Below are 144,179 nucleotides of genomic sequence, written 5' to 3'. Positions count from 1 at the left end.
CAGGACACATTTTTCCCTATTCATGCTCCACATAGTGAGTCTGTCCACAGATCCCTGGGCTGTTCATGGGACAGGACTGAGGTGATGTCTCTTGTAGAATCACATAGATGAGGATCACGTCCAGAGCAGGGATGAGTCCACATTGACACATGGCCAGTTCTGTGCAGGAGGCTGATTTCTTTCCTCTTACCTGGTTCCTCTCTGTTTGGAGAGTCCTCTTCTCCCAGAAGTTCCCTCAGCACTGAGGACCAGGGAGCACTCTTTCCAGGCTGTGGGTAGAAGCTGTCGTGTGCATTGTAGAGGACTATACACTGGACATCCCTCAGAAATCTCTGCCAGGCCTGAGTCCCCAGCAGGGAGCACAGGGCCCAGCCCCCAGGACCAGGCTCCTTAGTGTCAATGGTCCTCAGTAAGCAGTGGAGTAGGGACCACATTGCAGTCCCACCGCGCCCCCTGCTGGTTGCAGAGCACACACTCACCCTGGCCCAAAGACCTGAGTCCAGCTGGTTTCTGCAACTTACCAGGTCCCTGTCTATTCTCACATCTCTCATCTGATTTCTAGAGACGGCGATTCCAGTATATTGTACCTGATTCTTTTGTATCTCACACTCGAGTGGTGTTTCAATCTCAGGAGTTTCAGGAATGTACATCAATGGCAACTATTTTCACCCCAGAGAAGACCCTACACACTTTGAACCACTTCATTGGTCTGTGATTTTGGATAAACGTTCATTGTTAGTTTTCCATCAGTTTTGCTTCCAGATAAGAGTTTTTACCTACTGTGCCATAAATTGCCTTGTGTTGCACTACTTCAAGTTGTCATAAGAGAAAGATTGCCTGGGACGCCTGGGTAGCTCAGCAGTTGAGCGTCTGTGTTTGGCTTGGGGGTGATCCTGGGGTCCTGGGATCGAGTCCAACATGGGTCTCCCCACAGAGAGCCTGCTTCTCTCTCTCCCTATGTCTCTGTCTCTCTCACTGTGTCTCTCATGAATAAAGAAATAAAATCTTAAAGAAAGACTGCTCTAATCGCTACCATGACAGAAGCATGATGTATGTCATTTTGCAGATTCTACGTTTACAGCACGCCACACTGTCAAAAAATAGAAAGAAATAGAGGAACCAATTCTTAGACATTTATATCTGGGCTTCTATCTTTGCCTCCCCCATGTGAAGAAACTTCTTTTCTGTCAACACTGAACTCCTGCACCAACATTATTCAATAGATTTGCCACCATGGGAGCTTTCCAAGTAATTTTGGATGAGGAGGTAAATATTAGAATTTATTGATCCTATGGTGTGTTTTTACCAAGTTCATGCTTATGTAAGCAAATGACAATTTTCCTGGTACCTGGTTTGGTGAATTGTCAGCAGATGGTCATACACCTGACCTGTATGTTGTAGTTCATTTGCTCAAGGACATTGTCTTCAGTGCTCAGAATATGCTCTATGATCCAGCCACTCCCTCTGGTTTCTTCAATCAGCAGCTGGAGGCTAATCATGTCCTTTCTTCTTCCCTGCAGGAACCCATTTAATCCAGTCCATGGGACTGTCACCTTCACCAAGAATGAAGTCTGTGTTCTTCTCTTGTTCTGTCCTAATATCAAGTGCTTAGTTCCCAACTCTTATTTGATCAATTCAGCCCTCCAAATATGAAATGTTCCACAAGCAGAAGTCATTGTCTTTGCCTTAGATCTATTCCTCTTTTTTTTTTAAATCGAAGTTCGATTTGCCAACATATGGTATAACACTCAGTGCTCATCCCATCAAGTGATCTATTCCTCTTCATGGGAATCCTATTCCGGTGAATTCACACATTCATTCAAGAACCTGGTGTTGACTGTTGGGGGTTTACCCCCAAAGATTCAGGTGAAATGAAACGCCGGGACACCTGCATCCCGATGTTTATAGCAGCAATGTCTACAATAGCCAAACTGTGGAAGGAGCCTCGGTGTCCATCGAAAGATGAATGGATAAAGAAGATGTGGTTTATGTATAAAATGGAATATTACTCAGCCATTAGAAATGACAAATACCCACCATTTGCTTCAACGTGGATTGAAATGAAAGGTATTATGCTGAGTGAAGTAAGTCAATTGGAGAAGGACAAACATTGTATGTTCTCATTCATTTGGGGAATATAAATAATAGTAAAAGGGAATATAAGTGAAAGGAGAAGAAATGTGTGGGAAATATCAGAAAGGGAGACAGAACATAAAGACTCCTAACACTGGGAAATGTACTAGGGGTGGTGGAAGGGGAGGAGGGTGGGGTGGGGGTGAATGGTTGATGGGCACTGAGGGGGGCACTTGACGGGATGAGCACTGGGTGTTATTCTGTATGTTGGCAAATTGAACACCAATCAAAAATATATTTATTATTAAAAAATAGAGACTTGTTGAATTCATCCTTGGTGTCAGGCTAGGTTTTGAGCTTCGTGGATACAGTAATAACACATATACACAAAAGGAAAAAAAATCAAATGTGGGACACACAGCAAAGAGAGTCACAGAGAAACATCTCCACGTAAGTGGTATTACCCGACCAGTGATCATCCTGGGTATCTGGAGCCCACTGACTGCTTAGAACCCCTCACCTCCTACAGAACATCAACAATGACCTCCTCCATGCTCTCTCTGCAGCTTGCCCTTTGCCTTCACACGTCCCTGCTCCATTCCAGGTGCCTGAGTGAAGATGTCCAGCCCAGCTCACCTGGTGTGGGTTTCCAACGCTCTAGGGGGCTTCGCAGGTATGAGCAGAAATGTGCCCCTGTCCTCAAGGGAACAGAGACAGGAGAAAGAGGAAGGCTACTCCAGGTCAGCAGATGACTAATAAGCAAAGGAGGAGTGCATACAAGGTTTGTGTTGGTCAGCAGCAAGACAAATAGATCCTCACACACATCCACTAAGTCTTATGTTTATGAAGATACTTTTACTATGTTGAGGCCTGTGTACAGCATATAAACACCACATCACTATTTAAAAGATACATTCTTGGAGTGCACTCTGGGAGCAGCTAAGTCAAGCAGAACCCACCATCCACAGACAAGGACAGAGTTGAATTACCTCAGAGTGCCTGAGTCCCAGCTTCTGAATCAGTCTGTGATTACAACTTTTTACAATATTCCCCAGCAACTGGCAATGCAGAGTTCGTCCTGTGTCCTGTCTACCAATTTCTCATTTTATTTTTAATTAATTTATTAAAGATGTTATTTATTTATTCATGAGACACACACACACACACACACACACAGAGGCAGAAACACAGGTAGAGGGAGAAGCAGGCTCCATGCAGGGAGCCTGATGCAGGACTTGATCCCAGGACTCCAGGATCTTGCCCTGGGCTGCATGCAGGCGCTAAACTGCTGAGCCACCCAGGGATCCCCAATTTTCTCATTTTTAATCTGTATTTAGGAATGTATAATTAGGGGGTGCCTGGGTGGCTCAGTTGGTTAATCATCTTTCAGCTCAAGTCATGATCCTGATGTACTGGGATGGAGTCCTGTGTTTGGCTCCCGACTGAGCAAGGATTCTGCTATGCCACCTCCTTTCTCTTCATCTCTCTCACAAATAAATAAACAATAACTTAAAAGGAAATAATTTCTTATTAGGGCTCCAGTTAAGAGGCAGGTGATAAACTGCTGGAAGCGATGGTACAGGGGTAAGGCCTGGAAGATGCTGGTTCTTGGGAGACAGTGACCACTCTCCTCACTTGGCCTGTGACTACATGGAGGAGGGAGACAGGATTCCGTCCATGGTGGAGACACCAGCTCTTGGGCCTTCAGGACCCACCCGAGCCTGGATCCCAGGTCTTATACCCTCCGCACAGTGTTGAGATGGACTGGCACCTTCCTACCCATCTGCTTCCTCCAAGGTTGGTATTTAACAAGAGTGGAGGTGCAGACTGAGAAGTCAGTTCTCTCAGATTTGCGGCCTGTGCTTCTCCCTCATCGCTGCACCCAGACTTTATCTCTCACACGCAGACATGGCCTCCCCAGGTGCCTGCACCAAAGCCTGTTTATGGAGCTCACTTGCAAGTGCTTGAAAGTCCTCAGGCCCCACTTCTGATTTCTCAGGTGTCCCCCCAGGACTCCTGCTCCACTGTGTTCCACCACGGAATGAAGCCCCTGAATCTACTACCCTGGAGTCTGCCCAACAACCTGTCCCAGATCTCATCTTGCATGGAAGAGTCCTTCAGCTCAGATTCAACAGACACTTACAATGCGCCTGCCTCGGTCCAGTCCCCATCCTTAGCTCTGGGGCGAGAAGGGAAACAGAAGACCCAGTTCTGCCCCATGAAGGCTCAGTTCTTCCAAGGACTCACTCTATACAACTAGCTCTTCATGTGGAGAATTGCCCTCCTCAAGGAGAGGAGACATTTCTGGTCACAGAGGAGACCCCCTTCTCTGTGCCTCTCCAGACAGGCCCTGATGTGGAACCTCACAGGTGGCAGGTGTGACCGTGGACACCCTGCAGGCAGGGCAGTGGTTTGTACTCACTGTCCCTGTGCTCCAGCCAGGGCAGCAGACATAACTGATCACAGATGTCATCAGATCACACACCTGACAGATCTGAGCAGGATCCTGACCCTCACAGGCCTGTGGGGACATAGCCAGCATCCCTCAGGACCTTGAGCCTCCCAAACCCATACTGCCTCCTGATGGCAGGAATGTGTCCACTCTACCTGGAAGGGCTCCTGCCTTGAAGCCAGAGCCCAGGGCTGCTTTCTGTAGACATTCCTGCCCTCTTCAGAGCTGCTAGTCTCAGTTTCCAATGCGGGGAGTCCCGTGGATTTGGTTTGGAAACATGCCAGTCAGGAAAGGCAGCTGTGGTAACTGAGGGGACATTGTCAACAGACCCAAGATTCAGAGGGAAGGGAAAACATATGAATTCCGCTAAAATATCATTGTCACTGTGGGTGACACCATTCTTACTAAAGAAGACTCACTGTCCGGGCTTATGCTTGAAAATAAAAAAATTGCAGAAGGATAAATGTAGTGGTCTGACGGGCCTGCCATAAGAAGATGACTGTCCACACGTTCAACCCCTTTTCCTCCGTAGACCCCAGGGATGGCAGATGTCTGCCTTCTCTTGGAAGATTTGCATCTCTTAAAATGTGGTTAAACTGTGATCCTACAATGAACATATCATGTTTTATACGTGGGCCCCTTCCTGGGTAACATCTTAGTCGGTCCCAGCTTTGGGTGATTAGATACAAACTTGGAATTAATATCCACATGTGGATTTCTAGGCACTTGCAGTTTTTAATGATTGTGAATGAATCTGCTGTAATTATTCACATGGAGGTTTCCCTGTGGCAAATGTTTTGGATGTATTTATTTAATTTTACACTAGCATCTATTTAGAAATCACCCAAGATTAGAAACTGCTCAGTGCCAGTTATACTCATGTAGATAATAATATCAGATTAAAATAAGGGCTGACTTAGTCTTCAAGCACTTCATGGGTACAGTTGAGGTCCCATGATATTTTCAAGTGCAAAATAATTTCTTTCATTTAATTCAAATCACAAAGAAAAAAATGAATATAAATCAGCATAGAAGTAAGTGTTCCCCAGCTGATAAGGACAAGAAATTTTTGTTTTCATGAAGCCTCTTTGTCTACAAATGGGCTGGTATGAGTAGCTTTGAGGACAAAAGGGATAGGAGGAGCCTCTTTTGCATGTGGTTCCCCTGGATGGACCTTGGTCCATGGCGTCAGCAGCAGGAGCATAAGAAACAGAAATACAAAAAATAGGCATTCCCCTGAAGACTAATGGGAGGATAGCATAGTGTTGAAACTTGAACAAATAGGTAAATGACCAAGAATAGGAACCTCAGATTCCCTCAGATGTCAGGTGAGAGATGAACACAGTGGGCTTACCACTCCCTTGTCTCTGAATTGAGGTCAAAGAGATTCTGTGTCCCAACCAGATGGGAGCCATAGCCCTTCTGTGTCTTCTGAGACCCCTTGTCTAGGAAGGGACTGCTATGAGTTCTGGGGGAAGGGAGGGAAGGAGGAGCCCTCATTCCCCCATGGTGTCCTTGGAAAGACGTGGGCCGATGGTGGCAGTAGCAAGAGCCTCAGAAGCAGAAGCCACAGATTGAACCTCACCAACACCTGGAGACCCATTCTGCCAGATGAGAAAAGGGTTCTTATCTCAGTTCTGACAAGTCAGGGGATCTGCATGAACCCTGAGATGCTGTCACAGGAGCTTTACTGGGGGGGCCCCTTCATCCTCTGTCCTCAGCCCACAGATGGCCAGAGAGCCAGAGTTGCTGTTGACCAGGTGCTCCAAGGGTCTAACTATCATAGTAGATGGGAATTTGGGGGCCTATTCATGGGAGCTTTTGGTCTCAGGACACATATTGGACATTCCTGACATGTCTTGACTCAGATGCAGTTGAATTCTGTGCTCCTGGTTCTTCCTTTACATCCTGGACTCTGTCTACTGTCTAGACAGTCTCTGGCACCAGGAATTTCAATTCATTTTTATAAAATTCCCCATATGTTGCTGCCAAGGACAGGGTTGGTAGATAGATTTTAAGCCAATGGGGACAGAACTGTATGCAAAATTCTCTGCGGTGAGCCTCAGATCTGGATTTCAGCCGAAGAGAAAGGAAACAGCTGACTTGGCCAGGAAGTCTGGGCAGCATAGGGATCCCCACTGCTCTGGGAATAGCAGGTTTTCCTCTAACAGCCCCTCAGGACTGGATCACTGGAAAAGCACTAGTAATCAGCCTATTTTTCAGTCTGGAGCCCATAGGTGGTCAAGGAGCCAGTGATGCCAAAACCAGAGCCAGAAAATTGATTGGGGACCCGAGGATCAATTGCTATTGCCATAGATGAGAAGTCTGGGGTCTGTCCTTTTGAGCTGCTTGTACCATTTCACACCATAATTACCAATACTGGGACTCTTCCAAGGCAGGAGAAGCTGACCCTCTGGCCAGGGCCCCAAGCACTAACGGCTGCTGAGTCAGTACAGACTGGGCCCATGACCCTGCAAGGACGAGAGACATAGACAGGTTGTGCAGGCCTGGTGAGCAGACCTCGGGGTGGGTGTGGTCGTGTGGGGGGGCAGGAACCTGAGTCCGGTTCCTGGGTCCCCTCCCCCAGTGCAAGATGGGGGACAGGAGTCCTGCAGGCCTGATCCCTCAAACCAGGCTGACTCCCGGGGATTTCCCAGCAGCGTCCAAGGAGCATGTGGCGTAGTGAGTCCTCCCGTCTGCTGCGAGTCCTCAGGGGTGAGTCGTGTGTCCAATGAGGTGAGACCTGCCCCTCTTCATGTCCTGCAAGGGAATTTTCAGGGAGGATTGAGGACAGTGAGTGTGTGTTGGGAGGGATGTTTGCAGACCTTCAAACCCCAGGGGGAGGAGGAGTCACAGAGGAGCACAAGCTGAATGTCCAAGGTCAGGCTGCAGTGCCTGGACATCAGGTGTCATGAAGAAGTGGGGATGGAGATGAACCCCAACCTTTGCACCCACCTGCACACCCCCAGATCCCCAGCCACAGGGAGGCAGAGCTGGGGGTCTCTCTCATCCCTTCATCCCCCAGGGGAGGAGCACTGCATTCTGGTCACAGCTCCCCACTCCCACACAGGGTCACACCTCCTTGGATCAGTGGATGGGATGATGTCACCCTGTGCCCCATCACAGCCCCCAGAAACCTAGATGACATTCTCTGCCTGCACGAAGGTGCTGTCACTCTGGGGTACAGTTTGCTGAGCTGTGACAGCACAGCAGTGTGGTGTGGCTGCCGTTACAGTGCTGTAGAGGAGAATGAAATTATCATGAATACAGTCACCTCACACACTCACCCTCCTCCTTCCTCCACCTACTGTCAATCCCTGGCCTCCTTACCACCTCTAGATTCCTGTCTCTTCCAAAATACAATGAATTCCAGTGATGTGGAATGTAGCCTGTGGTATGTTCTTCTTCCCTATGAAATGTGCCATTAGGGGATCCCCAGGTGGTTCAGCGGTTTAGCACCTGCCTTCGGCCCAGGGCGTGATCCTGGACTCCTGAGTCCCTTGTTGAGCTCCCTGCACAGAGCCTGCTTCTCCCTCTGCCTGTGTCTCTGCCTCTCTCTCTCTCTCTCGCTCTCTCTCAGGAATAAAAAAATAAAATAAAGAAATGTGCAGTTAATACTCATGCATATTTTTGAACTTCAAAACTTATTTTCTTTAAATGTTGATTAAGGGGATCCCTGGGTGGCGCAGCGGTTTGGCGCCTGCCTTTGGCCCAGGGCGCGATCCTGGAGACCCAGGATCGAATCCCACATCAGGCTCCCGGTGCATGGAGCCTGCTTCTCCCTCTGCCTATGTCTCTGCCTCTCTCTCTCTCTCTGTGACTATCATAAATAAATAAAAAAAAAAAATTTAAAAAAAAAATTTAAAAAAAAATGTTGATTAATATCACTCTTTATGAATATTCATAATATTGGAGGACGTTTTTCTTAACTCAAGTCTGATAATTTTAAAAAGCTGGTATAAAAATTAGTGTGTAGATTTTTATTCCTTTCACCTGAGGTAATATGAAAAAAGTTTCCATAAACAAGCACATCGGGATTTTTCTCTACAAAGATTTTTTTTTACTTTATATAATTTTGAGTATGGCATTGATTTATGTGTTCAATACAACATCAAATAATGAGAACTAGTCATTTGGTTGAAGCTAAGGGAATAATGATCCCAGCTGCACAGAGCGCTGACATGTGCAACAGCAGAGCAGGGACGGGGCTGAAGGACCATGACAGCTTCATGACTTATGAGAGTTTCATTTACTAAAAAATCAGAAGATGATAAGTGAATGTTCACTAGTCTAGAAGAAACTGTCCCAGCTCATGAGCACAAAATTTTTGGTATTTTTAAAGACTCGTTGTGTACAAATGGGGCTAATCTGAGTGACTCTGAGGTGAGAGACGATGAAGGAGTCTCCATTCCCAGGAGGCACCCCAGGATGCAACTGGACCTGAAGCATCAACTGAAGAATCAGCAGAAACCCAGGGGGAGCCTAAGCAGGCAGCTGCTGGGGCGCTCACTCACTTTGTAGATGGGTAAGTAGGTTTATGTCTCACTTCCCCATAGGCCTGGAGCACCGTGGGAGCTTTGAGACTGCTGTCATAGGATGAGCAGTAATAATCAGCCTCGTCCTCAGCCTGAAGTCCAGCAATGGTCAGGTGGCTGTGCTGCCTGATTTGGAGCCAGAGAATTGATCAGGAACCCCAGAGGGTCGAGTATTGGTATTATAGATGATGGTTTTGAGGCCTGTTCCTGGGAGCTGCTGGTACAAGCCCACATAGCTGCTATAACCAACATTGGAGCTGCTTCCAGTGCAGGAGATGGTGACCCTCTGGCCCAAGGCCCCAGACACGGAGGCCGGTTGAGTCAGCACAGACTGGGCCCAGGACCCTGAAAGGGGGAGAGACACAGAGAGGGTGATGCTGGGGTCTAGAGACAAGAGCAGGATGCAGGATGGCACACATCCTCCCAGGCCCCCTTCACGGTCTCCACATCCATTCACCTGTGAAGTGAACGAGGAGGGTGAGGAGGAGAGGGGACCAGGCCATGGTGGAGGTCTTCACTGATCCTGCCTTCTGTGGTCCCACAGCTGAGCAGAACCTCCCCTCATCTCTCCCTTCCCCTCTTCATCCTCTGGGAGAGGGAGGCGCTCTCCAGTGCAAATAAGTCCCCAGTTGTCTGGTCCCTCAGTGACCCTGGGTCAAGTCCCTCTGCCTGGGGATGTGAAGGTTGTGGGCAGGGGAGGGGAAGGGCTGTGTAGAAACCTGAGTTAGGGAGGTCCCAGGTGTGAGCCCTCAACAGAGGACACAGGCAGTGCCTGGTGGCAGGTCCCAGCTATAATTATCCTTGACTCTTCAGAAATGGACCCCATCACCCCCTGGTGTCCAATCCCAGATACACTATTGTGTAACTTGGTGATCAGAGCCCATCTAAAACAAAGTGTGCCTCCCCACTGCTCTGTCCACTGCTTTAGGTCCAGGTCACGGTCCCCTTATGTAACTTCTTATAACATGAGGACAAACTTTCTGCTTTACCTAGACTCCTCAGGGGTACATGTATCCAAAGCCTCATGTGAGTTCTTGACTCAGGACTGAGGTGGTGTCTCTATGCCAACTCCTCTTGGATCAGGATCAAGTCCAGAGCAGTGACGGGTCTCTATGGACATTTGGAAACTTCCGTGTGAGATGCTGTGTTCTCTCCTGTTATGTGACTCCTGCCTGAGTTCTATAAGATTCCTTCCTCGGAGGTTTGTACATCAATGAAGAGACAGGGAGAAATCTGTCCACGTTTTGGGTAGAACCCCTTGAGTTCATTCTGAGGAGATAATATGCTGAGAACCTTTGTCACCTGTCACTACTTGCATTTGGTTGTCACAATAGTTTCCCACACACTGTGGGCAGGGACTTCTTCCTAGAGCCTCTCTTCCCAGCATTTGGTCACAAGACTGCAGGAGCCCAGCCTCATGAGGTTGCGAGTGTTGCTGACATCAGAGCAGAGGGGTAAAGATGCTGGAAGTTCTTGTCAGACAGGAGTGACTGCTGAAGTTGCTCTGACAGAGACCAAGGGACAGAGTGATGTATGAGTCACCACTTAGTCAACTGTGCATTTAAAATGGACGTGGCCTTTTCATACAATATTCCTCACGGTAAGATTTTTTAAACTCAGTGACAAAGTCATTGTGAGTCTGCAGGTGGAAACACAATACACCTGTCCCAGATCTGTGCTTAGTGAGAGGGAATATGGATATAAAATCTGGCCAAGAAATTGGATGCAAAAACAACTGTAAAAGGATGCCTTCTGTTCTTGGTTGAAACAGAGTCTACAAACTTTATGAAATCGACTTTCTATTTTTGGTCATAGGTTTAGTATTATGAGTTTTATTCTATAATCAGGAAAGTCAAAAATTATTGGTAATGAAACTCAAAGAGAGCCTATGCCTACAAAGTTCAGAGCCATGTCAGCAATGGAATCACCAAACACACAGAGCTTCCAGGGCAAAGAAATCTGAGGTCAGACTTGACTCTGGGGTGGACACAGCTGTAGTCCCTCTGCCTGGTACCCAGCATGTTCAGGACAGATTTATTGCTCACTCAGCCATCCATGACTATAAGAAGGGATTTCTAATACCCAAGGCCAGCTGCACCCAGTTTATGTCAAAGGTCCCACATGTGAGTGGTGGAGACGTGGTGATGAGACCTTGTGGTCCAGAGCTGGGAAAGAAGTTTTCTCCACAGAGGTCCAGCCTCTTTGGAGGTGTCAGGGGGGTGACTCAGGGTGTGACAGTCCAGTCCTGAGAGTACAGGGAGGGTGTGATCCACGTCACCATGGACTTTGAGAACTGTAAGAATAGTACTGATGCTGGGCTCCCAGAATCAATGTACTGATTAGCCTCAGGTGCTGACTGAGGCCAGGGATGGTCAGGGGATGATCTGCCCATAGGGACAGAGATGCCTTTGGGATTCCCGAGAATCAGCCCTGTCCCAGGAGAGCAGGTGTTCAGGGCAAATCCTGGCTGCCCCGCTGACAGGACCCCAGTTATACAGGATGTTGCTGGTGTTTCCTGTTGACTGGGAATCTACATTCCAGAGATTGTGACCCTGAGGATGGTGGGTGAGCACAGGCTTAGTCTGAATTATGGAAGTACAGAGAAACCCACAAACTATAGAGCCAAGGATATGGTACAGAGAAGAGAGAGAGAAGAGGACAGTTTGCCCCCTTTTCTACTTCTGACTTCTGATGCATGGTTCTCCCTGGAGCTGATTCTAGAAATAAAAGGCATGTGTCTTTAAGATCATTTCCTGGAGGGGGATTTGTTTCTAGTGGTGAGGACTCACATGAGCGGAGACCTTGCAACAATCCAAAGTCCAGGTTTTGTTGCGTGACATACATCTGTCTATCTCATCTGTCCTCAAGCCAGCGAATGCCATAAGAAGGACTTAGAGCAAAATCCTAGTAACAGAGACTTTGTTATTCCACCCAGTGGATCTCCAGATGGTTTTATATTGTCACCCAGGGTATCTGGAAATTACTTATGCAGTGAGGGAGGAGTGTGAGGAACAGGGCAGAGACAGCACAGACTCTGGATCCTGAGCCCCACATCCAAGCCTGGGCCTACCAACCCATTCTCTGTGCTCTCCTGATGCTCACATTTTGGGGGAGGTTTCTCATGCAAACTTTCCTCTCCTAAGGTTATATAAGCTCCTCCTTTGACTTTAGCCAGGGCTCCAGCTGAGCATAAGAGAATATAGGAGTTGGGGGTAGGGCTTCACCGAGGAGTGACACAGGAGCACCTGCAAAAGGCCCAGATTCACACACTCCCAGGGGATGTAGAAGGGAGCACCACTGCTCTCTGGTGGTTGCAAGAGACATGTGGACCTTGGGCTGAGCTGGAGCCCAGGGCTCCTGTCGCCCATTCCTCCATGCTCACTGATCTAGTCTCTTCAGATTGGCTTCTTTTACTTAGAAATACTTAGAAGTCTCCCCCATGTCTTCCTCTTCCCTGAAAATTTATGTCTGAATTGTTGAATCACATTCCATGTATGGACATACTAGAATTTCTTTACCCATTCACCATTTGCAGGACATATTTGTTGTTTTCTAGGCTTGGCAATCATCAATACAATAAGAATAAATATGTAGGGACATATTTTGGGTGAAAACAAGTAATTCATTTATAGAATTACCTAAGAGCATGGATGTTTATTATATCTCTAATATTTTGTTTAGCTCTGCAAGAAACTGCCCAGGCATGTTCTATAGTGGGTGGGGCATTTGGCATTTCCCCCAGCAGTGAAGGAGAGTTCCTGCTGCCCCACATCCTGGGCACCATCTGATGTTGATGTTGTATTGAATTTTAGTCATACTGATGGGAGTCTGGTGCTACCTCACTGCTTCAGTGTGTAATCCCCCAGTGAAAAATCTTGTGGGAAATCTTTACACATGTGCAATAGTTCTCTGTGTACATTTTTGGTAAGGGGTCTGTTCACATCTGCTCACTGGGGAAACATGATCCAGGGCCCATGAATTCTGGAGCTTGCAAAGCTCCAATATGAAAAGAAAGAGATAAAATCAATATCACCAAGATCCCAGGACTCAGCGAATTCCACTAAATTCTTAGGATGGCACCAGGGGTAGGCAGGGCCTGGGCAGAGGGCCACATGGTTTCCTGCATCACACAACTGCCCTTCTTCTCTTTCCAGCCCAGCAACAGTGGGGGTCATATCGGTTCTGAAATCCATGTAACTATTTTTTCATTGGGAGATGAATATCTTCAAAAGGAGGTATTTTCATTGAACTTTTATATTTAAAAAAGTCTGGAAAATCAATCATTCTCTTTCTAGCAAGATACAAAGCATTCGTAGCCTAATTCTGAGCCTATGTTGGTCACAGGTATGGACAGGGGAGTGATGGAATAAGACGTGGATGTTAAGACATGTTCCCAGGAAACGGAAGTTCTCTGTGTGATAATGGGAGTATGCTGATCTACAGCAATGATGACCAATCTCTCCTCAGGCGACAGCCCAAGGTGGTCGAAGGTGTTTTTGTCAACACACCTGGATCTGGAAAATCAGGCTTGAACCCCTGGCTGGTCTCTCAATGTTGTTCTGGGTCACAATGTAGGATCTCTGCCTGGGAGCTGTGGTACCAATGCCAGGGTAACCCCTGTGTTTCTACAGTTCTTGTGCAAGAGAAGATGACTTTGGATATGAGCCCATCAAGAGGTTCCTAAGGGATGGACACATGTACACATGGGGAGTTCTTCCACTTGAAGTCCACAGCTCCCCACAGCCCTGGGTTATGGAAAAGCTACAATGGGACTAAGGAAAGAGGGAGACAGAGCCGTACTTTTGGGCTTAGGACACCCACTCACAGGAGTCCCGATCAACCTGTTGGCAGCTATAGCAGATGCTCATTCACACACCCACATCACCCAACTTCACTAATGCACGATGAGCATTTTCCCAGTAATGGTGCAACATCCCCCAAATCTCATATCCCATAAATGGGTTCATGGTCCCAAATTCCCTCTTTGACTGAACCCTTCTTTTCAACTGCACAATGGAAGCCTCAGGTGCTGAGCAAAGTATCCCATCCAGCTCTGAGAATGGAATTTCCCAGGGCCTGTGGCTCACACAACATCCCAGATCCTAGTGCTCAGGCCTCAGACACAGTGAATCTTGGTCACTCCTGAGCACTGGAGCCTGGGAGGAAAGGGAAGGCTCTGCTCTGAGCCCTGGAGGTGCTGAAGCCATGCTGGGGAGGACTGCACCCTTTGCTTAGATGGTCCTAGACCTCTGAGGGGGATAAAGTCAAAGAAAGGCTCATTGTCCTCATTTCAGGAGAAAAATCAGCAGAGACTCCGCTTTTATGAGATTTGGAAACCCAGGTAACATGAATGCTACAACATTGAAGTGTTTTGTTTTATTTTTGTTTTTTTTTTTTTCCTGAGGACATAGAGACACTGATGAGATAATTGAGAATAAACCCATTACGAACCAGGTGGCACTTGTAAGTACATGGTATATATATACAACTTATTCTACAAGTTTAAATTTTCATGGAAGAAGAATCTGAAGAGGTGAAGGATTTTGCCCCATGTCCTGATCTGTCAGTGTCACTGTGAGAAACATTATTGTTTCCGATTAGACAGTGAAGGTCAGTGTAGTCCTCAGGCTGTACCCCAGAGATGGGAGCCCTGCCCTGGCTGAGGCATCCTTGGATCAGGAGGAGTGGCTGGGGAACCCGGAGCCCTGGAGATCATCTGAGTCTGAGTAGTAGTACAGGAGATACCGGGGAGGACTCTGTGGCCTCTGCTGGAACCAGTGTGTGTAGTAGCTGCCAGCACCGGGGCCACTGCTCAGGGTACATGTGAGTCTGACTGTTGTTCCAGGAGATGCAGAGAGGGAGGACGCTGGGTCAGCAAAGGCTGGGACAGGTACCTGCAAGCATAGACATTCATGGGTAATGGAGCAGAGACTGGAAAAAGCTTCCCAGTACCTGAGCCAGAGGGGCTGATGGAGCCTAGGAACTGGGACCTGGTATGTGAGGCCTGTATGTACCTGTGCACTGAGAGAAGTATATCAGGAGACAGGAGTCCAGGACTTGGTGACTGTCCCCACACCAGGTGGGCTTCCGCAGATGCCTCCTTTTACCCCCATTATTTTCTACCAGAGGGTGTCCATGATAATGAAGTCAATCTAGAGATTTTCCAGCCCCTCCCTGAGCCCTGGTGCTGGAGCTTAGCTCACACCACATTGCGGAGGATGGAAGTTGGCTTCCCCCGCCAGGGAGAGCCCTGGAGGAAACATCTGCTGAGATCACACGCAGTCCCTGCTCAGGGGACTCCTCCAGGCCTGAGAGGACACAGCTGTTGAGTCCCCATCAGTGAGCAGAGGGCCCAGCACACAGACCCAGGCTTCCTTGTGTGAAGGGTCCTCACTGAGCAGTTATGTAGGGCACAGGGGCCCACACCTCCCCCTGTTGGTCTCAGGCAACCACCCCATCTGGGATCAAAGCCCTGGGAGCCCAGGGGTTTCACCAGCTCACTAGGGCCCTGTCCACACCCCCATGTCTGTTCTCTATATACCATGATTCGTATAAACTGCACATGATTACTCTGGTCTTATTCTCTGAAGTGATGCTTCCCTATCTAAAGGACAACCATGTGCACAAATAGCCAATCAATGTGTCACCAGAGAAGTTACCACAAAAGGTGAAAGTTAAGCGTGTATCATGTCAAGCATCACTGATCAGAGGAAGTGGAGCTTGTTTGAAGGGCTGGTAGGTGCACAGGACACATTCATAGATGAATATTTTACAAGTATTCCAAGAGATATTTATGGAAGTTAGTGTTTAAGAAGCATCTATTACTGTATTTTTAAATTTTTAAAAAATTTTTATTGGAGTTCAATTTGCCAACATATAGCATAACATCCAGTGCTCATCCCGCCAAATGCCCCCCTCAGTTCCCACCACCCAGTCACCCACACCCCCCGCCCTCCTCCCCTTCCACTATCTCTTGTTCATTTCCCAGTGTTAGGTGTCTCTCATGTTTTGTCACCCTCAGTGATTTTCTCATTTCCCTTTATTCCCTTTCACTAATTTTTATATTCCCCAAATGAATGAGACCCTATGTTTATCCTTTTCTGATTGACTTATTTCACTCAGTGCAATACCCTGCAGGTCCCTCCATGTCGAAGCAAACGTTGGGTATTTGTCGTTTCTAATGTCTGAGGAATATTCCATTGTATACACAAACCACATCTTCTTTATCCATTCATCTTTCGATGGACACCGAGGCTCCTTCCAGAGTTTGCCTACTGTGGACATTGCTACTAGAAACATTGGGGAACAGGGGTCCTGGCATTTCATTGCCTCTGTATCTTTGGGGTAAATCACCAGCAATGTGATTGCTGGGTTGTAGGGCAGATCTATTTTTAATTCTTTGAGGAACCTCCACACAGTTTCCAGACTGGCTGCACCAGTTCCCAATCCCCCCAACAGTGCAAGAGGGTTCCCCTTTCTCCACATCCTCTCCAACACTTGTTTCCTGCCTTGATAATTTTCCCCATTCACACTGGTGAGGGGTGGGATCTCATTGTGGTTTTTATTTGTATTTCCCTCATGGCAAGTGATGCGGAGCATTTTCTCATGTGCTTTTTGGCCATGTCTATGCATTTCTGCTGTTCATACACAGCTCCACGCTTTGTAGGGAGTGGCCATGATCTGTCTGGAACCTGCAGGGAAGTCCCTCTTGCCTCTGCATAACTATAAGAAATTCGAGGACAAATTTTGGGGTTCCCTGTCTGCAGCTGCAGAACTTCAATCTCTGTCTCCACCCTCCCATGGATCCCCCCTTGTCTCCATCTGACTGTCATGGTACAAGCAAAGGAATCAATTGAATTAGGAGGCCACCCCACCCCCTTAATCACTGCATCTGTACTAATTACATCTGCAGTACCCCTTTTCATATAAGGTGACATTTTACATCCTGAGCTCTACGATTTCAACATATGTTCCTTGGTAAGATAGAATTTAAATGAGGATGTTAGGAAAGAAGAAACGTTTCCCAAAAGGTTTATAAGTATCACTATTTATTTATTTATTTATTTATTTATTTATTTATTTATTTATTTAAAAGTTTTTATTCATTCATTCATTCAAGAAAGAAAGAAACACACACAGAGAGGCAGGGACACAGGCAGAGGGAGAAACAGGCTCCATGCAGGGAGCCCAACATGGGACTCAATCCCAGTACTCCAGGATCAAGGCCAGGGCTGAAGGTAGGAGTTGAACCCCTGGAATAACCAGGACTACCTTTAAAATATTTATTATTTCTCTTTTTAAGTATGCAATACAGTTTCATTGCACTGAAATGCAACCTAATAAAGTAAACATCAAGAAAATACTAAATGGACACTTCTTCCATTTTTTGTTTTTTATCTGTAAAGGAAGACTTTTAATGTTCCTTTTTTCTAGAGGAATTGTATTTAGCCTCAATCTATAATCCTGAAGGAACAGATATTTTGTAAGACGAAATATCTGATTTTGGGTTTTTGTGAACTAATGCCTCCTGAGTCACTCGTATACTTACTCAATGTTAGGATTCACACAGGGAAGAAAATCAATCCAGACCCTTCCCATGCCCATCTCCCCATGGCCAGTCTGCATTAATACTGCTGTGGCTTCAGGTGTTTGGCCATGAGATGTCAGTAATCATATGATATTTGTATCGACACTTGATGAAACAAAGTGTATGTGTCCTTTCCTCATCTGGGTCTCTCACTGGGCCCAGCACCACTATGTAGCCCCCAGGGGTACTCATCCTCATCCTCAGGCTGGGCACTAGGAGATGGTCACGTCAGATTTGTTCCCAAGAAGGGAGCCTGATAGGTCAATATTTATTGTTTTTATTATAAATAAATGCTCCAGACTTCGCCAATCTTTTCCTGGATACAGTATGGATAGTGTCCTGTGCTGGAGGCATTGCTGAATGTGACTGTCCCTCTTGGGGACATGGCCATGAAGGCTCCTGAGTCACCATGACCTGAGAATTGGTCCCTGAAATGAAAATAGACCCTTTTTAGGAATGAAGAAGAAAGGCAGAGGGATTCCTCCTAAGTAGGCGTCTGAGATCCACATGAACAGGGGAAGTGACTGAGGAGGGGGAGGAGAAGGAGAGGAGTCAAGATCATGGTGTGGAATTTCCACAGATTCCCTGGCCTTAAAACTGGCTCTGGTCTCTGGGATGTCTCTTTTCTATTTAAGTTTTTCTTTACATTTCAGTTATTAACACAATGTGTAGTAGGAGTACAATTTAGTAATTCAAGACTTAAATAAATGAGCCAGTGCTCATCACAAGTGTACTCCTTAAGCCCCACCACCTTTGTAACCCAACCCTCCACCCACCTTCCATTTAGTAAGCATTAGTTAGTTCTCTAGAGTTAAGGGTTTGTTCTTGTCTTCCTCCCTTTTTCCCCTATGATGCATTGTTTCATTTCTTAAATTCACCATGAGTGAAATTATATGGTTTTGTCTCTCTCTGATTGAATTACTTCACTTAGCATTATACTCTCTAACTCCATCCACATCTTTGCAAATGATAAAATGTGATTCTTTTATATATATATATATATATATATATATATATATATATATATATATATATATAAAACTTCTTTAACCATTTATCAGTTGGGCTCACTCTGGTATTGCTCAAAATGCCACTATGAACTTCGGGGAGCATGTATCCCTTTGAGTTATTATATTTGTATTCTTTGGGTAAATACCAGGAGGGTAATTGCTGAATCACAGAGTATTTCTATTTTTAACACTTTAAGTATCCTTCAAACTGTGTTCCAAAGGATCTGCATAAGTTTGTACACAGATCAACAGTGCAAGACGTTTCCCCTTTCTCCACATCATTGCCCACACCTGCTGTTTCCTATGTTGTGTCTGTTAGCTGTTATGACTGGTGTGAGGTCATATCTAAGTTTAACTTTGATTTGTATTTGGGATGTTTATTTACCTCCTCCTCAGCTCCAGGGATGAAGGGCATCCTTGGTGGTATATTGTGCAAATAGGAGCCCACAGTTCTATCTGATTTTGGATCCTCAGCCCAGCTAGTAGCTTCCATCCAGGGAGGAGTTCTGGGGTGGGTGAGAGCTATGGGTTTGTCCCCTGGGAGGAGACAGCTGCTGTTATCTCTCCCTCTCGCAGTGAGCTCCAGTGCAGGGCCCAGGCAGGTGGAAGCATTTCAGTGGGTTTCAGGCCTGGCCAGCTCTGAGCAGGTGCACAGCGCTCTCTGCAGACTGCCTCAGGAGATCCGTCAAGACAGTGGGAACTGTGCAGAAGGAATGGAGCCCATTTTTGGTTTCCACAAATAAGCCAGAAAACAAACAAGAAGTGTTACCTACTCTTGAGTCCCTCTGGAGATTTTTTTTTTTTTTCGATGACTTCTGTTATCTTTTTCAGTTCTAAAATTTCCATCTGGTTTGTTTTGATTATTTCTCTTTAATTTCTGTATTTCTATTTTTTCCATTTGTTTGAAGAGTGTAATTTTACATCACATGGATTTTATGAGAGTTGCCTAAAACTACATGTCCAATAATTTCAGCATGTGAGTGATCTCAGTGTTGGGGTCAGTCGATTCTCCTTTCTTATTCAGGATTTTATTTTCCTGGTTCTTGACATGTCATATTTTTTTAATTGGATCCTGGGTATCATGGCTATTATATAATGAGATGCTTGGTCCTCAGTTATTTTTCTTCAAACAAATGATCCTCCTGCTGAGGTGCAGCAGCAAGGGGAAGGGTGTTTGTGTCAACTTCCAGGTGACTCAAGTGAAAATGTTTACCACTCTGCTGCTTACTCTCTGCTGGAGAAGGTGGGGCAGTGATTGCCACTTCCCAGCTGCCATCAGGTGGGGGTGTGGGACAAGCTCTTTGCTGGGCCCTGTAAACACCATGGTGGGATGCACAGGACTGAATGGAGCTGCTTTCCTTCAGGGAGTGGATCCTCTGCTCCCCACTGCATTCCTTGCCCTCACTGACATCAGGGAGTGGAGGGTCAAATGCAGCGCCAGCTCCCGTGCCTCCTGCATCATACTTCAGTGTTTTCAGGCCCAGGGAGAGCCCAGGCTCAGTTCCCCAGTGTTCAGACCGCCACCGCAATGAGTATATGGCAACAAACCAGCTTTGCCATGTACGACTGCATTCATTCTCCCTGCTGTGCTATTGAGTACATATGATCTCCCCAGTATCTGCCAAATTCATGGGTGAGAAAACCTGGAATGCAAACTAGTCACCTAGGCCTGCCTTGCCCAGAATGGTTCATGTTCCCATGCGATGGAGGCTCAGCTATCTCCTGAGTAGCTGACACTATGGCAAGTGGGTGTTGGGACACTGCCTGCTTCTGTCAGGAGGATATGGACACCATGTCTCTGTTGAGCAATAATGTGAACCCTGCATGAGGGCACAGTTTGGGGATTCATTAGTGTGTGCAAGTCATGGGCAGGTTTGTCCAAATATTTCCTCTACTCAGGCCAACTTATCTCCATATCCTCTGACCTGAGGAGTTGCTGTTTTTGGAGTTTTAGTGTTTTCTTTCTTTTCTTTTCTTTTTTCTTTTCTTTCTTTTTTTTGTGATTTACTGTTTTCTGGTTCGATTTTCTGGATCACAGCCTTTGAAAGTTTCTTGATTGGAGGAACCTACACTCTTGTCTTACATGTGGAGGACCTAATACAAGGAAGGAACCAGGGTACACACTGTTGCATTTTCCTCAATTTGTTTGAAATCTTCCTTCTTCCTTTTTCTACCTTCAGAAGTCTTCCTATACTTGATTGTTATAGTGTGTCAGGACATTTCAGTTGTAAGAGCGAGGACCTGCATGAATGGGAGCACTTCCTACTGTCCAGTGCTGGGGAATCTCATGGTGCCTGTTCTGAATTCTTTCTTCCAAGGCTAGAATGGCGGGGATCCTGCTGACCTGCTGGAAGGGAGATTTATCTTGACTCTCAAGCTGTGTAAATAAAAGACAAAGAACTTGATTATTTTTACATTACTCTTTACAGTGTAAAGAAAAGCAAATACATTCCATAACCAAGAACTCAATGTGAAAAGTTTTACAGGCTGGCTGGAAACCAGTAGAGCACAAATGTCTGTCTTTCTGTTCTTAAATGCAGAGGAGTGGAGAGAAGAAATTTTTATTCCTTTTTTTTATTTGTTTGTGTGTAGAAATTTTATTCTGTAATCAGTTTATATTTACAGAACTAAATACAAATATGGAACAGAGATCTCTATGTTTCACCTAGCTTTTTGTAATGGTAACATTTTGTGTTGTAATGATATGTTTATAAAAACAAGTATTTACCAGTGGTGTGATAATCCTGAAAAAATTGCAGACTCAATCTGGATTTCAAAATTTGTTTGTTTGTTTGTTTGTTTATTTACTTATTTTAACACTGTTTTGCCTGAAATCAATCCAAGTAATAACATTGCATTTATTAATAAGGACATACTAAAATCCTCCAATGTATGAGTTTTCAGGCTTTCTCTGTTCTTGGTTTTGGGAATTTGGAGACAGCTGGTGTGGTATATTGTAGAATGTCCCAGAACATGGGTTTATCTGATTTTGTCTCATGATTACATTAATATTATGGATTTGGGGGAAAATAGCACAGAGGTGAATACATGTTTTTCATGCATCATTGGGAAAATGTGTCATACTAACATGACATATCATTGAGAGTATGGGTGGGGACAGGGCACACACGGTGCTATTTTATTTTCTTTATTTATTTTATTTATTTTTTTGAAGATTTTATTTTTATTCATGAGACACACACACAGAGAGAGAGAGAGAGAGAGAGAGAGAGGCAGAGACAAGCCAAGGGCGAGGAAGAAGCATGCTCCATGCAAGGTGCCTGACACAGGACTCCATCCCTGGTCTCCAGGATCATGCCCTGGGCTGAAGGAGCTCTAAACTGCTTAGCCACCGGGGCTGCCCCATTTGGTGCCATTTTAAATGATTATTTTTCTGTTCATAATCTATCTGATGCCAGTATATTGGATTTTGGCCATTCTGATAACTGTGCAATGGTAGCTCATTCATATTTGCATTTGCTTTTCCCTAATGATATATAGTATGGAACAGAATATCACGTTTTTTAATAATAAATTTATGTTTTATTGGTGTTCAATTTGCCAACATATAGAATGACACCCAGTGTTCATCCCGTCAAGTGTCCCTCTCAGTGCCCATCACCCATTCACCCCCACCCCCCACTCTTCACCCCTTCCTCCATCCCCAGTTCATTTCCCAGAGTTAGGAGTCTTTATGGTCTGTCTCCCTTTCTGATATTTCCCACACATTTCTTCTCCTTTCACTTATATTCCCTTTCACTATTATTTATATTCCCCAAATGAATGAGAACATACAATGTTTGTCCTTCTCCAATTGACTTACTTCACTCAGCATAATACCTTTCATTTCAATCCACGTTGAAGCAAATGGTGGGTATTTGTCATTTCTAATGGCTGAGTAATATTCCATTTTATACATAAACCACATCTTCTTTATCCATTCATCTTTCGATGGACACCGAGGCTGTGCAAATAATGGTAGCAAGGGAATACAAATGATGGCCCTCTGAATCTTTTCCCTCATCACTGAAAGGAACTCCTTGTTGATGACGGAGGAGGTAAAGGGAAGAATCAGGACAGGACAGAGAAGCCCCAGCAGTCTGATCTCTGAGGACTCACTGGTGGCATTCCCATCTGCCCCTCATCAAAGGTCTCTCACCTTAGACAAAGGTAGCAATACTAGTGATTTTTTTAAGATGCAAATTTGACCAGGTATGGGATTGTCTCCCCCTGTCTGAACATCAGCTCTGAAAATGACTCCATGGGGATTGAGGATGAAATGTGCCTGGAGAACGTGAGTCAGAACTGAGAACTCATGAGACTCCAGTGACTCCTATACAGCATAACACTTCACTGAGGACATTGCCTGCCCAGTTTGCAAGAATTTGTGTATTTTCTTAGACATCTGGCCCAGAAGTCTGGTCTCACAGGACCCATGCGACAGCGCTCCCTGCTGCGCTAACATACTTAGCCCACCCTCCCCTCTGACTCCACCAAACAATCCTGGAATGGTGTCCAGAATGTGCAACTTGATCATTTTAGTGTCACTGCCCAGGAAAGGAGAATGAGGAGTTGCCCCCATCACCTTTGGCCCTGACACTTATTTTTTAAAAACTAATGGTCTTCAGACAGTTAAATACATGATAAATTGCATTGTGCTCATATTACCAGATATCTCAGAATTATCTGTCATTGAGTTTGCTTCCTCCAGGTGCCTCAGGCCCTTACCACTATATCATCATCTTGAAACAAATAAATGTCATAAGGTTCTCAGGGTACCAAGGTGGTTCACACCTTGTAATAATTCTATGTGAATCCTTCTTTCGTTTGAATGTTGTTGTTGTTGTTGTTGTTTTCTTGTTACTATATAGATTTCCTGTCAGGTCTGCATCCCCCACTGCTAAGGCTTTTCAGCCTATATTTGCTATGACAATATAATGCCATCAGGGGAAATGTGTCTTCCACTCCTACTGATTTGTTTGAGATCAATTTTTCAATGAATGTTAGCCAGAAATTCTAATTTGTTTGTCCCTCTGATATTCTTTGTATTTCTAGGCTCATTCTGTTATTTATTCAGCATGATGATTCCTATTAAAAGAACCTTACTATAAATGGACCTCTCCTCACTTTGGATGGGTTCTTCAACCTCTCCTGCACTGAAACCCTCATGGTCCTGCACTCTAATTACATTGGACCCTAACCTAGAAATATTGTTCAGAGTTCCATGGAAGTCACTGAAGTTGTGTGTCTAAGATCCGAGTCCGATAAACAGCTATTGTCTAACATCTTGCCTAACAGGGAACCAGAGGGGATGAGTAGTAGACAGTGAAGGATTAAACCGGGGCAGTGTCCAAATGGCAGGATGACACCAAGTGTGTAGATGCATTTGGATGATGGTGGTTGAAGCTTCACTATATTAAGTCATGCAATCCATTGCCACCATTTCTTCTCACTTACATAAATCTGCTTAATTTTTGGCAATCTTTTTCAGTTTTCAGTTTTCAATTTTTTCCTACTCGTTATATTCCCTCCTAAATGTTTTATTCTTTTTGATGCTATACTAAATAGAATTGTTTATTAGTATCTTTTTTTGGGCTTCTTCATTTTGGATATAGACAACAATACCTGGCTATGATAGGGCATTACCACTTGAACTCCTGTGGAAGATACTAGATAGATCTCAATGAGGATTGATGATAGAGTTTGTTCCCTATTTTGGAACAGTAGGAACAAGTAACGAAACAGGAAAGAATATGAGAAGGAAGCTCTGCATCCGTGACCTTAAAATAAGCAATCTCACATGATTGTATGCACAGGAGAAAGTAGATGACTAAGTAAAATGGCTGCTGCCTCGATGACTTATGGGGAAAATAGAAAACCCTAAAGCTTTTCTTCTTTTGCAGTTTGACATACACCTGATCTATGTCTTCTAGAACCTATGTAGTCATTTGTGAAACATGTATTTCACAAGAACCAATAATTCTTCGGTTGTTGGAGACGAAGTAGTAATAGGGTGAGGAAGGAGCTTCCCTCTTTGTTCCTGACCCAGTGATTTGGCAGGAAGGGGAGGAGAGATATGCTTCCAGCTCTTTGCTTCCTCAGGGTGTGGCCCCTGGTAGAGGACACCCTCCTCCCTATAAGCAGCCTTTCTCTGCTGGTTCCCCAGCTTCCACTCCCTCCTCCAAGCTCTAACATCTCCTCCATCTCCTTACTGGACCATGATGCCCCGTCTCTAAGCACAATGATATCTAGGGAATGACCCTCAAGATTTGACACACAGCTAGGACTGCTGGATTATTTGAAGGATGATTTAAAAAAAAGTATATTTCATTCCAATCAAGCATCCTTATTGTCTTTTTACACTGGAATCATGCAGTGAGTAACTATAAGTTTCTGGTTATAAATTATTTCCCAGATAATGATACCTTGTTTAATTGATTCATATGTTCCACTACTGAGACATCTTCAGTTACAAATAAAGAAGTTATGGAAATTATTCAGTATTGAACCTCTAGAGTAAGAGCCAGATATTCATAAAGTACATAATTTTCAAATACATTTTAATATATGAAATGGATATAAATATCTAAAATACATAGATATAGATGGGATATGACATATGAATAACAAAAAGGTCAGATTGTGAAAATAAGGGTAATTCACATTGAGGAGGATGGGGACCATCTAAGTGAGTCCTTAGGGGAGGAGGTTGTGAAAGACCAGCAGTCCTCCCCTGAGATGTGTGGGTCTGCCCATCTCTGAACTCCAAGGGAGGAAAGATCTGAATGAGGATTCTAGGGAAGTTTCATGGACCTTCAAGAAAATTAAGGTTCCCTTGCAAAGATGCATCTTCTCTATATAAGATAGTAGCCTATCCCCAGACATCTACTCCACATGTTTGCCCCGCTCTGCTTCTGGTCTTGGACAAAGGGAAGTGCAAGAAGGAGAAGTTGGAGACAGAATTATGAAACTCTGCCATAGAAAATCGTGGTTCAGGGAAATGCCCTCTCTGGGCCTGTTGAAGAATGAAAGAGGCGTTTTTCATGGAATCCCAAATGAAGGGAAGATTTTCGTCCTCTACTCTGAAAATGGAGGTGTTTAGTGTTTGGAGAACCAAATCAATAACAGACGGATAGGAAGTCAAAAGTTACAAGATGTCCAGGAGAGGAGAGAAGGTTAACAAAAAGTGCAGGGTGAGGGAGGACCATCTAAGGCAAAGGGAATGGACATCCTCTGCCTGGATCATTGTGAGTTCTCCAGCACAGAGTCCCCACCCTTCCAAAGGAGAGCTATCTGAGGAACCTCTGGAATGTGTTGGAGTGAATGGATGAGGGCATGAGGAAGCTAGATGGATACAGAAAACCAGGGGGAGAAGATTGATCTTTTCAAAGCTCAGGCTACTGTCACGTCAGAGAAGCCCCTGTGAACCGAACAACTTGTCATCTGCCACTCACCTTAATCTTCCAGTTTGAGGGAAGTCCCCCGCACTCTTATAGGGCACCCCCCAGTTATTCTTCCCATCACAAGGGTCCTATCCTCAGTTGCCATCTCTGACATTTGGTCACCTGAACAAGGACCATAATCATGCTGACCTTGTTGTTCCTGGAGCTCATGTGTGCAGAATAGAAACAGGTGGGTATTCTGGAATCCCACACTGTGGAGGGGTGGCATGCTGGGCACCACGTCCTGTATGTGAGGGAAAGATCTGCTCTCTGAGCTACACTTGGGTAGCAGGTGGTGTTCTCATGTGCATTTTAGGTCACAATTGGGCATTAAACGATGAAGGAAATATGATAGCGCAGCCTCCTGGGCACCACCATGATCTGCGGACAGAGTCTTACTCCTTCTTTCCTTTTGCTCTTGGGAATGGAGTCACTCATGACATATGGGGTCACATTCCCCATGATTGGTCCCTACATGATTCTGGACTGGTGATGCCTTTAGTCACAGGAAGAAGGAAGAGATGATGTAGGTTTCCATGTGGGTTGAGAAATGCCACCATCAAGTTTCATCAGGGGTTATAGAGTCACAGCAGAGGAGAGCCTCAAATGAGTGGAGTCCTGCTCCAAGTACCACTGAAGCAAGTTCAGGCCATTCTCACGTGTGAACAAGGTTGGCATCAGTCCTAACTTGTCAGTCACAATGGCCCAGAGCCTCCTGGTGTCCACACAATCATGACCTGTATTTAAATCAAAATAGTACTTCACAGTCAGGGTTTTCAATGACAGAATAAGATAAACTTCTTGACAACTTTTAAAAGAAAATGTATGATATGCAAATATGGAAATAAGTACTGAAATGTGGACAAAAATAAAGAATGATAAATATGGGTTAATAATAAATAACAGGTACACTTTATTAAGAAGAAGAAAAAAGTCCAAAAATGCTTTAATAGACCATTCCCTTAGAAAAAATACACAATGTTATTAGGAATTATTCCTCAAAAAGACATAAGATACAGGGAGCTTCAAAAGAGAAACTAACGAAAATAAAGATACAACCATTCAAAATCTTTGGTAAATGGCATAGCAGTCCTAAGAGGGAAATACATCTCAATAGAAACATCCCTCAGAAATTTTGAAAAAAACCCAAATACACAAGATAACCTCGCACCTAAAGAAACTGGACAAGAAAAAAAAAAAAGAAACTGGACAAGAACAGTAAATAAAACATACACGAAGAGAAGAAGAAAGCAAAACTCAATAATAGAGAGACCAGAAGAAATGTAGAACAGATGAACAAAACGAGGTGTGGGTTCTTTGAAAGAATGAATACGAAACATAAACCATTACCATCCTCATTTAAAAGAAGAGCAGGGATCCCTGGGTGGCACAGCAGTTTAGCGCCTGCCTTTGGCCCAGGGCGCGATCCTGGAGACCCGGGATCGAATCCCACGTCGGGCTCCCGGTGCATGGAGCCTGCTTCTCCCTCTGCCTGTGTCTCTGCCTCTCTCTCTCTCTCTCTCTTTCTGTGTGACTATCATAAATAAATAAAAAAAATAAAAAAAATAAAAGAAGAGCAAATGACTCTAATTAATAAAATCATGAATGAAAAAGGGGAGATCAGGGATCCCTGGGTGGTGCAGCGGTTTGGCGCCTGCCTTTGGCCCAGGGCGCGATCCTGGAGACCTGGGATCGAATCCCACGTCGGGCTCCCGGTGCATGGAGCCTGCTTCTCCCTCTGCCTGTGTCTCTACCTCTCTCTCTCTCTCTCACTGTGTGCCTATCATGAATAAATAAAATAAAATAAAAATAAAAAAAGAAAAGAAAAAGGGGAGATCACAACCAATACCAAGGAAATACAAATGATTTTCAAAACAAATTATGAGCAGCTAGTGCCAATAAATTAGGAAATCTAGAAGAAATGTACGCATTTCTGGAAAAATGCAAATTACCAAAACTATAACAGGAAGAAATAGAAAACCTGAACAGGGCAATAACCAGGGAGGAATTTGAAGCAGTCATCAAAAACCTCCCAAGACACAAAAGTCCAGGGCCTGATGGCTACCAAGGTAATTCTATCAAACGTTTAAAGAAAAAATAATGCCGTTTCTACTAAAAATGTTCGAAAGAATACAAAGGGATGGGATACTTCCAAACTCGTTCTATTATGGCAGCATCACCTTAATTCCAAAACCAAACAAACCTCACAAAAAAAGTATACATCAAATCCTTGATGAACACAGATGCAAAAATTCTCAACAAGATATTAGCCAATAGGATCCAATAGTACATTAAGAAGATTATTCACCATGACCAAGTGGGATTTAATCGGGGAATTCAAGACTGGTTTAACACTCATAAAACAATAAACCTGATACATTACATCAACAAGGAAAAAACAAGTATCATATGATCCTCTCAATAGATGCAGAGAAAGCATTTGACAAAATACAGCATTCATTCCTGATCCAAACTCTTCAGAGTGTAGGGTAGAGCGAACGTTCCTCAACATCTTAAAAGCTATCTATGAAAAGCCCACAGCAAGTATCATTCTCAATGGGGAAACACTGAGAGCCTCCGCTAAGATCAGGAACAAGACAGGAATGTCCACTCTCACCACTTCTCTTTAAGATAGTACTAGAAGTCCTAGACTTAGCAATCAGGCAACAAAAAGGAATAAAAAGCACTTAAATTGTCAAAGAGTATGTCAAACACTCCCTCTTTGCCGATGACATAATACTGTACATAAAAACCCAAATGATCCACCCCAAGATTGCGAAACTCATACAGCAATTTGGCAATGTGGCAGGATACAAAATCAATGCCCAGAAATTAGTGGCATTTCTGTACACTAAAAATGAGACTGAAGAAAAAGAAATTAAGGACTCATTCTCTTCAGAGAGATGGAAAAAATCATCTGAAGATTTTTGTAGTATCAGAAAAGACCCTGAATAGCCAGGGGAATTTAAAAAAAAGAAAACCACACCTGGGCGCATCACAATGCCAGATTTCAGGTTGCCCTTCAAAGCTGTGGTCATCAAGACAGTGTGGTCCTGGCACAAAAACAGACACATAGCTCAATGGAACAGAATAGAAAATCCAGAAATGGCCCCTCAACTCTATGGTCAACTAATATTTGACAAAGCAGGAAAGACTATCCACTGGAAAAAAGTCTCTTCAATAAATGGTGTTGGGAAAATTGGACCTCCACATTCAAAAGAATGAAACTGGACCATTCTGTTACACCACACACAAAGATAAACTCAAAATGGGTGAAAGATCTAAAAGTGAGACAAGATTCCATTAAAACCCTAGAGTAGAACACAGGCAACACGCTTTCTGGACTTGGCCGCAGGAACTTCTTACAAGATACATATAAGAAAGCAAGGGAAACAAAAGCAAAAATGAATTGTTGGGATTTCATCAAGATAAAAAGTTTCAGCGCAACAAAAGTGACAGTCAACAAAACTAAAAGACACCATACAGAATGGGAGAAGATATTTGCAAATGACCTATCAGATAAAGGGCTAGTTTCCAAGATCTATAAAGAACTTAGTAAACTCAACAGCAAAGGAACAAAAAAATCTTATCATGAAATGGGCAAAAGATATGAAGAGAAATATAACCAAAGAAGACATAGACATGGCCAACAAGCACATGAGAAAATGCTCCGCCTCACCTGCCATCAGGGAAATACAAATCAAAACCACCATGAGATACCACCTCACACCAGTGAGAATGGGGAAAATTAACGAGGCAGGAAACCACATATGTTGGAGAGGATGTGGAGAAAGGGGAACCCTCTTGCAGTGTTGGTGGGAATGTGAACTGGTGCAACCATTCTGGAAAACTGTGTGGAGGTTCCTCAAAGAGTTGAAAATAGATCTGCCCTACACCCAGCAATTGCACTGCTGGGGATTTACCCCAAAGATGCAGATCCAGTGAAACACCGGGACACCTGCACCCCGATGTTTCTAGCAACAATGTCCACAATAGCCAAACTGTGGAAGGAGCCTCGGTGTCCATCAAAAGATGAATGGATAAAGAAGATGTGGTCTATGTATGCAATGGAATATTACTCAGCCATTAGAAATGACAAATACCCACCATTTGCTTCGATGTGGGTGGAACTGGAAGGTCTTATGCTGAGTGAAATAAGTCAATCGGAGAAGGACAAACATTATATGGTCTCATTCATTTAGGGAATATAAGGGAAGGGAGAAGAAATGTGTGGGAAATATCAGAAAGGGAGACATAACGTAAAGACTGCTAACTCTGGGAAATGAACGAGGGGTGGTAGAAGGGGAGGAGGGCGGGGGGTAGGAGTGATTGTGTGACGGGCACTGGGGGTTATTCTGTATGTTGGTAAATTGAACACCAATAAAAAAATAAAAAATTAAAAAATTAAAAAAAATAGTGAAAGGGAATAGAGGGGTAGGGAGAAGAAATCTGTGGGAGATATCAGAAAGGGAGACAGAACATAAAGACTCCTAACTCTGGGAAATGAACTAGGGGTGGTGGAAGGGGAAGAGAGCAGGGGTGGGGGCGAATGAGTGATGGGCACTGAGGGGGTCACTGGACATTATGACCACTGGGTGTTATGTTATATGTTGGCAATTTGCACTCCAATAAAATGTAACTTAAGAAAATAAAGGAAAGTGTTACGGGGAGGCACCATTACGTGCCAGCATCCCTGAGGAATATGCTCTACTGCGGTCACCAGTAAAGGGATTCATTACCTTAGTGTTTGTGCCCCAGTTGGTAGCTATGGCCCCAGGACTGTAGCCCACCCCCTGATCTGTCTCTGTCACTGTGCTTAGCATCAGTGTCATACACCTGACTGTAAGCTCCACAGAAGACTCTCAATGATGAGGACCAGAGACAAGGGCCCAGGGGTTTTTGTGTCACTTCCTCCTTATCTGAGATGTTGTGGGTAAGTGAAGCTGCTCCCACTACCATGTTCTGTAACACAGTAGTAGTCAGCCTCGTCCTCAGGCTGGGCTCCTGTGATGGTGAGCGCCGCTTTGTTCCCAGAGATGGATCCAGAGAAGCGATCAGGGACTCCAGAGGGGTGGCTGTTAGTGTTGTAGATAATCGTGCGAGGAGCCCGCCCTGGGGTCTGCTGGTACCAGCTGGAGTAGTTACTTGTAGTGACTGACCCAGAGCTGAGGCCACAAGTGAGTAGGACTGTCCCTCCTGGAGACAGTGATGGTTCCTGGGTCACTACAATCTGAGAATCAATTCCTAAAACCAAAAAGAGAGAAAGGTGTTGTTATGGGAGACAAGAGTCACATGAATCCCTGCTTATCTGTGCCCCCAACAAATGCAAAGTCCATTTGCCTGACCTGAGCCAAAAGCAAGGAGCCCGAGAAGAAGCAACGTCCAGGCCATGGTGGGGACCCTCACTGGAGGTGGGATCCACAGTTTCTTTGGCTGGAGAAGGGTGTCCCTGGACCATTTCATGACTTCAGACCTATGAGAATAAGCAAGTGCTTTATGCAAATCAGCTTCCTCTATCCCCCTGCCCCAAGGTCACCCGCAAGTCACCTGGGAGATCTTGAAAGTCACAGATACTGGGACCTCACACACACAAATGTCTGCAGGGTGACATGGGACACAGACTGGCAGGAAGACATTTTTCTCCAAATCAATGACCTATGACTCTGGTGACGTCCATCCCAAAGTTCCTCACTGCGAATCCTGACAGCTGTATGAGGATATGGATACATTCTCCAATTCCTGGCCCAGCCTCTAAGTTGGCCCAGCTCAACTCTAACCGTTCTTTGGAACATTTTCTTCCCTCCCCAGGGACATTCTTCCTTGTCTCTTTGGAGGATCTTAGCAGTCACTCCTGCAGCCATGAGGACACTGGGAATCTCAGAGTCCATATGACAATTGTAAAGATTGTGGTCTCCACTTCGTTAATCAGGGACCATGTCTGCAGTAGTCCAGGGTGAGCCGACCAAGGATGACTCTTTATCAGAAATGAACCCAACACTCTGTGAACAAGTGATCCTCATGGAGCATTTTGTTTTTTGTTTTTGTTTTTTCTCATAAATTTATTTTTTATTGGTGTTCAATTTCCCAACATATAGAATAACACCCAGTGCTCATCTGTCAAGTGTCCCCCTCAGTGCCCATCACACATTCGCACGCACCCCTGGACCACCTCCCCTTCCACCATCCATATTTTGTTTCCCAGAGTTACGAGTCTTTCTTATTCTGTTCATGAAGCATTTTGAACTCCATTTCCCATTGTGTTCTGCTGAGGATCAGAGGGTCCCGGAAGGCTGGGGAAGGAACCTGAAGAAGGAGGACTAACAGGAGCATAAGGAGTCTCCAGGAACAGGGGAATATGAAGCTCAGGCTTCGAGTTTGCTCAAGTGTTAGATACCAAAATGCCTGCCATTCATTTTACAACACAAAACCAGGGGAAGGCAAGATGGCTGAAGAGTAGGGTCCCCAAATCACCTGTCCTCACCAAATTAACTAGATAACCTTCAAATCATCCTAAAAATCAATGAATTCGGCCTGAGATTTAAAGAGAGAACAGCTGAAATGCTACAGTGAGAAGAGTTCACGCTTCTATCAAGGTAGGAAGACGGGGAAAAAGAAATGAAGAAACAAAAGGCCTCCAAGGGGGAGGGCCCCCACGAGGAGCCAGGCTAAGGCTGGAGCGAGTGCCCCCAGGACAGGAGAGCCCCGTCCCGGAGAAGCAGGAGCTGCACCAACCTTCCCGGCGGAAAGGGGCTTGCAGGGAGTTGGAGCAGGACCCCAGGAGGGCGGGGATGCCCTCGGGCTCCCTGGGACACTAACAGACACCTGCGCCCCAGGGAGAGTGCACCGAGCTCCATAAGGGCTACAGCGCACACTGCGGGACCCGGAGCAGCTCGGAGAGGCTCTGGCGGAGGCTCCGCCGAGGGGCCTGCCGGGCCAGGAGCGCGAACCCAACAGCGCACGTGCCGGAGCTCAGGGCGCCGGGACACAGACCAGGATCCGGCCTCCCCCCGGACAGGCAGAGGCTGGGAGGGTGCAGGACAGCAAGGACGCTCCTGCCCCAAGGTGAGTAGATCAGCTGCCCCACCCCGGAGCCTCCAGACCCCTGCAGACGGAGTAGTTCCTGCGGGAGCTGAATCCAGGGCTCCAGGGCTGCCGCAGCCACTGGAGTTGTCCCTCCTGCGGCCTCACGGGATAAACAAGCCCCACTGAGCCCTGCACCAGGCAGGGGGTAGAGCAGCTCCCCCAAGCGCTAACACTTGAGAATCAGCACAACAGGCCCCTCCCTCAGAAGACCAGCTAGACGGACAAGTTCCAGGGGAAGTCAAGGGACTTAAAGTATACAGAATCAGAAGATACTCCCCCGTGGTTTTTTTTTTCTTTTTCATTTCTGATTGCTTCCCCACACTTTTTTTTCACCTTTCTTTCTTTTTCCTTCTCTTTTTCCTCTCCTTTTTCCTTTTTTCTCTTCCATTTTTCTTTTTTCTTTTTCTCTTTTCTTTCCTTCTCTCTCTCTCTTTTTCTCCTTTTCCCAATACAACTTGCTTTTGGCCACTCTGCACTGAGCAAAAGGACTAGAAGGAAAACCTCACCTCAAAAGAAAGAATCAGAAACAGTCCTCTCTCCCACACAGTTACAAAATCTGGATTACAATTCAATGTCAGAAAGCCAATTCAGAAGCACTATTATACAGCGAATGGTGGCTCTAGAAAAAAGCATAAAGAACACAAGAGACTTCATGACTGCAGAATTTAGATCCAATCAGGCAGAAATTAAAAATCAATTGAATGAGACACAATCCAAACTAGAAATCCTAACGACGAGGGTTAATGAGGTGGAAGAACGAGTGAGTGACATAGAAGACAAGTTGATGGCAAAGAGGGAAACTGAGGAAAAAAGAGACAGACAATTAAAAGACAATGAAGACATAATAAGGGAAATAAACGACGGCCTGAGGAAGAAAAACATACGTATAATTGGGGTTCCCGAGGGCGCTGAAAGGGACAGAGGGCCAGAATATGTATTTGAACAAATCATAGCTGAAAACTTTCCTAATCTGGGAAGGGAAAGAGGCATTCAGATCCAAGAAATAGAAAGATCCCCCCAAAAAATCAATAAAAACCGTTCAACACCTCGACATTTAATGGTGAAGCTTGAAAATTCCAAAGATAAAGAGAAGATCCTTAAAGCAACAAGAGACAAGAAATCCCTGACATTTATGGGGAGGAATATTAGGGTAACAGCAGACCTCTCCACAGAGAACTGGAGGCCAGAAAGGGCTGGCAGGATATATTCAGGGTCCTAAATGAGAAGAAAATGCAACCAATAATACTTTACTCAGCAAGGCTCTCATTCAAAATGGAAGGAGAGATAAAGAGCTTCCAAGACAGGCAGAAACTGAAAGAATATGTGACCTCCAAACCAGCTCTGCAAGAACTTTTAAGGGGGACTCTTAAATATCCCTTTAAGAAGAAGTTCAGTGCAACAATCCACAAAAATAAGGACTGAATACATATCATGATGACACTAAACTCATATCTCTCAATAGTAACTCTGAACGTGAACGGGCTTAATGACGCCATCAAAAGGTGCAGGGTATCAGACTGGATAAAAAAGCAGGACCCATCTATTTGCTGTCTACAAGAGACTCATTTTAGACAGAGGGACACCTACAACCTGAAAATAAAAGGTTGGAGAACAATTTACCATTCAAAAGGTCCTCAAAAGAAAGCATGGGTAGCCATCCTTATATCAGATAAACTAAAATTGACCCCGAAGACTGTAGTGAGAGATGAAGAGGGAAACTATCTCATACTTAAAGGATCTATCCAACAAGAGGACATAAGAATCCTCATTATATTTGCCCCAAATGTGGGAGCTGCCAAATATTTAAACCAACTAATAACCAAAGTGAAGAAAGACTTAGAAAATAATACACTTATACTTGGTGACTTCAATCTAGCTCTTTCTACCCTCGATAGGTCTTCTAAGCACAACATCTCTAAAGAAACAAGAGCTTTAAATGATACACTGGATCAGATGGGTTTCACAGATATCTACAGAACTTTACATCCAAACTGAACAGAATACACATTCTTCTCAAGTGCACATGGAACTTTCTCCAGAATACACCACATACTGTGTCACAAATCGGGTCTGAACCGATACCAAAAGATTAGGATCGTCCCCTGCATATTCTCAGATCATAATGCCTTGAAATTAGAACTAAATCACAAGAAGTTTGGAAGGACCTCAAAAACGTGGAAGTTAAGGACCATCCAGCTAAAAGATGAAAGGGTCAACCAGGAAATTAAGGAAGAATTAAAAAGATTCATGGAAACTAATGAGAATGAAGAAACAACTGTTCAAAATACTTGGAATCCCGCAAAGCCATCCTAAGGGGGAAATACATTGCAATACAAGCATCCATTCAAAAACTGGAAAGAACTCAAATACAAAAGCTAACCTTACACATAAAGGAGCTAGATTAAAAACAGCAAATTGATCCTACACCCAGCAGAAGAAGAGAGTTAATTAAAATTCGAGCAGATCTCAACGAAATCGAGACCAGAAGAACTGTGGAACAGATCAACAGATCCAGGAGTTGATTCTTTGAAAGAATTAATAAGATAAATAAATCATTATCCAACCTTATTAAAAAGAAGAGAGAGGAGACTCAAATTAATAAAATCATGAATGAGAAAGGAGAGATCACTACCAACACCAAGGAAATACAAACGATTTTAAAAACATATTTTGAACAGCTATACACCAATAAATTATGCAATCTAGAAGAAATGAACGCATTCCTCGAAAGCCACAAACTACCAAAACTGGAACAGGAAGAAATAGAAAACCTGAACAGGCCAATAACCAGGGAGGAAAATGAAACAGACATCAAAAACCTCCCAAGACACAAGAGTCCAGGGCCAGATGGCTTCGTAGGGGAATTCTATCAAACGTTTAAAGAAGAAATCATACCTATTCTACTAAAGCTCTTTGGAAAGATAGAAAGAGATGGAGTACTTCCAAATTCGTTCTATGAGGCCAGCATCACCTTAATTCCAAAACCAGACAAAGACCCCGCCAAAAAGGAGAATTACAGAACAATATCCCTGATGAACATGGATGCAAAAATTCTCAACAAGATAGTAGCCAATAGGATCCAACAGCACATTAAGAAAATTATTCACCACGACCAAGTAGGATTTATCCCCGGGACACAGGGTCAGTTCAACACTCATAAAACAATCAATGTGATTCATCATATCAGCAAGAGAAAAACCAAGAACCATATGATCCTCTCATTAGATGCAGAGAAAGCATTTGACAAAATACAGCATCCATTCCTGATCAAAACTCTTCAGAGTGTAGGGATAGAGGTAACTTTCCTCGACATCTTAAAAGCCATCTAGTTAAAGCCCACAGCAAATATCATTCTCAATGGGGAAGCACTGGGAGCCCTTCCCCTAAGATCAGGAAAAAGACAGGGATGTCCACTCTCACCACTGCTATTCAACACAGTATTGGAAGTCCTAGCCTCAGCAATCAGACAACAAAAATACATTAAAGGCATTCAAATTGGCAAAGAAGACGTCAAACTCTCCCTCTTTGCCAATGACATGATACTTTACATAGACAACCCAAAAGCCTCCACTCCAAGATTGCTAGAACTCATACAGCAATTTTGCAGCATTTCAGGATTCAAAATCAATGCCCAGAAATCAATGGCATTTCTATACACTAACAATGAGACTGAAGAAAGAGAAATTAAGGAGTCAATCCCATTTACAATTGCACCCAAAAGCATAATTTACCTAGGAATAAACCTCACCAAAGAGGTAAAGGATCTATACCCTCAAAACTATAGAACACTTCTGAAAGAAATTGAGGAAGACACAAAGAGATGGAAAATATTCCATGCTCATGGATTGGCAGAATTAATATTGTGAAAATGTCAATGTTACCCAGGGCAATTTACACGTTTAATGCAATCCCTATCAAAATACCATAGACATTCTTCAAAGAGTTAGAACTAAGTATTTTAAGATTTGTGTGGAATCAGAAAAGACGCCGAATAGCCAGGGAAATTTTTAAAAAGACAACCACAGCTGGGGGCATCACAATGCCAGATTTCAGGTTGTACTACAAAGCTGTGGTCATGAAGACAGTGTGGTACTGGCACAAAAACAGACACATAGATCAATGGAACAGAATAGAGAACCAAGAAGTGGACCCTGAAATTTATGGTCAACTAACATTCGATAAAGGAAGAAAGACTATCCACTGGAAGAAAGACAGTCTCTTCAATAAATGGTGCTGGGAAAATTGGACATCCACAAGCTGAAGAATGAAACTAGACCATTCTCATACACCATACACAAAGATAAACTCAAAATGGATGAAAGATCTAAATGTGAGACAGGATTCCATCAAAATCCTAGAGAAGAACACAGGCAACACCCTTTTTGAACTCAGCCACAGTAACTTCTCTCAATATACATCCACAAAGGCAAAAGAAACAAAAGCAATAATGAACTATTGGGACTTCATCAAGATAAGAAGCTTTTGCACAGCAAAGGATACAGTCAACAAAACTAAAAGACAGCCTACAAAATGGGAGAAGATATTTGCAAATGACATATCAGATAAAGGGCTAGTTTCCAAGATCTATAAAGAACTTCTTAAACTCAACACCAAAGAAACAAACAATCCAATCATGAAATGGGCAAAAGACATGAAGAGAAATCTCACAGAGGAAGACATAGAGATGGCCAACATGCACATGAGAAAATGCTCTGCATCACTTGCCATCAGAGAAATACAAATCAAAACCACAATGAGATACCACCTCACACCAGTGAGAATGGGGAACATTAACAAGGCAGGAAACATCAAATGTTGGAGAAGATGTGGAGAAAGGGGAACCCTCTTGCAGTGTTGGTGGGAATGTGAACTGGTGCAACCATTCTGGAAAACTGTGTGGAGGTTCCTCAAAGAGTTGAAAATAGATCTGCCCTACACCCAGCAATTGCACTGCTGGGGATTTACCCCAAAGATGCAGATCCAGTGAAACACCGGGACACCTGCACCCCGATGTTTCTAGCAACAATGTCCACAATAGCCAAACTGTGGAAGGAGCCTCGGTGTCCATCAAAAGATGAATGGATAAAGAAGATGTGGTCTATGTATACAATGGAATATTACTCAGCCATTAGAAATGACAAATACCCACCATTTGCTTCGATGTGGGTGGAACTGGAAGGTCTTATGCTGAGTGAAATAAGTCAATCGGAGAAGGACAAACATTGTATGTTCTCATTCATTTGGGGAATATAAATAATAGTGAAAGGGAATATAAGGGAAGGGAGAAGAAACGTGTGGGAAATATCAGAAAGTGAGACAGAACATAAAGACTCCTAACTCTGGGAAATGAACTAGGGGTGGTGGAAGGGGAGGAGGGCGGGGGGTGGGGGTGAGTGGGTGACGGGCACTGAGGGGGACACTTGATGGGATGAGCACTGGGTGTTATTCTGTATGTTGGTAAATTGAACACCAATAAAAAATTATTTTATTAAAAAAAAAACTATCAGTAGCTGCAGATTTTAACAGGACAAAGAGAATGGGGACCTGACAGTCTCTACCAGGCCAGCAGAGATCCTGACCACATCAGAGAACAATAATCAATGGTGAACCCGCCAGTGCTGATTCAAAGGAAGCCAGGCCCTGCACTCATTACCCCAAATAGGGAGCCCAAACCCTTTCTGGTTTACACTGGCTCTGAGAGCAGGTCCTCAGCACCTTCCCCCTTGGGACAGTGACTTCTGCTTCATTCCTGAACAAAAGAAACTATTTGGGCAGCCCGGGGTGGCTCAGCTGTTTGACACTGCCTGCAGCCTGAGGCATGACCCTGGAGACCCAGGATGGAGTCCCAAGTTGGGTCCCTGCATGGAGCCTGCTTTTCCATCTCCCTGTGTCTCTGCCTCTCTGTGTCTCTGTTTCCATCTCTCTCTGTCTCTCTGTCTCTTTCTCTCTCTCTGTCTCTCATGAATAAATATGCAAAATCTTATAAAAAAAAGAAAAGAAACTATTTAACTTTTGTCCTTACCTGATCCCTCCAAAACTCAGAATCTGTCTTTGCGCACTCTTATACTTTTATGACAATATATTTATTAGCACAAGGTTTTAAGATTCTGTTTTTGTATAAGAAGATATAACTGAAAACATCGGTTATATTACCAAGATGTTGACTAGAATGTCATACTGGTTTTATATATATAAATTTTCTTTTATTTATAATATATTTATACATATATATTTTTATTGGAGTTTGATTTGCCAACATATACTATACCAACCAGTTGTCATCCCGTCAAGTGCCCCCCTCAGTGCCCAGCACCCAGTCACCCCATCTCCCCTTCTACCACCCCTTAGGGGAAAAGGAGAGAAAATGAATGGGATAAATTAGAGACGGTGACAAAATATGAGACGCTCCTAACTCTAGGAAATGAACAAGGGGTAGAATGTCATATTTGAATGAGATATATGCATCTGTATACATCTATACACACATAATCAGATAGACCAGTCAGATTTAGGGAAGTAGCATTGACTTTATGGATCCAGTAAAACCTCTTGGGAATATCATCCTACCACCTTCTTACAGAGTTTCCAACGGCTTTACCAGGCTAGTCAGGAGGTCATGTCCTGGCAGGTGCAGGAATCTTGGGATATCTTGGTACCTCAAGAACAGAAAAGGCACCCAAGCATATATGTGTTGAGGGATGACAAGGATCTGACACAAGTTTTGTCTTGTCTTCTATACTGGAGGAGCTGTTAAACATTTCATCCACAGGTTTTTCACAAAAGTTGCAGCAAATCACATTTTAACAAGAGCCTATATGTTCAAGTGCCATGCTTGCTGCAACTATATTTAGTAGAAATCAGGGTGGTTATTGAGAAAACATATAATGTAATGACACATCTGAGTAAATACTTTAGTTGATTCATGTTCATTATAACCTGAACTTGATCCTGATTCTCTCTAGCTTCCTAAAATCTCTGGCTACAAGTCTGAAAACTAGCATGTTGATTTTTCTCCCACCTTTGGAAAGTGCATTCAAACTGCCCTATATCCTGAAGTCCTGAAAGGTAACTGTGAATCCAATGATAGGACCTTCAGAGAAGTCACCACAGCTGCTCATGTAGAGGTGGTCTTCATGCCAGTGGCTCTCTGGGACAGTCAGAGATCACCAGACACATTTGAACTACAAACCAGGAAAGTCTGTCAGATTGTCACAGCCTTCTATCACTCTACCTGAAGACACATGAGCTTGACATCAAGAAATCTCCACTGGTTGCCCTCAGAACTAAGCAACTGCCTACAATTTCATCCGATCATTTACCATCCTTTTTTCCCCATACAAATGCCTCTTGTTTACTACCTGATTTCTTGAACCACAAGCCTTTCTTTGAGAATGTACCTCCATCAACCCCTCCTGAAATGGGTTTAAATAAATTGGCCTATTGTCAGGAGAGGGTCAACAAAACTGAACAATCTGCTAGCACAAGTTTTAATATTTTCTTTTTTTTTTTTTTTAATTTATGATAGTCACAGGGAGAGAGAGAGAGGCGAGCAGAGACAAAGGCAGAGGGAGAAGCAGGCTCCATGCACCGGGAGCCCGACGTGGGATTCGATCCCGGGTCTCCAGGATCGCGCCCTGGGCCAAAGGCAGGCGCCAAACCGCTGCGCCACCCAGGGATCCCATGCTAGCACAAGTTTTAACACATGTATCTTTGGGAAATTTCAGAGAAGGGAGGGAACTAGCTAAAGATACCCTGCCCCAGATGGACCCCATTGGCATGAACATTAGTTTCACTTTAAACAAATGAAACTCAGCAGATTAGAAAAATTTTTAATCCCCCAAAACTGCCAGCTTGTACCAGGAAGAGAGCTATTACCAGGCTCCCTCTTTACCTAAGAGATGTATCTACACAGCAGGACAACCTCTCTTTTGCAAACAACTCCTCTCCCTTTCCCTCTAATGCACTTTCTCCTCGTTGGTCATCGGACCTCTGCCCCTCTCCTTCACTCACATATGTGTCATGGTGCCTGTCTTTGGAATTCTCCACGTCTGTGTGAATACCCACTATGCTGGCTATGAAATTGATTTTCTCCTGTTAATCTGCTAAATTAGATTTAATAATTCTTTATTAATTCTTTAATAAGAATTAGATTCTTATGAAAACAAGGGACCTGAAGAACACAGGAAATACTTAACTCCACAGCAACAGGCACTGGTGAAGATTCATCAAAGGTCAGTCAAGAGTAAGCAGAGATGTTCATCACTAGGACTCCTGATCAAGAGTCCCCTGGATCAGGGGCTGATCCTATATCCTGGAAATTTGAGGTAGACGTCATCCTGCCTCAGAAATGCATCCTCACACTGTCTTAGCTGGTGGAGCCCCTAGCCACTCTTTTCCCAAGAACCCCACCTCCTTCCCCTCCTTCCAATTCTCATCCCAGTCCCGGCTTCCTCTATGTCATGAGGACTCTGACTTTCCTCATCATCATCCCCTCTCCAGTACTCCTAGTCTGACTGGGACAGAGTCCACACCCCTGCCACGCCCCCCCCCACATGCTCACGACCTGCTCCATCACGATCTGTGCAGGACTGGGATGTCATTGTGGGACATCACATTCTGGGGTACACCTCCAATGTTCCAGCTTCACCCCACCAAGCTCACCCCTCCTCAGTATCCTGGGACAAGCTTTCCTCATTATACGTATTCTGTGTTCTCTCTCTTCCCCCAGAAACTGTCTGCTCCCTGATCATGGGGCCTCTCCCATGTTCACTTGTGTCCCACATCTCTAGGCTCACATGGGGCACATACTAGGTGTTCAGTAGGTGGTGTGCATGCACACTGTAAGGACAGTGCACCATCCTCAGTCAGACACAGGTTGACTCTGTGTCTCCTGTTCCGTCCTGATTTGTCACAGTGATACAGGACTGCCGATCCCAATGGTCAAGAACGAATTCTTGAGATATATAATGTTGGTAACAAGTGGCTTTTATTATTGGAGTAACAGGTCCTATGGGCAGAAAGCTGCATTGTGATTGTGAGGAGGGACTGATGATATGCTTTTTAATAAGTGGAGATTGGGGATAGTGTAAAACTCTAAGGAATTTGGAAGCAGGGCTTTCAGGACCTTCATGATTTAGCTGCTGTTAAGTTGAGGTTATTCTCAATCTTTAATAATGATAAACATTAAGGCACTAAGCAGCCATGAGTTCCTTGAGCAACTCACTCTCTACATATATGTCAGGTCTCTAACAGTGGGCTGCAGGATGTAAGGACATTTAATTTAATCTATATTTTCTTGTCTTTCTTTCCTCATCGACAGATTCTGAACAGAGCATCATGCTCCTGACAACAAGGAAATGCTCCTCAATAAGAGAAAACCATAGAATGTGTTCGAGCCAAGGATAGGGTGCAGGGGCTGAAGTAAAGAGAATCAGGATCATTTTGGAGCCAAAGCTCCATCAGGTTGACCGCAGACTGCAGTTTACACCGAACAAAGGAGGAAGCTGATCTGGCCAAACAGTGGGTACTACAAAGCAAAACTCATTTCTGGGGGAAAAGCAGGTTTTTGTCTCACTTCCTCCCAGGCCCAGAGCACTGTGTGACCATCGAGGTTGTCATCATAGGACTGGCAGTAATAATCAGCCTCATCCTCAGCCTGGATCCCAGTGATGGTCAGGGTGGCTGTGCTGCCTGACTTGGAGCCAGAGAATCGAACCGGGACCCCCGAGGGTCGATTGCTATTACCATAAATGATAGTTTTAGGGGACTTTCCTGGGAGCTGCTGGTACCATTGTACATCATAACCACTGCCGATGTTGGTGTTACTTCCAGTGCAGGAGATGGTGACCCTCTGCCCCAGGGCTGCAGACACAGAGGGTGGCTGAGTCAGCACAGCCTGGGCCCAGGACACTGCAAGGGGGAGAGACACAGAGAGGATTATGTTGGGGTCTGGGGAGAAGAGGAGGAAGCAGAACTCCACATGTCCTCCCAGGACCCTTCCCCCATCCTCACATCCAGTCACCTGTGCAATGAGCGAGGAGGGTGAGGAGGAGAGGGGACCAGGCCATGGTGGAGGTCATCACTGACTCTGCCTTCAGTGGTCCCACAGCTGAACAGAGCCTCCTCTCATCTCTCTCTTCCCCTCTTCTTCTTCTCTGAGAGGGAGGGCCTATCCATGCAAATGAAACCCTGGCTTTTGACACCCACCTGCCCTTGGGTCGGGTTCCTCTGCCTTAGATGACAAGGGCATGGGCAAGGGAGGGGCTGTGTAAGGCCAGAGGGTGGGGAGGTCCCAGCTGTGATCTCTCAGCAGAAGGCAGAAGCAGTGCCAGGTGGCAGGTCCAACTCTGATTACCCAGACTCCTCAGTAATGGAACCAGAAGGCCCCCTGGTGTCCAGACCCAGAGGCACCACTGTGTGACAAGGTGACCAGGGCCCACATCTCCTGCTTCCCCAAATCTTTGCCCAATGTTCCCTGCATTAGGGCCAGGCCAGGTCCCTGTATGCCAGCTCACATTACTTCAGGGCTCACTATTTGCTCCACTGAGAATCTTCAGAGAGAGTTTGTCCACAGCTCCCTTGACCATTCCTGATCAGGGCTAAGGTGGTATCTCTTATACAAATTCCTCTTAGAGTTCAGGATCCAGTCCAGAGCAGTAACACACCCCATGGACACATGGCCCCTGCTATGCAGGATGCTGGGACTTTCCTCTCATGAGGCTTCTCTGATTTCCAGAGTTATCTTCCCCTGAGTTCTGCACAGCACTGAGGACATGGGGACAAAATTACCAAACAGACAGAGCTTCTTGGATAAAGGGATTTGGAGACAGACCACTTTCTAGGTTGGGCACAGCTCGAGTCTCTGCAACTTGTGTCCAGCATGTTCAGGATACAACATTAGTTGTGGACCCCCTATGACTACAGGCATGGATTTCTCCTACCCCAGGCCCCCTGGACTCAGAAGATTCTGTCAAACATCCCACTTGTGATTGGGGAAGAGTTGGTGCTTAGGGGAATGATGCCCCTGAGCTCACAGGGCCTGTGATGCTGGGATGGGTCACAAGACTTTCCATCAGACTGCAGCCTGGTTGGAGGTGGCAGTTGGGTGATTGACGGAGTGACAGCTCAGGCAGACAGCACAAGAAGGGGTATCTCATGTCCTCAGGGGCCTGGAGCTCCTTGGGAGCAGCCCTGAGGCTGACGTCTCAGAATCAATGGAATGATCAGGCTCAGACACTGACTGGTGCCAAGAGATGTTCAGAGACTGAGCTGTTCATGGGGATGGAGACTCCTCCTGGGTATCCTGAGCATCAGCCTCATCCAGAAGAACAGGCTCTGAGCACATTCAGGCTACCCTGGTGACAGGACCTCAGTCACACTAGATGTCACCAGTGTTTCCTCTTAAGGAAGCTTCTGGCTCCCAGAGATTGATGCTCTGAGAATGGCTGACTGAGGACAGGTTGGCTCTGGAAGGATGGAGAATCCTGGAAACTACAGCATCCAGGATGCTATTCACTCAGGCAGAGGAAAGAACTCTGCGTGTGTGTGTGTGTGTGTGTGTGTGTGTGTGTGTGAGAGAGAGAGAGAGAGAGAGAGAGAGAGAGAGAGGGAACGCAAGATGAAGAATGATGCAAGATGACCCTTCTCCCTCTAATGACTTCGAAACATGCTGAGAACATGGTTCTCCATGGAAACGCTCTTCTAAATATCCAAGTTCTTGAACTTGCATTTATTTTTTTAATAATAAATTTATTTTTATTGGTGTTCAATTTACCAACATACAGAATAACACCCAGTGCTCATTTAAAGGTAAGCATCTCAAAGATTTTTTTTATTTGAAAAGGTTATTTTTTAAAAAGATTTTATTTATTTATTCATGAGAGAGAGAGAGACAGAGAAAGAGAGACAGACAGACAGGCAGAGGGATGAGCAGGCTCCATTCAGCCAGCCCCACTGGATCCCAGGTCTCCAGGGTCCCAACCTGGGCTGAAGGCAGCACTAAACCGCTGAGCAGGGGCTAACTTGAAAAGATTATGTTAGCCAAGAGGACTGTGGTGAGAGCAAACGTGTTAACAATCCACTGAATCAGGAGTCTAGGATCTGTTGATTGACAAGAAATCTGTCCATTCCTTGTCTCTGAAGACACTACACCTACATCTGTAGGGTTTCCAGATGTCATGGAGCACAGGGCAGGGGTGAGACCCAGCCTCCTCCTTCTTACCCCACAACCCAGTCTCACCCAAAGTCCCTTGAGTTCCCCCTGGTGTATACCAGGTGTGAGAAAACATACTGCTGAGAGTTTTGTCTCTGTGTGTGTAAAAAAACGCTACAGCCTGGGACTGTTTCTATGGTAGAAAATGTTTCTGTGGTGGATCTACGGTCCACAGAATTCTTCAGAATGAAAACTTGGAGCATCAGAAAAATAATGACTTATCTTAAAATATGCAGGCAAACCTTTGTCTATGGATTCCTCCAGGAATCGCCATGACTGAGGGCATTGGATAATTCTGAAGTAGGTAAAGTCATTACATCCGATGTGCAAAAACCTAAAAGTAGATAAACACATGCTTTTTAGGAAATGTAATAATTTTACTTTCATATTAAATAGAATGGAGTAGGGGGTGCATCTAGGAGGTGCAGGTCGTTGAGCATCAACTCTTGTTTATGCTGATGTCCTAATCCCAGGATAGTGAGCTCGAGCCCTGCACAGAGCTCTACACTGAGCCCAGAGTCTGCTTGAGCCACCTTCCCTCCTCCTCTGCCCGCCCGCTGCTCCCCACTGCATGCTCTCTCTATATATAAAAATAAAGAAACCTCTAAAAATATTAAGACTGACTAGGAGTGCTGGGTAAAAAAAAAAATGGAGCCAAGATCTTAGAGCAGGAAGGAGAATATGAGGGGTTTCTTGCAACTCCGTTTTCTTATCATTCTCCTCCAAGAGATGGACCCTTCAGACTAGAACCTACAGCAAGATCATTTCTGGTTTTCAATGAAATCCTGATGTGGAGACATAGCTCAGACCTGAGGAGCCAGTGGGAGAGACCAAAGCCAAGGGACAGAGGAACAGAGGGGAGAAGAGAAGAGAGGGGGTGTTGTCGGGGAGAGCCTGCAGGATCTGGTCCAAGTTCCCATGGAGATGGTTCAGAGAGAGGAGACTGTGTCTGTGACCAGCGTTATGGTCAGTGTATCCCCTGTGGATATAACAGTAGTGGCACAAGGTCACACTCCATGGAATAAGATGATAGAACTGAGTGTGGAAGAATGTTTGGAGTCTGCACGTTCAGCTGGATCACGGTGTTTTTTCCTGTTCATCTTCTCCACATTGAGTGGCGAGGTGCCTTGGGCTCTTTTATGTGAATGTCTGAGTCTCCTGGAATGTTCCATTTTCTCTCAGTCTATGCCCATTACTGGAATGTTTCTGTTTCCTGTGGAAGGATAGATCATCGTGCAGCAGAGACCCCCCTGCTCAGTCTCTCCAATAAGTTTCTTCCTGAATGGGGGTTCAGAGCCAAGACCCTTGGGTCCAGAGAAATGTCTCACTTCCTCTTTATCTGAGACCCTGTGAGTATCTTGTCAAGGAGGACAAGCTGACAAAGTCTGTGGAGGAAAGTCAGGCTGTAGCCTGGAAGCTCAGTGAAGGCTGTGCTAGCTCACCACTCAGGGCTTCTCCCAGAGAGCTCCTCCTATATTAACTCCCATTTTGCTGCTCTTCCCTCCACAAAAAGTGAATTCTACATTTGAGGATTCACAGCAGCTTCATAGGCAAAGGGATTTGCAGCAAATACTCCGATTTCTCCTCCCTACACATCTAAGCCATCCTCCTCTACCCAGGACTATTGCAAAGCTCCACTGTGTACAGGAGGAGAGGAGGCCACAAGGAGGCACTGGGGGATCAGGAACAGGCCCTCCAAGGATGCCCATTGTCCTGAGTGGTGTTAGCCATAGGAAGTCACATCCACAGGACTACTTCACCTAGTGTCCCTGGAGCAGGTTCAGGGTTTTTACATTTTAGGACCCCAAATCCCCCATTCCTAACCACAACCCTGATGTCACACCTGAGGGTCAAGTCCACAGCTACGGGCCTGAAATTCCTCTTGGGCCTGGTTCTCACCCAGCATTCCCACAGCCTACTCCCTCATACCTGGGATGCAGTGAGCCTTGGCCTGTCCTGAGAGCAGAGGCCTGGGAGAGAAGAGAAGGTTTCTGCTCTGACAGCTGGAAGGGCAGAGTCCACCCTGAGTAGGACTTTCAAACTGCTGGGATTGTCCCTTTGTTCTGAACATTAAATTTATAAAAGTAGACGTTCAATGGGAAGAGAAAAGGACCACCATGACAACAGGATCTAATTTTTCTTTTATTTGTATATTTTTTATTGGAGTTCGATTTGCCAACATATACCATAACACCCAGTGCTCATCCCGTCAAGTGCCTCCCTCAGTGCCCATCACCCAGTCACCCCAACCCCCCCGCCCACTTCCCTTTCCAACACCCTTGGTTCGTTTCCCAGTGTTAGGAGTCTCTCATGTTCTGTCTCCCTCTCTGATATCTCCCACTCATTTTCTCTCCTGTCCCCTATAATCCCTTCTGCTATTTTATATTCTCCAAATGAATGAGACCATATGATGTTTGTCCTTCTCCAACTGACTTATTTCACTCAGCATAATATCCTCCAGGTCCCTCCATGTCGAGGCAAATGGTGGGTGTTTGTCATTTCTAATGGCTGAGTAATATTCCATTGTATACATAGACCACATCTTCCTTATCCATTCATCTTTTGATGGACACCGAGGCTAATTTTTCAATTTCAATCACTCACAATCTTTCTGTATCTCTTTCTGCTCAGTTTTTATTTCTTCTGTGTCTTCAGAAAGGTGTAAATAGAAAACTAGGAGGACGGATACTGTGATTCAGAATCTACTTCCAGTAAAATTAGTGTGTATTCAAGTTCTCTTAAATTGGTAGACAGACACAGTCCAAGGACATAGGCAGGCAGAGGTGTTGCTCCACGTCCTCTGTGTGTGTCCCTGTGACCAAGACCACTGTGCCAGATTGTACAGTAAGAGTCAGCCTTGTCCTCACGCTGCAGCCCAGAGATGAGCAGAGGCCCTGCTTCGGCGGAGGTGTCTTCAGATCCAGAGCAGGGCTGGGGACATTGAGCCCTGGTGTTTATCTGATTCTGAATACAACCTCAAGAGATATTGGGGGAGGGGGGCTCCCTGGCTTCTGTTGGAACCAGTATATGTAGCAGCTGCCAACAATGAAGCCACTGCTCATGGTTCATGTGAGTCTGGCTGTTGTTCCTGGAGATGCAGAGGGAGGTGGGGGGCAGCTGGGCCAGCCCTGGCTGGGACAGGGAAACTGTAGATACACAAACTCCCAGGAGGTGGGGCATTTTTGGTGGGAGCTTCCAGGGGATGATAATCTCGGGGAAACTCTCATAAACTCATATGAGAGTTTGTCCCTCATAGGGACAGATGATGTCCCTACCTGGGCAGAAGGACAAGAACTGGAGGAGGAGACGAGTCCAGGCCATCTTGACAAATCCCCTGTCCCAAGAATGGAGCTGCGCTGTGTTAAGCTTGTCTAATTCTCCCTAGAGTCTCCAGGCAAATGACAGTGCTCTTTATGCAAATTGTCACCCCTTCCAGTCTCTCTCAGACTCCATCTGATCAGTGATTCAGAAAAACAGGGGACAGAGGATGCTGAAAGCAGGAACTGCTCAGAGTGGACATTGGAAGGGTAGAGGGAGCATCTGTGGGAACCCCTCAGGATCCTGCCCAGGAGACTCTGCCAGGTCCTTAGGGCACTAGGCTGCTGGGTCGCACCAGGGGCACAGGGGGCAGCTCAGCCTCTGCACAGCTGAGGTCAGGGGGGCTCCCCCAGTTGGGAGGGTGCCCCTTGAGTTCCCAGGGGATGCACAGTGCCCCCTGCTGATTATATGTCCCTTTCAGGAACCTCAGTGTCCTATAGGTAACATCCAGAGCTGTGACCCCAGCTCTCACCAGTGACCTGACGGACTGGCTGGAGCACCCTGCATGGTCTACAGGGACTGTGATTTGAGAGCTTTCCACATGGACGGAACAGTCATACTGAAATAAGCACTCCTGTGAGAGGGGGAAGGTCTACAAAACATAAATCATGCAAAAGACTGAGCCTATCCTAACTCATGAAACATTTACGGAGCTCCACAGAGGAGGGCCTTTCCTATTCATGTCGAGAGGAGTGGCGGTGTTCTGCACAAAGAGTCATCAAAGAAAATATTAAAATATTAAAACAATGCATAAAGATTTTCAAACCAAGACGGGAGGTGGTGATTTAACAGAAGCATCACCACCTGGTGAACCTGTGGCCTGGGGGATAGGAGGGGGACAGAACGGGGAAGGACTGAAGATACCCAGTTGTCAGGGCAGAGCACCTGAAGCAGGAGCACAGCAGGAGGGGATGCTGGTGGCTGTGATCCCAGGAGAAGGCAGGGAGAGAAGGGGGAAGAGGATTGGGTGAACTGGGATCTCTGCTATGAGGAGCCCCTGAGAGGGTGCTGCTGTCACTGCAGGGGAGCCCTAGGTAGGGAGAGGCTTCTCTGTGCATGGAGAAGTAGAAGATCTGGGGAAGGAGCACAAACACTGAATTCCTAGCTCAGAAATGGGAGACCCTGACCTTGAGCGTCAGGATCAGTGCCCACAGCCTGAGCCAGGTGTGCAGCCCTGGTGAGCAGGCCCTGGGGTGTATGTGTCCGTGTAGGGGGACAGGAGCTTGGGATGGTACCCTGGACCCATTCCCTGGGTGCAGGACAGGGGACAGGAGTCCAGGAGACAGCATCCCTCAGTCCAGGCTGGCTCTGGGGGTCTTCCCTGCAGTGTCCCTGCAGTGTGTGGGGATGTTAGTCCCCTCTGCTCCAGGTCCCCAGGGGTGAGCCAGGTGTCAATGGCATGACACATGCCCCTAGTCTCCCACATAAAAATGTTCCAGGAGGGCTGAGGCCAGTGACCATGTGTTGAGGGGTTTGCAGACCTTTACAACCCAGGGGGACGTGGAGTCATGGAGGAGCATGAGCTGAATGTCCAAGGTCAGGCTGCAGTGCCCAGGACATAGGCGTCATGAAGAACTGGGGTGGAGAACCCCAACCTCTGCCTTGAGCTGCACATCCCCAGGATCCCAGCCACAAGGGGGCAGAGCTGGGGGCTCTTTCTCAACCTTTCAGCCCCCAGAAGAGGAGAATATCATCTTGGTCACTGCTCCCCACTCCCAGTTCCTCTCCTGGTGTCTGTAATGGAAGGGCCTGGGAGGACCCCTGTGAGCTAAGGGTTTCCGGGCTGAAAGCAGGTGGGACCTGGGCCCAGACTCAGGCAGGGGATGCACAGCATCCCATGGACCTGAGGAACAGGCTTCCAGGCTCCTGCTGCCCCAGTCCTGGTCCACACTGGCTGAGATGAGGGAAGAGGATTCCAGAGCAGAGCCCTCTGCCTCCAGTGCTGTGGGTCCCCACCCCTTGTGCATGGAGGACAGGCCACACCCAGGTCACACCCAGCCTTCCTGAGGCTGCATATCATGACCCCAAATGGCTCAGAATCCCCTGCTGTGGCTCCTCCCTGAGGACTGTCTCCAACTGTCCCCCCTGCTCCACTGCTTCCCCAGGATCAGAGTGAGGCTCAGGGTCAGGGCCATCCCCAGGGCAGGGAGCACATGGACAAAGACATCAGGGATGCTGCCCCCATGGAATCCAAGGTGGGTCCTCGAGGCCTGGTCTCTCTCTGTCTCTCTCTGTCTCTGTCTCTCACCTCAGTTCCTTCTCTGTCAGCTGAGCCTCTGTCCACACTCCTGGTGGGGAGGCCACAGGCTCGCTCTGTCTCTATGATGACCTCTGTCTGTGGCCCCAGGTGTGTGCTATAATTTACACGTTTATAAATAATCAAACTTTAGTTTTCAAACTATCCTGTGTTGTAGCTGAAGGACCTAGGGCAATCATCTCCAGAACCATAAGGGTGGGTCTGATCTCCACACTGGCTATGGAGAGGTTGAGACCCTCACAACACGGGACCTTCTGTTCCTGAAGGGACAACGATGTCTCCCATCATCTGTGACCATGGATGTCATGGTTCAATTCCAGGCCCGGCCCCGACACATCACAAGGACTGAGCCCTCAGCCTAGGGGACACACTCTGTCATCCTAAGGGGCTCACGTGCAGTTTCTTTGCTCCCTTTACAAACTTCTGGTTCAATCTCTCTCAGGTCCTCACCTTCATGTCCTCCCCCTTTGAGGACAAAGTGTCAAAACTCCTTGGGGAAGTGGATGGGATCATATTCCCATGTGAGCTCCGTCATGGACCCCAGACTCCTAGATGACATTCTCTGCCTGCATGAAGGCGCTGTCGCTCTGGGGTACAGTTCACTAATCTGTGACAGCACAGCAGTGTGGTGCGGCCGCCATCATAGGGCCGTGTAGGAGAGTGACATCACCACGAACAACGTCACCTCATACACTCCCCATCCTCCTTCCTCCACCTCTTGTCAATCCCTGGCTTCTTACCACCTCTAGATTCCCGCCTCTTCCAAAATACAATGAAATTCCCATGATGTGGAATTTAGCCTTTTATGTTATTCATCCTGAAGAAATGTGCAGTTAATATTCATGCATGTTTTTGAACTTAGGAAATTATTTCTTTAAATGTTGACTAATATCACCCCTTACGACTATACATCAGTTTGGATTAAATCTTCCTTACTTTAAGTCTGGTCATTTTATAAAAATCTGGTATAAAAAAAAGTGTGCAGATTTTTCATTTCTTTGAATTGTATTGATTATGAATCAAGTTTCCATAAACATTCGCATAGGGATTTTTCTCTAGAAAGCTTTATTTTTTACATTTTATATTTCTGAGTTTGCATTGATTTATGTGTTCCATGCAATCATCAAATAAGAAGAATTCGTCATCTGGTTGAAGCTAAGGCAATAATAATCCCAGCTGCAAAAAGAGCTGACATGTGCATCAGCAGAACAGGGATGGGGCCAAAGGACCATGATAGCTTCATGACCTAAGAGTGTTTCATTTACTGAGAAACCAGAAGAGGACAAGTGAATGTACACTAGCCTAGAAGAACCAGTCCCTGATCACGAGGACAAAATTTTCTCTTTCCTATGACACCCTCTGTGTACAATGGGCTACTCTGAGTGACTCTGAGGTCAGAGATGATCAAGCAAGTGCCATTCCCAGGAGGTCCCCAAGATGCACCTGTGCTCAGGGCATCAACTGAAGAATCAGCAGAAACCCAAGGGGAGCCTCAGAAGGCATCTGCTGGGGCGCTCACTCACTTTGCAGATGGGAAAGTGGGTTTTTGTGTCACTTCCCCACAGGCCTGGAGCACTGTGCCAGCACTGAGACTGCTGGCATATGGCGAGCAGTAATAATCAGCATCGTCCTCAGCCTGGAGCCTAGAGATGGTCAGGGTGGCTGTGCTGCCTGATTTAGAGCCAGAAAATTGATCAGGGACCCCCGAGGGTCAGTTATTATTATCATAGATGACGGTTCTGGGGCCTGTTCCTGGGAGCTGTTGTCAGCTCACATAATACCTACCGATGTTGGAGCTGCTTTTAGTGCAGGAGATGGTGATCCTCTGGCCCAGGGACCCAGACACTGAAGCTGGCTGAGTCAGCACAGACTGGGCCCAGGACCCTGTAAGAAGGAGAGAAATAGGGTGATTCTGGAGTGAGGACCCCACATGTCCTTCCAGGTCCCCTCCCTCTGTCCCACATCCAGTCACCTGTGCAGTGAGCAAGGAGGGTGAGGGGGATAGGGGACCAGCCCATGGTGGAGGCCATCACTGATCCTGTCTTCTGTGGTCCCACAGCTGAGCAGAGCCTCCCCTCATCTCTCCCTTCCCCTCTTCATCCTCTGAGAGAGGGAGGGGTCCTCCCATGCAAATGAGACCCCAAATCTCTGACCCCTCCCTGGCCCTGTGTCAGGTCCCTCTGCCTGAGGATGTCAGGGGGGTGGGCAGAGGATGGGCTGTTGGGGCTAGGGTGTGGTTAGGGAACTCCCCGCTGTGAGCCCTGAGCAGAGGCTATAGTCAGTGCCAAGTGGTGTTCCCAGCTCTGACCAAGCATGACCCCTTATAAATATGTCTCAATCGCCTTGTGGCATCCTGACACCACCTCATCCGGCATGACATGGGGATCAGTTGGCCACAGGACACAGGTCCTGTCTCCAGAGCTCTATCCACTCTCCTCCTATGATCTGGACAAGTCTCCCCGCATGTGGTCTCCCATAACTGTGGCATAGGTTTTAGGCTACACTCTCATTTCTCAGTGTGAGGGACTCCTGGGTGGCTCAGTGGTTAAGCAACTGTTTTTGGCTCAGGGCATGATCCAGGAGTCCTGGGTTCAAGCCCCCCATCCGGCTCTGTGCAGGGAGCCTGCTTCTCCCGCTGCCTGTGTCTCTGCCTCTCTCTCTGTCTGTCTCTACCACGGATCCCTTGGCTTTTTATGGGCCACTCAGGACTGAGGTGGTGTCTGTACACCAATTCATCTGACATCACTGTCACATCCAGAGGAGTGAAGGGTCCCCGTGTACAATTGGCCTCTTCTGCGCAGGATCCTGAGACCTTCCTCCTATATGATGACCCTGGTTGCAGCCCTCTCCTTCTCTGAGTTTCCTGAAATACTGAAGACCCAGGGAGTGACATTTTCCAGGTTGTGGGTCGAAGACCTTGTGTGCTTTCCTGGAAAGGTTACACACTGAACATTGTTGTCGTCTCTCACTGTTTTCACCTGTTTTAAACTTAGTTCTCCCCACCCTGTGGGCAGTGACTCCCTCCTAGGATCTGTCCTCCCCCACATGGACACAGGTCTGCAGGAGCCCTGCCACGTTTGGTTGTGTGTGTGCCACTGACCTCAGAGCACAAGGGGCAGATGTGCCAGGGTGTTTTTGCAGGAAGATGTGACAGCTGGAGAATTTCTGCCAAGAATCCAGAGGAAGAGATTGTGTATTGGTCACCCCCTAGACCAGCTGTGTACATAAATTGGATGAATGTTCTTTTTAAGAAAATCTAGTCAATGTGCATTGACAAAGACTCAATGATGATGTCACTGTGAAGACGCAAGTGGAATTATGAGTATATTGTTCACAGATCTGTGCAGACTGCACGGAGAATAACGATGGAAGTGTCATTTAAAACCTCAGTGCCGTTGCACCTGGTGGCTCAGTGATTGAGCATCTGCTGTTGGCTCAGGTCATGAATCCAGGGTCCTGGTATCGAGACCTGCATCAGCCTCCCTGCGGGGATCCTGCTTCACCCTCTGAATGTGTCTCTGCCTCTCTTTCTATGTGTCTAATGGATAAATAAATAAAAAGTTTTAAAAAAAGAAATGACTTTGGCTTTCATTTAAATAGACATTTATAAACATTTTATAAAATTATTAGTCTCTTTTTTTAACCTTATGATTATATCATGGGTCTGATCATGCAGGCAGGAAAACCTGAAGTGGTGCCATGAGCCCCCATGAGGACCCTGTTGTATGAACTTCACAGCCATCTAAGTACTGGAATTCCCATACACAGACGAGCTTCCAGGATGAGAAATTCAGGGTCCAACTCCTGTGTGGGGTGGGCACAGCTGGCGCCCAGCACCTGTGTCTCGCATGTTCAGGACAGAGCAATTGCTCATTCAGCCACCCATGAGGAGAATGAAGTTCTATTGGCAAAAGGCATCTGGACCCAGAGTTGATGGCAAAGGTCCCCTGTGAGTGGTGGAGAGTGCAGATGAGGGGCCACGTCCCTGAGGTCACAGACCCTGTGGTCCTGACTTGGAACAGATGATTTAGCAGAGGTCCAGCCTGGCTGGACATGTCCCTGGTGAGACTGTGGGAGTGACAGCCCAGCCCTGAGAGCACAGGGAGGGTGTGTTCCACAACCCCCGGGGCTTTGACTTCAGAGCAGCCCTGAGGCTGGGGTCCCAGAATCGATGTACTGATCACCCTCAGGCGCTGATCGGATCCCAGAAATGGTGGGGGGCTGAGCTGCCCATGGGAACAGAGACTCTCCCTAGGAATCCTGAGGATCAGCTTTGTCCCCAGGAGCAGATATTCAGAGCACATCCTGGTTGCCCAGGTGACAACACCTCAGTCACTCATGTTCCTTGCTACTAGGGTTTGTGCCTTCTGGAGACTGTGACATCAAGGACAGCTGGTGAGCACAGAGTAGTCTAACATTTGAATGGATGGAGAATCCCAAACACTGCAGAGCCCAGGACAATATACAACCAGAGATGAGACAGTGGTGAGTGTGTGTGTGTGTGTGTGTGCATGTTTGTGCATGCGTGACCTTAAATTAGGCCAAGTGGCCCTCATTCTCTTCTAAGCCTTCTCAACAAACTGAGGGATTACCCTTTATCTCAGGCCCTGGTACCAGGATTTCAAGGCCCGTGTCTCAAAGCCCTTCTACCTGGGGGAGTATTGATCCAGGCAGTGAGGACTCGTATGAGAGCAGCCCTGTAACAACATCGCAGAATCAGACGTGCAGGTGCTGCCGAGTGACAGAAACAGGAAGGACAATGTAGGGATTCACATGCATCCCCAATTTCTGGTCATTCTCCTCCCCATAGATGGACCCTGGGGACTGGAATCTTCAGCAAATTCATTTGTGGTTTTCTCTGAAATCCTGAGGTGGAGACAGCTCAGACCTGAAGAACTAGAGGGAGAGACAAGCCTGCAGGACAGGGGAGCAGAGGGGAGAAGAGGAGTGTTGTCAGGGAGAGTCTGCAGGATCTGGACCAAATTCAAGTGTGTCTGGTTCAGAGAGAGGAGACTGTCTGTGACCAGGATTAGAGAGAGTGTATCAGCTGTGGGTACATCAGGAGTGACAAAGGTCACACTTCATGGAATGAGATGATAGAACTGACTGTGGATGAATATTTGGGAGGCAGATTCAGTTGCAGACACAGTATTTATTCCCGTCCATCTTCTCCAGCCCCCAAGGGGGTGTTCAGTCAGGCTCTGATGTCTCATCTCTTCCTGTCTTCCTCAGATGAGGTGTCACTTTGCAGGCATATCTTTAGTTTTTCTCTTTCATCTTCTTAAACAAGACCTTCTGGGCACCTGTGTGCATCAGTGGTTGAGCATCTGTCTTTGGCACAGAGTGTGATCCCAGGTCCAGAGATGGAGTCCTCCATCAGGTTTCCCGCAGGGAGCCTGCTTTTCCCTCTGCCTATGTCTCTGCCTCTCTCTCCATGTCGCTCATAAATAAATATATAAATAAATAGAATATTAAAAAGAACCCAGACCTTCCTACATATATGTGCTCCCTGCATGTATCTCCGGGTAAGATTCTCTGAAAAGTACCTCCAGACCATGTCTGTGGGCCCAGGGGTCTTTGTCTCATGTCCTCCTTATGTGAGACGCTGTGAGTATTGGGAGCTGCTCCCGCTGCCATGTTCTGTAGCACAGTGACAGTCAGCCTCGTCCTCAGGCTACAGCCCAGAGATGAGCAGGAGCCCTGCATTGGCCGAGATGTCCTTGGAGCCAGAGAAGCGGCTGGGGACCCCGGGGCCCTGGTAAATCTCAGTAGACCATCAGCAGGTACTCAGGAGGCCTCCTGGCTGCTGGAACCAGTGTATGGCCACCACTGTAGCTGCTGCTCATGGTGCAGGTGAGTCTGGCTGTTGTTCCCAGGGATGCAGAGAGGGAGGGCGGCTGGGTCAGCACAGGCTGGGACAGGGAACCTGCAGACACATACGTGGGTGATGGATCAGGGGCCAGACTGAATTTCCTCAAACCTCTAAGCTAGACCAGCTGACGTAGGTTGACAGTGGCTCTGTGTCCCTGAGGTCACTCCTGACCTGTGCACTGACAGAGTAGAATGAACATTAAAGATCCCATGCCCGGTGACACAGTCCCTGGAACCCTCCGTGGCTGGTCTGCCCCAGGACTCCTCTTCTCCTCCCCCATCTGCCACAGGAGGGGCTGTCCATGCACATGTGTGCCACCCACTGATTGCCCAGCCCCTCCCTGGGCCCTGATCCTGGGGCTCTGCTCACACCACACACTGAGGAGGATGGAGGTGGCTTCAGCCCTGGGGAGAGCCCTGGGTGGATGCACCTGCTAAAACCACACCCAGGCCCCCAGGGGAGACTGCCAGCCCAGAGGGGACACTGTTGGTGAGTCCCCATCAGGGACTCAGAACCCAGTTCTCAGGTCCAGGCACCCTGAGTCACGGGTCCTCACTGAGCAGCCCTGTAGGGACCACAGGGCAGTCCCTCAGCGCTCCCTCCTGGTCACAGGGCACACACCTCGGCAAGGCCCAAAGCCCTGAGAGTCCAGCTTGTTTCCAGAGCTCACCAGTTCCCTCTCCAGTGACATGTCCAGGTCTGACTCTCAGAATGGGTTCCATCTCTTGGGCATTAAAAGCATGAGTTCCAAATGTTCTCACAGAAATGTATTTGTGTTTTAATCTCCCATTTTTGTTTATTTTTGTGTATTTTTTTATTGGAGTTCAAGAAACTCCTACTCTGTCATCTGGCTGATGTCACTCTGCTCCATTCATGCAGGCTCAATGCAATGGGATGCAGGGACCTTACATTCACTGCAGCTCTGGGTGGTCCTGAGGGAGGGGGACGTCAAACTTCCTGTGTGCACCAGCCATTCGGGAGTGTCCCCTCCTCAGACCTCAGTTTATCTGATCTCAGCTGCTCATCTTGGTGGGGGACCAGACATCCCTCCTTGAGGGCCTGGGTTCTCTTGCTCTTTCCAATATTAAGACAATGTGGCTGCAATTGTGCATCAGTCTCAGGTGGGGTTGGAGCTCTAGACCCAACCAGAGATGGGTCCACACATTTGTGAATGTGGCCTTGTCTTGGATCCAGAGAAGCACCTGGGGACGCCGGAGCCCAACTGTGTACTTGAGTCCAAGTAATAGGACAGTAGGTACCAGGGAAGACTCTCTGCCTTCTGCTGGAACCAGCTTATAACATACCCATCAATACTGAAGCCACAGCTCAGGGTGCATGTGGAGTCTGGCTGTGGTTGCTTTCTTGGAAAGGTTACAAACTGAACATCGTTGCCATCTCTCACTGTTTTCACCTGTTTTAAACTTTAGTTCTCACCACCCTGTGGGCAGTGACTCTCTTCTAGGATCTGTCCTCCCCCATAGGGACACAGGTCCGCAGGAGCCCTGTCATGTGAGGTTGTGTGTGTGCCACTGACCTTGGAGCACAAGGGGCAGATGTGCCAGGGTGTTTTTGCAGGAAGATGTGACAGCTGGAGAATTTCTGCCAAGAATCCAGAGGAAGAGATTGCGTATTAGTCATCCCCTAGACCAACTGTGCACATAAATTGTATGAATGCTCTTTTTAAGAAAATCTAGTCAATGTGCATTGACTAAGACTCAATGATGATGTCACTGTGAAGACGCAGGTGGAATTATGAGTATATTTTTCACAGATCTGTGTGGACTGCATGGAGAATAACGATGGAAGTGGCATTTAAAACCTCAGTGCAGGGCAGCCCCAGTGGCGCAGTGGTTTAGCTCCTGCCTTTGGCCCAGGGCGCAATACTGGAGACCTGGGATCGAGTCCATGTCGAGCTCCTGGTGCATGGAGCCTGCTTCTCCCTCTGCCTGTCTCTCTCTCTCTCTCTCTCTCTCTCTCTCATACATAAATAATTAATTTTTTTTAAAAAATAGTAACTCTGAACATTAATGGGCTTAAAGATCCCATCAAAAGTTGAAGGGTTTCTGACTGGATAAAAAAGCAAGACCCATCTAGTTGCTATCTATAAGACACTCATTTTAGGCCTAATTACACCTACACGCTGAAAAATAAAAGGTTGAGGAACCATTTACCATTCAAATGATCCTCAAAAGAAAGCAGGGTAGCTATCCTCATATCAGATAAATAAAAATTTATCCCCAAGACTATATAAGAGATGAAGAGGGACACTATATCTTACTTAACAGATCTATCCAACAAGAGGACATAAAATCATCAATATATATTCCCCGAATGTGGGAGCTGCTAAATATATCAATCATATTAACCAAAGTTAAGACATACTTAGATAATAATACACTTATACTTGGGAGACTTGAACACGGCCCTGTCAGTAGATCTTCTAAGCACAACATCTCCAAACAAACAAGAGCTTTAAATGATACACTAGACCAATGGATTTCACAGATATTAACAAAACTTTACAACCAACTGAATACACATTCTTCTCAAGTGCACATGGAACTTTCTCCAGAATAGACCACATACTGGGTCACAAATCAGGTCGTAACCAATACCAAAATGTTGGGATCATCCCCTGCACAATTTCAGACCATAATGCTGTGAAGCTCGAACTAAATCACAAGAAGTTTGGAAGGATTTTAAACATGTGAAGGTTAAGGACCATCCTCCTAAAAGATGAAAGGGTCAACCAGGAAATTAGAGAAGTATTAAAAAGATTCATGGAAACTAATGAGAATGAAGACACAACCATTCAAAATCTTTGGGATACAGCAAAAGCAATCCTGAGGGGGAAATATATCACAATTCAAGCATCCATTCAAAAACTGGGAAGAACTCAAATACAAAAACTAACCTTGCACCTAAAGGAGCTGAAGAAGGAAAAGCAAATAAAACCTTCCACCAGCAGAAGAAGACAGCTAATAAAGATGCGAGCAGATCTCAATGAAATAGAGAACAGTAGAACTATGAAACAAATCAACAAAACCAGTAGTTGGCTCTCTGAAAGAATTGATAAGGTAGATATACCATTAGCCAGCCTTATTAAAAAGAAGAGAGAAAAGACTCTAATTAATAAACTCATGAATGAGAAAAGAGAAATCACCGTCAACATCAAGGAAATGTAAACGATTTTAAAAACTTATTATGAGCATACATACTCCAATAAATTAGGCAATCTAGAGGAAATTGACACATTTCTGGAAAACCACAAACTCCCGAACCTGGAACAGGAAGAAATAGAAAACCTAAACAGGCCAATAACCAGGGAGGAAATTGAAGCAGTCATCAAAAACCTCCCAAGACACAAAAGTCCAGAGCCAGATGGCATCCCAAGGATTCTATGAAATGTTTTTTTTAATTTTTATTTATTTATGATAGTCACAGAGAGAGAGAGAGAGGCAGAGACACAGGCAGAGGGAGAAGCAGGCTCCATGCACCGGGAGCCCGACGTGGGATTCGATTCCGGGTCTCCAGGATCGTGCCCCAGGCCAAAGGCAGGCGCCAAACTGCTGCGCCACCCAGGGATCCCTATGAAACGTTTTAAGAAGAAAATATACCTATTCTACTAAAGCTGTTCAGAAATATAAAAAGAGATGGAATACTTCCAAACTCATTCTATGAGGCCAGCATCACCTGAATTCCAAAACCAGACAAAGACCACACCAAAAAGGAGAATTATAGACCAATACCCTAATGAACAGATGCAAAGATTCTCAAAAAGATACTAGCCATAGGTCCAACAGTACATTAAGAAGATTATTCACCACGACCAAGTGGGATTTATCCTTGGTATACAATGCTGGTTCAACACTCGTAAACAATCAATGTGATTGATCATGTCAGGAAGAAAAAAAACAAGAACCATACGATCCTCTCAATAGATGCAGAGAAACATTTGACAAAATAGAGCATCCATTCCTGATCAAAACGCTTCAAAGTGCAGGGATAGAGGGAACATTCCTCAGATTCTTAAAAACCATCTGTGAAAACCCCAGAGCAAATATCATTCTCAATGGGGAAGCACTGGGAGGCTTTCTCCTAAGACCAGGAACACGACAGGGATGTCCACTCTCATTACTGGTATTCAACCTAGTACTAGAAGTCCTAGCCTCAGCAATCAGGCAATGATAAAAAATATAAAAGGCATTTAAATTGGAAAAGAAGTCAAACTCTCCCTCTTCACTGATGACATGATATAGTACATAGAAAGCCCAAAAGACTCCACGCCAAGATTGCTGGAACTCATATAGCAATTCTGCAGTGTGGCAGGATACAAAATCAGGGCCCAGAAATCAGTGGCACTTCTATACACTAACAATGAGACTGAAGAAAGAGAAATGAAGGACTCCATTCCATCTACATGGCATCCAAAAGCATGAGTACCTAGGAATAAACCTAACCAAAGAGGTCAAGGATGTATACATAAAGAAGTACAGAACAGTTCTAAAAGAAATGGAGGAAGACACAAAGCGATGGGAAAATATTCCATGATCATGGATTGAAAGAAATAATATTGTGAAAATGTCAACGCTATCCAGGGCAATGTACACATTTAACGCAATCCCTATCAAAATAAAATTCACTTTCTTCAGAGAGTTGGAAAAAATCATCTTAAGACTTGTGTGCAATCAGAAAAGACTCCGATTAGCCAGGGGAATATTCAAAAAGAAGACCAGATCTGGGGGCATCTCAATGCCAGATTTCTTTGTACTACTTCTTTGTACTACAAAGCTGTGGTCTTCAAGACAGTGTGGTACTGGCACAAAAAAACAGACACATAATTCAAAGGAAGAGAAAAGACAATCCAGAAATAGCTGCTCAACTTTATGGTCAACTAATATTCGACAAAGGAGGAAAGATTATCCACTGGAAAAAGGACTGTATGTACAATAAATGCGGCTGGAAAAATTGGATATCCACATGCAGAAGAACGAAAATAGACCATTCTCTTACACCATACACAAAGAAAAGCTCAAAATGGATGAAAGATCTAAATATGAGACAAGATTCCATCAAAATCCTAGAGGAGAACACAGGCAACACCTTTTTTGAACTTGGCCACAGTAACTTCTTGCAAGATACATCCATGAAGGCAAGAGAAACAAAATCAAAAATGAACTATTGGGACTTCATCAAGATAAGAAGCTTTTTCACAGCAAAAGATACCGTCAACAAAACTCAAAGACAACCTACAGAATGGGAGAAGATATTTGCAAGTGACATATCAGATAAAGGGCTAGTTTCCAAGATCTATAAAGAACGTATTAAAATCAACAGCAAAGAAACAAGCAATCCAATTATGAAATGAGCAAAACACATGAACAGAAATCTCACAGAGGAAGACACAGACATGGCCAAGAAGCACATGAGAAAATGCCCCGCATCACTGGCCATCAGGGAAATACAAATAGAAACCACAACGAGATATCACCTCACACCAGTGAGAATGGGGAAAATTAGCAAGGAAGGAAACTACAAATTTTGGAGATGATGCGGAGAAAGGGGAACCCTCCTGCACTGTTGGTGGGAATGTGAACTGGTGCAGCCACTCTGGAAAATTGTGTGGAGGTTCCTCAAAGAGTTACAAATAGATCTGCCCTATGATCCAGCAATTGCACTGCTGGGGATTTACCCCAAAGATACAGATGCGGTGAAGTGCCGGGACACCTGCACCCTGATATTTCTGTCAGTAATGTCCACAATAGCCAAACTGTAAAAGGAGCCTTGATGTGCATCCAAAGAAGAATGGATAAATAAGATGTGGTCTATGTATAAAATGGAATATTCCTCAGCCATTAGAAACGACAAATACCCACCATTTGCTTTGATGTGGATGGAACTGGAGGGTATTATGCTGAGTGAAATAAGTCAGTCGGAGAAGGACAAACATTATATGGTCTCATTCATTTGGAGAATATAAAAAATAGTGGATGGGAATAAAGGGGAATGGAGAAAAACTGAGTGGGAAATATCAGAAAGGGAGACAGAACATGGAAGACTCCTAATCTGGGAAATGATTAGGGGTGGTGGAAGGGGAGGTGGGACGGGGATTGGGGTGACTGGGTGATGGACACTGAGGGGCGCACTTGGTGGGATGAGCACTGGGTGTTATGCTATACATTGCCATATTTAACTTCAATTTAAATTTTTTTTAAATGTCCAGAGCAGTTATGGGTGCCCTAGACCCCTCCTGTGAAGGATTCGGTGTATTTTTTTTCTGTGACATCTCTGTTTTCAAGATCTCTCTTTGCTCTGAGGGTCCCCATGGGCCTTGAGCAGCATGACAGCATCACCAACCCTGTTTTCATAGAATCAATGTACTGATCACCCCCAGGCCCACATTAGAGCCCAAAGATCCTCTGGAATTGAGCTGCCTACATGGACAGACTCGCTTTTGGGTTCCGGCACATCAGTGTCATCCCAGGAGAGCAGGTGTCCAGGGAATGTCGTGGCTTTCCTGGTGACAGGAACACTGTTATACTGAGTGTCACTGGTATTACTTCTTGATGGGGATTATGCTTCTTGGAGATTGTAATAGGGAGAACCCTGATTTCTGGAGTGAGAGGGAAGCCTGGAAACTGCAGAGACACACTCTATGAGAGAATAGGAGAGAGAGGTGTCAGAAACACGTACGCACACACACACACACACCTAGAATGAGAAAAATCTCCATGTACACTCACTATACCTATCTTTCAGAGGCCAAGCATGAGGACACAGGTCCACTGTCCCTCTTATAATTTCTCCACCCTCTTGGGTTATTTCCTTCCAAACCCATCCTCACAGCAGGTTTCCTGTAAGACTGCAGGGTCCTGGAGTCTGGAGCCAAAGAAGGCCAGGTCTGGAATGTCACTTCCAAAAGCAGGATGGAATTGACACAAGGACGATTAATTTGGAGATCAACTCTGATAATACACCCTGTGAAAAGGAAGATTGAGTCTTGTGCAGTGGGAGATGTCTGTCCATTTTCACTCTGAAGACACAAGTCTCACTGCTGAAGGGTCTTCAGGTTTCAGGAAGCACAGCACAGAGGGGACCCCATAGTCACTTTTCCTGCCCCTCCACTTAACAGACATACCTCACTGTGCCCAGGGTCCCCTGGGGCCTTCCTGGGGTGCCCTTGAGGGACCATTTGTAAAAGAGCTAATGAATGTGACTTCATCGATATAGGAAAAGTGTGTGACTGAGTCAATGTTCTGATGGGTTTAGAAACAAACATTCTCAAAAACAAGAAAAATAGTTGGTGTTGGGAAACCCAGGTGGATCAGTGGTTTACTGCTGCCTTCAGCCAATGGCCTGAACCTGGAGGCTGGTATCCAGTCCCACATCCGGCTGCCTGCATGGAGCCTGCTTCTCCTTCTGCTTATATCTCTCTCTCTCCCTCTCTCTCTCTCTCTCAAAGAAATAGATAAAATTTTTAAAAAATAGTTGATGTGTGTGAAAATAAAAATCCACTCTCCTCTGCCAATTATATCAACACTGACCTTCTTTGGGGCCCCAGTGATGCTGAAGATGAAAAATTAAATACACCAATAGTTCCTATGTGCCAACCCTCAACACCTGAAAGATCATCCATGTGTGGGAAATAAAATAATATCATTGTCATATTACAGAGATGCCCCAGGCTGGTGGGGTGTGCAAACTACATCTGGGGATGAGATCAGGAATCAGATGATGACAGGATTCCATGTTGGTCCAAATTCTGCTACTTCTGCCTAGAGATGGACCCTGGAAAGCAGAAATGACACCAAGAGCACTGTCATTTTTTTCTGAAATCTTTACGTGGACACAGAGTTCAGAACTGAAGAGCCAGAGACACTGGAGCATGAGGAACAAGGGGATGGAGAAAAGAGGAGTATGGAGGTGGAGGTGTTGTCAGGGAGTCTGAAGAAGCTGTGCCTATTTGTCAGTTGGTTCAGATGAAGGGGAAATTGTGTCTGTGATCAAGGTGAGTGTTAACATACAGTCTATGGTTGTGTCCTCAGTCACACAAGAGTCACATTTTATGGCATGAGATGTGGGTATGAGCATGACTGTCTTGGCCCTATTTTTAGTTGAGATACATTATTGTGAGATCTTAGAAACTACAGTCATCTCTGGTCCTGGTTCCTGGCTCCTGAAACCCTCATCAATTCCTAAGTGACAAGAGCACTGGGAGCATCTTTGTTTGAATGAGGGTACTCTGTATGGTTTCTTGGGTGGCTTCCAGATGGGGCGGTCCCTAGAGAGATCAAGAGCTGGTCAGAGGCTGCAAAATTCACTTGCCTAGCCTCATCCTTGAGAGAGAGGAAAGGAGCTCCATCAGGGTGAACACATCCATGCCAGGAGCGTGATGCATCCCAACTTCACAGGCAGAGAAGCTCCTACACATAAGTCACTCCCAGATTTAGTCCTAGGTGTCTCTTCACCTGGCAGCTCACCTATCTCATTTATCAGGTCGTTTAATAGACTGGAAAATGGAATAAAGTATTTCCCAGAGTTCTGTGAGCTGCTCTAGCATGTTAATCATATCTGTGGAGGGACTATTCGGAACTCCTGATTCCTACCCAAGCTGGAAAGAAGGTATGGGTAAGCTATTCCTTCCTGTTGGCATCAAAGAAGGTAGCTGTGTCCAGGGACTGAGCTCTGATCCTGTGCTTCTGACACAATCTCTGGACAGAGAAATTAAGTGTTACATTGACATACGTTGTAGAACACTCAGTAGGGTCCACATCCCACAAAATTGCTTGTTTCAGGGAAAAGAAGAAAAGAAGAGGAAACAAAACAAAACAAAAGCCTAAAAAACATAGGATATAAGACAATAGTATGATATGTAAAACATTTAGTGTCTGTAGTAAAGGAGAGACAAGAGGAGGAAGTCCAAGATTTTTGTATTAAAACTCTTTGTTGGGATGCCTGGGTGGCTCAGTAGTTGAGCATCTGCCTTTGGCTCAGGGCATGATCATTGGGTCCTTGGACCCAGTCTCACACCGGGCTCCCTGCTGGGACGCTGCTTCTCCCTCTGCCTGTGTCCTGCCTCTCTTTCTGCGTTTCTTATGAATACATAAATAAAATATTTTACCATAGTATTTTTTCTCATTTTACACAGACACTGGAGTATTTGTAGCTGGGCTCTCTTCCTTCACCTGATTGTGCACCCGGGACACCTGTGGTGCCTCAGTCAACATCAGAATCTGTGCGTCATTCCTCCCTCCTCAGGGACAGGTGTCCCAACACAGTACTCTTCCTGAAAGGACACTCACAGAAGCTTCTCAATAAAAGAGGCTCAGATACAAGGCCTGTGGGCCCAAGGTTTATTGTCTCACATCCTCACTATGTGAGAAACTGAAAGTCATGATGCCATGAGCTGTATCCACAGCATTTGAAAAAGACAGTTTCCTCCTCAAAAAAATATTCTCCATTTGGCATCCAAAGCAGAGCATCCCAGTAATAGTCCTAGTCCTCCACCCCCACTGATAGACTAGTCGACAGGTGGCAGCACAGTGATGAGCAGGAGCCCTGCATTGACCGAGGTTTCTTTGTTTTTTTTTTTATTTTTTTTTATTGGTGTTCAATTTACTAACATACAGAATAACCCCCAGTGCCCGTCACCCATTCACTCCCACCCCCCGCCCTCCTCCCCTTCCAACACCCCTAGTTCGTTTCCCAGAGTTAGCAGTCTTTACGTTCTGTCTCCCTTTCTGATATTTCCCACACATTTCTTCCCCCTTCCCTTATATTCCCTTTCACTATTATTTATATTCCCCAAATGAATGAGAACCTATAATGTTTGTCCTTCTCCGACTGGCTTACTTCACTCAGCATAATACCCTCCAGTTCCATCCACGTTGAAGCAAATGGTGGGTATTTGTCATTTCTAATAGCTGAGTAATATTCCATTGTATACATAAACCACATCTTCTTTATCCATTCATCTTTCGTTGGACACCGAGGCTCCTTCCACAGTTTGGCTATCTTGGCCATTGCTGCTATAAACATCGGGGTGCAGGTGTCCCGGCGTTTCACTGCATCTGTATCTTTGGGGTAAATCCCCAGCAGTGCAATTGCTGGGTCGTAGGGCAGGTCTATTTTTAACTCTTTGAGGAACCTCCACACAGTTTTCCAGAGTGGCTGCACCAGTTCACATTCCCACCAACAGTGTATGAGGGTTCCCTTTTCTCCACATCCTCTCCAACATTTGTGGTTTCCTGCCTTGTTAATTTTCCCCATTCTCACTGGTGTGAGGTGGTACCTCATTGTGGTTTTGATTTGTATTTCCCTGATGGCAAGTGATGCAGAGCATTTTCTCACGTGCATGTTGGCCATGTCTATGTCTTCCTCTGTGAGATTTCTGTTCATGTCTTTTGCCCATTTTATGATTGGATTGTTTGTTTCTTTGGTGTTGAGTTTAATAAGTTCTTTATAGATCTTGGAAACTAGCCCTTTATCTGATATGTCATTTGCAAATATCTTCTCCCATTCTGTAGGTTGTCTTTGAGTTTTGTTGACTGTATCCTTTGCTGTGCAAAAGCTTCTTATCTTGATGAAGTCCCAATAGTTCATTTTTGCTTTTGTTTCTTTTGCCTTCGTGGATGTATCTTGCAAGAAGTTACTATGGCCGAGTTCAAAAAGGGTGTTGCCTGTGTTCTTCTCTAGGATTTTGATGGAAGACAGTCTCTTCAATAAATGGTGCTGGGAAAATTGGACATCCACATGCAGAAGAATGAAACTAGACCACTCTCTTTCACCATACACAAAGATAAACTCAAAATGGATGAAAGATCTAAATGTGAGACAAGATTCCGAGGTTTCTTTGGATCCAGAGATGTGGCTTGGGACCCTAGAGCCATGGTATTTATTAGAGTACAACCTTAGCAGATACCAGGCAGGGCTCCCTGCCTTTGCGGGAGCCATTATAAGGAACAGCTGCGAATACTGATGCCACTGTTCAGGGTGCAGGTGGGTCTGGCTGTAGTACCTGGAGATGCAGAGAAGGCGGTGGCTGGGTAGCAGAGGCAGGGGCAGGGTACCTACAAACACAGACATGCATGAGTGGTAGGGCATTTGTGTTAGAAGTTTCTCTGTCTTTGGGGCTGTTAGCATCTTGGAAGCTCCCCTGGAAGTCAGATTTTGTCCCTACCTGACCAAAGGGACAGGAACAGGAGGACAGGTATCTAAGCCATGTTGCTGAATACCCTGCCACCACAGTGGTACTGGCCTGTCCCAGGAGTGTCTTATCTCACTGCTGACCCAGGGAAATGAAAGAGTTTGTTCTAACACAGATCCACAAGGACTGGTCCGACCTTGACATTGGTTATGGAGAGTCTGAGACCCTCACAACACAGGACCTTCTGTTCCTGAAGGTACAACGCTGGATCCCACCATCTGCACCCATGGATGTCATGGTTCAATTCAAGGCACAGCTCTGACACATCACAAAGACTGACCCCTCTGCCCTGGGGACACACTCTGTCATCTGGACGAAGGGGCTCATGTGAAGTTTCTTTGCTTCCTTTTCTAATTGCCTGTTCAAACTCCCTCAGGGCCCCTCCTTCCTGTCCTCCCCCTTTCAAGGACTCGGGGTCACACATCCTGAAGCAGTGGATGGGATGATGTCACCCTGTCAGCTCCGTCACGGATCCCAGACTCCTAGATGACATTCTCTTCCTGTACAAAGGAGCTGTGGCTCTGGGTTACAGTTTACTGAGCTGTGACAACACAGCAGTGGTGTGGCCACTGTCACAGGGCCATGTAGGAGAGTGACATCACCACGAATACAGTCACCTCACACACTCACCCCCCTCCTTCCTCCCTCAGCTGTCAATCCCTGCCCTCTTACCACCTCTAGATTCCCGCCTCTTCCAAAATACAATGAGATTCCAGTGATGTGGATTGTAGCCTGTGGTATGTTCTTCCCGAAGAAATGTGCAGGCAATACTCATGCATAGTTTTGGACTTGAGAACTTATTTTCTTTAAATATTTACTAATATCACCCTCTATGAATATACATCATGTTTGAGGACGTCTTCATTATATCAAGTGTGATCATTTTATAAACAGCTGGTATAAAAATCAGTGTGTAAATTTTTTTTATTGCTTTCAGGGGTGCTGATTATGAATAAAGTTTCCATAAGCAAGTACATGGAGGTTTTTCTCTGGAAAGCATTTTTTTTTACCTTTTATAATTTTGATTGTGACATTGATTTATGTGATCCATGCAATCATCAAATGATAAGGAAAACTAGTCATTTGGTTGAAGGTGAGGGAATAATTATCCCAGTTGCAAAGAGAGCTGTCATGTGCATCAACAGAGCAGGGACCAGTTTGAAGGACATGATAGCTTTACGACCTAAGGGTGTTTCATTTACTGAGAAATCAGAACAAGATGAGTGAATGTACACTGCCTAGAAGAACAAGTCCCAGCTCATGAGGACAAAATTTTCTCTTTCTTTTGAGACCCTCTGTGTAAAATGGGGCTACGGAGAGTGACTCTGAGGTCAGAGATGTGAAGGAGTCTCCATTACCAGGAGGGTCCCCAAGATGCACCTGGGCTCAGGGCATCAACTGAAGAATCAGCAGAAACCCAGGGTGAGCCTAAGCAGGCAGCTGCTGGGGTGTTCACTCACTTTACAGATGGGCAAGTGGGTTTTTGTCTCACTTCCCCACAGGCCTGGAGCACCGTGGGAGCACTGAGACTTCTGTCCCACGATGAGCAGTAATAATCAGCCTCGTCCTCAGCCTGGAGCTCAGCGATGGTCAGGGTGGCTGTGCTGCCTGACCTCGAACCAGAGAATCTATTGGGGACTCCCGGGGGTAGGTTACTAATACCATAGATGAGGGTTCTGGGGCCTGTTCCTGGGAGCTGTTGGTACCAGCCCACATAACCTCTGCCAATGCTGGAGCTGCTTCCAGTGCAGGAGATGATGACCCTCTGGCCCAGGGACCCAGACACTGAGGCCGGTTGAGTCAACACAGACTGGGCCCAGGACCCTGCAAGGGGAGAGACACAGAGAGGGTGATGCTGGATACAATATGAGGATGCAGGACCCCACATATCCTCCCAGGGCCCCTCCCCGTCCCACATCCAGTCACCTGTGCAGTGAGTGAGGAGGGTGAGGAGGAGAGGGGACCAGCCCATGGTGGAGGTCATCACTTATCCTGCCTTCTGTGGTCCCACAGCTGAGTGGAGCCTCCCCTCATCTCTCCCTTCTTCTTTTCATCCTCTGGGAGAGGGAGTGGCCGTCTCATGCAAATGAGACCTCAGTTGTCTGGTCCCTCAGTGGCCCTGGGTCAAGTCCCTCTGCCTGGGGATGTGAAGGGTGTGGGCAGGGGAGGGAGAGGCTGTGTAGACACATGAGGTAGGGAGGTCCCAGCTGTGAGCCCTGAGCAGAGGGCACAGGCAGTACCTGGTGGCAGCTCCCCGCTATAATCACCCCTGTTTCTTCAGAAAAGGACCCCATCACGCCCTGGTGTCCAATCCCAGATACACTATTGTGTGACTTGGTGATTAGAGCCCATCTAAAACAAAGGGCGCCTCCCCACTGCTCTGTCCACTGCTTTTGGGCCAGGTCAGTAGTCCCCTTATGTAACCTCCCATTTCCAGAGGACAAACTTTCTGCTTTACTTAGACTTCTCGTGGGTAAATGTGTCCATAGCTTCTTGGGTGTTTTTCACTCAGAACTGAGGTGGTGTCTCTATACAACCTCTTCTTGGATCAGGATCAAGTCCACAGCAGTGACGGGGCTCTATGGACATTTGGAACCTTCAGTGTGAGATGGTGTGTTCTCTCAGGTTATGTGACTCCTCCCTGAGTTCTAGAAGATTTCTTCCTCGGAGGTTTGTACACCAATAAAGAGACAGGGAGAAATCTGTCCACGTTTTGGGTAGAAGCCCTTGAGTTCTTTCCTAGTAGATAATATACTGATAATCTTTGTCACCTGTCTCTACTTACACTTGGTTGTCACCATAGTTTCCCACACACTGTGGGCAGGGACTCCCTCCTAAGGACTCTTTTCCAGCACATGGTCACAAGACTGCAGGAGCCCAGGCAGGTGAGGTTGTGTGTGCTGCTGACATCAGAGCACAGGGGGAAAAACTGCTGGAAGTTCTTGTCAGACAAGAGTGACTGCTGAAGTTGCTCTGACAGAGACCAAGGGACAGAGTGATGTATGAGTCACCACTTAGTCAACTGTGCATTTAAAATGGATGTGGGGATCCCTGGGTGGTGCAGCGGTTTGGCGCCTGCCTTTGGCCCGGGGCACGATCCTGGAGACCTGGGATCGAATCCCACGTCGGGCTCCCGGTGCATGGAGCCTGCTTCTCCCTCTGCCTGTGTTTCTGCCTCTCTCTCTCTCTGTGACTATCATAAATAAATAAAAATTTAAAAAAATTTAAAATGGGTGTGGCCTTTTTCACAACATTCCTTTCAGTAAGATTGATTTAAACTCAGTGACAAAGTCATTGTGTGGCTTCAAGTGGACAAACTATACACCTGACCCAGATCTGTGTTTAGTGAGAGAGAATACGGATAGAAACTCTGGCCATGAAATTGGATGCAAAAACAACTATAAAAGAAGGCCTACTCTTCTTGGTTGAAATGGAGTCTACAAACTTTTTATGAAATCGAATTTCTATTTTTGGTCATAAGTTTAGTATTGTAAGTTTTTTCTATAAGCAGGAAAGTCCAAAGTGATGGCTAAGGAAACTCAAGGAGAGCCTATGCCTACAAAGTTCAGAACCGTGTCAGCCATCAAATCACCAAACACACACAGAGCTTCCATGGCAGAGCAATCTGAGTTCAGACTTGACTCTGGGGTGGACACAGCTGTAGTCCCTCTGCCTGGTACCCAGCATGTCCAGGACAGATTTCTTGCTCTTTCAGCCACCCGTGACTACAACAAGGGATTTCTAATACCCAAGGCCAGCTGCACCCGAAGTTTCTGTCAAAGTTCCCACATGTAAGTCATGGAGATGTGGAGAAGAGACCATGTGGTCCATAGCTGGGAAAGAAGTTTTCTCCACAGAGGTCCAGCCTCTTTGGAGGTGTCAGGGTGTGTGACTCAGGGTGTGACAGTCCAGTCCTGAGAGTACAGGGAGGGTGTGTTTCATGTCACAATGGACTCTGATAACTGAGAATAGTACTGACGCTGGGCTCCCAGAATCAATGTAATGATCAGCCTCAGGTGCTGACTGGAGCCCACGGATGGTCAGGGGATTATCTGCCCATAGGGACAGAGATGCCTTTGGGATTCCTGAGAATCATCCTTGTCCCAGGAGAGCAGGTGTTCAGGGCATGTCCTGGCTGCCCTGCAGAAAGGACCCCAGTTATACAGGATGTTGCTGGTGTTTCCTGGTGACTGGGAATCTGCATTCTGGAGATTGTGACCTTGAGGATGATGGGTTAACACAGGCTTACTCTGAATTCTGGAAGCACAGAGAAATCCAGAAACTGCAGAGCCAAGGATATAGTACAGGGAAGAGAGAGAAGAGGACACTGTGCACTCTTTTCTAGTTGTGACTTCTGGTGGATGGTTCTCCCTGGAGCTGATTCTACAAATAAAAGGCAGGTGTCTGAAAGATTGTTACCTGGAGGGGAATTTGTTTCTGGTGGTGAGGACTCACATGAGAGGAGATCTTGCAACAATCCGAAGCCCTGGTTTTGTTGGGTGACATAAATCTGTCCATTTATCTCATCTGTCCTCTATCTTGGGAATGCATAAGGAGGACTTAGAGCAAAATCCTAGAAACGGAGACTTTGTTATTCCACCCAGTGGATCTCCAGATGGTTTTATATTGTCACCCGGGGTATCTGGAAATTACCTATGTAGTGAGGGAGGAGTGAGAGGAACAGGGCAGAGACAGCACAGACTCCTCTGGATCCTGAGCCCCACATCCAAGCCTGGGCTTACCAACCCATTCTCTGTGCTCTCCTGATACTCACATTTTGGGGGAGGTTTCTCATGCAAGCTTTCCTCTTTCCAAAGGTTATACAAACTCCTCCTTTGACTTAAGCCAGGCTCCAGCTGAGCATAAGAAAATATAGGAGTCAGGGGTAGGGCTTCACCCAGGAGTGACACAGGAGCACCTGCAAAGGCCCAGAGACAGACACTCCCAGGGGATGTACAAGGGAGCACCACTGCTCTCTGGTGGTTGCAAGAGACATGTGGACCTTGGGCTGAACTGGAGCCCAGGGCTCATGCCCGAATTCCTCCAGGCTCACTGATCTAGTCTCTTCAGATTGCCTTATTTTATTGAGAAATATACATGGAAGTCTCCCCCATGTCTTCCTCTGCCCTGAAAATTTATGTATTTGAATTGTTGAATCACATTCCATGTATGGGTATACTCGAATTTCTTTATCCATTTACCATTTGCAGGACATATTTGTTGTTTTCTATTCTTGGCAATCATCAACAAAACAGGAATAAATATTTAGGGACATATTTTCGGTGAACACAAGTATTCATTTATAAAATTACCTAGGAGCATGGATTTTGTGTTATATCTCTAAGATTTTATTAAGCTCTGTAAGAAACTGCCCAGGCATGTTCCAAAGTGGCTGGGGCATTTGGCATCCCCCCCCAGCAGTGAAGGAGGGAGGACTGCACCTTCTGCTTAGATGGTCTTAGACCTCTGAGGGGGATAAAGTCAAAGAAAGGCTCTTTGTCCTCATTTCAGGAGAAAAACACTTACCAGCAGAAACTCCGATTTTATGACATTTGGAAACCCAGGTAACATGAATGCTGCAACATTGAAATGTTTTTGTTTTATTTTGTTTTTTTTTTTTCTGAGGACATAGAGACACTGATGAGATAATTGAGAAAAAAAATTATGAACCAGGTGGCACTTGTAAGTACATGGTATATATATACAACTTATTTTACAAGTTTAGATTTTCATAGAAGAAGAATTTGAAGAGACAAAGGATTTTTTCCCATTTCCTGATCTGCCAGTGTCACTGTGAGAAGCATTATTGTTTCCGATTAGACAGTGAAGGTCAGTCTAGTCCTCAGGCTGTAGCCCAGAGATGAGGGAGCACTGCACTGGCTGAGGCATCCATGGATCAGGAGAAGCAGCTGGGGACCCTGTAGGCCTAGTGCTTATCTGAGTCTGAGTAGTAGTACAGGAGATACAGGGGAGGGCTCCGTGGTTTCCGCTGGAACCGGTGTATGTAGTAGCTGCCAACACTGGGGCCACTGCTCTGGATACAGGTGAGTCTGACTGTTGTTCCAGGAGATGCAGAGAGGGAGGACGCTGGGTCAGCAAAGGCTGGGACAGGTACCTGCAAACATAGACATTCATGGGTAATGGAGCAGAGACTGGAGAAAGCTTCCCAGTAGTTCAGCCAGAGGGGCTGATGGAGCCTAGGAACTGGGACCTGGTATGTGAGGCCTCTATGTACCTGTGCACTGAGAGAAGTATATCAGGAGACAGGAGTCCAGGACTTGGTGACTGCCCCACACCAGGTGGGCTTCCGCAGATGCCTCCTTTTACCCCCATTATTTTCTTCCAGAGGGTGTCCATGATAATGAAGTCCATCTAGTGATTTCCCAGCCCCTCCCTGAGCCTTGGTGCTAGAGCTCAGCTCACACCACATTGTGGAGTTTGGGAGTTGGCTTCCCCCCTGGGAGAGCCCTGGAGGAAACATCTGCTGAGATCACATGCAGTCCCTGCTCAGGGGACTCCTCCTGGCCTGAGAGGACACAGCTGCTGAGTCCCCATCAGTGAGCAGAGGGCCCAGCACACAGACCCAGGCTTCCTTGTGTGAAGGGTCCTCACTGAACAGTTATGTAGAGCCCACAGGCCCACACCTCCCCTGTTCATCACAGGCACCCACCCCATCTGGGACCAAAGACCTGGGAGCCCAGGGGCTTTCACCAGCTCACCAGGGCCCTGTCAACACCCCCATGTCTGATCCCTAGGTTCCATGATTCGTATACACTGCACACGATTACTCTGGTCTCATTCTCTGAAGTGATGCTTCCCTATCTAAAGGACAACCATGTGCACAAATAGCCAATTAATGTGTCACCAGAGAAGTTACCACAATAGGTGGAAATTAATTGTGTATCATGTCAAGCATCACTGATCAAAGGACAATGGTGCTGGTTTGAAGGGCAGGTAGGTGCACAGGACACATTCATAGATGAATATTTAACAAGAATTCCAAGAGATATTTATGGAAGTTAGTGTTTAAGAAGCATCTATTACTGTATTTTTAAATTGTTTTAAAAAAATTTTTATTGGAGTTCAATTTGCCAACATATAGCATAACACCTTGTGCTCATATGCTCATATCGCCATATGCCCCCCTCAGTGCCCATCACCCAGTCACCCCAACATCCCACTCACTTCCCCTTCCACTACCCCTTGTTCATTTCCCAGAGTTAGGTGTCTCTCATGTTTTGTCACCCTCAGTGATATTTTCACTCCTTTCCCCTTTATTCCCTTTCACTAATTTTTATATTCCCCAAATGAATGAGACCATATAATGTTTGTCCTTCTCCGATTGACTCATTTCACTCAGCATAGTACCCTCCAGGTCCCTCCACGTTGAAGCAAATGGTGGGTATTTGCCATTTCTAATGGCTGAGGAATATTCCATTGTATACATAGACCACATCTTCTTTATCCATTCATCTTTCAGTGGACACTGAGGCTCTTACCACAGTTTGGCTATTGTGGACATTGCTGCTAGAAACATCGGGGTTTAAGGGTCCTGGCGTTTCACTGCATCTGTATCTTTGGGGTAAATCCCCAGCAGTGCAATTGCTGGGTCGTAGGACAGATCTATTTGTAACTCTTTGAGGAACCTCCACATAGTTTTCCAGAGTGGCTGCACCAGTTCACATTCCCCCCAACAGTGCAGGAGGGTTCCTCTTTTTCCACATCCTCTCTAACACTGTTATTTCCTGCCTTGTTAATTTTCCCCAATCTCACTGGTGTGAGTTGGTATGTCATTGTGGTTTTGATTTGTATTTCCCTGATGGCAAGTGATGCAGAGCATTTCCTCATGTGCTTTTTGGCCATGTCTATGCATTTCTGCTGTTTATACACAGCTCCACGCTTTGTAGGGAGGGGCCATGATCTGTCTAGAACCTGCAGAGGAGTTCCTCTTGCCTCTCCATAACTATAAGAAACTGAAGAACAAATATTGGGGTTCCCTGTCTGCAGCTGCAGATCAACATTCTCTGTCTCCACCCTCCTACGGATCCCTCTTTGTCTCCATCTGACTGTCATGGTACAATCAAAGGAATCAATTGAATTAGGAGGCCACCCCACCCCCTTAATCACTGTATCTGTACTAATACAACTGCAGTACCCCTTTTCCATATAAGGTCACATTTTAAGTACTGAGCTCTACAATGTCAACATATGTTCTTTGGTAGGATAGAATTTAAATGAGATGTTAGGAAAGAAGAATCCTTTCCAAAAAGGTTTATAAGTGTCACTATTTTATTTATTTATTTATTTATTTATTTATTTATTTATTATTTATTTTGAAGTTTTTATTTATTCATTCAAGAAAGACACACACACTTAGGCAGGGACACAGACAGAGGGAGAAACAGGCTCCATGCAGGTAGCCCGACATGGGACTCAATCCCAGTAATCCAGGATCTAGGCCACGGCTGAAGACAGGAGTTTAACTGCTGGACTAAGCAGACCTCCCTTTAAAAAAATTATTATTACTATTTTTAAGTATGCAACACAGTTTCTTTGCACTGAAATGCAACCTAATAAAGTAAACATCAAGAAAATACTAAATGAACACTTCCTCCATTTTTCGTTTTTTATCTGTAAAGGAATACTTTTAATGTTCCCGTTTTTTTTTTTCTACAGGAAATGTATTTCCTCAATCTATAGTCCTGATCCAACAGACATTTTGTAATAAGAAATATCTGATTTTGGGTTTTTGTGACCTAATGCCTCCTGAGTCACTCATATAATTTTCGATGTTAGGATTCACCCAGGGATGGAAATCAGTCCAGACCCTTCCCAATGCCCATCTCTCCATGGCAGATCAGCATTTATACTGCTCTGGGCTCAGGTGTTTGGCCTTGAGATGTCAGTAATCACATGATATTTGTATCCACACTTGATGAAACAAAATGTACGTCTCCCTTCCTCATCTTGGTTTCTCACTGGGCCCAGCACCACTGTAATGTAGCCCCCAGGGGTACTCATCCTCGACCTCAGGCTGGGCACTAGGAGATGGTCGAGTCAGATTTGTTCCCAAGAAGGGAGCCTGAGAAATCAGTATTTATTGTTTTTATTATAAATAAATGCTCCAGACTTGGCCAATCTTTTCCTAGATCCAGTATGGATAGAGTCCTGTGCTGGAGGCATCCTTGAATGTGACTGTCCCTCCTGGGGACACTGCCATGAAGTCTCCTGAGTCACCACGGTCTAAGAATTAATCCCTGAAATGAAAATAGACACATGTTAGGAATGAAGAAAAAAAAGGAGATGGATCCCTCCTAAGGATGCCTCTGAGATCCCCATGAACAGGGGAAGTGGCTGAGGAGGGGGAGAAGAAGGAGAGGAGACAAGATCATGCTGTGGAATTTCCACAGATTCCCTGGACTTAAAACTGGCTCTGGTCTCTGGGATGTCTCTTTTTTATTTAAGCTTTTCTTTACATTTCAATTATTAACACAATGTGTAATAAGAGTACAATTTAGTAATTCAAGACTTAAATAAATGAGCCCGTGATCATCACAAGTGCACTCCTTCATCCCCACCACCTTTGTAACCCATCCCTCCACCCACCTTCCATTTAGTAAGCATTAGTTAGTTCTCTAGAGTTAAGGGTTTGTTCTTGTTATCCTCTCTTTTTCCCCTATGATGCATTGTTTCATTTCTTAAATTCTCCATGAGTGAAATTATATGGTATTTGTCTTTCTCTGATTGACTTATTTCACTTAGCATTATACTCCCTAGCTCCATCCACATCTTTGCAAATGATAAAATGTGATTCTTTTTATGATTCAGTAATATTCCATCATATATATGTATATAACTTCTTTAACCATTTATAAGTTGGGCTCACTCTGGTATTGCTCAAAATGCCACTATGAACTTCTGGGAGCATGTATCCCTTTGAGTTAGTATTTTTGTATTCTTTGGGTAAATACCAGGAGGGTAATTGCTGAATCACAGAGTATTTCTGTTTTTAACGCATTGAGTATCCTTCAAACTGTGTTCCAAAGGATCTACATAAGTTTGCACACTATCAACAGTGCAAGGCATTTCCCCTTTCTCCACATCATTGCCCACACCTGCTGTTTCCTATGTTGTGTCTGTTAGGTGTTATGACTGGTGGGAGGTCATATCTCCGTTTAACTTTGATTTGTATTTAGGATGTTTCCTTTATCTCCTCCTCAGCTCCAGGGATGAAGGGTGCACTTGGTGGTATATTGTGCCCACAATTCTATCTGATTCTGGATCCTCAGCTCAGCTAGTAGCTTCCATCCAGGGAGGATTTCTGGGGTGGTGAGAGCTATGTTTCTGTCCCCTCGGAGGAGACAGCTGTTGTCATCTCTTCCTCTGTCAGTGAGCACCTGTGCAGGGCCCAGGCAGGTGGAACCATTTCAGTGGGTTTCAGGCCTGGCCAGCTCTGAGCAGGTGCACAGCGCCCCCTGCTGACAGCCTCAGGAGATAGGTCAAGGTGGTGGGACCTGCACAGAAGGAATGGAGCCCATTTTTGGTTTCAACAAATAAGCAAGAAAACAAACAAATAAGAAGTGTCACCTACTCTTGAGTCCCTCTGGAGAGCTTCCTTTCCGTCAATGACTTCTGGACCTTTTTCAGTTGCAAAATTACCATTTGGTTTGTTTTGATGATTTCTCTTTCATTTCTGCATTTCTATTTTATCCATTTGTTTCAAGTGTGTTTGTAATTTTACACCACATGGATTTTATAAGAGTTGCCTAAAACTACCTGTCCAATAATTACAGCATGTGAGTGATCTCAGTGTTGGGGTCAGTTGATTCTCCTTTCTTATTCAGGATTTTATGTTCCTGGTTCTTGACATGTCATATTTTTTTTTTATTGGATCCTGGGTATTATGGCTAATAAAATGACATGCGTGGTCCTCAGTTACTTTTCTTCAAACAAGTGATCCTCCCGCTGAGGTGCAGCAGCAAGGGGAAGGGTGTTTGTGTCAGCTTCCAGGTGGCTCAAGTGAAAATGTTTACCACTCGGCTGCTTACTCTCTGCTGGAGAAGGTGGGCAGTGATTGCCACTTCCCAGCTCCCATCATGTAGGGATGTGGGACAAGCTCATTGCTGGGCCCTGTGAACACCATGGTGGGATGCACAGGACTAAATGGAGCTGCTATCCTTCTGAGAGTGGATCTTCTGCTCCCTACTGCATTCCTTGTCCTCACTGACACCAGAGAGTGGAGGGTCAAATGCAGCGCCAGCTCCCTTGTCTTCTGCATCATACTTCAGTGTTTTCAGGCCCAGGGAGAGCCCAGGCTCAGTTGCCCAGTGTTCAGACCGCCACCAGCAATGGGTAGATGGCAACAAACCAGCTTTGCCATGTACCACTGCATTCATTCTCCGTGCTGAGCGATGGAGTTCATATGATTTCCCCAGTATCTGCCAAATTCATGGGTGAGAAAACCTGGAATGCAAACTAGTCACCTAGGCCTGTCTTGCCCAGAATTGTTCATGTTCCCATGCGATGGGGGCTCAGCGATCTCCTGAGTAGCTGACACCATGACACGTGGGTATTGGGACACTGCCTGCTTCTGCCAGGAGGATATAGACACCATGTCTCTGCTGAGCAATAATGTGAACCCTGCATGAGGGCACAGTTTTGGATTCATTAGTATGTGCAAGTCGTGGGCAGGTTTCTCCAAATATTTCCTCTACTCAGGCCAACTTATCTCCATATCCTCTGACCTGAGGAGTTGCTGCTTTTGGAATTTTAGTGTTTTCTGGTTTGATTTTCTGGATCTCAGCCTTTCAATGTTTCTTGGTTGGAGGAACCTACACTCTTATCTTACATGTGGAGGACCTAATACAAGGAAGGAACCAGGGTACGCACTTTGGCATTTTCCTCAATTTTTTTGAAGTCTTCCTTCTTCCTCTTTCTACCTTCAAAAGTCTTCTTATACTTGATTGTTATAGTGTGTCAGGACATTTCAGTTGTAAGAGAGAGGACCTGCATGAATGGGAGCACTTCCTACTGTCCAGTGCTGGGGAATCTCATGGTGCCTGTTCTGAATTCTTTCTTCCAGGGCTAGAATGGCGGGGATCCTGCTGACCTGCTGGAAGGGAGGAGATTTATCTTGACTCTCAAGCTGTGTAAATAAAAGACAAAGAACCTGATTGTTATTTTTACATTACTCTTTACAGTGTAAAGAAAAACAAATACATTCCATAACCAAGAACTCAATGTGAAAAGTTTTACAGGCTGGTTGGAAACCAGTAGAGCACAAATGTCTGTCTTTCTGTTCTTAAATGCAGAGGAGTGGAGAGAAGAAATTTTTATTCCTTTATTCTTTTATTTGTGTGTGGAAATTTTATTCTGTAATAAGTTTATATTTACAGAAATAAATACAAATATGGGATAAGGATCTCTATGTTTCACCCAGCTTTTTCTAATGGTAACTTTTTGTGTTGTTATGATATGTTTATAAAAACAAGTATTTACCAGTGGTCTGATAATCCTGAAAAAATTTCAGACTCAATCTGGATTTCAAAATTTGTTTGTTTGTTTGTTTATTTATTTATTTATTTATTTTAATTTTTATTTATTTATGATAGTCACAGAGAGAGAGAGAGGCAGAGACACAGGCAGAGGGAGAAGCAGGCTCCATGCACCGGGAGCCTGATGTGGGATTCGATCCCGGGTCTCCAGGATCACGCCCTGGGCCAAAGGCAGGCGCCAAACCGCTGCGCCACCCAGGGATCCCTATTTATTTATTTACTTATTTTAACACTGTTTTGCCTAAAATCAATTCAAGTAATAACATCGCATTTATTCATAAGGCCATACTAAAATCCTCCAATGTATGAGTTTTCAGGCTTTCTCTGTTCTTGATTTTGGGAATTTGGAGACAGCTGGTGTAGTATATTGTAGAATGTCCCAGAACATGGGTTTATCTGATTTTGTCTCATGATTACATTAATATTATGGATCTGGGGAAAAACAGCACAGAGGTGAATTGATTTTCTTAATGCATCATTCGGAAGATGTGTCATACTAACATGACATATCATTGAGAGTATGGGTGGGGAGAGTGCACATTCCGTGCTATTTCATTTTATTTATTTTATTTATATTTTGAAGATTTTATTTTTATTTATGAGACACACACACACAGAAAGGGAGAGAGAGAGAGAGAGAAAGAGAGAGAGTGAGTGAGGCAGAGACACAGACAGAGGGAGAAGGAGGCTCCATGCAGGGTGCCTGACATGGGACTCCATCCCTGGTCTCCAGGATCACACCCTGGGCTGAAAGAGCTGCTAAACTGCTGAACCACTGGAGCTGCCCCATTTGGTGCTATTTTTAATGATTATTTTTCTGTTCATAATCTATCTGATGCCAGTCTACTGGATTTTGGCCATTCTGATAAGTGTGCAATGGTAGCTCATTAATATTTGCCTTTGCTTTTCCTAATGATATAAATATGGAACAGAATATCACATGTTTATATGAAATATCCATATCTCCTTCTGTGAAATATCTGGTAATATCTTTAACTTACTTTTTAGCCACTTCTTTTTTTTTCTTGTGCTTTGTTTGCAAAATACATTATATAGCGTCTTTATTTCCTTCCTTCCTTTTTCTTTCTTCCTTTTTTTCTTTCTTTCTCTTTATATCATTTCTTTCTTTCCTTCTTATATATATTTGTACCTGTATATTTATGACTGATGAACTCCAGAAGTTTGGCAATTTATCTGAAATATATTCTGTCTCTGGTTTATTGATTTTCTCTGTTAGGTTTTATTTTTGTCATTATTCAGGGGAAATGGGACACATCTTCTCTAAGAGACATTTCACATCACATTTTCCAGTCATCCAGATCATACTAGAAGTGGAACCATACCAGCCATGGCACCAGCTGCTCTCCATCAGCTTCCGTGTTCCTGAAACCCCAAGTGTCTGTGTTCTGCTGCTATAATCTTTGCCTATGAGGTTGGGCAAATGTGCCTGTATTTCTAATGACTTGGTGAAGGGGAAATAACTATGCTCTGGGGTGACACCAGGGATGGTAGTAAAAGTCCTCAGGACGATCCCATCTCAAGGCCTAGAGAACACTCAGTCTGAATCCATACATGCTACAAACGAGCTTCCAAACAACAAGCCATTTTGTTTTGGCCCAATGGATTGAGGACAGAACTCAGGAGGTTCGTCCCGTCTCAATTCCCCACATCTGCTTGTCACCTCTACAGTGGAATCTGCTAAAATTACTCTCTCCTCTCCCTCTGCCCTTCCCCGCACATTCGCTCTCTCGCGTTCCAATAATAGTCTTGAAAAATAATATATTATATATTTATCATATATTTAATGCTTACATATTCTATGCAATATAATTTCTTTTTTTTATGCAATATAATTTCAAGTATATAATATGTATATATATTGATTAGAAATTAGATGCAAATATCAATATTTTTCTCTAAGAAAAAATCAGTTACCACAGATGACAGCATAGCTATTCCAGTTTAGCCCCCTGAAGAAGAGCTTGAACCATAAGGCAACAGGATGACTGGGGTGATGACCATCCTGTGCAAATAATGAGAGAAAGGGAATACAAATGACCGCCCTCTGCATCTTTCCCCTCATCACTGAAAGGAACTCTTTGTTGATGATGGAGGAGGTAAAGGGAAGAATCAGGACAGGACAGAGAAGCCCCAGCAGTCTGATCTCTGAGGACTCACTGATGGCATTCCCATTTGCCCCTCATCAAAGGTCTCTCACCTTAGACACAGGTAGCAATACTGGTGATTTTTTTAAGATGCAAATTTGACCAGGTATGGGATTGTCTCCCCCTCCTGAACATCAGGTCTGAAAATGACTCTATGGGATTGAGGATGAAATGTGCCTGGAGAAAGTGAGTCAGAACTGAAAACTCATGAGACTCCAGGGCTCCTGTACAGCACAACACTTCACTGAGGACACTGCCTGCCCAGTTTGCAAGAATTTGTGTATTTTCTTAGACATCTGGCCCAGAACTTTGTTCTCACAGGACCCATGCGACAGCGCCCCCTGCTGCGCTAACATGCTTAGCCCACTCTTTCCTCTGACTCCGCCCAACAATCCTGGAATGGTGTGCCTACTGTGCAACTCAATCATGTTAATGTCACTGCCCAGGAAAGGAGAATGAGGAGTTGCCCCCGTCACCTTTATCCCTGACACTTATTTTCAAAAAACTAATGGTATCCAGACAGTTAAATATATGATAAATTGCATTGTGTTCATATTACCAGATATTTCAGAATTATCTGTCATTGAGTTTGCTTCTTCCAGGTGCCTCAGGTCCTTACCACTCTATCATCATCTTGAAACAAGTAAAGGTCATAAGGTTCTCAGTGTACCATGGTGGTTCACACTTTGTAATAATTTTATGTGAATTCTTCTTTCGTTTGAACGTTGTTGTTTTTGTTGTTGTTTTCTTGTTGCTATATAGATTCCCTGTCAAGTCTGCATCCCTCACTGCTAAGGCTTTTCAGCCTATATTTGCTATGACAATACTATGCCATCAGGGGAAATGTGTCTTCCACTTCTACTGATTTGTCTGAGATCAATTTTTCCCTTGAATGTTAGCCAGAAATTCTAATTTGTTTGTCTCTCTGATATACATTGTATTTCTAGGCTCATTCTGTTATTTACTCAGCATGATGATTCCTATTAAGAGAACCTTACTATAAATGGACCTCTCCTCACTTCGGATGGGTTCTTCAACCTCCCCTGCACTGAAACCCTCATGGTCCTGCACTCTAATTACATTGGACCCTAACCTAGAAATATTGTTCAGAGTTCCATGGAATTCACTGGAGTTGTGTGTCTAAGATCTGAGTCCAATAAACAGCTATTGTCTAACATCTTGCCTAACAGGGAGCCAGAGGGGATGAGCAGTAGACAGTGAAGGATTAAACCGGGGCAGTGTCCAAATGGCAGGATGACACCAAGTATGTGGATGTATTTGGATGATGGTGGTTGAAGCTTCACTATATATAGTCATGCAATCCATTGGCACCATGTTTTCTCACTTACTTAAATCTGTTTCATTTTTGACAATCTTTTGTAGTTTTCATTTTTCAATTTTTTCCTACTCGTTATATTCCCTCCTAAATGTTTTATTCTTTTTGATGCTATCCTGAATAGAATTGTTTATTCATAATTTTTTGGGCTTCTTCATTTTGGATATAAACAACACTACCTGGTTGTGATAGGGCGTTACCACTTGAACTCCTGTGGGAGATACTAGATAGATCTTATTGAGGATTGATGATAGAGTTTGTTCCCTATTTTGGAAGAGTAGGAACAAGTAATGAAACAGGAAAGAATATGAGAAGGAAGCTCTGCATCTTTGACCTTAAAATAAGCAATCTAACATGATTGACTGTATGCACAGGAGAAAGTAGATGACTAAATAAAATGGCTGTTGCCTCGACGACTTATGGGGAAAACAGAAAACCCTAAAGCTTTTCTTCTTTTCCAGTTTGACATTCACTTGATTTATGTTTTCTAGAACCTATGTAATCATTTGTGAAACATATATTTCACAAGGACCAGGAATTCTCTGGTTGATGCAGTCGAAGTAGTAATAGGTAGGGTGAGGAAGGAGCTTCTCTCTTTGTTCCTGACACAGTGATTTTGGCAGGAAGGAGAGGAGTGATATGCTTCCAGCTCTTTTTGTCCTCAGAATGTGGCCCCTGGGAGAGGGCACCCTGCTCCCTACAAGCAGCCTTTCTCTGCTGGTTCCCTAGCTTCCACTCCCTCCTCCAAGCTCTAACATCTCACCCATCTCTTCACTGGACCATGATTCCCCGTCTCTGAGAACAACGATATCTAGGGAATAACCCTCAAGATTTGACGCACACTTAGGACTGCTGGATTATTTGAAGGTTGATTTAAAAAAAGGATATTTCATTCCAATTAGGTGTCCTTATTTTCTATGTACAATGCAATTGTGCAGTGAGTAACTATCAGTTTCTGGCTATAAATTATTTCCCAGATAATGATACCTTGTTTAATTGATTCATATGTTCCACTACTGAGACTTCTTCAGTTACAGATAAAGAAGTTATAGAAATTATTCAGTACTGAATCTCTAAGTAAGACTCAGATATTCATAAAGTACATAATTTTAAAATACACTGTAATATCTGAAATGTATATAAATATCTAAAATACATAGATATAGATGGGATATGACAAATGAATAACAAAAAGGTCAGATTGTGAAAATAAGGGTAATTCGTGTTGAGGAGGATGGGGACCATCTAAGTGAGTCCTTAGGGGAAGAGGTTGTCAAAGACCAGCAGTCCTCCCCTGAGATGTGTGGGTCTGCCCACCTCTGAACTTTCCAAGTGAAGAAGGATCTGAATGAGGATTCTAGGGAAGATTCATGGACCTTCAACAAAATTAAGTTTCCCTTGCAAAGATGCATCTTCTCTATATAGGGTAGTGGCCTATCCCCACACTTCTACTCCACATGATTGCCCGTCTCTGCTTCTGGTCTTGGACAAAGGGAAGTGAAAGAAGGAGAAGTTGGAGACAGAATTATGAAACTCTGTCATAGAAAATCGTGGTTCAGGGAAAGGCCCACTCTGGGCCTGTTGAAGATTGAGAGAGGTGATTTTCATGGAATACCAGATGAAGGGGATATTTTCACCTGTACTCTGAAAATGGAGGCGATTAGTTTTTGGAGAAACAAATCAATAACAGAAGGATAGGAAGTCAAAAGTTTCAAGATGTCCAAGAGAGGAGAGAAGGTTAAGGAAAAAGTGCAGGGTGAGGGAGGACCATCTAAGGCAAAGGGAATGGACCTCCTCTGACTGGATCATTGTGGGTTCTCCAGGATAGAGCCCCTGGCCCTCCAAAGGAGAGCTATCTTAGGAACCTGTGGAATGTGTTGGAGTGAATGGCTGAGGGCGTGAGGAAGCTAGATGGATACAGAAAACCAGGGAGAAGATTGATCCTTTCAAAGCTCAGGCTACTGTCATGTCAGAGAAGTTCCTGTGAACTGGAAAACTTGTCATCTGCCACTCACCTTGATCTTCAAGTTTGAGGGAACTTCCCCACACTCCTCTCACGACACCCCCCAGTGATTCTTCCTATCACAAGAGTCCTATCCTCAGTTGCCCTCTCTGACATTTGGTCACCTGAACAAGGACCTTAATCATGCTGACTTTGTAGTTCCTGGAGCTCATGTGTGCAGAATAGAAACAGGTGGGTATTCTGGAATCCCACGCTGTGGAGCGGTGCCATGGTGGGCACCACGTCTTGTAAGTGAGGGCAAGATCTGCTCTCTCAGCTACACTTGGGTTGCAGGTGGTGTGCTCATGTGCATTTTAGGACTCTCTCTCTCTCTCTCTCTCTCTCTCTGTGACTATCATAAATAAATAAAAATTAAAAACAAAAAACAAAAAAAGGGATCCCTTGGTGGCGCAGCGGTTTGGCGCCTGCCTTTGGCCCAGGGCGCGATCCTGGAGACCCGGGATCGAATCCCACGTAGGGCTCCCGGTGCATGGAGCCTGCTTCTTCCTCTGTGTCTCTGCCTCTCTCTCTCTCTCTCTCTCTCTCTCTCTCTCTCTCTCTATCATAAATAAATAAAAATAAAAAAAAAGATTATTCACCATGACCAAGTGGGATAATTGGGGAATTCAACATTGGTTCAACACTCATAAAACAATAAACATGATACATCACATCAACAAGAGAAAAAAACAAGTATCATATGATCCTCTCAATAGATGCAGAGAAAGCATTTGACAAAATACAGCATCCAGGGATCCCTGGATGGCGCAGCGGTTTGGCGCCTGCCTTTGGCCCAGGGCGCGATCCTGGAGACCCGGGATCGAATCCCACATCGGGCTCCCGGTGCATGGAGCCTGCTTCTCCCTCTGCCTGTGTCTCTGCCTCTCTCTCTCTCTGTGACTATCATAAATAAATAAATACCTTAAAAAAATTTAAAAAAAAATACAGCATCCAATCCTGATCCAAACTATTCAGGGTGTTGGTTTAGAGGGAACATGGCTCAGCATCTTAAAAGCCCACAGCAAATATCATTCTCATAGGGGAAACACTGAGCACCTTCAACTAAGATCAGGAACACAACAGGAATGTCCACTCTCGCCATTGCTATTCAAGATAGTACTAGAAGTCCTAGAGCAATCAGACAACAAAACGAAATACAAGGCACTCAATTTGGCAAAGAGCATGTAAAAAAATCCCTTTTTGCAGATGACTCCAAAACCCAAATGACTCCACCCAAAGATTGCTAAACTCATATAGCAATTTGGCAATGTGGCAGGATACAAAAATAAAGCGCAGAAATCAGTGGCATTTCTATACACTAACAATGAGACTGAAGAAAAAGAAATTAAGGAGTCATTCTCTTCAGAGACTTGGAAAAAATCATCTTAATATTCGTGTGGAATCAGAAAAGACCCCGATTAGCCAGGGGAATATATTTTTTAAAGATTGTATTTATTTATTCATGATAGTCACACAGAGAGAGACAGAGAGGCAGAGACACAGGAAGAGGGAGAAGCAGGCTCCATGCAGGGAGCCCGACGTGGGATTTGATCCCGGGTCTCCAGGATCGTGCCCCAGGCCAAAGGCAGGCGCCAAACCGCTGCGCCACCCAGGGATCCCTAGCCAGGGGAATATTAAAAAAGAAAACCATACCTGAGGGCATCACAATGCCAGATTTCAGGTTGTACTACAAAGCTGTGGTCATCAAGACAGTGTGGTACTGGCAAAAAAACAGACATATAGGTCAATGGAGGAAAATACAGAACTCAGAAATGGCTCCTCAACTCTATGGTCAACTAATATTTGACAAAGCAGGAAATACTATCCACTGGAAAAAAGAAAGGCTCTTTAATAAATGGTGCTGGGAAAATTGGACATCCACATGCAGAAGAATGAAACTGGACAATTCTCTTTCACCACACACAAAGATAAACTCAAAATGGATGAAAGATCTAAATGTGAGACAAGAATTCATCCAAATCTTAGAAGAGAACACAGGCAACACCCTTTTTGGACCTGGCCACAGCAACTTCTTGCAAGATACATCTAAGAAGACAAGGGAAACAAAATCAAAAATAAATTATTGGGACTTATCAAGATAAGAAGTTTTTGCACAGCAAAGGATACAGTCAACAAAACTAAACGACAACCTACAGAATGGGAGAAGGTATTTGCAAATGACGTATCAGATAAAGGGCTAGTATCCAAGATCTATCAAGAACTTATTCAACTTAACAGCAAATAAACAATCCAATCATGAAATGGGCAAAATACATGAAGAGAAATCTCACAGAGGAAGACATAGACATGGCCAACAAGCACATGAGAAAATGCTCCACATCCCTGGCCATCAGGGAAATACAAACCAAAACCACAATGAGATATCACCTCACACCAGTGAGAATGGGGAAATTAACAAGAGGGGAAACAACAAATGTTGGAGAGGATGTGGAGAAAGGGGAACCCTCTTGCACTGTTGGTGGGAGTGTGAACTGCTGCAGCCACTCTGGAAAACCGTGTGCAAGTTCCTCAAAGAGTTAAAATTAGAGCTATCCAATGACCCAGCAATTACACTCTAGGGATTTACCACAAAGATGCAGATGCTGTGAAACGCTGGGACACCTGCACCCTGATGTTTCTAGCAGCAACGTCCACAATAGCCAAATAGTGGAAGGAGCCTCAGTGTCCATGGAAAGATGAATGGATAACTTTTCTCCATACCTGAGCCCTGCAAAACTCAGAATCTGTCTTTGAGTACTCTTATAGTTTTATGACAATGTACTTATTAGCATGAGGTTTAAGATTCTGGTTTTTTAAAATAAGAATACATACCTGGAAGCATTGGTTATATTACCCAGATGTTGACTAGAATGTCATACTGGTTTTATATATAAAAATTTTCTTTTATTTATAATATATTTATAAATATATATATTTTATTGGAGTTCAAATTGCCAACATATACTATAGCACTCAGTGCTCAACCTGTCAAATGCCCCTCTTAGTGCCTATCAACCAGTCACTCCATCTCCCCTTTCACTATCCCTTAGGGAAAAAAGGAGACAAAATGAGTGGGAAAATTTAAAGAGGGTGACAAAACATGAGAGACTCCTAACTCTGGGGAATGAACAAGGGGTAGAATGTCATATTTGAATGAGATATATGCATCTGTATACATCTATACACACATAATCAGATATGACCAGTCAGATTTAGGGAACTAACATTGGCTTTATGGATCCAGTAAAACCTCTTGGAAATATCATCCTACCACATTCTTACAGAGTTTCCAACAGCTTTACCAGGCTAGTCAGAAGGTCACAGCCTGGCAGGTGTAGGAATCTTGGTATATTTGGGTACCTAAAGAACAGACAATGCAACCAAGTGTATACTTATTACAGGGTAAATCTGAAGAAAAGGATTTGGCACAAGTTTCGGCTTGGCTTCTATACTGGAGGAGCTGTTAAACATTTCATCCAGAGATTTTTCACAAAAGCTGCAGCAAATCACGTTTTAACAAGAGCTTATATGTTCAAGTGCCATGCTTGCTGCAAATATGTGAATAATCTGATAAGTTATTTGCGAAACTATTCATATTCAGTGAACCAATTAATGTTAATTTAGCTACATTTAGTAGAAATGAGAGTGGTTGTTGAGAAAACATGTATTTCAATCACACATCTGAGTAAATACTTGAGTCAATTCCTGTTCATTATAACTGGAACTTGATCCTGATTTTCTCTACCTTCGTAGAATCTCTGGGTACAAATCTGAAAACTAGCATGTTGATTTTTTGCCCACATTTGGAAGTGCATTCAAACTGCCCTATATCCTGAAGTCCTGACAAGTAAATGTGAATCCAACGATAGAAACTTCAGAGAAGTCAGCACAGCAGCTCCTGTAGAGGTGGTCTTCATGCCAGTGGCTCTCTGGGACAGAGATAACCAGACACATTTGAACTACAAATCAGGAAAGTCTGACAGATTGTCACAGCTTTCTATCACTCTACCTGAAGACACATGAGCTTGACATCAAGAAATCTTCTCCACTGGTTGCCCTCAGAACTCAGAACCTGTCTACAATTTCATTCAATCCTTTACCATCCTTTTTCCCCATACAAATGCCATTTGTTTAATACCTGATTCCTTGAACCACAAGCCTGACTTTGAGAATGAACCTCCATCAACTCCTCCTGAAATGGGTTTAAATAAACTGGCCAATTGTCAGGAGAGGGGCATCAAAATGAACAATCTGCTAGCACAAGTTTTAACACATGTATCTTTGGGAAATTTCAGAGAAGAGAGGTAACTGGCTAAAGATAGTCTGCCCCAGATTGGACTCCATTGGCATGAACATTAGTTTCACTTTAAACAAATGAAACTCAGCAGATTTAGGAAAATCTATTTAATCCCCCAAAACTGCCAGCTTGTACCAGGAAGAGAGCTATGACCAGGATCCCTCTTTACCTAAGACATGTGTCTACATAGCAGGACAACTTCTCTTTTCCAAACAACTCCTCTTCCCTTCCCTCTAATGCACTTTCTCCTCTTTGGTCATCGGACGCCTGCCCCTCTCCTTCACTCACATAAGTGTCGTGGTACCTGTCCTTGCAATACTCCATGTCTGTGTGGATACCCAGTATGTATGCTATAAACTTTGATTTTCTCCTGTTAATCTGCCAAATGTCAATTAGATTCTTAAAAAGAGGGACCTGAAGAGCACAGGAAATACTTACCTCCACAGCAACAGGCACTGGTGAAGTTTCATCAGAGGTCAGTCAAGAGTAAGCAGAGATGTGCATCTCTAGGACTGCTGATCAACAGTCCCCTGGATCAGGGTCTGATCCTATATCCTGGAAACATGAGATAAACGTCATCCTGCATCAGAAATGGGTCCTCACACTGTCCTAGCTGGTGGAGGCCCCTCCCCACAATCTTCTCAAGAACCTCACCTCCTTCCCCTCCTTCCAATTCTCATCCCAGTCCTGGCTTCCTCTATGTCATGATGACTTTCCTCATCATCATCTGCTTGTGCAGAACTCCTAGTCGACTGGGACAGAGTCCACACATCTACCTCATCCGCCCTACATGCTCACGACCTGCTCCATCACTATCTGTGCAGGACTGGGATGTCACTGTGGGACATCACATTCTGGGGTTCCCTGGGTAAACCTTCAATGCTCCAGCTCCACCCCACCAAGCACAACACTCCTCAGTATCCAGGGACAAGATTTCCTTATTTTTGGTTTATTCTGTGTCATCTCTCTTCCCCCAGACACTATCAGCTCCTGGATCATGGGGACTCTTCCATGTCCACTTGTGTCCCACAACCCTAAGCTCACATGGGGCACATACTAGGTGTTCAGTAAGTGATGTGAATGCACACTGTAAGGACAGTGCACCATCCTCAGTCAGACGCAGGTGGACTCTGTGTCTCCTGCTCTGTCCTGACTTGTCAACAGTAATAAAGGATTGTGGATCCCAATGATCAAGAATGAATTCTTGAGATGAATATTGTTGGAAACAGGTGATTTTATGATAGCGGGGACAGGGACCTGTGGGCAGAAACTGCACTGGGATTGTGAGGATGGACTGATGATATGCTTTTTAATAAGTGGACGTCAGGGATAGTGTAAAACTCTAAGGAATTTGGAAGCAAGGCTTTAAGGACCTTCATGATCTAGCTGCTGTTAAGGTGAGGTTATTCTCAATCTTTAATAAAGATAAACATTAAAGCACTAGGGCAGCTATGAGTTCCTTGAGCAACACAATATGTGCATATGTCAGGTCTCTAAAAGTGGGCTGCAGGCTGTAAGGACATTTAATTTAATCTATATTTTCTTGTCTTTGTCTCTTCATTGACAGACTGTGAACAGGCCATCATGCTCCTGACAACAAGGAATTTCTCCTCAATATGAGAAAACCATAGAATGTTTTTGAGCCAAGGACAGGTTGCAGGGCTGAAGTGAAGAGAATCAGAATCATTTTGGAGCCAAAGCTCTGTCAGGTTGACCACAGAGTGCAGTTTACACCAAACAAAATTGTAAGCTGACTTGGCCAAATAGTGGGTGCTGCAAAGCAAAACTCACTTATGGGGGGAGAGCAGGTTAGTGTCTCACTTCCCCCAGGCCCAGAGCACTGTGTGACCATCGAGGTTGTCATCATAGGATTGGCAGTAATAATCAGCCTCGTCCTCAGCCTAGATACCAGTGATGGTCAGGGTGGCTGTGCTGCCTGACTTGGAGCCAGAGAATTGAACCGGGATCCCCAAGGGTCACTTGCTAGTACCATAGATTGTTTTAGGGGACTTTCCTGGGAGCTGCTGGTACCATTGTACAACGTAACCACTGCTGATGTTGGTGCTGCTTCCAGTGCAGGAGATGGTGACCCTCTGTCCCAAGGCCGCAGACACTGAGGGCGGGCTGAGTCAGCACAGCCTGGGCCCAGGAACCTGCAACAGGGAAAGACACAGAGAGGATTATGTTGGGGTCTGGAAACAATGAGAGGAAGCAGAACCTCACATGTCCTCCGAGGGGCCCTTCCCCCACCCCCATTTGGTCACCTGTGCAGTGAGCGAGGAGGGTGAGGAGGAGAGGGGACCAGGCCACGGTGGAGGTCATCACTGAATCTGCCTTCAGTGGTCCCACAGCTGAGCAGAGCCTTCTCTCATCTCTCTCTTCCCCTCTTCATCCTCTTTGAGAGGGAGGTCCCATCCATGCAAATGAGACTCCAGCTTTTGACACCCACCTGGCCTTGGGTCAGGTCCCTCTGTCTGAGATGACAGGGGCATGGGCAAGGGAGGGGCTGTGTAAGGCCAGGGGGTGGGGAGGTCCCAGCTGTGATCTCTCAGAAGAGGGCACAAGCAGAGCCAGGGGGCAGGTCCCAACTCTGATCACCATGACGCCTCAGAAATGGAACCAGAATGTCCCCTGGTGTCCAGACCCAGAGGCACCACTGTGTGACAAGGTGACCAGGGCCTACATCTCCTGCTTCCCCAACTCTTTGCCCACTGTTCCTTCGCTAGGGCCAGACCAGGACCCTGTATGTCAGCTCACATTACTCCAGGGCTCAGTATTTGCTCCACTGAGAGCCTTCAGAAAGAGTTTGTCCACAGCTCCCTTGACCGTTCCTGGTTAGGAGTAAGGTGCTATCTCTTCCACAAAATCCTCTTAGCATTCAGTATCCAGTCCAGAGCAGTAGCACTCCCCATGGACACATGGCCCTTGCTATGTAGGATGCTGGGACTTTCCTCTCATGAGGCTTCTCTGATTTCCAGAGTTATCTTCCTGTGAGTTCTGCACAGCACTGAGGACCTGGGGGCAAAATTACCAAAGAGACACAGCTTCTTGGATAAAGGAATTTGGAGACAGACCACTCTCTGTGTTGAGCACAGCTCGAGTCTCTGCAACTTGTGTCCAGCATGTTCAGGATACAACATTAGTAGTGGACCCCCCATGACTACAGGCATGGGTTTCTACTGCCCCAGACCCCCTGGATTCAGAAGATTCTGTCAAACATCCCACATGTGATTGGAGGAGAGTTGGTGCCTAGAGGAATGATGCCCCTGAGCTCACAGGTCCTGTGGCCTTGGGTAGGGTCACAAAACTTTCCATCAGACTGTAGCCTGGTTGGAGGTGGCTGTTGGGTGAATGAAGAATGACAGTCCAGGCAGACAGCACAAGGAGAGGGTGTCCCACATACCCAGGGGCCTGAAGCTCTGTGGGAGCAGCCCTGAGGCTGAGGTCCCAGAATCAGTGGAATGATCAGCCTCAGACACTGACTGGTGTCAAGAGATGCTCAGAGACTGAGCTGCTCATGGGGACGGACACTCCCCCTGGGTATCCTAAGCATCAGCCTCACCCCAGAGGAACATCCAGGCAGCCCTCGTGACTGGACCCCAGTCACACTAGATGTCACCAGTGGTTCCTGTTGAAGAAGCATCTGTCTCCCAGAGATTGAGGCTCTGAGAATGGCTGACTGACACAGGTTGAATCTGGAGGGATTTAGAAACCTGGAAACTGCAGCATCAAGGATGCTATTCACTCAGGCAGGGGATAGAACTCTGCGGGTGTGTGTGTGTGTGTGTGAGAGAGAGAGAGAGAGAGAGAGAGAGAGAGAGAGAGAGAGAGAGAGAGAGAGAGAAAGAGAAAGAGAGAGAGAGAATGCAAGATGAAAAATGAGGCTATGTGACCCTTCTCCCTCTAATGACTTCAAAACATGCTGAAGGATGGTTCTCCATGGATATGCTCTTCTAAATATCCAAGGTCTTGAACATATATTTAGAGGTAAGCATCTTGAAGATTTTTTATTTGAAAATATTATTTTTTAAAAAGATTTTATTTATTTATTCATGAGAGACACACAGAGAGAGAAAGAGACAGACAGACAGAGGGAGAAGCTAGCTCCATGCAGGGACCCTGATGGATCCTGGGACTCCAGCGTCCCACCCTGGGCTGAAGGCGGCTCTAAATCGCTGAGTCACAGGGGCTTCCCTGAAAAGATTGTTAGCCAAGGGGACTGAGGTGAGAGCAAACGTGTTAACAATCCACGGAATCAGTAGTCTAGACTTGTTGAGTGACAAGAAATCTGTCCATTCCTTATCTCTGCAGACACTACACCTACATCTCTAGGGTTTCCAGGTGTCGTGGAGCGCAGGGCTGGGCTAAGACCCAGCCTCCACCCTCTTACCACACAACCCAACCTCACCCAAGTCCCCTGAGTTCTGCTGGTGTCTACCAGGAGTGAGAAAACATACTGGTGATAGTTTTGTGTCTGTGTGTGTGAAAAAACGCTCACACACACAGCGGACCTGGGACTGTTTCTGTGGTAGAAAATGTTTCTGTGTTGGACCTACTGTCCACAGAATTCTTCAGAATGAAACCTTGGAGCATAAGAAAAATAATGACTTATATTTTATGTTCCCCAAATGAATGAGACCATGTAATGTTTGTCCTCTGATTGACTTATTTCACTCAGCATAATACCCTCCAGTTCCATCCAAGTCGAAGCAAATGGTGGGTATTTGTCGTTTCTAATGGCTGAGTAATATTCCATTGTATACATAGAATACAATACACATCTTCTTTATCCATTCATCTTTTAATGGACACTGAGGATCCTTCCACAGTTTGGCTATTGTGGACATTGCTGCTAGAAACCTCGGGGTACAGGTGTCCCGGCATTTCATTGCATCTGCATCTTTGGGGTATATCCCAAGCAGTGCAATTGCTGGGTCATAGGGCAGGTCTATTTTTAACTCTTTGAGGAACCTCCACACAGTTTTCCATAGTGGCAGTACCATTTCACATTCCCACCAACAGTGTAAGAGGGATCCCTTTTCTCCGCATCCTCTCCAACATTTGTGGTTTCCTGCTTTGTTAATTTTCCCCATGTTCACTGGTGTGAGGTGGGATCTCAATGTGGTTTTGATTTGTATTTCCCTGATGGCAAGTGATGCAGAGAATTTTCTCATGTGCATACAGCAATTTTGGCAGTGTGGCAGGATATAAAACCAATGTCCAGAAATCAGTGGCATTTCTATACACTAACAATGAGACTGAAAAAAGAGGAGGAGGGGCAAGATGGCGGAAGAGTAGGGTCCCCAAATCATCCGTCCCCACCAAATTACCTAGATAACCTCAAATCATCCTGAAAATCTACGAATTCTGCCTGAGATTTAAAGAGAGAACAGCTAAAATGCTACAGTGAGAAGAGTCCGTGCTTCTATCAATGTAAGAAGACGGGGAAAAAAGAAATTAACAAACAAAAGGCATCCAAGGGGGAGGGGCCCCCTGAGGAGCCGGGCTACTGCCAGAAAAAGCGACCCCAGGACAGAAGCTCCGTCCCAGAGAAGCAGGAGCTGCACCAATCTTCCGGGCGGAAAGAGCCCGCAGGGAGTTAGAGCAGGACCCTAGGATGGCGAGGTTGCCCTCAGGCTCCCTGGGACTCTAACAGACACCTGTAGCGCATGCAGGAGAGTGCGCCGAGCTCCCAAAAGGGCTGCAGTGTGCATGGCGGGACCCGGGAGCAGCTCGGAGGGGATCGGGTGGCGGCTCCGCGGAGGGGGCTGTGCAGCCGGGAGCGTGAATCCAACAGTGCAGGCCCCAGAGCACAGGGCGCCGGGGACACAGCCCAGGATCCGGCCTCCCCCTGGAACAGGCAGAAGCTGGGAGGGCCCAGGACCGCAAGGACTCTGCTGCCACAGCTGAGCAGATCAGCGGCCCCACCCCAGAGCCTCCAGGCCCTGCAGACTGAGAGCTCTGGAGTTACTGTGGGAGCTGACTCCAAGGATCCAGAGCTGGCCGCCGCCACTGCGGTTGTTCCTCCTGGGGCCTCATGGGGTAAAAAACCACCCCTGAGCCCTGCACCAAGCAGGTGGCAGAGCAGCTCCCCCAAGTGCTCACTCCTGAAAATCAGCACAACAGGCCCCTCCCCCAGAAGACCAGCTAGATGGACAAGCTCCAGGGGAAGTCAAGACACTTAAAACATACAGAATCAGAAGATACTCCCCCGTGTTATTTTTTTTTTTTTTTGCTTTTTGATTTCTGTGTGCTTCCCCCATCTTTTTTTTCCTTTCTTTCTTTTTCTTTCTCTTTTTCTTTTCATTTTTTCTTTTTTTCTTCCTTTTTATTTCTTTTTCTCTTTTCTTTCCTTTCATTCCTTCTCTCCTCTCTTTTTCTCCTTTTCCCAATAAAACTTGTTTTTGGCCACTCTACACTGAACAAAATGAATAGAAGAAAAACCTCACCTCCAAAGAAAGAATCAGAAACAGTCCTCTCTCCCACACAGTTACAAAATCTGGACTACAATTCAATGTCAGAAAGCCAATTCAGAAGCACTATTATACAGCTACTGGTGGCTCTAGAAAAAAGCAAAAAGGACTCAAGAGACTTCATGACTGCAGAATTTAGAGCTAATCAGGCAGAAATTAAAAATCAATTGAATGAGATGCAATCCAAACTAGAAGTCCTAACGACGAGTGTTAACGAGGTGGAAGAACGAGTGAGTGACCTAGAAGACAAGTTGATAGCAAAGAGGGAAACTGAGGAAAAAAGAGACAAACAATTAAAAGACCATGAAGATAGATTAAGGGAAAAAAACGACAGCCTGAGCAAGAAAAACCTACGTTTAATTGGTGTTCCCGAGGGTGCCGAAAGGGACAGAGGGCCAGAATATGTATTTGAACAAATTCTAGCTGAAAACTTTCCTAATCTGGGAAGAGAAACAGGCATTCAGATCGAGGAAATAGAGAGATCTCCCCCCCGCTAAAATCAATAAAAACCATTCAACACCTCGACATTTAACAGTTAAGCTTGCAAATTCCAAAGATAAAGAGAAGATCCTTAAAGCACCTAGAGACAAGAAATCTATCAGTTTTATGGGGAGGAGTATTAGGGTAACAGCAGACCTCTCCACAGAGACCTGGCAGGCCAGAAAGGGCTGGCAGGATATATTCAGGGTCCTAAATGAGAAGAACATGAAACCAAGAATACTTTATCCAGCAAAGCTCTCATTCAAAATGGAAGGAGAGATAAAGAGCTTCCAAGACAGGCAGGAACTGAAAGAATATGTGACCTCCAAACCAGCTCTGCAAGAACTTTTAAGGGGGACTCTTAAAATTCCCCTTTAAGAAGAAGTTCAGTGCAACAATCCACAAAAACAAGGACTGGATAGATATCATGATGACACTAAACTCATGTCTGTCATTAGTAACTCTGAAGGTGAACAGGCTTAATGACCCCATCAAAAGGCGCAGGGTTTCAGACTGGATAAAAAAGCAGGACCCATCTATTTGCTTTCCACAAGAGACTCATTTTAGAAAGAAGGAAACCTACAGCCTGAAAATAAAAGGTTGGAGAACCATTTACCATTCAAATGGTCCTCAAAAGAAAGCAGGGTAGCCATCCTTATATCAGATAAACTAAAATTTACCACGAAGATTGTAGTTAGAGATGGAGAGGGACACTATATCATATTTAAAGGATCTATCCAACAAGAGGACTTAACAATCCTCAATATAATGCCCCGAATGTGGGAGCTGCCAAATATATCAATCAATTAATAACCAAAGTGGAGAAATACTTAGATAATAATACACTTATACTCGGTGACTTCAATCTAGCTCTTTCTATACTCGATAGGTCTTCTAAGCACAACATCTCCAAAGAAAGGAGAGCTTTAAATGATACACTGGACCAGATGGATTTCACAGATATCTACAGAACTTTACATCCGAACTCTACTGAATACACATTATTCTCAAGTGCACATAGAACTTTCTCCAGAATAGACCACCTACTGGGTCACAAATCCGGTCTGAACCAAAACCAAAAGATTGGGATCGTCCCCTGCATATTCTCAGACCATAATGCCTTGAAATTAGAACTAAATCACAACAAGAAGTTTGGAATGACCTCAAAAACGTGGAGGTTAAGGACCATCCTCCTAAAAAATGAAAGGTTCAACCAGGAAATTAAGAATGAATTTTAAAAATTCATGGAAACTAATGAGAATGAAGACACAGCCATTCAACATCTTTGGGATGCAGCAAAAGCAGTCGTAAGGGGGAAATACATCGTAATACAAGCATCCATTCAAAAACTGGAAAGAACTCAAATACAAAAGCTAACCTTACACATAAAGGAGCTAGAGAAAAAACAGCAAATAGATCCTACACCCAGCAGAAGTAGAGAGTTAATAAGGATTTGACCAAAACTCAACGAAATCGAGATCAGAAGAACTGTGGAACAGATCAACAAAACCAGGAGTTGGTTCTTTGAAAGAATTAATAAGATTGATAAACCATTAGCCAGCCTTATTAAAAAGAAGAGAGAGAAGACTCAAATTAATAAAATCATGAATGAGAGAGATCACCAACACCAAGGCAATACAATCGATTTTAAAAAGATATTATGAACAGCTATACAGCAATAAATTAGGCAATCTAGAAGAAGTGGACACATTCCTGGAAAGCCACAAACTACCAAAACTGGAACAGGAAGAAATAGAAAACCTGAACAGGCCAATAACCAGGGAGGAAATTGAAGCAGTCATCAAAAACCTCCCAAGACACAAGAGTCCAGGGCCAGATGGCTTCCCAGGGGAATTTTATCAAACGTTTAAAGAAGAAACCATACCTATTCTACTAAAGCTGCTTGGAAAGATGGAAAGAGATGGAGTATTTTCAAATTCTTCTATGAGGCCAGGATCACCTTAACTCCAAAACCAGACAAAGACCCCGCCAAAAAGGAGAATTACAGACCAATTCCCTGATGAACATGAATGCAAAAATTCTCAACAAGATACTAGCCAACAGGATCCAACAACACATTAAGAAAATTATTCACCATGACCAAGTAGGATTTATCCCCAAGACACAAGGCTGGTTCAACACTCGTAAGACAATCAATGTGATTCATCATATCAGCAAGAGAAAAACCAAGAACCATATGATCCTCTCATTAGATGCAGAGAAAGCATTTGACAAAATACAGCATCCATTCCTGATCAAAACTCTTCAGAGTGTAGGAATAGAGGGAACATTCCTCAACATCATAAAAACCATCTATGAAAAGCCCACAGGAAAAATCATTCTCAATGGGGAAGCACTGAGAACCTTTCCCCTAAGACCAGGAACAAGACAGGGATGTCCACTCTCACCACTGCTATTCAGCATAGTATTGGAAGTCCTAACCTGAGCAATCAGACAACAATCTTGTCTTCTACGTCACTCACTCTTTCTTCCACCTCATTAGCATGAGTCGTTTGGACATCCAGTTTGGATTGCATCTCATTTATCTTTAATCTTGGCCTGATTAGATCTAAATTCTGCAGTCATGAAGTCTCTGGAATCCTTTATGCTTTTTCCAGGGTCATCAGTAGCTTTATATTTGTGTTTTTGAATTGGCTTTCTGACATCAAATTGTAATCAAAATTCTGGAACTCTGTTGCAAAGTGTACTATTTTTGATTCTTTCTTTTGCTGTGACTCTTCCTTATAGTCATTTTGTACAGTTCAGAATGGCTGCATGAGTGGGCTAAGTCATGAATATCAACCATGACCTAAGTAAATTTCACCCTAGATGATTCTGATAAGGTCAGAGACCAGAAAAGGAAAACAAAGATCAGAACAAAATAAAAAAAGGCCCACTAAAGTGAAAAACATATTTTAAAACAAAGTAGTAGAAAAATGAAAGGCCAAAAATCCCAAATAAGAAGGAAAAAAAAAGAAGATAAAAAAAACTAAAGAGGAAAGAGAGAGAAAAAAAAAACAGAAAAAAGAGAAGAAAAAGATAAATCAGGGGAGGGACTAGGAGATGGTGGTGTAGGAGTCGTAGTGGAGGGAGAATGTAGTCTACCTGAGGGGTCTTAGAGTATGATCCCCTTGGTTCTGAGTGTTAAGTTCTGTATGTTAGAAGATGCTCGGTCCCAAATTTATGTAAACTAGAAATACTTTTATTTATTTTTTTTTTATTTTTTATTTTTTTTTTTATTTTTTTATTTTTATTTTTTTAGAAATACTTTTAGAAAGCCACAATATTGACCACCAAAACATAAACGAGATAAAAGGGTGGCAGAATGGGAATGAAGAGAGAATATAATCTCACAGAATGGAACTGCACAGTATTCTACTTGGTTCTGGGTGCATGCTGGTCATGTTTTAGAAGGTATTAACTTCCACCATTGTAGAACAAAATAAGGCAGAGAAAACAACACAAAGCAAAACTCATGTTTTGGGAGATATATCTCCCAAAATTAAATTGAGTGTGTTGGAAGGAATTGGGAAGTGAATAATATATCTAACACATGTAATTGTAGAAATATGAAAGTCAAAAAAGAAGAAATTTAAAAATGAAGAAGTGATAAAATATTGTAATTAAGGTGGTAATAGAGAAGACATATTGGAAATTTTTAGTCTGATATAAAAACGTGTTGTAATGGAAAAAGGGAAAAATTTAAAAAGAAAAAGGAGGGGGGGCCCTCTAGTTCTATATACTATAAATCCATTTTCTTCCCCTTGGAGCTTTGCAGCGCTGCTTGGTCAAGAACTTGCTCTTCCCCTGTCCTTGCATTTCATTTTCTGGGGAAAGGGCCTGCTGTGCCGATGCTCAGGTGTGTGCACCTGGGGGAGCTGCCCCCGCCCTGTTTACCCTGTGACACCTCTGATCCCTGGTGGCCCCGCTCTGTCCCAGGCACAGGGTGACACCAGCAGGACATCAGCCCTGGCGGCGGCCAGCTCCCCAGCCCTGAAGTCAGCTCCAGCAGTAACTACCTCAGCTCCCAGTCCACAGGGGCCTGGATGCTCCTGGGGAGGCGCGGGTGCCCTGATCTGCACAGCTTGGGGGCACCCTGTTGCAGGACACTTCTCACTGTCCTGCGCCCCCCCGCCTCTGGGTGCCTGGGGGTGGATGCAGGATCCTGGGCTGTGCCACCTGGCCCGCTGGGATCCGGGCCCTGCACTTCTGGAATCGCGTTCCGGGGTGGGGCCCCCAAAGGCCCCAGGGCGCAGCCCCCTCCATCCAGAGCCCCCGCTTGACCGACCAGCTTCTCCCCAGGGCCCCACATGGCATGTCCCAGCCCTTTACAGAGACAGGCCCACAGTCTGGGGCTTGCTTTCCCTGGGTGCGCTTCCACTGTTAGTGACCCCGGGAGACTGGAGCCTCCACTGCCCATCCTGTGAACTTGCCCAATTTCCTCTTAAGCTCTTTAATGTCCAGGAAGAATCCGGTGCAGATTTTTAAACTTCCCACTATCCAGGGCCGGGCTTTCCTGCCCCGTGGCTGTCACTGCCCCACTTTAGCCCAGCTCCTCACAGTGCCCCTCCCCCACTTGATTCTTTTTTATTTTATTTTTCTGCCTTCCTACCTTGCTAGAAGTGAAAACCCTCTTCTCTGTCATGTTCCAGCTCTTCTCTCTTTAAATCTCAGGTGGATTCGTAGGTGTTCAGGATGTTTTGAAAGTTATCCAGGTAAGTTGGTGGCACCAGGTGAGTTGAGGAAGCTACTTCTTTGCCATCTTCTCGTTGTAGTGAATTGACGGGACACCTGCACCCCAATGTTCACAGCAGCAGTGTCTATAATAGCCAACTGTGGAAGGAGCCACCATGTCCTTTGACAGATGAATGGATAAACAAGATGTGAGATATGTATATATATTCTGTATATACTGTATACACACACACACACACACACACACACAAAGGAGTATTACTCAGCCATCAGAAAGGACAAATGGAACTGGAAGGTATTATGCTGAGTGAAATAAGTCAATCGGATAAAGACAATCATCATAGGGTTTCACTCATATGTGGAATATAAGAAATAGTGAAAGAGAATATAACGGAAAGGAAGAAAACTGAGTGGGGGAAAATTAGAAACGAAGAACAACACGAGAGACTCCAAATTCTGGGGAACAAACAAAGGGTTGCAGAAGAGTAGGAGGGTGGGGTTGGGGTGACAGGGTCACAGGCACTAAGGATGGCATTGATGGGATGAGCAGGGGGGTTATGTGTTGAAAAATTGAATTTAAATAAAACATTTTTTTAAATTAGACTGCCTAGGTGGCTCAGAGTTTGAGCATCTGCCATTGGCTCAGGGAATGATCCTGGAGTCCTGGGATGGAGTCCCCCATTGGGCTCCCGGGAGTGAGGCTCTTCTCCTTCTGCCTATGTCTCTGCTACTTTCTCTGTGTCTCTCATGAATAAATAAAATAAATATTTAATAAAAGAAGAAAATATGCATCTATAGGGGCTCCTTGCTGGCTCAGTCAGTGGAGGATAGCATTCTTGATCTCGGTTGTAGATAGAGGTTAGCGAAAAAAAAATTCTTAAAAAATTGAAAATATTGGGGATCTCTGGGTGGCTCTGCGGTTCAGTGCCTTCCTTCAACCCAGGGTGTGATCCTAGAGTCCCGGGATCGAGTTCCCCATTGGGCTCCACGCATGGAGCCTGCTTCTCCCTCTGCCTGTCTCTCTGCCCTTCTCTGTGTGTGTGTGTGTCTCTTGTGAATAAATAAAACTTTTTTAAAAATGGAATATATGAATGTAATATTTCCTAAAACATAGTATCATGGTGTGCGCTCTCATCTGTATGATTTCAACTGTGTTCTACATGTTTTATGAGGGAAAAAGTTCTAGTAATGTTAAGATTAAATCCTATTAATAAACATTCTGTCTAGCATTTTTGAGTATCCATTGGTATCGTGTGTAAGAAAGGAAAGTGTTACAGAGAGGCACCACTTTATGCCAGCATCCCAAGGGAATATGCTCTACTGCGGTTACCAGTAAAGGGATACACTGCCTTAGGGCATGTGTCCCTGCTCGGGAGCTATGGCACCAGGACTGTGGCCCATCCCCTCATCTGCTGCTGTCACTGTGCTTAGCTGTCTCTTATAACTGTAATACACCTGGCTTTCAGCTCCACAGAAGCTTCTCGATGATGAGGGCTGGAGACAAGGGCCCAGGGTTTTTTGTCTCACTTCCTCCTTATCTGAGATGCTGTGGGTAATTGTAGCTGCTCCCACTGACATCATGCATACTACAGTAGTAGTCAGCCTTGTCCTCAGGCTGGGCTCCTGTGATGGTGAGGGCAGCTGTGTTCCCAGAAATGGATCCAGAGAAGCGATCAGGGACCTCCGAGGGACAGCTGCTTGTGTCATAGATAAGCATGCGAGGAGATCGGCCTTGGGTCTGCTGGTACCAGCTGGGGTTGTTACTTGTAGTCACTGACCCAGAGCTGAGGTCACACGTGAGTGTGACTGTCCCTCCTGGAGACACTGAGACTGATGACTCCTGAGTCACCACAGTCTGAGAATCTGCTCCTAAAACCAAGAGAGAAAGGTGTTGTTAAGAGAGATAAGGGTCACCCTGAGACCTTGATTTTGTGTGCTCTTCAAGGATGCAGAGTCCATTTCCCTGACCTGAGCCATAAGCAAGGACCCCAAAAAGAAGCACCATCCAGGCCATGGTGGGAACCCTCACAGGATGTGGTCTCACAGGCTCTTCGGCCAGAGTAGGGTGTCCCTGGGCCTTTTCTTGACTCCACACCTATGAGAATAAGGAAGTGCTTCATGCAAATCAGCTTCCTCTCTCCCCTGGCCCAGGGTCACTTGCATGTAATCCGGGAGATCTTGAAAGGAGCAGATGCTGGGACCTCACACACACCAATTATAGCACGATGACTGTGACACTGTGTGTCAGGAAGACATCTTTCACCAATCACCTTCCTATGACCCTGGTTACCTCCACACAAAGTTCCTCTCTGAGAATCCTGACAGCTGTATGAGGAGATGGATCTGTTTTCCAACTCCTGGCCCTTCCTCTAAATCACCTCAACTCTAACCCCTCAGGGTGACATTTTCTTCCCTCCCCAGGGACATTGCTCATTGTCTCTTTGGAGGATCCTAGCAGCCACTCCTCCAGCCATGAGGACACTGGGAATCTCAGAGTCCATGTGACAGATGTAGCGATGGTGCTCTCCACGTCTTTAATCATGGACCGTTTTTGCAAGGAGTCCGGGGTTGCCAACCAAGGATGTCTCTTTATCAGAAATGAACACAACACTGACTGAACAAGTGAACATCATGGACCATTTTGAACTCCATTTCCCTTTGTGTTCTGTTGAGGATCAGATGGCTCTGGAAGGCTGGGATGGAAACTGGAGAAGGAGGACTGGCAGGAGCTTAAGGATTCTCCACGAACCGGGGAAGATGAGGCTCAGGCCTCATGTTTCCCCCAGGGTGAGATACCAAAATGCCTGGCATTCATTTTGGAATTACTCGTAAATTGCTCGTTTGATAAATCCTGCATGTTCTTTCCCTTTTCTCTTCATGTTTAAGATTAAGAACTCATATCTAAGAAAAATAGTCATACTCTTTATTAGCCTATTAAACTAACACATCCCTGACACTTTAGAAAAGAATATGTAATTTCATTACTATCAGATTTTGAGATGAGGAGCAGTATTTATACTAAAGAAAATAGAAGAATGGGGAAAGCTGAAAACACAATATCTTTTTCCATAGATAACTATATAGTGACATAAACAAGAAAAGAAATAAGAACTGAAATGATGGCAGATAAAAGACTCAGGCACTTACTGCATGTTCCATCATGAGCACATTTGGAAGACATAGTTAGAGCAATGGTCCCTGAGGGTGTCCACCTGGACACATTCCCAGGTCTTCCCCAGACACCAGGGTCCTATTGACTTTCCTGTGGGACAGACCTGGGTGGGGATCTGCAGCCAGAGCAGAGTGGAGGGACTGATAGACTGGAGACAGAATCACCCAAGTCCCCAGGAGTCCTCTTAGGCAGGAAGGTGATAGGGCAGCGCCCCCGTGGGTCCTGAGTGATCCTACATGAGTCAGGCAGGAGCTTCCTCTGGGCTGTCTTGTACCTCTGAGAGGACATACTGATGCAGGCTGACGAGGGCGCTCTAGAGATCACTGTGTCCCCTGTGCTGTGTCCTGTCACATCAGTGTTCTCTCCCACAGGGCGTCAGGGAACCAGCACTGAGAGCTCAGGGACTCTACATGGGTTGGGGCATCTGATGCATGGCTCAGTGCCTCTTCATATCTGCTCCCCTCATTCCATGTTCCTCATCACTGAGAGACTGCACACAACTCTTCTCAGCTCTAATCCTACCAGGGGATCAAGGCCAATTTTTAAAAAAGTTTTTACTTATTTATTCATGAGACACACACACACACTCACAGAGAGAGAGAGAGAGGCACAGATACAGGCAGAGGGAGAAGCAGGCTTCATGCAGGGTGCCCGATGCGGGATCAAACCCAGGACTCCAGGATCATGCCATGGGCTAAAGGCAGGTGCTAAACTGCTGAGCCACCCAGGGATCATGGACCTGCCGAAATTATGGTTGGGAAGTACTGGAGCACAAATTGGCCAATTAGCCCTGCCTTGCCCAGAATTGTTGATGTTCCCATGGGATAGAGGCAAAGCCATCTACTGAGTAGCTGACACCATGGCACGTGGGCAAAAGGAAATTGCCTCTTCTGCCAGGAGGTTATGGACACCTTGTCTCTGCTGAGCAATAATAAAGTGAAACCTGCATGAGGGCACAGTTTGGGGATTCATTAGTGTATGCAGGCAGTGGGCACGTTTTTCCAAATATTTCCTCCCCTTAGGCCAACTTATCTCAATATCCTCTGACCATGAGAGTTGGTGCTTTTGGAGATTTGGTGTTTTTTGGCTTGTTATTATGGCTCTCAGCCTCTGGATAGTTCTTGGTTGGAGGAACTTACAGCATTGTATCTTACATGTGGGGGACATAATACAAGAGAAGGAACCCCAGGTTCTCACTGTTGTGCTGTGTTTTCCTCAATTTGTTTGAAGTCTTCCTTCTTCATTATACCTTCTGAAGTCTTCCTATACTTGTCTGTTGTAGTGTTTCAGGACATTTAAGTTGTAAGATCAGACCTGATTGAATGGGAGCACTTCCTATTGTCCAGGACTAGGGATCCTCAGGGTGCCCTCTCTGATTGCTTCACTGCAGTGCTAGGATGGTGAGGATCCTCTGAGGTGATGCTATGGAGGTGATTGATCTTGACTCTCAAGTTGTTAAAGTAAAAGACAAGTAATTTGAGTATCTTTTACATTATTCTTTATAGAATAATAAAAACTATAGACAGCACATAACCAAAACTTCAACGCAAGAAGTTTTACAAGCCAGATGGGACCTATTTTAGTACAAATGTCCAGCTTTGTGTTCTTAAATGCAGGGGATGGAAGAGGATATATTTTCATTTCCATTTTCTGTATGTTTCTGTGTGTTGAACTTTTTCACCAGAGGTGGGCTCCACAGGCTCTTCGGCTGGAGAAGGCTGTCCCAAGACCTTTTCATGACTCCAGTCCTATGAGAATAAGCAAGTGTTTTATGCAAATCAGCTTCCTCTCTCTCCCTGCTCCACGGTCACCCACAAGTCACCTGGGAGATCTTGAAAGGGACAGATGCTGGGACTTCACACACACAAATGTCTGCAGGGTGACCTGGGACACAGACTGGCAGGAAGACATCTTCTCCAAATCAACGACCTGTGACCCTAGTGACCTCCACCCCGAAGTTCCTCCCTGAGAATCCTGACAGCTGTATGAGGAGATGGATACAATCTCCAACTCCTGGCCCTGCCTCTAAATCACCTCAACTCTCACCCCTTTCTGGAACATTTTCTTCCCTCCCCAGGGACATTGCTCCTTGTCTCTTTGGAGGATCCTAGCAGTCACTCCTCCAGCCATGAGGACACTGGGAATCTCAGAGTCCATGTGACAGATGTAGCAATGGTGCTCTCCTCTTCGTTAATCAGGGACCATGTCTGCAGTGGTCCAGGGCGAGCTGACCAAGGATGTCTCTTTATCAGAACCCAATGAACCCAACACTCTGTGAACAAGTGATCCTCATGGACCATTTTGAACTCCATTTCCCATTGTGTTCTGCTGAGGATCAGAGGGTCCTGGAAGCCTGGAGAAGGAACCTGGAGAAGGAGGACTAGCAGGAGCATAAGGAGTCTCCAGGAACAGGGGAATATGAAGCTCAGACCTCATGTTTGCCCAGTGTTAGATACCAAAATGCCTGCCATTCATTTTGCAACTACTTGCAAATTGTTGGTTTGATAATTCATGCATGTTCCTTATTCCTTTCTCTTCATGTTTGAGAGCCTGAACTCATATCAGAGAAAAATACTCATACTCATGAATTTCCTTTTTTTAAATTTTTTTTCAATTTTTATTTATTTATGATAGAGAGAGAGAGAGAGGCAGAGACATAGGCAGAGGGATAAGCAGGCTCCATGCACCGGGATGCCCGATGTGGGATTCGATCCCGGGTCTCCAGGATCGCGCCCTGAGCCAAAGGCAGGCGCTAAACCGCTGTGCCACCCAGGGATCCCTGAATTTCCTATTAAACTGAGGCATCCCTGACACTTTAAAAAACAATAGGTAATTTCACATCTATCAAATTTTGAGATGAGGAATGATATTCATAAAAAGAAAAAAGAAAGAATGGGGAAAGCTAAAAACACAAACACTATTTCCATAGATAACTATAAAGTGGTGACATAAACAAGAAAGTCCAGTAAGAAATAACTACTGAAATGATAGCACACAAAGGACTCAGGCACTTACTGCCTATTTCATCAAGAGCAAAATTGGAAGCCATAGTTCGAGCAAGGGTCCCTAAGGGTGTCCACCCGGACACCTTGCCCCAGGCCTTCCCCAGACACCAGCGACCTATTGACTTTCCTGTGGGGCAGACCTGGGTGGGGATCTGCAGCCAGAGCAGAGTGGAGGGATCGATAGACTGGAGACAGAATCACACAAGTCCCCAGGAGTCCTCTCAGGCAGGAAGGTGATAGAGCAGCGCCCCCGTGGGTCCTGAGTGATCCTACATGAGTCAGGCAGGAGCTTCCTCTGGGCTGTCTTGTACCTCTGAGAGGACATGCTGATGCAGGCTGACGAGGGCGCTCTAGAGATCACTGTGTCCCCTATGCTGTGTCCTGTCACATCACTGTTCTCTCCCACGGGGTGTCAGGGAACCAGCACTGGGAGCTCAGGGGCTCTACATGGGTTGGGGTATCTGATGCATGGCTCAGTGCCTCTTCACATCTGCTCCCCTCATTCCATGTGCCTCATCATTGAGAGACTGCACACAACTATTCTCAGCTCTGATCCTCCCAGGTGATCAAGGACAATTTTCAAGGAGTTACATTATTTCTAGAAGCCTATATTTTGAGTCATTTCTGCAATCATAGCTGTGTTCATAAACGATATCTTCCTGAAATTTAAATCTGATACTCTCTGCTACGTTTTACTTGCTCCAGTGATTTGCTAGAATGAGAAAATGCATTTCGACTACATGCCTTTTGTTTTAATATATATTTTAAATCCTTTGTTTCAACAAAGACTTAAAGACTGTCAGTGTCAAAATCAGCCCAATTGGACTCGGGACCCTGGAAGGTAGGTTAGATGTTGGCAGAAATAATTCATGACCACCACCTCTACCCCAATGACAGGAGCAAGAAGCAGAGCCAGTTCCCCTCCTGTCCCCACCCTTTCTCCTTCCCCTAAAAAGAATTCTCTATTCATTCAGTGAAGAGGTGAACAGAGGATCCAGGCTATGGTAGAGAAGCCCCTGAGCTCTGTGTGCTGTGCTCTGATTGTTGGCATGGACATGGTCCCTTCCCAGGTGAGTCCTATTGTTTCCCCAGGGAACACTGCAGTTTGAATTCATGAAGCAAATATACTTTTATTGAATGATTGTCCTGTCCATCTATCCTTCCATGAAAATCGTGTCTGGACCTGTTACTCCATGATGCAGTGGAGTTTGATGAAATATGAGAGCTGTTTGATTCAGAGCTGAGAGCTCTTGTGGCTCCAGGGCTGCAGCTGCAGGATAGTGTCACCCACAGTGAGGACCCTGCTTGCTCTAGTGTGCAGGGATAAATGCTCCTGGTCTTCCTCACCCAGACCCTGAGCTCTCAGGAGCAGCCCAGTAACTCCCACTGCTGGCCTCAGACACCAGGCCCCTCACCCCATGTCACACTCCCCAGCCCTCCTAAAGGGGCCTCTGACCTTTGCAGTTAGACCTTTCTGATATCACACCCAGGAAAGTAGAATGTAGCAGGTCATCTCTGTGAGGTTGAGCCATTCATTTTTCCAGGGCATCAATGCCCTCATTTAGACAGCTAACTGGAATAGTTATGTCACAGTGTGTTTCAGGATTCCCTGACAGTGGAGTTGCATCTGCCTTGTCCCTGGTTTCATTACTGGGAAATAATGCTCTTGAAACCAGCTCAAGATTCACAGTCTCTAAAGAAGCCCATTGGTTCAACCTTGATAATAATTCTACCTCGGTTACCCTTATAGGCTGACTTATTTGGTTACTGCTGGTGTCAGGGTCTCCTGTTAGGTTCACCAGCCTCTCTTGGATTTTAATCTCTGTCTTTTGCAAGGAGAGTATCATGCTGTCAGGGACAACATGTCCTTTGTCATTGATAACTAGTGTGGGTTCTCACTTATTCTTGAATATTACCATTACAGCAATTATTTTGTAAGGAATTTCTGATACATTTCAGATGTTTTGGGTCTACTTGTGTAATTTTGCTCAGTCCTAAGGTTGACATTAAATAACACTGTTGTAAATGGTCTATAAAATTGATATTGGAAGCCTGGTTGGCTCAGTAGGTGAAGCGGCTGCTTTCAGCAGGTCACGATCCCAGAGTTCTGGGATAGAGCCCTGCACTGGGCTCTTTGCTCAGTAGGTGGTCTGTGACTCCTCTCCATCTGATCCCCTCCCTGCTCATGCTCTCTCACTCACTCATTATCTCAAATAAGGAAATAAAATATTTTAGGAAAATTAAAATGATACCAGCCCATCCTTCGTTTCACTGCCACTTACTTCCTGAAGGGATAGCTGATAACACTCTTGAGGATGTGCTCTAGTAATTTATATCCACACACTCTCACAATACACACACATACACAACACATATATATTACATGATGTAATCTTGTTTTTTTCTGTAGTTCCATTGCTCCATATAAAACATAATCAGTGTTTTTTGACCAGCATTAGGATGTCTGTCATTTTGATTCATGGCTTATCAATATTCTATAGGAAACTTTACCATAATTTCACCACATTTCCACAGAGAAATATTCATGTTGGCTTCAATTGTGTTTTGTTAAGATTTTATTTATTTATTCATGAGAGACACAGGCAGAGAGAGAAGCAGGCTCCATGCAGAGAGCCCGATACAGGTTAGATCCCCGGTCTCCAGGATCAAGCCCCGGGCTGAAGGCGAAGCTAAACCCCTGAGCCATCTTGGATGCGTGGTTTCAATTATTTGTTATGTAACATGTCTTAACTAGATGTACCTGTATATTTAATTGGCGTGTATTAGTTAGACAATTTTCAATAGAATTGACTTCAAAAATATAAAATGCTGATGCAAATCATATATATATTTAATATTTGATATAATTTAAAATTGATGTTCCAAAATTGGTTTACCAATTTATATTCTCACCAGCAACATATGAGAGTTCCTCTTTCAGCAGACATAGTACAGAGGATAAAATCAAAATTAATACCTGCCAATTTTATAATTGAGAAATAATTTCACTCATCAGCCACATTCCACTTATTAGTGACTTTTCCCAAATCTATTTATTGAATTTTAGATATATTGTTTTTCTAGGGCTGCCATACAAAGCACCACAAATTAGGTGGCTTAAAAGTTTAGAAATGAATTTCTCCTGTTCATACAGAGTTCCAAAGTTTGTAGGGCCTTCCATGCCACGTTCTGTCTGGACCCTCCAGAGGAATGCTAGCTTCTCCATGACTGTGAGAAATTTGAGGAAAAATTTGGGGTTCCCATTTGGTGGTTTACAGAGGCAGAACCACCGTCTCTGCCTCCACCCTCCCACGAAGCCCTCCTTGTCTTTATCTGAATGTCTTATTACAAGCACACCAGTCAATTGAATTAGGATCCACCTACCCAATCATCATCTCATCTTTACTAATTACATCTGTAGCGCCCCTTTCCAAATTATAGGTCACCTTCTTAATCCTTGAGGTCTAAAACTTCAAGGAATGTTCTTTTGGAAGATACAATTTAATCTAGGATATAGGGGAAGAAGAATCCTTTCTGAGATGCTTATAATTGTTAACATTTTTTAATATGCAACATGGTTGCTTTGCACTGAAATGAATCCCAATAAAGTAAACATTAAGACAGTACAAAATGAGGATTTGTTCCATTTATTTTTAGCTGTCTTTGAAGATTGATAATGTTCCTTTTTCTAGAGGAAATGTACTTATCCTCAATCTATAATTCTGATGCAATAGAAATTTTGTAATACGAAATACCTGAATTTGGCTTTCCTCTCTTTTTCCCCTTTATTTTTTTTTCTTTTTTTTTCTTTTTCCCCTTTAATACTTTGTTCTGTTGCTTAAATTCCACACAAGTGAAATAATATATTTCTTTCTCTAACTGATTTATTTTACTTAGTATTATATTCTCTCCATCCACATTGTTGCAGATGACGATATTTCATTCTTTTTTCATGACTGACTAATATTGCATTATATATAGAATGGAATATATCTATATCTCTACCTATATCTATATGCATCTTTATACACACACACATGGGCTCTTTCTGTAATTTGGGTATTGTTGAAAATGCTACTATGAACCTAGGGGATCATGTATCTCTTTGAATTAATATTACTGTATTTTTAAACACCTAGGAGGGAAATTGCTGTATAATAGGATAGTTCTATTTTTAACATTTTGAGTATCGTCCATACTGTTTCCCAGAATTGCTACACAAGTTTGCACGTCCATCAATTGTTCAAGATGGTTCCCCGTTATCTGTGTCTTTGCCCACACCTGCTGTTTCCTTGTTGTTAGTGGTTACAACTGGTGTGAGGTCATATCTCAGTTTCCTTTTGATTTGTATTTGGGATGTTTCTTTTATCTCCTCCTCAGTTCTTTTTTTTTTTTTTATTGGTGTTCAATTTACTAACATACAGAATAACACCCAGTGCCCGTCACCCATTCACTCCCACCCCCCGCCCTCCTCCCCTTCTACCACCCCTAGTTCGTTTCCCAGAGTTAGCAGTCTTTATGTTCTGTCTCCCTTTCTGATATTTCCCACACATTTCTTCTACCTTCCCTTATCCTCCTCAGTTCTGATGAAGGGTGTGCTTGGTGGTATACTGTGCAAATAGGAGCCCACAATGCCATCGGATTCTGGATCCTCAGCCCAGATAGAAGCTTCCATCCAGGGAGGAGTTCTGGGGTGGGTGAGAGCAATGGGTTTGTCCCCTGGGAGGAGACAACTGCTGTCATCTCTCCTTCTGGCAGTGAGCACCAGTGCAGGGCCCAGGCAGGTGGAACTATTTCAGTGGGTTTCAGGCCTGGCCAGCTCTGAGCAGGTGCACAGCGCCCCCTGCAGATACCTCAGGAGATCATTCATGAGGAAGAGAATAGAACAAAAAGAAGGTAGCCTATTTTTGGTTTCCACAAGCAAGGGAGCAAAGAAACAGTAAGTGTCCTCTACTCTTGAGTCCCTCTAGAGTTTCCTTTTTTCAATTTCTCCTCTTATCTTTTTCAGTTCTATAATATCCGTTTGGTTTATTTTGATAACTTCTATTTCAAATCTGCATTTCTATCTTTTCCATTTGAGTGAAGAGTGGGATGAGGAGAACGGGCCCCCAGACCCTGGTACAGATGCCCCAAACTCTGCTTCTCAAGCCCACCGCCAGCCCTGAGGAATTTAGCCCTTCTAAGGTTCCGCCTTATCCTCAGGGTGGGTTCTTCCATGCAAATCATTCCCTGGCCTATGACCATGCAAGCCTCTATTTGGAGCCATGACTGAGCTGCAGCTGAGCAAAGAAGAGTGCAGGAGTGGAGAGTGGTTCACCCAGGATTGAGGCAGGAGCACCTGTAAGAGGAAGGGAGACAAGAAGAGCTCCCAGCTGAGGAATGGGAGAACCAGTGCTTTCTGGTGGAATGGGAGACATGTCCACCTTGGGCTCCATTTGGTGCCCATGGCTCTTGTCCCCCATCCCCCACTGCTCACTGTTCAGCCTCTTCGGGTTGGCTTCTTTTACTTAGAAATAGGCATGGAAGGTTTCTCCCTATGTTTTTTGACTTGATAATTCAAGTATTTTCTTTAAGATCTTATTTATTTATTCTGAGAGACACAGACAGAGAAAGGCAGAGACACAAGCAGAGGGAGAAGCAGGCTCCATGGAGGGAGCCTGACGTGGGACTCAATCCTGGGGACCCAGAACCACACCCTGGGCCAAAGGCCGTGCTAAACCACTGAGCCACCCAGGCTGCCCCTATCCCTCTATTTTTAAAGAGAATTTCCTTCTCTACTTTCATGTCTAGATCTCTACCCATAGTGTGTGGTAACCTCCTGATGATCCTTTCTTTCCTTGAGTCCAAGCCTTAATGTCCCTTCCATTAAAAAGCATTACAAGGGAGCCTTTGCACCAACTTGCAGTTTGTCAGCTTTGGTTGTTGTCTCTCATATGAACATGAGCAGTTCGCCTTGCAGATAGGACTTATCCTGTCGTTATTCTGCCTCTTCATTTAATCTCAAATGTGCACAGAATATATAAGGAACTCTAGAAATTCAACAATGAGAACATAAAAGTCCACTTTTCATTAAACCAAGTAAAGATCAGCAAGGGAGATATACTGATAGTAAGTGTGCATGAGAAGATTTTACATTAGATGAAAACCATTCCTACATATGTATTAGGACAGAAAGAAGAACTGACCAAACATATAGAGCCAGCCTGCTAAACTCCCACGAGAATAAAGACATAGAATATAATGCAGAATTCATTTGTCCCAAGGAAATCCATGAAGATTAATTGTTTTAAACAAAATAGGAAATAAATGCTGAAATAACAAAGGTTGAATTGGAACATGCAGGAAGCTAGTTTCTTTTGGACAATCTGCCAAAACCTGGCTTTGGAACCAGGTATCCTGAATTGTCTCTATTATTATTTAAAGAGGTTTACCCAGATGAGAACCTTGGCATTACAGCGAATATATCTCCCTGATTTAATCACAATGGCACCTGCTTGCATTAGTGAATTGAACTGGGAACTATCTCCCAGAGATATTTAATATTGCTACTAAATTTAAATGAAACATTTCTCTTTCTCCCTTGCAAAGGCTCTACATTATTTTATTTTATTTTTTAAAGACTTATTTATTTATTTATTATTTATTTATTTATTTATTTATTCATGAGAGACACACAGAGAGAGAGAGAGGCAGAGACACAGGCAGAGGGAGAAGCAGGCTCCATGCAGGGAGCCTGACGCGGGACTTGATCCCAGGTCTCCAGGATCAGGCCCTGGGCTGAAGGCAGGCGCTAAACCACTGAGCCACATGGGCTGCCCTCTACATTATTTTAATTCAAAATTACGAGAGTAGTTAAATAAGATCTAACAAGAGAGAGGAAAAAAATCTGTGATGCAAAGTGGGGCAAAGTATGGGAAAATATATACATAAACTCTACTTTTATTTCACAAGATGTATGTACCATTCATTGAAGAAGCCCTGGGAATTGTGTACTCAAATGGATGGTGTATTTGGACTCTAAAATGAGAAGGAAAAAACAAGCACAAAGAGACAACAACCACTAAACAAACTGTGAGGTCCTTGAGCTGAGCTCCCAGGGCAGCTTACATATTTGACCCAGAGACAGGATTTTATGTTACATACAATACTTCCAGACAGTGTGGTTTCTCAACTCTGGATTCACTGCCAGTTTCCAGTGGGGAACGTACACTGGTTATTGGGGAAATCTCTGTTATGGAGGGAGGCTCATCATAAAATTCATCAATTTAATTACCTTTCTCCTTTGGAGGCAAGAAGCAGGCCCTGGGCTGGGAGCTGCAGCAAGTGACACACTGTGTTGAAAATATGCATCTAGAGGGGCCTGACTGATTCAGTCAGTAGAGGGTGGGACTCTGATTTTGGGCTTGCAGGCTTGAGCCCCACCTGGGTGTAGAGATTACTAAAATTAAATCTTTAAAGACAAAAATGAAAATATACATGTATATGTAATATTTCCTAAAATCTAGTATGATGTGTGCTGTCATAGGGATGGATTTCATCTTGTGTTCTACACGTTTTATAAGAGAAAATGTATTAGTAATATTAAGATTTATTAGTATTAAACATTTTAACATTTAAAGGCTCCACAGGTATTATCTGTAACAAAGGAAAGAATTACAGGAGGGCACCATTTTGTGCCACCATCCCCAGGGACTATGCTCTACTGTTGTCACCAGTAAAGGGATGAGTGTCCTCAGTACATGTGTCCCAGCTTGGAACCTATGTCCCCAGGACTGTGTCCCACCCCTTCATCTGCCTCTGTCACTGAGCTTAGCATCAGTGTCATACACTGGATTGGAAGCTCCAAAGAAGCTTCTAGATGAGGAGGACCAAAGACAATGGCCTAGGGGTTTTAATCTCACCTCCTCGTTATCTGAGACACTGTGGGTAAGTGTAGCTGCTCCCACTGCCGTGACCTATAGCACAGTAGTAGTCAGTCTCATCCTCAGGCTGCAGCCCTGAGATGAGCAGGAGCCCTACATTGGCTGAGGTGTCTTTGGATCCAGAGAAGCAGCTGGGGACCCCAGGTCCCAACTCTGTACTTGAGTAGTAGTACAGGAGGTACCAGGGAGTGCTCCCTGGCTTCTGCTGGTGCCAGTATATGCTATAGCCACCAACACTGAAGCCACTGCTCAGGGTGCAGGTGAGTCTGGTTGTTGATCCCAGGGATGCAGAGAGGGAGGGCGGCTGGGTCAGCACAAGCTGGGACAGGGAGACTGTAGACACACACACGTCACAATGAAGACAAGAGACAGGGTGCATGTGGTTGAGGAGCTGAGCCACAGGGATCCGATTCAGGCTGGGGTCGCCCCACCTTGCATTGGGGCCTGTCCCTACCTGTGCAGTGACAGAGGAGCACAAGGAGGACAGGGGTCCAGGCCATGGTGACGTAGCCCCTTCTTAGGCCATGGAGCTGGGGCTGGGCTGCCCCTGACCTGTCTTATCCCCTGTCCCAGGGCATCACAATAGAGGGGCTGCTCATGCAAATGTGACCACCCCTGCATCTCCCTCCTGTGCACTTACTGTTCTGTGGCCCTGGGACAGGGAGGATTCCTGATGGACTAGCTTCCTCCTGGTGGGCCTCGTGGAAGCAGCTCTTGGAATCCACACACAGACCCAGGTCCAGGGACTCTTTCAGGTCCAGAAAGGACACAGCTGCTGAGTTTCAGCTATAAGCAGGGCCCAGGCCCAGGAGCTTCTGATAGAGGAGAGCTGCACAGCTGGGAGCCCCTGTTCTCCAGAAACCCCCAGACAGCATTGCACTTTGCCCCTTGCCAGTCTCTGGCCAAATATCTCCTCCTTTCCCCCCTCACAAGCCTTTCCTCCCCTGCTTCTCTGACTCCTGTGCTGCTACCATGTAAGAGTGACACTCCAGGGAAGGACAAATGTCCTGAGGTGTCGTCTGATCAGGCTTCCTCCATGTACTGGAGTCTAGTAGGAGGGATCTGTGCACTTCTGACCCAGGAGAGGCTGGGAACTGCTGTGGAGCTGAAGACAGGACACAGGGAACAGAGAGCAGATGGGTTCTGTCCTCACAGGCTGGGCTCAGGGGAGATGGGCTGACTCCAGATGCTGAGTGTGAGCAGGAATTTTTGGGAAGGACACACATATTCATGGAGGAGGTTCCAGAGGTTGGGAATGCTAGGCTCTTCCTGAGCAGGTCTGACAGGAAGCAACAAAGTCTGTGAGGCTTCTGGGGGTTTGGGAACAGAGCAGAGCCTGGGCTTCCAGGGGGGACCAGTGCATGGACACCCTGTGACCTCCCCTCCATTTCCTGTGAGAGTTTTCATACCAGCTGTGCCTGTCCTCATGGCCCTTCATTAGAGAATTAGCTTCAGGGGACGTCCTAGGACAGAATTTGGGATGGAGAGGCATAGAAGGGGACATTGGGGGGTGGCTGGAGGAAGATGACAGCAGAAGAAACAGGGAAGGATGAAGTGGATTGTGTCCCCAGATGGGTCATTGGGAGGTTACTGACTGGATCACAGGATGTAGAGAGGTAGTGATGGTCTAGAGTGTCAGGTGAATAATGGTGAAGGATCACAGAGACAGGGATGCCTGCAGTGACACAAGTGAGGTCAGATGGGAGAGCAGGTGATGGCTGATAGTGAGTCTGTCGTCCAAAGTCATATAGAGATTGTGGGGTTACATGTGGAGAGCTGTGGAGACACTCAAGACCACCAGGGCTGGTGGGCGTTTTCCCTCTTCCATAGGAAGAATGTGGGTGTTGCCGTAACCACCTGGTGAGGTCTTAGTCTGTAACATCTGTCTATCCGTCAATGCATCCATCCATCCGTCCATCCATCCATCCATCTATACATCCCAATATTCATTCTTTAAACACATATTTAAGGAATGTCCACATGTGTCAGATCAGTGTACATCACAGTGTAAAACAAAATACCATTTTTACTCATTTCAGAATTGGTAATACCTTGCCTGTTTTATACACTGTGTCTGGTTGCTCTTTGCCTTTCTCAATGTCTGTTTGAGAGCCCACCTGATATCACACAAAGCTTCCTACTCAATGACTCTGTGTCTATTTATCAAAAGATACTTCGACACACTGGAGAAAAATATGCAATTTTATGCGCATCAAATTTGATGATAAGGAGGACGCAAAACTTAAGAGAAAAAGGAAGAAATACAGAGAATAATTGACATACCTGAGAAACACAATGTCAGCTTCTGTAAGTCATCATAACATAGGGAAATATATGACTGATAGTATAATTATTAAAAATAGCAAGTGTCTCAATCATGAGTTTGAGAGTAATGAAATATAGTTCATCTTGAATTAACTGGGGAGTCACAGCAATCAGCGAGGATCCTTCATCTTGAAGGGAGCCCTGAGCGACCCCTAGAACCTGTCTCAGGCATCCTCAAGTCTTCCCAGGTCAGAGGAATCCTTTCCTACTGGGAAGGTCTGGAGCCACTGGTGAGCACAAGGATTGGAAACTGGGTGTGGATGACCCAGGGCCCAGGAGCCCCTCCCAATGTTGGAAGATGCAGACAGAAACTCGGTCCCCCACTGGCTCGATGGTGATGCAGGCTGTCTCTGGGGAGAGCTGTCTTTGGGCTGTGCTACTCATCTCAGAAGGACCATGCTGATGCATTCTGTTCATGAGGGTTTATGGTACCCAGGAGTCCCATCAGTGGGATGAAGTGAGAGGAGATAAAGCTAAGCTACAGGGTGCCCAGGATATAAAACAAAAACAAACACACACAAAAAGACAGTGAGATATAGCTTTCCTGACACAAGAGAAGTCATTTTAGTCCCCAGCTATATTCTGGGATCTCTCTCCTAGTGTCTTTCCTTTCCCAGCACACATTTTGCAGATCCACTTAAGATTTAAAAGGAAATACAAAACAAACAACACAAAACCCAACCAGTAGCTGAGGATTTTAACAGGACAAAGAGAATGGGGACCTGACAGTCTCTACCAGGCCAGGAGAGATACTTACCACATCAGAGAACACAAATCAGTGCTGAACCCACCAGTGCTGATTCAAAGAAAGCCAGGCCCTGCACTCCTTACCCCAAAGGAGGAGCCCAAACCCTTTCTGGTTTACACTGGCTCTGAGAGCAGGACCTCAGGATCTTTCTCCTGTGGGACTGTGACCTCTGCTTAATTCCTTTTGTTATAATAAATTTATTTTTTATTGGTGTTCAATTTACCAACATACAGAATAACACCCAGTGCTCATCCCATCAAGTGCCCCCTCAGGCCCTGTCACCCATTTATCCCCACCCCCTGCCCTCCTCCCCTTCCACCACCCCCAGTTCGTTTCCCAGAGTTAGGAGTCTTTATGTTCTGTCTCCCTTTCTGATATTTCCCACACATTTCTTCTCCCTTCCCTTATGTTCCCTTTCACTATTATTTATATTCCCCAAATGAATGGGGACATATAATGTTTGTCCTTCTCCGACTGACTTACTTCACTCAGCATAATACCCTCCAGTTCCATCCACGTTGAAGTAAATGGTGGGTATTTGTTGTTTCTAATGGCTGAGGAATATTCCATTGTATACACAAACCACATCTTCTTTATCCATTCATCTTTTGATGGACACTGAGGCTCCTTCAACAGTTTGGCTATTGTGGACATTGCTGCTATAGACATCGGGGTGCAGGTGTAAATTGCTGCGTTTCATTGCATCTGTATCTTTGGGGTAAATCCCCAACAGTGCAATTGCTGGGTTGTAGGGCAGGTCTATTCTTAACTCTTTGAGGAACCTCCACACCGTTTTCCAGAGTGGCTGCACCAGATCACATTCCCACCAACAGTGTAAGAGGGTTCCCTTTTCTCCGCATCCTCTCCAACATTTGTGGTTTCCTGCCTTGTTAATTTTCCCCATTCACACTGGTGTGAGGTGGTATCTCATTGTACTTTTGACTTGTATTTCCCTGATGGCAAGTGATGCATAGCATTTTCTCATGTGTATATTGGCCATGTCCATGTCTTCCTCTGTGAGATTTCTCTTCATGTCTTTTGCCCATTTCATGATTGGATTGTTTGTTTCTTTGTTGTTGAGTTTAATAAGTTCTTTATAGGTTTGGAAACTAGCCCTTTATCTGATATGTCATTTGCAAATCATTCTCAATGGGGAAGCACTGGAAGCCTTTTCCTTAACATCAGGAAGAAGACAGGGATGTCCACTCTCACCACTGCTATTCATCATAGTACTGGAAGTCCTAGCCTCAGCAATCAGACAACAAAAAGACATTAAAGGCATTCAAATTGGCAAAGAAGAAGTCAAACTCTCCCTCTTCGCCAATGACATGATACTCTACATAGAAAACCTAAAAGCCTCCACCCCAAGATTGCTAGAACTCATACAGCAATTTGGTAGCGTGTCAGGATACAAAATCAATGCCCAGAAATCAATGGCACTTCTATACACTAACAATGAGACTGAAGAAAGAGAAATTAAGGAGTGAATCCCATTTACAATTGCACCCAAAAGCATAAGATACCTAAGAATAAAACTAACCAAAGAAGTAAAGGATCTATACCCTAAAAACTATAGAACACTTCTGAAAGAAATTGAGGAAGACACAAAGAGATGGAAAACTATTCCATGCTCATGGATTGGCAGAATTAATATTGTGAAAATGTCAATGTTACCCAGGGCAATTTACACGTTTAATGCAATCCCTATCAAAATACCATGGACTTTCTTCAGAGAGTTAGACCTCTGCTTAATTAGTGAACAAAAGAAACTATTTGGGCAGCCCTGGGTGGCTCAGTGATTTAGCGCCACCTGCAGCCCAGGATATGATCCTGGAGACCAGGGATCAAGTCCCAGGTTGGGGACCCTACATGAAGAAGGCGCTTCCCTCTGCCTGTGTCTCTGCCTCTCTCTCTCTCTGACTCTATCTCTCTTTTTTTTTTTTTAATTTTTATTTATTTATGATAGTCACAGAGAGAGAGAGAGAGGCGCAGAGACACAGGCAGAGGGAGAAGCAGGCTCCATGCACCGGGAGCCCGATGTGGGATTCGATCCCGGGTCTCCAGGATCGCGCCCTGGGCCAAAGGCAGGCGCCAAACCGCTGCGCCACCCAGGGATCCCTGACTCTATCTCTCTCTCATGAATAAATAAATATTTTTTTTAAAAGAAAAGAAACTATTTAACTTTTATCCATACTTGATCCCTGCAAAAGTCAGAATCTCTCATTGAGCACTCTTATACTTTTATGACAATGTACTTATTAGCACGAGGTTTTAAGATTCTATTTTTTTATAAGAAGATATACCTGGAAGGATGGGTTATGTTACCAAGATGTTGACTAGAGTGCCATATTGGTTTTATATACATAAATTTTCTTTTAATTGTAATATATATATATATATATTTTATTGGAGTTTGAATTTCCAACATATACTACACCACCCAGTGCTCATCCCGTGAAGTGTCCGCCTTAGTACCCATCACCCAGTCACCCCATCTCCCCTCCCACTACCCCTTAGGGGAAAATGAGAGAAAGTGAGTGGGAAAAAATAGAGTCGGTGACAAAACATGAGAGACTCCTAACTCTAGGAAATGAACAAGGAGTAGAATGTCTTATTTGAATGAGATATATGCATCTGTATACATCTATACACACATAATCAGATATGACCAGTCAAATTTAGGGAAGTAGCATTGACTTTATGGATCCAGTAAAATCTCTTGGACATATTATCCTACCAACTTCTTACAGAGTTTCCAACAGCTTTACCAGGCTAGTCAGGAGGTCGTGTCCTGGCAGGGCAGGAACCTTGGGATATTTGGGTACTTCAAGAACAGACAATGCAACCAAGTGAATGCGTGTTGCAGGCTAAGTCTGATGACAAAGTTTAGCACAAGTTTCGGCTTGGCTTCCATACTGGAGGAGCTGCTAAACATTTCATCCAGAGGTTTCTCACAAAAGTTGCAGCAAATCACGTTTTAACAAGAGCCTATATGTTCAAGTGCCATGCTTGCTGCAAATATGTGAATAATCTGATAAGTTATTTGTGAAAGTATTCATATTCAGTGAACCAATTAATGTTAATTCAGCTATATTTAGTAGAAATGATGGTGGTTGTTGAAAAAACATATATTTCAGTGATACATCTGAGTAGATACTTTTTTTTTTCATCTGAGTAGATACTTGATGCGATTCCTGTTCATTATAACCTGAACTTGATCCTGATTTTCTCTAGCTTCCTAAAATCTCTGGGTACAAATCTGAAAACTAGCATGTTGATTTTTCTCCCACCTTTGGAAGTGCATTCAAACTGCCCTATATCCTGAAGTCCTGACAAGTAACTGTGAATCCAAAGATAGAACCTTCAGAGCAGTCACCACAGCAGCTCATGTACAGGTGGTTTTCATGCCAGTGGCTCTCTGGGACAGGGATCACCAGACACATTTGAACCACAAACCAGGAAAGTCTGTCAGATTGTCACAGCCTTCGGTCACTTTACCTGAAGACGGACATGAGCTTGACATCAAGAAATCTTCTCCACTGGTTGCCCGCAGAACTCAGCAACTGCCTACGATAGCATTCGATCATTTACCATCCTTTTTTCCCCCCTACAAATGCCTCTTGTTTAATACCTGATTTCTTAAACCACAAGCCTGACTTTGAGAATGCACCTCCATCAACCCCTCCTGAAATGGGTTTAAATAAACTGTCCTATCATCAGGAGAGGGCCAACAAAATGGACAATCTGCTAGCACAAGTTTTAACACATGTATCTTTGGGAAATTTCAGAGAAGGGAGGGAACTAGCTAAAGATATGCCGCCCCAGATGGACCCCATTGGCATGAACATTAGTTTCACTTTAAACAAATGAAACTCAGCAAGTTAGGAAAATCTCTTTAATCCCCCCAAACTGCCAGCTTGTACCAGGAAGAGAGCTTGTACCAGGCTCCCTCTTTACCTAAGACATGTGTCTACATAGCAGGACAACCTCTCTTTTCCAAACAACTCCTCTCCCCTTCCCTCTAATGCACTTTCTCCTCTTTGGTCATTGGACCCCTGCCCCTCTCCTTCACTCACATATGTGTCATGGTGCCTGTCTTTGGAATTCTCCACGTCTGTGTGGATACCCACTACATAGGCTATGAACTTTGATTTTCTCTTGTTAATCTGCCAAATTAGATTGATTAATTCTTTATTAAATCTTTAATAAGAATCAGATTCTTATGAAAACAAGAGACCTGAAGAGCACAGGAAATACCTCCACAGCAACAGGCACTGGTGAAGTGTCATCAAGGTCAGTCAAGAGTAAGCAGAGATGTGCATCGCTAGGACTCCTGATCAAGGGTCCCCTGGATCAAGGGCTGATCCTATATCCTGGAAACGTGAGGTACACGTATCCTGCATCAGAAATGGATCCTCACACTGTCCTAGCTAGTGGAGGCCCCTCCCCACACTGTTCCAAGAACCCCATCTCCTTCTCCTCCTTCCAACTCTCATCCCAGTCCTGGCTTCCTCTATGTCATGAGGACTCTGACTTTCTTCATCGTCATCCTCTTGTCTGGAACTCCTAGTCTGACTGGGACAGAGTCCACACCCCTGCCACGTCCCTCCTACATGCTCATGCCCTGCCCCATCACTATCTGTGCAGGACTGGGATCTTTTTGTGTGACATCACATTCTGGCGTTCCCTGGGTACACCTCCAATGTTCCAGCTTCACCCCACTAAGCTCACCCCTCTTGAGTATCCAGGAACAAGCTTTCCCATTTTTATTATATGTTTATTCTGTGTCCTCTCTCTTTCCCCAGACACTGTCAGCTCCTTGATAATGGGGACTCTTCCATGTCCACTTGTGTCCCACATCCCTAGGCTCACATGGGGCACATACTAGGTGTTCAGTAGGTGGTGTGAATGCACACTGTAAGGACAGTGCTCCATCCTCAGTGAGATACAGGTGGACTCTGTGTCTCCTGTTCTGTCCTGACTTGTCACAGTGATACAGGATTACCGATCCCAATGGTCAAGAACGAATTCTCAAGATATATAATGTTGGCAACAAGTGGTTTTATTATAGGGGTAACAGGTCCTGTGGGAATAAAGCTGCACAGGAATTTGAGGAAGGACTGATGATATGCTTTTTAATAAGTGGAGTTCAGGAATAGTGTAAAACTCTAAGGAATTTGGATGGAAGGCTATCAGGACCTTCATGACCTAGCTGCTGGTAAGGTAAGGTTATTCTCAATCGTTAATAAAGATAAACATTAAGGCACTAAGCAGCCATGAGTTCCTTGAGCAACTCACTCTCTGCATATGTCAGGTCTCTAACAGTGGGCTGCAGGCTGTAAGGACATTTAATTTAATCTATATTTTATTGTCTTTCTTTCTTCATTGACAGACTGTGAACAGGCCACCATGTTCCTGACAACAAGGAATTTCTCCTCAATACGAGAAACCCATAGAATGTGTTCAAGCCAAGGACAGGGTGCAGGGGCTGAATTGAAGAGTATCAGGATCATTTTGGAGCCAAAGCTCCGGCACGTTGACCGCAGACTGCAGTTTACACCAAACAAAGAAGGAAGCTGACTTGGCCAGACAGTGGGTGCTGCAAAGCAAAACTCATTTCTGTGGGGAGAGCATGTTTCTGTCTCACTTCCTCCAGGGCCCAGAGCACTGTGTGAGCACAGAGACTTCTATCATAGGACTGGCAGTAATAATCAGCCTCGTCCTCAGACTGGATCCCAGTGATGGTCAGGGTGGCTGTGCTGCCTCACTTGGAGCCAGAGAATTGATCCAGGACCCCCGAGGGTTGATTGCTATTACCATAGATGATAGTTTTAAGGAGACTTTCCTGTGAGCCGTTGGTACCATTGTACAGCATAACCACTGCCAATGTTGGATCTGCTTCCCGTGCAGGAGATGGTGACTCTCTGTCCCAGGGCTGCAGACTCTGAGGGCGGTTGATTCCGTACAGCCTGAGCCCAGGATCCTGCAAGGGGGAGAGACACAGAGAGGATTATGTTGGGATCTGGAGACAAGAGGAGGAAACAGAACTCCACATGTCCTCCCATGGCCCTTCCCCCATCCCCACATCCAGTCACCTGTGCACTGGGTGAGGAGGGTGAGGAGGAGAGGGGACCAGGCCATTGTGGAGGTCATCACCGATCCTGCCTTCTGTGGTCTCACAGCTGAGCAGAGCCTCCTCTCATCTCTCTCTTCCCCTCTTTATCTTCTCTGAGAAGGATGGCCCATCCATGTGAAAGAAACCCTGGCTTTTGACACCTACCTTGCCTTGTGTCAGGTCCCTCTGCCTGAGATGACAAGTGCATGGGTAAGGGAGGGGCTGTGTAAGCCAGGGGTGGGGAGGTCCCAGCTGTGATCTCTGAGCAGAGGGCAGAAGCAGTGCCAGGTGGTAGGTCTCAACTCTGATCACCCTGACTCCTCAGAAATGGAACCAGAATGCCCCCTGTTGTCCAGGCCCAGAGGCACCACTGTGTGACAAGGTGACCAGGTCCCTCACCTTCTGCTTCCCCAACTCTTTGCCCACTGCTCCATGCATTAGGGCCAGGCCAGGTGCCCAATTGCCAGCTCACATTACTTCAGGGATCACTATTTACTCCACTGAGAATCGTCAAACAGAGTTTGTCCACAGCTCCCTTGACCATTCTTGGTCAGGGCGAAGGTGGTATGTCTTATACCAATTCCTCTTAGAGATCAGGGTCCAGTCCAGTGCAGTGACACACCCCCATGGACACATGGCCCCTGCTATGCAGGATGCTGGGTCTTTCCCCTCATGAGGCTTCTCTGATTTCCAGAGTTATCTTCCCCTGAGTTCTGCACAGCACTGAGGACATGTGGACAAAATTACCAAACAGACACAGCTTCTTGGATATAGTGATTTGGAGACAGACCACTCTCTGTGTTGAGCACAGCTCGAGTCTCTGCAACTTGTGTCCAGCATGTTCAGGATAGAACATTAGTCGTTAACCCCCCATGACTACAGGCATGGATTTCTCCTGCCCCAGGCCCCTTGGACTCAGAAGATTCTGTCAAACATCCCACATGTGATTGGAGGAGAGTTGGTGCTGAGGGGAGTGATGCCCCTGAGCTCACAGGACCTGTGGCCGTGGGATGGGTCACAACTTTCCATCAGACTGTAGCCTGGTTGGAGGTGGTAGTTGGGTGACTGAGGGAGTGACAGCCAGGGCAGACAGCACAGGGAGGGGTGTCCGATGTCCACAAGGGCTTGGAGCTCTGTGGGAGCAGCCCTGAGCCTGAGGTCCCAGAATCAATGGAATGATCAGGCTCAGACACTGACTGGTGCCAAGAGATGCTCAGAGACTGAGCTGCTCATGGGGATGGAGACTCCCCCCTCCCCCCGGGTATCCTGAGCATCAGCCTCACCCCAGAGGAACTTGCTCCGTGCACATCCAGGCTGCCCAGGTGACAGGACCCCAGTCTCACTAAATGTCACCAGTGTTTCCTGTTGAAGAAGCTTCTGTCTCCCAGAGATTGAGGCTCTGAGAATGGCTGATTGAGGACAAGTTGGCTCTGGAGGGATGGAGAATCCTGGAAACTACAGCATCCAGGATGCTATTCACTCAGGCAGATGAAAGAACTGTGTCTGTCTGTGTGTGTGTGTGTGTGTGTGTGTGTGTGAGAGAGAGAGAGAGAGAGAGAGAGACAGAGAGAGACAGAGAGACAGAGACAGAGAGAAAGAGATAGAGACAGAGAATGCAAGATGAAGAATGAGGCGATGTGACCCTTCTCCCTCTAATGACTTTGAAACATGCTGAGGGATGGTTCTCCATGGAAATGCTCTTCTAAATATCCAAGGTCTTGAACTTACATTTAGAGGTAAGAAACTGAAAAGTTTTTTTATTTGAAAAGATTATTTTTAAAAAGATTTTATTTATTTATTCATGAGAGACAGAGAGAAAGAGAGAGACAGACAGACAGACAGGCACAGGGAGAAGCAGGCTCCATTCAGGCAACCCCACTGGATCCCAGGTCTCCAGGGTCCCACCCTGGGCTGAAGGTGCCACTAAACTGCTGAGCCACAGGGACTGCCTTGAAAAGATTATGTTAGCCAAGAGGGCTGCGGTGAGAGCAAATGTGTTAACAATCCACTGAATCAGGAGTCTAGGACCTGTTGAGTGACAAGAAATCTGTCCAATTTTTATCTCCACAGACACTACACCTACATCTCTAGGGTTTCCAGGTGTCATGGAGTGCAGGGCTGGGGAGAGACCCAGCCTCCTCCTTCTTACCCCACAACCCAGCCTCACCCAAAGTCCCCTGAGTTCCCCTGGTGTCCACCAGGAGTGAGAAAACATACTGCTGAGAGTTTTGTGTCTGTGTGTGTGAAAAAACGCTACAGCCTGCAATGATTTCTATGGTAGAAAATGTTTCTGTGGTGGATCTACTGTCCACAGAATTCTTCAGAATGTAAACTTGGAGCATATGAAAAATAATGACTTATCTTAAAATATGCAGGCAAACCTTTGTCTATGGATTCCACCAGGATTCCCCATGAGTGAGGGCATCGGATAATTCTGAAGTAGGTAAAAATCATTACATCCCATGTGCAAATACCTAAAAGTAGATAAACACATCCTATTCAGGAAATGTAATAATTTTACTTTCATATTAAATAGAGTGAAGTAGGGACTGCATCTAGGAGGTGCAGGTCATTGAGCATCAACTCGTTCTTGCTGCTGTCCTAATCCCAGGATAGTGAGCTTGAGCCCTGCACAGAGCTCTGCACTGAGCCCAGAGTCTGCTTGAGCCTCCTTCCCTCCTCCTCTGATGCCCCCCGCTCCCCACTGCACGCTCTCTCTATATATAAAAATAAAGAAACCTCTAAAAATATTAAGACTGACTAGGAGTTTGGGGTTAAAAAAAATGGAGCCTAGATCTTAGAGCAGGAAGGAGAATGTGAGGGGTTTCTTGCAACTCCATTTTCCTATCATTCTCCTCCCAGACTTGGACCCCTGAGACTAGAAACTACAGCAAGATCATTTCTGGTTTTCTCTGAAATCCTGATGTGGAGACATAGCTCAGACCTGAGGAGCCAGAGGGAGAGACCAACACAAAGGACAGAGGAACAGAGGGGAGAAGAGAAGAGAGGGGGTGTTGTCGGGGAAAGCCTGCAGGATCTGGTCCAAGTTCCTGTGGAGATGGTTCAGAGAGAGGAGACTGTGTCTGTGACCAGCGTTATGGTCAGTGTATCCCCAATGGATATAACAGTAGTGACACAAGGTCACACTCTATGGAATGAGATGATAGAACTGAGTGTGGAAGAATGTTTGGAGTCTGCACGTTCAGCTGGATCACGGTGTTTCTTCCTGTTCATCATCTCCACATTGAGTGGCGAGATGCCTTGGGCTCTTCTACGTTATATGTCTGTGTCCCCTGGAATGTTCCATTTCCTCTCAGTCTATGCGCATTACTGGAATGTTTCTGTTTCCTGTGGAAGCATAGATCATCGTGCAGCAGAGACCACCCTGCTCAGTCTCTCCAGTTAAGTTTCTTCCTGAATAGGGATTCAGAGACAAAATCATAGGGTCCAGAGATTTGTCTCACTTCCTCCTTATCTGAGACCCTGTGAGTATCTTGCCAAGAAGGACAACCTGACAAAGTCCATGGAGGAAAGTCAGGCTGTAGCCTGGAAGGTCAGTCAAGGCTGTGCTAGCTCACAACTCAGGGCTTCTCCCAGAGAGCTTGTCCTATATTAACTCCCCTTTTGCTGCTCTTCCCTCCACAAAAGGTGAATTCTACATTTGAGGCTTCACAACAGCTTCATAGACAAAGGGATTTGCAGCAAATACTCAGATTCTCCCTCCCTAGACATCCAAGCCACCCTCCTCCACCAGTGTCAGCTGTAGTAAGTCACATCCACAAGACTACTTCACCCAGTGTCCCTGGAGCAGGTTCAGGGTTTTTACAGCATTTCAGGACCCCAAATCCCCCATTCCTAACCACAACCCTGATGTCAAAACTGAGGGTCAAGTCCACAGCTATGGTCCAGGAATTCCTCTTGGGCCTGGTTCTCACCCAGCATCCCCACAGCCTAGTGCCTCATACCTGGGATGCACTGAACCTTGGCCTGTCCTGAGAATAGGGGCCTGGGAGAGAAGAGGTTTATGCTCTGACAGTTGGAAGGGCAAAGTCCACCCTGAGTAGGACTTTCAAACTGCTGGGATGGTCCTTTTGTTGTAAACATTAAATTTATAAAAGTAGACGTTCTATGGGGAGAGAAAAGGACCACCATGACAACAGGATCTAATTTTTCTTTTATTTCTATATTTTTTATTGGAGTTCGATTTGCCAATGTATATCTTAACACCCAGTGCTCATCTCATCAAGTGTCCCCCTCAGTGTCCATCACCCAGTCACGTCCACCCCCCGCCCACCTACCTTTCCACCACCCTTGTTCATTTTCCAGACTTAGGAGTCTCTCATGTTCTGTCTCCCTCTCTGATATTTCCCACTCATTTTCCCTCCTGTCCCCTATAATCCTTTATAATATTTTATATTCCCCAAATGAATGAGACCATATGATGTTTGTCCTTCTCCAGTTGACTTCCTTCACTCAGCATAATACCCTCCAAGTCCCTCCACATCAAAGCAAAAGTTTGGGTGTTTGTTATTGCTAATGGCTGAGGAATATTCCATTGTATACATAGACCACAGCTTCTTTATCCATTCATCTTTCAATGGACACCAAGGCTAGTTTTTCAATTTGGATCACTAACAATATTTCTGTATCTATTTCTTCTCAGTTTTTATTTCTTCTGTGTCTTCAGAAAGGGGTAAATAGAAAACTAGGAGGAAGGATATTGTGATCCAGAATCTACTTCCAGTAAAATTAGTGTGTATTCAAGTTATCTTAAATTGGGAGACAAAGTCCAAGGCCATAGGCAGGCTGAGATGGTGCCCCACGTCTTCCTCTGTGTGTGTCCCTGTGACCAGGACCACTGTGCCAGATTGTACAGTAAGAGTCAGCCTTGTCCTCACGCTGAGCCCAGAGATGAGCAGAAGCCCTGCTTCGCGGAGGTGTCTTCAGATTCAGAGCAGGGCTGGGGACGTTGAGCCCTGGTGCTTATCTGAGTCTGAGTAGAATATCAGGAGATACTGGTGGAGCGGGGGCTCCTTGGCTTCTGTTGGAATCAGTATATGTAGCAGCGGCCAACAATGAAGCCACTGCTCATGGTTCATGTGAGTCTGGCTGTTATTCCTGGAGATGCAGAGGGAGGTGGGGGGGCAGCTGGGCCAGCCCTGGCTGGGACAGGGAAACTAGATACACGAACTCCCAGGAGGTGGGGCATTTTTGGTGGGAGTTTCCAGGGGAAAATAATATCAGGGAAGGTCCCCCAGAAGACAGATGATGTCCCTCCCTGGGCAGAAAGACAAGAACCGGAGGAGGAGAGGAGTCCAGGCCATGTTGACAAATCCCAAGAATGTAGCTGCGCTGTGTTAAGCTTGTCTATTTCTCCCTACAGTCTCCAGGTAATGACAGTGCTCTTTTTGCAAATTGTCACCCCTTCCAGTCTCTCTCAGACTCCACCTGGTAAGTGATTCAGAAAAACAAGGAACAGAGGATGCTGAAGGAAGGTACTGCTGAAAGTGGACATAGGAAGGGTGGAGGGAGCATCTGTGGGAACCCCTCAGGACCCTGCCCAGGAGCCTCTGCCAGGCTCTGAGGGAACCAGGCTGCTGGGTCTAACCAGGGGCACAGAGGGCAGCTCAGCCTCTGCCCAGCTCTGAGGCCAAGTGGGTTTTCCCCAGGTGTGATGGTCCCCCTGCAGGGCCCAGGGGATGCACAGTGCCCCCTGCTGATTACATGTCTCTTTCAGGGTCCTCAGGGTTCTCAGTGTCCTGAAGGTAACATCCAGAACTATGACCCCAGCACTCACCAGTGACCTGATGGACTGGGTGAAGCACGCTGCATGGTCTGCTGTAAAGAGCATGGATACAGGGTCTGTGATTTGAAAGCTTCCCACATGGAGGGAAGAGTTATCACAAAATAAGCACTTCTGTGAGAGAACTCGTCTTCTGGTTGAAGCTAAAGCAACAATGTTCCCAGCTGCAAAAAGAGCTGACATGTGCATCAGCAGAGCAGGGATGAGGCTGAAGGACCATGATAGCTTCACGACCTAAGAGCATTTCTTTTACTAGAAATCAGAAGATGGCAAGTGAATGTACACTTGCCTAAAACAACCTGTCCCTGATCCCAAGGACAAAACTTTCTCTTTCCTTTGACACACTCTGTGTACAATGGGCTACTCTGAGAGAATCTGAGGTCAGAGATGATGAAGAAAATGCCATTCCCAGGAGGTCCCCAAGATGAACCTGGGCTCAAGGCATCAACTGAAGAATCAGCAGAAATGCAGGGGGAGCCTAAGCAAGAAGTTGCTGGGGCGCTCACTCACTTTGCAGTTGGATAAGTAGGTTTTTGTCTCACTTCCCCACAGGCCTGGAGCACTGTGCCAGCATTGAGACTGCTGTCATATGATGAGCCGTAATAATCAGCCTCGTCCTCAGCCTGGAGCCGAGAGATGGTCAGGGTGGCTGTGCTGCCTGACTTGGAGCCAGAGAATTGATCAGGGACCCCCGAGGGACGGTTACTATTATCATAGATGACAGTTCTGGGGCCTGTTCCCGCGAGTGGTTGGTACCAGCCCACATAATAACTACTGATGTTGGAGCTGCTTCCAGTGCAGCAGATGGTGACCCTCAGGCCCAGGGACCCAGACACTGAGGCCGGCTGAGTCAGCACAGACTGGGCCCAGGAACCTGCAAGAAAGAGAGAAATAGACAGGGTGATGCTGGAATCTGGACCCCACATGTCCTCCCAGGGCCCCTTCCCTTGTCCCACATCCAGTCACCTGTCCAGTGAGTGAGGGTGAGGAGGAGAGGGGACCAGCCCATGGTGGAGGTCATCACGGATCCTGTCTTCAGTGGCCCCTCAGCTGAGAAGAGCCTCCCTTCATCTCTCCCTTCCCCTCTTCATCCTCTGAGAGAGGGCGGGGCTCTCCCATGCAAATGAGACCCCAGCTCTCTGACTCTCCCTGGCCCTGGGTCAGGTCCCTCTGTCTGAGGATGTCAGGGGGGTAGGCAGGGGAGGGACTGTTTGGGGCTGGGGTGTGGTTCGGTAGGTCCCAGCTGTGAGCCCTGAGCAGGGGCCACAGTCAGTGCCAGATGGTGTTCCCAGCTCTGATCAAACCTGACCCCTCATAAATATGCCTCAATCGCCTTCTGGCTTCCTGACACCACCTCACGCTGCATGACATGGGGATCAGTTGGCCATAGGACACAGGTCCTGTCTCCAGAGCTCTATCCACTCTCCTCCTATGATCTGGACAAGTCTCCCCGCATGTGGTCTCCCATGACTGTGGCATAGATTTTAGGCTACACTCTCATTTCTCAGTGTGAGGGACTCCTGGGTGGCTCAGTGGTTAAGCGACTGTCTTTGGCTCAGGGCATGATCTAGGAGTCCTGGGTTCAAGCCCCCCATCCGGCTCTGTGCAGGGAGACTGCTTCTCCCTCTGCCTCTGTCTCCGTCTGTTTGTCTCTCTCTCTCTGTCTGTCTCTACCATGGATCCCTTGGCTTTTTATGGGCCACTCAGGACTGAGGTGGTGTCTCTACACCAATTCGTCTGACATCACTGACACATCCAGAGGAGTGAAGGTTCCCCGTGTACAATTGGCCTCTTCTGCGCAGGATGCTGAGACCTTCCTCCTATATGATGACCCTGGTTGCCGCCCTCTCCTTCTCTGAGTTTCCTGAAATACTGAAGACCCAGGGAGTGATATTTTCCAGGTTGTGGGTGGAAGCCCTCGTGTGCTTCCCTGGAAAGTTTACACACTGAACATCGTTGTCGTCTCTCACTGTTTTCACCTGTTTTTTTGTTTTGTTTTGTTTTCACCTGTTTTAAACTTAGTTCTCCCCACCCTGTGGGCAGTGACTCCCTCCTAGTGTCTGTCCTCCCCCACATGGATACAGGTACGCAGGAGCCCTGTCACATTTCGTTGTGGGTGTGCCACTGACCTCAGAGCACAAGGGCAGACATGCAAGGGTGTTTTAGCAGGAAGATGTGACAGCTGGAGAATTTCTGCCAAGAATCCAGAGGAAGAGATTGCGTATTGGTCACCCCCTAGACCAACTATGCACATAAATTGGATGAATGTTCTTTTTAAGATAATCTTCTCAATGTGCATTGACTAAGACTCAATGGTGATGTCACTGTGAAGACGCAGGTGGAATTATGTGTATATTGTTCACAGATCTGTGTGGACAGCGTGGAGAATAACGATGGAAGCAGCATTAAAACCTCATTGCAGTTGCACCTGGTGGCTCAGTGATTGAGCATCTGCCTTTGGCTCAGGTCATGATTCCAGGGTCCTGGGATCGAGTCCTGCATCAGGCTCCCAGCGGGGACCCTCTTCACCGTCTGACTGTGTCTCTGCCTCTCTCTCTATGTGTGTCTAATGGATAAATAAATAAAACGTTTAAAAAATGAATGACTTTGGCTTTCATTTAAATAGACATTTATAAACATTTTATAAAATGATTTGTCTCTTTTTTTAACCTTATGATTATATCATGGTTCTGATCATGCACAGAGGAAAACCTGAAGTGGTGCCATGAGCCCCCATGAGGACCCTGTTGTATGAACTTCACAGCCATCTGAGTGCTGGAATTCCCATACACAGACGAGCTTCCAGGATGAGAAATTCAGGGTCCAACTCCTATGTGGGGTGGGCACAGCTGGCTCCCAGGCACCTGTGTCTCTCATGTTCAGGACAGAGCAATTGCTCATTCAGCCATCCATGAGGAGAATGAAGTTCTATGGGAAACAGGCACCTGGATCCAGAGTTGTTGTCAAGGTCCCCTGTGAGTGGTGGAGAGTGGAGATGAGGGGCCACGTCCCTGAGGTCACAGACCCTGTGGTCCTGACTTGGAACAGATGATTTAGCAGAGGTCCAGCCTGGCTGGAGGTGCCCCTCTTGAGACTGTTGGAGTGACAGCTCAACCCTGAGAGCATAGGGAGGGTGAGTCCCACATCCCCAGGGGCTTTGACCTCCGGTGGATCAGCTCTGAGGCTGGGGTCTCAGAGTCAATGTACTGATTAGCCTCAGGCTCTGATTGGGGCCCAGGATGGTGGGGGACTGAGCTGCCCATGGGAACAGAGACTCTTCCAAGGAATCCTGAGGATCAGCTTTCTCCCAAGGAACAGGTATTCAGAGAATATCCTGGCTGCCCAGGTGAGACGACCACAGTCCCTTGTGTTCCCTGCTACTAGGGATTGTGCCTTCTGGAGATTGTGACATCAAAGACAGCTGCTGAGCACAGAGTAGCATAACTTTTGGAAGGACGGAGAAGCCCAAAAATTGCAGAGTGCAGGACAGTATACAACCAGAGATGAGACAACTGTGAGTGTGAATGTGTGTGTACATGTTTGTTTGTGCACGTGTGACCTAAAATTAGGCCACGTGGCCCTCATTCCCTTCTAAGCCTTCTCTACACACTGGGGTATTGCCCTTTATCTCAGGTCCTGGAGCCCAGATTTCAAGGCCCGTGTCTCAAAGCCCTTCTCCCTGAGAGAGGATTGATCCAGGCAGTGAGGACTCGTATGAGAGCAGCCCTGTAACAACACCCCTGAATCAGACGTGTAGGTGCTGCTGAGTGACAGAAATGGGAAGGAGAATGCAGGGTTTCACAAGCAGCCCCAATTTCTGGTCATTCTTCTCCTCATAGATTTGCCCGGGTGACTGGAAACTTCAACAAATTCATTTCTGGTTTTCTCTGAAATCCTGAGGTGGAGACAGAGCTCAGACCTGAAGAACCAGAGGGAGAGACAAGCCTGAGGGACAGGGGAGCAGAGGGGAGAAGGGGAGGGAGGGGGTGGGGGTGTCGTCTGGGAGAGTCTGCAGGACCTGGTCCAAATTCACTTGTGTCTGGTTCAGAGAGAGGAGACTGTCTGTGACCAGGGTTATAGACAGTGTATCAGCCGTGGGTACATCAGGAGTGACAAAGGTCACACTTTATGGAATTAGATGATAGAACTGACTGTAGATGAATATTTGCTGGGTGGCAGGTTCAGTTGCAGACACAGTATTTATCCCTATCCATCTTCTCCAGCCCCCAAGGGGTGTGCAGTTGGGCTCTGATTCCTCATCTCTTCCTGTCGTCCTCGGATGTCCTATGAGGTGTCACTTTGCATACATCCCCTTAGTATTTCTCTTTTGTCTTTTGAATTCAGACCTTCTGGGGCACCGGGGTGGCTCAGTTGTTGAGCATCTATCTTCAGCTCAGGTTGTGTTCTCAGGTCCCGGGATGGAGTCCTACATCAGGTTCCCCAGAGAGAGCCTGCTTCTCCCTCTGCCTATCTCTGCCTCTCTCTGTGTCTCTCATGAATAAATAAATAAATAAAGTACTTTTTAAAAAAGAAGGAATCCAGACCTTCCCACATATATGTGCCCCCTGCATGTATCTCCAGGTAAGATACTCTGAGAAGTAGTTCCAGACCATGTCTGTGGGGCCAGGGGTCTTTTTCTAACATCCTCCTTATCTGAGATGCTGTGAGTATTGGGAACTGCTCCTACTGCCATGGTCTGTAGCACAGTGACAGTCAGTCTTGTCCTCAGGCTGCAGCCCAGAGATGAGCAGGAGCCCTGCATTGGCCGAGGTGTCCTCGGAGCCAGAGAAGCGGCTGGGGACCCCGGGGCCCTGGTGAGTCACCGTAGACCATCAGCAGGTATTCAGGAGGCCTCCTGGCTGCTGGAACCTGCGTATGGACACCGCTGCAGCCGCTGCTCAGGGTGCAGGGGAGTCTGGCTGTTGTTCCCAGGGATGCAGAGAGGGAGAGCACTGGGTCAGCACAGGCTAGGACGGGAAACCTGCAGACACATACACAGGTGATGGAGCAGGGGCCAGACTGAATTTACTCAAACCTCTAAGCTAGACCAGCTGACATAGGCTGACAGTGGCTCTGTGTCCCTGAGGTCAGTCCTGACCTGTGCCCTGACAGAGTAGAATGAACATTAAAGATCCCAGGCCAGGATGACACAGTCCCTGGTCCCCTCCATGGGCTGGGCTGTCCCAGGCCTCCTCGTCTCCCCCCTCTGCCACAGGAGGGGCTTTCCATGCACATGGGCTCCACCCACTGACTGCCCAGCCCCTCCCTGGGCCCTGATCCTGGAGCTCTGCTCACACCACACACTGAGGAGGATGGAGGTGGCTTCAGCCCTGGGGAGAACCCTGGGGGGGAAGCACCTGCTAAGACCACACACAGGCCCCCAGGGGAGACTGCCAGGCCAGAGGGGACACAGATGCTGAGACCCCATCAGGGAGCTCAGAACCCAGTTCTCAGGCCTGAGTGCACCCTGAGTGGAGGGGTCTCACTGAGCAGCCCTGTAGGGACCACAGGGCAGTCCCTCAGTGTCCCCTCCTGGTCACAGGGCACATACCTCGGCAAGGCCCAAAGCCCTGATAGCCCAGCTGGTTTCCAGGTCTCACCAGTTCCCTCCCCATTGGCATGGCCAGGTCTGACTCTCAGAATGGGTTCCATCCTTGGGCATTAAAAACATGAGTTCCACATGTTCTCACAGAAATGTATTTGTTTTTTAACCTCCCGTTTTTGTTTATTTTTGTGTATTTTTTATTGGAGTTTGATTTGCCAACATATTGTATGACACTCAGTGCTCATCCATCAAGTCACCCAGCATCAGAAATTGGTCTTCACACTGCCCCAGCTAGTGGAGACCCCACCCCACACTATTCCCCAAACCCCCTCCTCCTTCCTCTCCTTCCAACTCCCATCCTCAGTCATGGGTTCCTCTAGGTCATAAGGACTCTTGACTTTTGTCCCCATATTCCTCGTATCCAGAACTCCTAGTCTGACTGAGACAGAGTCCACAGCCCCTGCTGGGTGTTACCTACACACACACCCTCCTGCCCCAACACTATCTGTGCAGGACTGGAAGGTCATTATGGGACATCAGGTTTGGGGTCCTGTATTAACCCCTCCAATCTACAGGTCTGCTCTATCAACCTTCCCTGTATTCCTGGGACACAGTTTTCCTTTATGATATGATTAACTTCTGTATCCTCTCTCTTCCCCCATATATGGTCAGCTCCCTGAGCATGGGGATCCTTTCTATCAGTTCCATCTGTGTCCCATATGCCAAGGCTCACATGGGGCACATACAAGATGTTCAGTAAGTGGTGTGAATGCAGTGTCTGAACAGTGCTCTTTCCTCAGTCAGAGGCAGATAGAGTCTGTGTCTCTTCTACTGTCCTGACTTAACGGAGTGATACAGGATTGTTGATCCCAGTGGTCAAGAAAGAATCTTTAAGATATTTAAGTTTGGAGAAGGTGATTTTATTATAGCAGAGGGACAGAACCTGCGGGCATAAAACTGCACTGGGATTGTGAGGAGTGACTGATTCTATGCTTTTTAATGAGTGGAGGTTAGGGACCTTATAAGACTCTAAGGAATTTGGAACCAAGGCTGTTGGGACCTTCAGGGCCTACCTGCTGTTCAGGTTACTCTCAGTCTTTAATAAAATGTAAACAATAAGGTACTAAAGCAGCCACTAATTCCTTGAGCAACTCACTCTGCATGTATCAGGTCTCTATCAGTGGGCTGCAGGGTGTAAAGACATTTACTTTAAGCTACATTTCTCTTGCCTTTGTTTCTAATCCACAGACACTGTGATCCAGGCAGCCTGCCACTGGCACCCAGGAACTTCACTCAATAGGTGAAAACTATACAATGTGTTCATGCCGAGGACAGGAGTGAGAAAAAATATTGCTGATAGTATTGTATCTGTGTGTATGAAGAAAAATAATGCTACAGCCTGGTACTTTGTGTACTGTAGAAAAAGTTTCTGTGGTGGGGGATCCCTGGGCGGCTCAGCAGTTTAGCTCCTGCCTTTGGATTAGAGCGTGGTCCTGGAGTCCTGGGATCGAGTCCCGCATCAGGATCCCTGCATGGGTCCTGCTTCTCTCTCTACCTGTGTCTCTGTCTCTGTCTTTGTCTCTCTCTCTCTCTCTCTCTGTGTGTCTCTCATGAGTTAAATCTTTTTTAAAAAAGTTTCTTTGGTGGATCTGCTGTCCAGAGCATTCATTGAAATGAGAATCTGAGGATAAGAAAAATAATGGCATATCTTAAAATATGCAGAACTTTTGTCCATGGATTTCTCCAAGATTCCCAATGAGTGAGGGCATCAGATAATTGTGAAGCATGTAAAAATCAGTAGAGCCCATGTGCGAATACCTACAATAGATTAAAACATGCTTTCAAGGAAAATATAATGACTTTATTTTCATTTTGTATATTTTCAAATTTTCATATTACAGAGAGTGGGGGTGGGCATCTGTTGGGTGCAGTGGCTGAGCATCAACATCTGATTTAGCTCAGGTCCTATTTCCAGGATAGTGATCTGGAGCCCCACATAGAGTTTGCACTGAGCTCAGAGATTCCTAGAATCTCTCTCCCTCTCCATCTACCTCCCACCACTGCATTCTCCCTCTCCCTAAATAGAGAAACCTCTACAAAAATTGAAGACTGACTAGAGGTGTTGAGTACCAAAAAAATGGAGCCTGGGTCTGAGAGCAGAGAGGATAATGTGAGAGGTTGCATGCAATTCTACTTCCGATCATTCTCTTCCATAGAGATGGACTATAGAGACAAGAAAATACAGCAGGATCATTTCCAGTTTTCCCTGGAAACCTGACATGGAGATGGAGCTGAAGAGCCAGAGGGAGAGACCAAAGCCTGAGGGACAGGGGAGCAGAAGGGAGAAGAGGAGGGAGGGGGTGGGGTGTTTCCAGGGTGAGTCTGCAGGATCTGGTCTAAGGTTCACATGGAGATGATTCAGAGACAGGAGACTGTGACTGACCAGGGTTGTGGTCAATACATCTGCTATGGATGTATCGGTTGTGAAACAAGGTCACACTTTGTGGAATGAGACGATAGAACTGATTGTAGATGAATGTCTGCAGTCCAGAAGTTCAGTTGTAGACAACATATTTCTTCCTTATCATCTCCACATTGAGTGGTGACGTGCCATGGGGCTCTCGTCCCTCATCTTCTGTATCCTCCTGGGATATATGATTTTCTCTTACTTTATGTACATTACAAGGCTGTTTCTGTTACCTGTGGAGGGATAAGTCATCATGCAGAAGAGACCACCCCACTGTCTCCCCATGTAAGTTTCTTCTGTATCTTTAGGTCCAGAGATTTGTCTCATTCTCTCCTTATCTGAGACTCTGTGAGTATCGGGAGCTGCTCCCACTGCCATGATCTGAATGCAGCACAGTGACAGTCATCCTTGTCCTCTGGCTGCAGCCCAGAGATGAGCAGGAGCCCTGCATTGGCTGAGGCATCTTTGGATACAGAGAAGTGGTTGGGGACACCAAATCCCAACCATGTAGTTGAGTCTGAGTAGTAGTACAGGAAATACCAGGGAGGTCTCCCTGGATTGTCCTTGATGAGTATGTGTAGTAGCTGCCGACACCGCTCTGGGTGTAGGTACATCTGCTTGTTGTCTCCAGGGATGCAGAGAGGAAGGGCAGCTGGGTCAGCACAGGCTGGGACAGGGAACCTACAGATGCAGACACACATGAGGCAATAGCTAGGTTCAAAGTAAATTTTCTCTAGGTTCTGAACCAGAGGGGTGATACAGGCTGATCCCTGAGGCCTGTCCCGACCTGTGCAGTGACAGAGGAACACGAAGAGGCCATGAGTCCAGACATGGTGACCTGGCTCCTGATCTTCAGAGTGGGATGGGATAACCCAGGTGCCCTTTCTCCTCCACCTCTGCCACAGGAGAGACTGTCCATGCACATGGGCTCTCCCCACTGACTCCTTGAGTTGACTCCCCAACCCTCCTTGAGCTGTGAGGCTGGAGCTCAGCTCACACTAGACACTGAGGAGGATGGGCAAGACTTCAGCCCTGGGGAGAGCTCTGGGAGAAATCACCTGCTGAGACAACACACAAGTCCCTGGGGAATCTCTGCCAGGACAGAGGGGACACACCTGCTGAGTCCCATCATGGAGCACTGTGCCAGGCCTCAAGGCCCAGGCTGTTTGAATGCTGCTCACTAATGAGCTGCTTAGGGACCACAAGGCGGTCCCACATCATCCCCTGCTGGTCCAGGGCACACACCTCACCATGACCCAAAACTCTGAGAGTGAACTGGTGTCTCCACCTCACTAGGTCTCATTTCTCGGTACTAGGATCCTTTAGGCCTGCCCATAATACTGCTGAGTCTCACTCTCAGAAGGGGTCCTGATCTATGCCAATATCTATGAAATTAATTAAAAGGAAAATCTCTTTGGAAGGGAGTTCAGAGACCAATGGGGGCAGGGGGCTCTCATGCCCACCACTCCTCAATTGCAGACCCAGCTTCCAAAGAAGACATTTATTCACAACCCAAGGAAGTGAAGACAGAACCAAGATACTTAGGTCCCAATTCCCCACATCTGCTTGTCACCTCTGCAGATATCTCAGCACAACCTGGCACTGAGCTGGCCTCTGCCAACTACCCTGGGTGATTATCCATCCAGGATTATATAAACCAACATTAAGTACATAATTACCCTGAAGGCTCTAAGGTCCCAAGTCATTACAGACATTCTCTTACATGTTACTGTGTTCTTTTTGCTGCTTTAGTTGTGTGAGGGTCTCCCGATAGGTTCCCTCACCCACAGGGGACAGGCCCTGGGCTCGCTTGTCTGTCTTTGCCTTGAGAATATAACACCAGTGGGGAAAGGGTATATTTTGCATCCCACTCAGGGTTTTAATTTTCTTATTGTTGTATTTTTGGCAACTCATTATTTTCTTCTGAATCAATGGCATATTTATGACTTTTTAGTCAACTTAATATTTGTATTGCATATGAAGAGAAATATGAAAAGAATGTTAGTGTATATTGACACAGCCTCCCTTTGGTATAGATTGTTCCTCCACTAGTGGAGATGGGCTCCGATGGCCTATTATTGACAGCATCCTGGGCCCTGACTCATTGCATTGGAAAAGGCTTCATACACTGACCTTGAAAGAGAGAGGGACTTTCTGGAAATTGTCAAAAAAATATTGAGATGATTTACAATAGTGGAACTGGAGACCAAGATTTAGGTCAAAAGTAAGTCTTATCCAATGTCGTCCCAAATAATGGACTTGAGAGTAATATCAGTTGTGAAGAAAGGTATCAACCCATCTCAGCTAAGGTTCCAGAGCTCAAGGAATTACCAGGAAATCCAGGGACACAGGAGTGGATATCCAAGGGAGTGTTTTGTCCAAGATTGTGAATCCAAGAAAACCACCAAGGAGCCAACACCGATGCAAGTACATGAGGGTTTATTAACAAGCTGGAGCTTGGGTCCAAGTGTACCTGACACAGTGGAGCAGGGACTTGGACCCCGAGGGGGGTTACAGCTGGGTTTTTATGGGCTGGTCTAGGGGATTTTCAGAAGGGATGGAGGAATTTCTTAAGCTCTGTTTTCATTCTGATATGGGACTCCCTGTCAACGGTGTTCTGCAGTTTTTCCTGTAAAGTTCAGCTCTTATTCACAGGGGCCTGAGATGGCTATACTTGTGCTAATGCTAAACTTGAGGTGGAATGGCATGAATTTTCTCAGCCTCTGCAGGGAGGGCGGCAGGAAACTAACTGGATTGCTGGTGGCACAGGCTGGACTTCTGCTCTTCTTGGCATCCCCTCCTCACTGACACCACCTTGAGTGAGCAGCTATTTGCTCCTGCACTCAGACTGACCAGGACTGTATCAAGAGACAAGTAAGACAGGGAGAGATTGTTGTACAACCTCTACATGGCCTTTAGCAACAGTGTTGGAGGAAGGTAGAACTTGAGATGGTGAGGGACTTAGTTGGGGACAGGTGAGTCAGGAGGGGATGGGAAACATGTATCTTACTTCTCCAAGTAGCAGTAGCTCTTGGGAACAAGGTGGTTCAAGCCAAGTGAGCAACACTGATAATAATTCCTTCTCAACATGGAACCCAGTGTTAAGGTGGCCATGCTGACAATGCCAGTGGCAGAAGAGCACTCTGTAACCTGGAAGCTCAGTCAAGGCTGTGCTAGCTCACAACTCAGGGCTTCTCCCGGAGAGCTCTTACTATAGTAACACCCATTTCACTGCTTTTCCCTCTGCAAAAGGGGAATTCTACATTTGAGTCTTCACAACAGATTCATGAGCACAGGGATTTGCAGCAAATACTCAGATTCCTCCTCCCCAGACATCCAAGCCATCCCCCTCCACCCAATGCTGTTGCAAAGCTCCACTGTGTAAAGGAGGAGAGAAGGCCACAAGCAGGCACTGGGGGATCAGGAACATGCCCTCATGAGGATGCCCATGGTCCTGAGTGGTGTCACCTGTAGGAAGTCACATCCACAGGACTACTTTACACAGTGTCCCTGGAGCAGGTTCGGGGTTTTACAACTTTTCAGGACCCCAAATTCCCCATGCCTAACCACATCACTGATGTCACAAATGAAGCCTCAAGTACACAGCTCTGTGCCTGGAATTCCTCCTGGACCTGGTTCTCACACAGCATCTCACAACCTAGTACCTCATCCTTGGGACTCAGTGAGCCATGGCCAGTCCTGAGAAAAGAAGCCTCGGAGGGACAAGGAGGTCTCTGCTCTGACAGTTGGAAAGGCAGAGACTAGCTGAGGAGATCTTTCAACCTGCTGGGATGGGTCCAGTGCTCTGACCATTAAGTAGACATGTTTTATTTTTTTAAATAATAAATTTATTTTTTATTGGTGTTCAATTTGCCAACATACAGAATAACACCCAGCGCTCACCCCGTCAAGTGCCCCCCTCAGTGCCCGCCACCCAGTCACCCCACTCCCCACCCTCCTCCCCTTCCACCACCCCTAGTTCGTTTCCCAGAGTTAGGAGTCTTCCATGATCTGTCTCCCTTTCTGTTATTTCCAATAGACATGCTTTAGGAAGAGAAAAGAACCACTAGGTCAACAGGCTCTCATTTTCAATTTGGCTCACTAGGAATATTTTTTTATCTTTTCTTTGTCAGTTTTTATTTCTTCTGAGAGTTCAAAAAGGTGGAATTATAAATTAGGAGGAAGGACACTGTGATCCAGAATCTACTTCCAGTAAAATCAGCGTGTATTCCCATTCTGTTAAATTGGGAGACAGACACATTCAAAGGCCGTAGGCCGGCTGAGGTGTTGTCCCACATCCTCCTATGTGTGTCCCTGTGACCAGGACCACTGCACCAGATTGTACAATAAGAGTCAGCCTTGTCCTCAGGCTGCAGCTCAGAGATGAGGAGGAGCCTGCATCTGCCTATGTGTCATTGGATCCAGAGTAGAGCTGGAGACCTCGAAGCCTGGGACATTTAGGGAGCTGCTCAGAGGAGGGCCTTTCACATTCATCTCAAGAGAGGAGTAACCGTGTTCTGCACAGAGTCATAGAAGAAAAAACCAAAAGAGGTTATGAATATCTTCAAATTAAGATGAGAGTCAGTGACTTCACAGAAGCAAGACCACCTGGTGATGATGGGTCAGGGAAATGGGAGGGTGGACAGAACAGGGAAGGACTGAATAAACTCTGTGCTCAGGGCAGAGCAACTGAGGAAGGAACATAGCAGGTGGTGATGCAGGGGGCTGTGCTCCCAGGATGCCCTCAGGCCTGTGCAAGAGGAGGAAGGGGGAGAGAAGGGAGAAGAGGATGGTGAGAGCAGGGGTCTCTGCTTTGATGGGCCTTACAAAGAGTGCTACTGTCACTGCAGGGGAGCCTCAGGTAGGGAGAGGCTTTTCTGTGCTGAAGGAATGGAAGATTTGGAAAAGGAGAACAAACACAGATTTCCCAGCTCAGCATTGGTGGACCCTGACCACCAATGAGTGCCCATGGCTCGAGGCTGCTGTGCAAGCCTGGTGAGCAGACCCTGGAGTGGATGTGGCTGTGTAG

At 45.6% G+C, this 144,179-nt stretch overlaps 1 pseudogene and 6 gene segments (V, D, J or C); all 7 read right to left on the bottom strand.

Annotated features, from left to right (window-relative positions):
• Nucleotides 1-7,662: 7,662 nt before the first annotated feature.
• On the bottom strand, nt 7,663-9,694 carry LOC119866051 (annotated as a pseudogene).
• Nucleotides 9,695-31,014: 21,320 nt separating this feature from the next.
• LOC102152388 lies at nt 31,015-31,499 on the bottom strand. The segment is given in 2 exon segments: nt 31,015-31,343; nt 31,445-31,499. Coding segments are annotated over 2 exon segments (375 nt in total).
• An 11,194-nt stretch (nt 31,500-42,693) lies between these two features.
• On the bottom strand, nt 42,694-43,365 carry LOC612177. The segment is given in 2 exon segments: nt 42,694-43,091; nt 43,204-43,365. Coding segments are annotated over 2 exon segments (441 nt in total).
• Nucleotides 43,366-56,733: 13,368 nt separating this feature from the next.
• Nucleotides 56,734-70,114, bottom strand: LOC612173. The segment is given in 4 exon segments: nt 56,734-56,894; nt 58,375-58,439; nt 69,507-69,870; nt 69,973-70,114. Coding segments are annotated over 4 exon segments (648 nt in total).
• Nucleotides 70,115-103,582: 33,468 nt separating this feature from the next.
• LOC491363 lies at nt 103,583-104,197 on the bottom strand. The segment is given in 2 exon segments: nt 103,583-103,917; nt 104,017-104,197. Coding segments are annotated over 2 exon segments (381 nt in total).
• Nucleotides 104,198-116,026: 11,829 nt separating this feature from the next.
• LOC612168 lies at nt 116,027-116,647 on the bottom strand. The segment is given in 2 exon segments: nt 116,027-116,480; nt 116,602-116,647. Coding segments are annotated over 2 exon segments (393 nt in total).
• A 13,077-nt stretch (nt 116,648-129,724) lies between these two features.
• On the bottom strand, nt 129,725-132,269 carry LOC119863955. The segment is given in 2 exon segments: nt 129,725-132,012; nt 132,105-132,269. Coding segments are annotated over 2 exon segments (423 nt in total).
• Between the last annotated feature and the right edge of the window lie 11,910 nt (nt 132,270-144,179).

The sequence above is a fragment of the Canis lupus genome, chromosome 26 (assembly GCF_011100685.1).
Source record: "Canis lupus familiaris isolate Mischka breed German Shepherd chromosome 26, alternate assembly UU_Cfam_GSD_1.0, whole genome shotgun sequence".
In the NCBI taxonomy this organism is placed as follows: domain Eukaryota; kingdom Metazoa; phylum Chordata; class Mammalia; order Carnivora; family Canidae; genus Canis; species Canis lupus.
Note: the sequence above shows the minus strand (reverse complement) of the source record. Positions and strands in the feature narration are given on the sequence as shown.